General features: G+C 41.7%; 3 protein-coding genes across 4 annotated transcripts in view; 1 reads left to right on the top strand and 2 right to left on the bottom strand.

The window, feature by feature from the left end:
- The window catches only part of LOC115129168 (E3 ubiquitin-protein ligase SH3RF3-like), a 75,612-nt gene extending 52,490 nt beyond the window's left edge, over nt 1–23,122 (bottom strand). The window contains exon 1 of the mRNA XM_065018073.1: nt 22,559–23,122. Coding sequence (XP_064874145.1) covers nt 22,559–22,933 — 375 coding nt within the window. The 5' untranslated portion in view covers nt 22,934–23,122. The remainder of the gene's footprint in view (nt 1–22,558) is intronic.
- Nucleotides 23,123–30,081: 6,959 nt separating this feature from the next.
- edar (ectodysplasin A receptor) lies at nt 30,082–110,047 on the top strand. 2 transcript variants are annotated; one of them, XM_065018063.1, is made up of 11 exons: nt 30,082–30,307; nt 47,140–47,204; nt 62,113–62,235; nt 68,821–69,002; nt 71,384–71,469; nt 76,846–77,055; nt 77,559–77,633; nt 102,004–102,076; nt 104,788–105,055; nt 105,160–105,220; nt 106,966–110,047. In XM_065018063.1, exons 2-11 carry the CDS (start codon nt 47,154–47,156, stop codon nt 107,292–107,294), a joined length of 1,458 nt encoding a protein of 485 aa, XP_064874135.1. In that variant the 5' UTR covers nt 30,082–30,307; nt 47,140–47,153; the 3' UTR covers nt 107,295–110,047. The 2 variants fall into 2 exon arrangements, with proteins under 2 accessions (XP_064874135.1, XP_064874129.1); XM_065018057.1 differs by lacking the exon at nt 30,082–30,307 and adding an exon at nt 32,179–32,388.
- Nucleotides 110,048–133,409: 23,362 nt separating this feature from the next.
- Nucleotides 133,410–135,787, bottom strand: LOC115131156 (5-hydroxytryptamine receptor 1F). The gene is made up of 2 exons (XM_029662754.2): nt 135,519–135,787; nt 133,410–134,770 (listed from the first exon to the last, which is right to left on the bottom strand). Exons 1-2 carry the CDS (start codon nt 135,785–135,787, stop codon nt 133,900–133,902), a joined length of 1,140 nt encoding a protein of 379 aa, XP_029518614.2. The 3' UTR covers nt 133,410–133,899.
- Nucleotides 135,788–144,179: the final 8,392 nt, after the last annotated feature.

Below are 144,179 nucleotides of genomic sequence, written 5' to 3'. Positions count from 1 at the left end.
GTAGCTACCACTGCCAGTTCAGATGTAACACTAGTCTCTAGTTCTCTGTCAGGTAGCTGTTTCTAACAGCTGTTGTGTGTATGAAACAGCCTTTTTGTCCAGTTTCAATAGCAGTAAATTAACTTGGCTAGTTTACGGCAGATTATGTACCATTAGTGTTAGCCAAAAGTTGCCTAATGTTAGCTAGCTAGCTTTTATTTTTGCCTCAATCACACTAGACCTGAATCAAACAATGAAACCAGCAGCCAACTGATTTGAGTCAGCATAGCAATGTAGCGTTAATGACCTGTCCGTTTCCCTGGCTAATTCCCTACTTTTCACACTGCCACTGTATAAACAGCTCTACAGGCTACACTGTCATGGTGCACAGTCAGTACACAACACTATGCTCATCATGTCTTAGCAGACTCAGATGGTGACAGGTGTCCCAGCAGGGTCAAACAGCGAGGGAAGACCAGTCTATGGAGTTCAGGTGAATTTTGCAGTTTATTATAACAATCAGTGAATGGATAAAGTTCCATCTTGAGTTGATGGGTAGTCTACAGTCTGGGATATAGAAATAATGGTATTTTCAATTATTGAACCATTGATTCTACTCTTGGATAATATAATGTATGAATCTACACCAAGGTAATTATTTGCCATGCCTCATCTGAGCAGGATCAGAGATGAACATTTGCAGATGCAACACTTTATTCTCTCTGTGCAGCAAACACTGGCCAAGCCAGAACTTTCAAAGACTGAAACTATTTCAATATTTTAAGCCAGTCTGACAAACCTCAAGTTGATTTCCAAACGGTATCAATGGTTGATAGAGGCTCTTCCTGAAAAATGTGTGGAAGACCTGGGAGACACTGTTGATGATGATGAATGGATACAGATCTGATAGAATGCTCAGTCATGCTCAGACATAAATTACTGCAAATGAATCCATCCATAGAACATATTATATACCAGTGAAACTCGATATCATGCACTCAGAAATGTTATTCCTCTGCTGAAGGTGTATGTTATGGTCTTGTGAACGCTGGCTGAATTCCGTCAAAGAGTATGTTCTTTTACCTCAGCACATTTCCAAGCAAAGAAAAACAGGGAGTAGGCTCCCTGTTTTTCTTTGCTTGGAAATGTTGATACTGGAGACTGTTATCAGAAGAAACTGTGTAACCTACCATTTATTGTGGCTAAGAAATGCATTGCCATTAATTGGAAGGTTGGTTATCCTCCCACAATGTCACAATGGATGGCAGAAATGTCAAGTTATGTATCACTATATTTGATTTATTACAGGATTAAGGGTTTACTGTCTGGGTGTCTTATATGGATTAATGTACGACAAAAGTGGTCTGTATTGAAAACACGAGATTTTTTTAATCCAACAGTCGCAAATAGATTTTGTTCCATGGCACACGAGACACCTGTCTGATTTGCCCCTGTCTCAGTGGACTAAGACATTGAGGAGGCCACAGGGATGACATGGTCCAAGAATATGGGGGATTGTGGCTCAGATGCACAAGGCACGTCTCTCTCCAGAATGCGTTCTCTCCAGCCATTTCGTGGGTATTCATTGTTTCATAACTTTATTGTGTGCATTGTTTGCTGTTTCTATCAATTCCCCATTACATATATCACCAGTAGTAGCCTACATTTATCGTTAATTCCCATAATTTCTCATCTGCAATGTTTGTTTTGTTATGGTAATTTCGGTTCAATGCATTCAATATATCATTGTTATTGTGAAATGCTTTGAAAGGCTGGTCATGGCTCACATCGACACCATCATCCCAGACAACCTGTGTCCATCCGAGAGATCCTCAGAAGACGTAATCTCGTTTGCACTCCACACTACCCTCTCCCACCTGGATAAGAAGGACACCTATGTGAGAATGCTCTCTCTCTCTCTCTCTCTCTCTCTCTCTCTCTCTCTCTCTCTCTCTCTCTCTCTCTCTCTCTCTCTCTCTCTCTCTCTCTCTCTCTCTCTCTCTCTCTCTCTCTCTCTCATTACTGTAACACTACTACTGTAATACAAACCTGGAGAGCATTTTATTTCTATAGTACATTACTGGAAGTGGAACACAAGCCTACAGCAAACTAATGCCACACCTTACTGCCATAAAACAAAGTCCTAAATCTAACCTCACCACAACACACAACTCTGCCCTCAGCTCCTTCTGACTCAAACTCATTTGAGAGTAACGTGGGTGGTGGTGGGGTGTTGAAGAAAGAGTTGAGATGAGAGGGTAAGAGTTGGGAGACAGAAAGACATTAACAAAGTATAGTTTTGGCAAGTCGTTTAGGACATCTACTTTGTGCATGACACAAGTCATTTTTCCAACAATTGTTTACATACAGACTATTTCGCTTATAATTCAGTGGGTCAGAAGTGTACATACAATAAGTTGACTGCCTTTAAACAGCTTGAAAGAGGGAGGAGGAGAGATGAGAGAGAGAGAGAGAGAGAGAGAGAGAGAGAGAGAGAGAGAGAGAGAGAGAATAGGGGTGGGGGTTCCAGTTCGTCTGACAGTGTCGTCCCAGATGGAGGGAGCAGACAGACCGAAGACACAGAGCATGCTGGGTACCCCCAGTCACCACAGTGGTAGGGTGAGTCCTCCAAAGAGACACACACAATCACAAATCCATACAGATCCCTAGAGATCCACATAGGCCATAAAGTCACCTCCAGATGCTCCAACCCAGGACTCCCTAGTTCTACACCCTGACACAGCCCCCTGTCCTGGGCTTCATAGGACCCTCACCCCCTCTCCTCCCTTTCAGTCACCATGGAGATGGCTGCTAAGAGCTGATGTCGTGACGTCATCACTGTGCTGCAGTTGTCCGGTGACAACACTAGCAGGTGACAACAAGGTTCCGTTTTAGGACGACTATTGTTTTCACTATATATTTTACCTCTTGGGTATTCGAAAACATAATGTTAACTTTCACTGCTATACGGATGACACACAGCTGTACATTTCAATGAAACATGGTGAAGCCCCAAAATTGCCCTTGCTAGAAGCCTGTGTTTCAGACATAAGGAAGTGGATGGCTGCAAACGTTCTACTTTTAAACTCAGACAAAACAGAGACGCTTGTTATAGGTCCCAAGAAACAAAGAGATCTTCTGTTTAATCTGACAATTAATCTAAATGGTTGTGCAGTCGTCTCAAATAAAACTGTGAAGGACCTCGGAGTTACTCTGGACCCTGATCTCTCTTTTGACGATGATATCAAGACTGTTTTAAGGACAGCTTTTTTCCCATCTACGTAACATTGCAAAAATCAGAAACTTTCTGTCCAAAAATGATGCAGAAATATTTATCAATGCTTTTGTTACTTCTAGGTTCGACTACTGCAATGCTCTACCTTCCGGCTACCTGGATAAAGCACAAAATAAACGTCAGTTAGTGCTAAATACGGCTGCTAGCATCCTGACTAGAACCAAAAAATGTGATCATATTACTCCAGTGCTAGCCTCCCTACACTGGCTTCCTGTCAAGGCAAGGGCTGATTTCAAGGTTTTACTGCTAACCTACAAAGCATTACATGGGCTTGCTCCTACCTACAGTATCTCTCTGATTTGGTCCTGCCGTACATACCAACACGTACGCTATGGTCACAAGACGCAGGCCTCCTAATAGTCCCTAGAATTTCTAAGCAAACAGCTGGAGGCAGGGCTTTCTCCTATAGAGCCCCATTTTTATGGAATGGTCTGCCTACCCAAGTGAGAGACGCAAACTCGTTCTCAACCTTTAAGTCTTTACTGAAGACTCATCTCTTCAGTGGGTCACTCATGATTGAGTGTAGTCTGGCCCAGGAGTGTGAAGGTGAACGGAAAGGCTCTGGAGCAACGAACCGCCCTTGCTGTCTCTGCCTGGCCGGTTCCCCTCTTTCCACTGGGATTCTCTGCCTCTAACCCTATTACAGGGGCTGAGTCACTGGCTTACTGGTGCTCTTTCATGCCGTCCCTAGAAGGGGTGCGTCACTTGAGTGGGTTGAGTCACTGATGTGATCTTCCTATCTGGGTTGGCGCCCCCCCTTGGGTTGTGCCGTGGCGGAGATCTTTGTGGGCTATACTCGGCCTTGTCTCAGGATGGTAAGTTGGTGGTTGAAGATATCCCTCTAGTGGTGTGGGGGCTGTGCTTTGGCAAAGTGGGTGGGGTTATATCCTTCCTGTTTGGCCCTGTCCGGGGGTATCATCGGATGGGGCCACAGTGTCTCCTGACCCCTCCTGTCTCAGCCTCCAGTATTTATGCTGCAGTAGTTTATGTGTCGGGAAGCTAGGGTCAGTTTGTTATATCTGGAGTACTTCTCCTATCTTATCCGGTGACCTGTGTGAATTTAAGTATGCTCTCTCTAATTCTCTCTTTCTATCTTTCTTTCTCTCGGAGGAGGACCTGAGCCCTAGGACCAATGCTCAGCACTACCTGGCATTATGACCCCTTGCTGTCCCCAGTCCACCTGGCCGTGCTGCTGCTCCAGTTTCAACTGTTCTGCCTGCGGCTATGGAATGCTGACCTGTTCACCGGACGTGCTACCTGTCCCAGACCTGTTGTTTTCAACTCTCTAGAGACAGCAGGAGCGGTAGAGATACTTTTAATGATCGGCTATGAAAAGCCAACTGACATTTACTCCTGAGGTGCTGAATTGCTGCACCCTCGACAACTACTGTGATTATTATTATTTGACCATGCTGGTCATTTATGAACATTTGAACATTTTGGTCATGTTCTGTTATAATCTCCACCCGGCACAGCCAGAAGAGGACTGGCCACCCCTCATAGCCTGGTTCCTCTCTAGGTTTCTTCCTAGGTTTTGGCCTTTCTAGGGAGTTTTCCTAGCCACCGTGCTGCTACACCTGCATTGCTTGCTGTTTGGGGTTTTAGGCTGGGTTTCTGTACAGCACTTTGCGATATCAGCTGATGTACAAAGGGCTATATATATACATTTGATTTGATTTGAACAGCTGAGAACTAAGAGAAGAGATCAAATCAAATGAATTGGTTGCGTACACATATTTTGCAGATGTTATCTAAGGTGCAACAAAAATATCTGGCTCCAACAATGCAGAAATACCTAACAATATAAACAATACACACAACCCCACACCAATTTTTTTTTTTTGAAATATCAGAAAGGGCAATGTCAGAGTCTGGAATATAAATATACAGTACCAATCAAAGGTTTGCTCATTCCAGGGTTTTTCTTTATTTTACTATTTTCTACAACGTAGAATAATAGTGAAGACATCAAAACTATGAGATAACACATATGGAATCATGTTGTAACGAAAAAAGTATTAAACAAAAATATATGAAAAAAAATAATATATAAAGCATTTCTGCTGAAGCTAGTTGAGAGAATGCCAAGAGTGTGCAAAGCTGTCATCAAGGCAAAGGGTGGCTACTTTGAAGAATCTTGTCTAACACTTTTTTGGTTACTACATGATTCCATACAGTGGGGCAAAAAATTATTTAGTCAGCCACCAATTGTGCAAGTTCTCCCACTTAAAAAGATGAGAGAGGCCTGTAATTTTCATCATAGGTACACTTCAACTATGACAGACAAAATGAGAAGAAAAAAAATCCAGAAAATCACATTATGGTGGAAAATAGGTATTTGGTAAATAACAAAAGTTTATCTCAATGCTTAGTTATATACCCTTTGTTGGCAATGACAGAGGTCAAACGTTTTCTGTAAGTCTTCACAAGGTTTTCACACACTGTTGCTGGTATTTTGGCCTATTCCTCCATGCAGATCTCCTCTAGAGCAGTGACGTTTTGGGGCTGTTGCTGGGCAACACGGACTTTCAACTCCCTCCAAAGATTTTCTATGGGGTTGAGATCTGGAGACTGGCTAGGCCACTCCAAGACCTTGAAATGCTTCTCTCTCTCTCTCGCGCTCTCTCTTTGCTCTCTCTCTCTTTGCTCTCCCGCTCTGCTCTCTCTCTCTGCACTCTCTCTCTCTCTCTCTCTCTGCGCTCTCTCCCTCTCATTTTCTCTCTCTCTCTCTCTGCGCTCTCTCTGCGCTCTCTCTCTCTCTCTCTCTCATTCTCTCTCACTCTCTCTCTCTCTCATTCTCTCTCTCTCTCATTCTCTCTCTCTCTCTCATTCTCTCTCCCTCTCTTTCATTCTCTCTCTCTCTCTCTCTCTCTCTCCCTCTCTCTCTCTCTCTCTCTCTCTCATTCTCTCTCTTTCATTCTCTCTCTCTCTCTCTACTGTGTCCACTGAGCCATTTGGCAAGCCCTGAAACCTCATTGGATAACGCTGGGCAGGTCTCTTTTTCTCTGGCCCAAGTGGGGGGAAATGGCATGGCACAGTTTTAAGAAAACAGTCGCTTTCAAACTAGGGATTCCTTGGCTAATAGTCGCCAAAGTACCGGAGCTTGTCTTTAAGTCCTCTGCAGACACACAAACACCATGCAAACACACACACACACTAGCTCTGGTGCTAAATATAATATTTTCAGTAGTAGGATAAAGCAGATACAGTGTGTGTGTGTGTGTGTGTGTGTGTGTGTGTGTGTGTGTGTGTGTGTGTGTGTGTCCAGTCTGGGCAGGAGTCCATACCACTGTGTAGTCTGGGGAAACCACACTGACATCTGAAACACAGCCACAACTCAGACAGACACCCCCTCCTGTGGGTTAACCCTAACCTGCCCCGTGGGAGGGAAAGGGAGGCAGAGAGGGAGAGAAAGGTCTTAGAATGTGGTCCAATTGTACGTGTGTGTGTGTGTGTGTGTGTGTGTGTGTGTGTGTGATTGATTACGGCAGTCATAACCAACGTCCGTCCTGGTCAATTGCCACAATGTACTTGACCTGTTATCCTTAATTGAAAAGGGGAATCTTTCATCTAAAGGGAAAACGCTACCAATATTAGAAGACCAACCTAGACAAACAACATTTGAACCATGAAGCAAAGGGAGTCAACAGCCAGACCTCTGACTCCCAAATCGACCCCTAGCTATAGAGCTGATGAGATTGACTCTATCTAGGTTAAGCCTAAGTTATAGTCGTAGCTCACCAGCCAGGTCGCTCAAGATCCACTTTCAAGATCCATCCAGGTACCCAGGACGTCGGGAGATTCCTTCGAAACCAGCCACTAGGGGCAACGGTGAGCGCTATTACAATGAAGTAGGCTTGGGTTTTTCTAGGCGTTGTTGGCGGTGATGGACGTAAGCTGCGAGCTCTGGCTCTGATGGTCGCATGTTCAATCACAGTTATAGGCACTTGTTTCAACCCTATCCAAAACCGTAACCCTTAACCATTCGGAATTCATGCCTAAACTTAACCAGCAGTAAAACTCAGGGTGCAGCCGCAGCAGGAGGAGCAACCCAGGATGTCCAAAACACCTCGAAATTTGACGTTAGGAGCAACTTCGAAATCTGACATTTGGAGAAACGTGGACAAACATAGGAATCTGAAGTCAAATTGGTCAAACGGTGAGATCCTGTTGGGCTCACACACTTGTATTGCCCTCAGGTTGTGAGGATCAGTTCTTCAGTTCCACTGAACCTTTCTCTCTAACCTGGCTCTCAGAATAGACTTACAGTAGAGAATAGACAGAACAGTAGACTGAGCTACACTCTTAGAAAAAAAGGTTCCAAAATGGTTCTTCTGTTGTCCCATTGGAGAACCCTTTTTGGTTCCATGTATAACTTTTTTGGTCCCTGGGGAAAAGGTTCTACATGGAACCCAATAGGGATCTACCAGGAATCAAAAGGGTTCTACCTGGATCCAAAAAGGGCTATTCAAAAGATTATCCTATGGGGACAGCTGAAGAACCCTTTTAGGTTCTAGATAACATCTTTTTTTGTAAGAGTGTACAGTAGAGAATGAGAACATGATGTTGAAAAACACTCTGCTTTATCATGATAATGAGATACAGAAAACAATAGAGGACATCAAAGACATTATGTGACAAGAGAGAGAGAGATCAGCAAGAGAGAGAGAGAGAGATAGAGAGAGAGGGGGAGAGAGAGATCAGCAGGAGAGGGAGAGAGAGAGAGAGAGGGGGGATCAGCAGGAGAGAGAGAGAGCGAGCGAGAGAGAGAGACCAGCAGGAGAGAGAGAGAGAGATAGAGAGAGAGGGGGAGAGAGAGATCAGCAGGAGAGGGAGAGAGAGAGAGAGAGAGAGAGAGAGGGGGGATCAGCAGGAGAGAGAGAGAGAGAGAGAGAGAGAGAGAGAGAGAGAGAGAGAGAGACCAGCAGGAGAGAGAGAGAGAGATAGAGGGCAGAGAGATCAGCAGGATAGAGAGAGAGGGAGAGGGAGAGACCAGCAGGAGAGAGAGAGAGAGATAGAGGGCAGAGAGATCAGCAGGATAGAGAGAGAGGGAGAGGGAGAGAAGTAAAGAGAAAAGTAGTACAATTCCAAACACACACACACACACAGACACACACACAGACTCAGACTCAACAGTGTGGGTGACTGTACATCTGTCTCAGTGAATATGAGTGACTTATTTGGAACGAAACATCACATGAACATTTCCATTTCACTATTTCCCTAGAAAACAGGTACAGTTCCATTATACATATTTGACTGACTGGGAGTGACGGATCTTCAGATCTAAAGATGAGAGAATGTTTCTTGCTCATGCTGTGTTACATTTTTAGTGAGAGAGAGAGAGCTGGCAGCTGTATTCAGCAGATAGGCATTATAATGCCACACAGAAAAAGACAAAGAGAAGCAGAGAGAGATAGAGGAAGAGGAAGATAGGGAGAAAGCGGGAGAAGGGAGAAAAGGCAGCGAGCGCTGAATGATGTACATATGGGGTAGAAGAGAAAAGTGTCTGCAGGGGTTTGCTGGTCTCAGTTGAACTCTGCCTTCTCCAGTAGCTCTCTATCATAGCAGCTCTGTGTGTGTTTAGGGGAGATGGTTCGATGATCCACGCTCATGTAATGGGAAAGGGCAATTTCACACGGAGACTCCAATTTTTCATTTAAAATTTAGGCCAAACAAAAACCATTGATTTCAAAGTTCAACAAACCATACAACTCTATGGATTACTTTGAACAATTTACACCGAACATTTTATAAAACAAACACATTTACTCGAAGAACTGTGCAGTTGCACATGTTTGGTAACAAAGTTTCTGTAGAATCTCCATCCGTTTCTTTTGTGTCCATGTTTTCCAAAAACTCTGTTACATATCTGCTCTGAATGAAGACTCAACATGTCTGAAGAAAGAATGGGGTGTCAGCTATGACATGAGACCTTGACTTTGTCAAAATCTATTTTGGTCATTGAACAGTAAGTGAAGTGGATTTACACCCGGTGACAGAATTGCAGAAACAGAACTTCATCATGGGTCCCTGATCTGTACTACCCAGAAATGCATCATAATGGATATGATGGTAATTTTCTTCATGGTGATGTATCCTGAATAGGTACACAAAGGTAGAAATATGCAATATCCTCCTTTGCATATTTGGGTATTATTCTACACACAGGCTATTATTTTTTTATGAGCTCTTTAATGAGTACAGTATAGTTCAGTACAGTACAGTACAATACAGTACATTATAGTGTACTCAACTCTAGTGTGCTCTACTGTGTTCTGTACTGAACTCTACTCCATTCCACTCTACTGTACAGTATAGGACTGTAGTAAACTATACTCTACTTTACTGTACTTTTCTTTACTGTACTGTACTGTATTGTGCTCTACTGTACTGTATAGGACTGTAGTAAACTATACTCTACTTTACTGTACTGTACTGTGCTCTACTGTACTGTATAGGATTGTAGTAAACTATACTCTACTTTACTGTACTGTACTGTGCTCTACTGTACTGTATAGGACTGTAGTAAACTATACTCTACTTTACTGTACTGTACTGTATTGTGCTCTACTGTACTGTAACGTACGTACTGTACTTTATTCAATAGGGATGTGCATCTTTTCCTTTCAAGACGATTGGATATGTACATGAACGATACGTTTGTGTGTGTGCGTGTGTGTGTGTGCGTGTGTAAATGATGTATGTCTATGGTGTATGAACTTTCTCGGCACCTAAGCTGAGCCATAAGGGAGACTAGAAATCTACCACCCCACTACCACTATCAGATCACAGTTTGGTTCTGAAATCACCATCCCCCACTAATTAACTTGTCATTACCATTTACAAATTAGCTATGACATAGCCAATGAATATATAGCACAACTTTAGATTTCATCCCCATCTCAAAATCAAATGGTTTTGACCGTTTGGAAGTTTTTACTGCAAAGCAATGAGCCTCGCAAAGGTGATTGCTGTCCTCGTTATTAAATAATTAACTTTACCCTGTATATCTAAAATGAAACATATTACATTTTTTATTTAACCTTTATTTAGCTAGGCAAGTCAGTTAAGACAAAATTGTTATTTACAATGACGGCCTACCAAAAGGCAAAAGGCCTCCTGCGGGGACGGGGGCAGGGATTAAAATATATATATATCCACTACCGTTCAAAAGTTTGGGGTCACTTAGAAATGTCCTTGTTTTCCATGAAAACATACATGAAATTAGATGCAAAATGAATATACAAGGTTATAAATAATGATTTTTCTTTTTCTCCCCAATTGTTAGTAGACTATCTTGTCTCATCACTACAACTCCCATACAGGCTCGGGAGAGACGAAGGTCAAGAGCCATGCGTCCTCCGAAACACAACTCAACCAAGCCGCACTGCTTCTTAACACCGCACGCATCCAACCCGGAAGCCAGCCGCACCAATGTGTCGGAGGAAACACCGTACACCTAGCGACCTGGTCAGCGTGCACTGTGCCCGGCCTGCCACAGGAGTCACTAGTGCGCGATGAGACAAGGATATCCCTACCGGCCAAACCCTCCCTAACCCGGACTACGCTAGGCCAATTGTGTGTCGCCCCATGGACCTACCGGTCGGCTCTCGACAGAGCCTGGGCTCGAACTCAGAGTCCCTGGTGGCACAGCCTTAGACCACTGCGCAACCTGGGAGGCCCATAAATAATCATTTTTAGTTGAAATAATAATTGTGTCCTTCAAACTTTGCTTTCGTTAAAGAATCCTCCATTTGCAGCAATTACAGACTTGCAGACCTTTGGCATTCTAGTTGTCAATTTGTTGAGGTAATCTGAAGAGATTTCAGCCCATGCTCCCTGAAGCACCTCCCACAAGTTGGATTGGTTAGATGGGCACTTCTTACATACCATATGGTCAAGCTGCTCCCACAAGAGCTCAATAGGGTTGAGATCTGGTGGCTGTGATAGCCTTCCTTCTTCAAGATCCCTTTTACCCTGTACAAATATCCCACTTTAGCACCACCAAAGCACTCCCAGAACATCACATTGCTTCCATCATGCTTGACAGAAGGTGTCAAGCACTCCTCCAACATTTTTTAATTTTTTCTGCGTCTCATGAATGTTCTTCTTTGTGATCCGAACACTTCAAACTTAGATTTGTCTGTCCAGTGTCTGTGTTCTTTTGCCCATCTTAATTTTTTATTTTTATGGCCAGTTTCTTTGCAACTCTGCCTAGAAGACCAGCATCCCGGAGTCGCCTCGTCGCTGTTGATGTTGAGACTGGTGTTTTGCGGGTACTATTTAATGAAGCTGCCAGTTGAGGACTTGTGAGGCGTTTCTCAAACTAGACACTCTAATGTACTTGTCCTCTTGCTCAGTTGTGCACCGGGGCCTCCCACTCTTCTTTCTATTCTGGTTAGCGCCAGTTTGTGCTGTTCTGTGAAAGGTGTAGTACACAGCGGTGTACGAGATCCTCAGTTTCTTGGCGATTTCTCGCATGAAATAGCCTTCATTTCTCAGAACAAGAATAGACTGACGAGTTTCAGAAGAAAGGTCTTTGTTTCTGGCCATTTTGAGCCTCTATTCAAACCCACAAATGCTGTTGCTACAGATACTTAACTAGTCTAATGAAGGCCCATGGTATTGCTTCTTTAATCAGAACAACAGTTTTCAGCTGTGCTAACATTGTTGCAAAAGGGTTTTCTAATGATCAATTAGCCTTTCAAAATGATAAACTTGGATTAGCTAACAAAACGTGACATTGGAACACAGGAGTGATGGTTGCTGATAATGGGCCTCTGTACGCCATTAAAAATCTGCCGTTTCCAGCTACAAGAGTAATTTACAACATTAACAATGTCTACAGTGTATTTCTGATTAATTTGATGTTATTTTAATAGTCAAAAAAATGTGCTTTTCTTTTAAAAACATGGACATGAAAGCTTTGTTGTAGAGCGTTTAACACAAAATCCGTGGAGGGGCCAGCTGAGTATCATATGCATATAAATAGATGAGAGAGCTTCCTACTGCCTGAGCTATGTTGTTGATGTACATTGAGAAGAGTGAGGGGCCTAGGATCGAGCCTTGGGGTTCCTCGCGTTGGTTAGTGAGCAAAGCTGGGCAAAGTGTGCAGTTTGACTAGGCTACTGATATTGTCTGGGGTTGCTTGGCATGCAAAATTACTTGTAGATCAATGACTGTCAACACAGTTACTTGCAATTTGACACTGAAATGTGAGAGGTATTTTCAGAAGGTAGAAAGAATGTAATATGAGCAACAACAACAACCAAGTGAACCGGCCATGAATAGATATTCTGACCGATGCATGCTACATTTGGATCAGTTAAGGGGTCTGCAGACCGATGCACTTGTATCTTAAACATTTTAATCGGGACTGATGGGTATCCCGTAGTACTCTACTGTGCTCTACTGTAATGTACGTACTGTAATGTCTAAACTTGTGAAACATAGACGTCTATGATTGGTTCAGATTTAGTCCGGTCCGTACCAGGTCCAGATGTCTGTGGACATTGAAATCAAGTCTAGGGTGAACTGACCAAATTTGATAGATGGATGTCCGATGTCGGTAGGTGCTCACTGGTTGAGGATGCTGGTTACAGTAAATGGAAAGAGAGGGGGCTCATTGTTAGGTGGCAGTTAGAGCCGGGAGAAGTGACATTAATTGGAGAGAGAGAGAACGGAGTGAGAAGAGACAGAGTGAAAGGGTGAGAGAGAGAGAGAGAGGGAAGGAAGGAGATAGAGAAAGAGAGAGGGGGGGGTTGTCACACTTGCTTAGACCACCAGATGACAGAAAGAGAAAGACAACAGTTATCAGCTGAACATAATATTATGCCAGTGGAAGGGAGGACAATAGCAAGTGAACCAACTGTGGTCTGTGCCTACTATGATTTCCCATTGTAGCCAATTCAATTGCAGAAATGTTTGTTACAGATTTTTCTGAAATTCTGTTACCGTAAAAACATTACTAATTCATAGGTATACCTTAACTTGTTACTTCATTATCCTCCCTCCTCACGAGGGACATAAATTATTAAATATCTTAAAGATACAGCATGTGGGTTTTTGGTAATGGATTCAAGGCACAAGGCAATGTTTCTTCAACTTAAAAAATGTAGAAAAATATTTTCCTAAATTAAATATGTGTTGATATTAGTCTGCTGGTCTTTACTACAACATGATTTTGTTTTGGTTTATTTCTAATATATTTTAAGACTTTTTCTGGTAGATGTTTTATAAGACCTCTTTTCCATCTGTTTGACAAGAAATCAAAGCCTTTGCTTGTTCATATTTTTTATGATGGAAAATGATTATATGCCTTAATTTCTCAAAAGTATAGACTCTTATTTTTCATTTGACCCCCAATTTGACATGTTCCTATGAACTTGTTGGTGAACATGGGTCCTTTTACATGGAAATTACAGTAACATTGTCTGAGACCTTAAAACGTGTGTTAGCTCCCCGATTAAATTCCTAGGCTTTATCTCAGACATACAGTTGAAGACGGATGATTACATACACCTTAGCCAAATACATTGAAACTCAGTTTCACAATTCCTGACATTTAATCCTAGTAAAAATTCCCTGTCTTAGGTCAGTTAGGATCACCACTATATTTTAAGAATGTGAAATGTCAGAATAATAGTAGAGAGAATGATTTATTTCAGATTTTATTTCTGTCATCACATTCCCAGTGGGTCAGAAGTTTACATTACACTCAATTAGTATTTGGTAGCATTGCCTTTAAAATGTTTAACTTGGGTCAGATGTTTCGGGTAGCCTTCCACAAGCTGGGTAGCCCTCCACAAGCGTTTCGGGTAGCCTTCCACCCAATAAGTTTGGTGAATTTTGGGCCATTCCTCCTGACAGAGCTGGTGTAACTGAGTCAGGGTTGTAGGCCTCCTTGCTTGCACACGCCTTTTCAGTTCTGCCAAACATTTTCTATTGGATTGATGTCAGGGCTTTGTGATGGCCACTCCAATACCCCCTTAAGCTATTTTGCCACAACTTTGGAAGTATGCTTGGGGTCATTGTCCATTTGGAAGACCCATTTGCGACCAAGCTTTAACTTCCTGACTGATGTCTTGAGATGTTGCTTCAATATATCCACAAAATTTCCTCCCGCGTGATGCCATCTATTTTGTGAAGTGCACCAATCCCTCCTGCTGCAAAGCACCACCACAACATGATGCTGCCACCCCGTGCTTCACGGTTGGGATGGTGTTCTTCGGCTTGCAAACCTCTCCCTTTTTCCTCCAAACATAACAATGGTCATTATGGCCAAACAGTTAAATTTTTTGTTTCACCAGACCAGAGGACATTTCACCAAAAAGTACGATCTTTGTCCCCATGTGCAGTTGCAAATCGTAGACTGGCTTTTTTTATAGAGGTTTTGGAGCGGTGGCTTCTTCCTTGCTGAGCGGCTTTTCAAGTTGTGTCGATATAGGACTCGTTTTACTGTGGATATAGATACTTTTGTACCTGTTTCCTCCCACATCTTCACAAGGTCCTTTGCTGTTGTTCTGGGATTGATTTGCACTTTTCGCAACAAAGTATGTTCATCTCTAGGAGACAGAACGCGTCTCCTTCCTGAGCGGAATGAAGGCTGCATGGTCCCATGGTGTTTATACTTGCGTACTATTGTTTGTACAGATGAACGTGGTACCTTCAGGTGTTTGGAAATTGCTCCCAAGGATGAACCAGACTTTTGGAGGTCTCGGCTGATTTCTGATGATGTCAAGCAAATAGGCACTGAGTTTAGGTAGGCCTTGAAATACATCCACAGGTACACCTCCAATTGACTCAAATTATGTCAATTAGCCTATCAGAAGCTTCTAAAGACATGACATAATTTTCTGGAATTTTCCAAGCTGTTTTAAGGCACAATCAACTTAGTGTATGTAAACTTCTGACCCACTGGAATTGTGATACAGTGAATTATAAGTGAAATCTGTCTGTAAACAATTGTTAGAAAAATTACTTGTGTCATGCACAAAGTAGATGTCCTAACCGACTTGCTAAAACTATAGTTTGTTAATAAGACATTTGTGGAGTGGTTGAAAAACGAGTTTTACTGACTCCAACCTAAGTGTATGTAAACTTCCAACTTCAACTGTAGTACTGTGCACACAAATAGGCCTATTTTTTTTCTCCCTGCTCAATAAGAGATTACCAAACCATGTGAATTTGAGGTTGGGTGACGATAGGTTAGGACAGGCTGGTTTGGTAAGAGGCCACTAGTCTCTCTGTCAAGCTGCTCAGATTGAATGAGTCTCTCTGGATAAACATCACTTCACCTCGCACTGAGATAGAGAGAGATCCCCAGGCCTCCTGAAGAAACGGAGGTTTAATTTCCAGCAGGATAATCATCAGCATCACTCAACCAGGCAGAGAGAGGGATGGAGGGAGAGAGAGGCTCTAAAGATGATGGACTCTCCATTTCCCTTTACACGCACAGAGATATAGCCAATTACACACACACTGCATCTCAAAGCACAGAGAGGAGATAGCCAATTCCAGGCACTGGCAGGCAGAGTACAGAGAAGAGGTTTTAAATTCTCCGTCAGGACTATGGAACTCTGCTAAGCTGCAACCTGAGCGGAGGTGTGTGTGTGTGTGTGGGGGGTAGCAACTAAATTAGGCTAATCAGCCTGATCAACGACATAATTTCCACATTTCCTTTGGCAATGTCTCTCTGTTTGAAAGGACTTATATCTCATAGCTCTGACACCTCTCTCTCTCTTCTTCTCTAGCCTTCTCTCCATCACTCCTGTTTTTTCTGTCTCTGTCTCTCCCGCTCTCTTCCTGTAGACTAAACAGAGAGAAAGCAGACCCTGGTCGCAACAGGATGTGGCACACTGCTCTCACACACGCACAGAGAGAGAGAGAGAGAGAGAGAGAGAGAGAGAGAGAGAGAGAGAGAGAGAGAGAGAGAGAGAATGAGAGAGTGAGAGATGTTTCCACTATATACGAGAGATGCTTCCATGATATAGCCTAATCCCTCAGAAAGTGTTCCACAGGAGACCATTAACACTTGATGTTCATAACAGTTTAGACCTGGAGGATGAATAACCATGTCTGGGACTTGAAGTCTCATGTTAGATCCTGTGATAATACATCAGGCTTTGGCTCAGTGGGCTGACACATTCTTGAGTTGCACAGAGAGGTGATCTGGTCAGTCACATTGGTAACAGATAATTTCTTATTATCCTCTCCTCCGTGTCTGAATTCATTTTCCAGCACTAGGCCAGCCGCCAGACCTGACTTCTTACCCTCATCTCCATACTAACAATGGTAGGGGGTTAACTGTGTGTGTGTGTGTGTGTGTTTCTGTGTGTGTTTCTGTGTGTGTGTGTGTGTGTGTGTGTGTGTGTGTGTGTGTGTGTGTGTGTGTGTGTGTGTGTGTGTGTGTGTTGTGGCGGGATGGGAGTTAACCCTTAACTTCTTAGTGATCCCTTCGCACGCCAAATACGTTAATACTCATAATAATAATTCATAAATCATACAAGTGTTACACATGGGTTTAAAGATTAAATTCTTGTTAATCCAGCCACAGTGTCAGATTTCAAAAAGGCTTTACGGTGAAAGCAAACCATGTTATTATCTGAGGACAGCACCCCATCAAACATACACATGAAAATCATAATTCAACCCGCCAGGCACAACACAAAGCTCAGAAATAACGATATAATTCATGCCTTACCTTTGAAGAGCTTCTTCTGTTGGTACTCCAATATGTCCCATAAACATCACAAATGGTCCTTTTGTTCGATAAATCCTGTCGTTATATATCCAAAATGTCCATTTATTTGTCTTGTATAATTCAGAAAATACACCGGTTCCAACTCGCGCAACATGACTACACATTATCTAATTAGTTACCTGTAAACTTGATCCAAACATTTCAAAAAACTTTCCTAGTCCAACTTTCGGTATTTTTAAATGTAAATAATCAATAAAATTGAAGACGGAATAAACTGTGTTCAATACCGGAGGAAAACAAAGTGGAGCGAGCTTTCAGGTCACGCGCCCCAACCACAACAGTACATTTCACTCGACCCTCGTTAATAATATGCATATCCTAGGTTTTCTGGGCCTGAGTAGCAGGCAGTTTGGGCACACTTTTCATCCGGATGTGAAAATAGTGCTCCCGAGCCTGAAGAAGTTTTTAACCCCATGGGAATAGCAGCCAAGCTGAAAGCTTGTTTAGCCCACAACACCCCATCTAGGCCAATAAACCCATCTGCATCTCCACCCCCAGCCTATACACACACATCTGCATCTCCAACCCCAGCCTATATACTATCTGCATCTCCACCCCCAGCCTATATACTATCTGCATCTCCACCCCCCGCCTATAGACTATCTGCATCTCCACCCCCCAGCCTATATACTATCTGCATCTCCACCCCCAGCCTATATACTATCTGCATCTCCACCCCGAGCCTATACACACACATCTGCATCTCCACCCCCATGCCTACACACTATCTGCATCTCCACCCCCCAGCCTGTATACTATCTGCATCTCCACCCCAGCCTATATACTATCTCCATCTCCACCCCCCCCACCTATACACTATCTGCATCTCCACCCCCAGCCTATACACTATCTGCATCTCCACCCCCAGCCTATATACTATCTGCATCTCTACCCCCTGCCTATAAACTATCTGCATCTCCACCCCCAGCCTATACACTATCTGCATCTCCACCCCCAGCCTATACACTATGTGCATCTCCACCCCCAACCTATATACTATCTGCATCTCCACCCCCAGCCTATACACACACATCTGCATCTCCACCCCCATGCCTACACACACATCTGCATCTCCACCTCCCAGCCTATATACTATCTGCATCTCCACCCCTGCCTATATACTATCTGCATCTCCACCCCCAGCCTATATACTATCTGCATCTCCACCACCCCCACCTATATACTATCTGCATCTCCACCCCCAGCCTATATACTATCTGCATCTCCACCCCCAGCCTATATACTATCTGCATCTCCACCCCAGCCTATATACTATCTGCATCTCCACCCCCAGCCTATATACTATCTGCATCTCCACCCCCAGCCTATATACTATCTGCATCTCCACCACCCCCACCTATATACTATCTGCATCTCCACCCTCCAGCCTATATATACTATCTGCATCTCCACCCCCAGCCTATATACTATCTGCATCTCCACCCCCTGCCTATACACACACATCTGCATCTCCACCCCCAGCCTATATACTATCTGCATCTCCACCCCCAGCCTATATACTATCTGCATCTCCACCCCAGCCTATATACTATCTGCATCTCCACCCCCAGCCTATATACTATCTGCATCTCCACCCCCAGCCTATATACTATCTGCATCTCCACCCCCTGCCTATACACACACATCTGCATCTCCACCCCCAGCCTATATACTATCTGCATCTCCACCCCCAGCCTATATACTATCTGCATCTCCACCCCAGCCTATATACTATCTGCATCTCCACCCCCAGCCTATATACTATCTGCATCTCCACCCCAGCCTATATACTATCTGCATCTCCACCCCCAGCCTATATACTATCTGCATCTCCACCACCCCCACCTATATACTATCTGCATCTCCACCCTCCAGCCTATATATACTATCTGCATCTCCACCCCCAGCCTATATACTATCTGCATCTCCACCCCCCTGCCTATACACACACATCTGCATCTCCACCCCCAGCCTATATACTATCTGCATCTCCACCCCCAGCCTACACACTATCTGCATCTCCACCCCCAGCCTACACACTATCTGCATCTCCACCCCAGCCTATACACACACATCTGCATCTCCACCCCCATGCCTACACGCTATCTGCATCTCCACCCCCCGCCTATATACTATCTGCATCTCCACCCCCAGCCTATATACTATCTGCATCTCCACCCCCAGCCTATACACTATCTGCATCTCCACCCCCAACCTATATACTATCTGCATCTCCACCCCCAGCCTATACACTATGTGCATCTCCATCCCCAGCCTATATACTATCTGCATCTCCACCCCCCAGCCTATACACTATCTGCATCTCCACCCCCAGCCTAAACACTATCTGCATCTCCACCCCCAGCCTATACACTATCTGCATCTCCACCCCCAACCTATATACTATCTGCATCTCCACCCCCAGCCTATACACTATGTGCATCTCCATCCCCAACCTATATACTATCTGCATCTCCACCCCCAGCCTATAACTATATGCATTTCCACCCCCAGCCTATATACTATCTGCATCTCCACCCCCAGCCTATATACTATCTGCATCTCTACCCCCAGCCTATATACTATCTGCATCTCCACCCCCAGCCTGCACACTATCTGCATCTCCACCCATAGCCTATACACTATGTGCATCTCCACCCCCAACCTATATACTATCTGCATCTCCACCCCCAGCCTATAAACTATCTGCATCTCCACCCCCAACCTATATACTATCTGCATCTACACCCCCAGCCTATACACTATCTGCATCTCCACCCCCAGCCTATATACTATCTGCATCTCCACACCCCAGCCTATACACTATCTGCATCTCCACCCCAGCCTATACACTATCTGCATCTCCACCCCCGGCCTATAAACTATCTGCATCGCCACCCCCAGCCTTCATACTATCTGCATCTCCACCCCCAGCCTATACACTATGTGCATCTCCACCCCCAGCCTATATACTATCTGCATCTCCACCCTCCAGCCTATATACTATCTGCATCTCCACCCCCAACCTATATACTATCTGCATCTCCACCCCCAGACTATACACTATCTGCATCTCCACCCCCAGCCTACACACTATCTGCATCTCCACCCCCAGCCTATACACACACATCTGCATCTCCACCCCATGCCTACACGCTATCTGCATCTCCACCCCCCGCCTATAGACTATCTGCATCTCCACCCCCAGCCTATATACTATCTGCATCTCCACCCCCCAGCCTATACACACATATCTGCGTCTCCACCCCCCATCTATACACTATCTGCATCTCCACCCCCCAGCCTTCATACTATCTGCATCTCCACCCCCAGCCTATACACTATGTGCATCTCCACCCCCAGCCTATATACTATCTGCATCTCCACCCTCCAGCCTATATACTATCTGCATCTCCACCCCCAACCTATATACTATCTGCATCTCCACCCCCAGACTATACACTATCTGCATCTCCACCCCCAGCCTACACACTATCTGCATCTCCACCCCCAGCCTATACACACACATCTGCATCTCCACCCCCATGCCTACACGCTATCTGCATCTCCACCCCCCGCCTATAGACTATCTGCATCTCCACCCCCCAGCCTATATACTATCTGCATCTCCACCCCCAGCCTATACACACATATCTGCGTCTCCACCCCCATCTATACACTATCTGCATCTCCACCCCCAGCCTATACACTATCTGCATCTCCACCCCAGCCTATATACTATGTGCATCTCCACCCCCCAGCCTGTACACCCCTCTCTTTTTGTTCTGCATTTCTCTCCCTTTTTCTCTCTCCCTCTCTCCCACTATAAGTCTCTCTCTCTCTCTTCATACAAGTACAAAAATACTATATTGTTGTATGTGTGTATTACATCAGGCCAGCCAGCAATGTATACTATGTCTCTGCCAGACAGCCATAGGTCCTGTCAGTCAGTTTATTACCATGCAAGATTAGCCAGAATCAACAACCAGACACTCATTACGTTACAGATTCCCTTTACCAATACTTCATTAATACCACATGAATACTGCATTAATACTTCATTATGACCACATTAATACTGCATGTGTCTGGCTCCCCTCAATGGGCTCTCCATATCATAGGCCCTCCCTGTGCGACTGTGTGTGTGTGTGTGTGTGTGTGTGTGCTTGTGTCAGCAAAGACAAAAGGTTCCCTCTGAATCCTCCCTGCTCTTCATCCTTCAAACTGAAGCAGCCACACACACACACACATATATATACAAACAGTCACACACACATACACACACTAAATGAGATTCCTGCTCCTTAATAAATGTTGAGGGTGTCTTTGCCAGAGTGTGAGTGCTCAGATGAATAAAGCACAGCTACGCCTAGCTGTCTAGTCTGAAGGAGACATCTTAAACTAACACATCGAGAGAGAGAGAGAGAGAGAGAGAGATGGTTGCCTCAGAGCATTCCACACATCTACGATCAGTGTTTAGATTCTACTGCTTCTGCTGGTGGCTCTGGCAGGTCTGCTGGCTGCACCCCACCAGACACTCTGTCTCTCAGTCCTAGACTGTCCGTATGTTCAATAGTCACCCTGCTCCCCTTCAGTGGACTGGGAAGTATGAGAAGAAGAAACACTGGTATGTTAATAATTTATTTTTATTTTTTATTTAACCTTTATTTTACTAGGAAAGTCCGTTAATAACAAATTTTTATTTACAATGATGGCCTACCCCGGCCAAAGCTGGGCCAATTTAGCGCCACCTTATGGGACTCCCAATCATGGCCGGATGTGATAAAGCCTGGAATCGAACCAGGGACTGTAGTGACGCCTCTTGCACTGAGATGCAGTCCCTTAGATGCTGCACTACTTGGGAGCCGGAACTCACAATCAAAGAGGATTGTGAGTTACATTTTGTATACTATGTACACTAATTGGGCCAAAGACATGACATGGCATGACATGAACCTTTTCAAACAAACAAACATAATGGGCCCATACATCTGTTATCATATTAAATCAAACTAGACTGTGTATAAGGAAGAACCCCAACATCCAACCATGTCATTGTTCTGGCTGCTTTGTTCAGTCTATGTTATGAAACATGCTATACTGCTGCAGCTCTAGACTACACAGCCAGCCAATGAGGTAACTAAACCATTTCTGTCTACACCTGGCTTGTCTGTCAAGCAACAACATGAATAGCACAGGTGAAGTACTCTCTCTTTCCATTATTCCCCACCCCCTCTCTCCCTCCCTCTATAATTGTCTTTAGCTGCAGGGGCCAGGGGTGGATATCACTGATGTCTTTCAGCACTTTATTGTATTTAACATTGAGGTGCTTTCTTTTCTTCCTGATGTCACATTAGATTTCCCAAACAGATTCCCAGCTATAATGCAATATCACCCCCCACACATGTTTACAGCAACTCTGTTCTGGAGGACTCCAGCCAAGGAACATTCTGTACAGCAAGTTGGCAGCCAACCAGCCCAAATACTACGTCAGATTAGACCGTAGCAGAGCCACGTACCTTGACCGGGGGGCTTCGTGTGGCCACCGGCAGGTCCCTGATCCCACTGCCCGGGGGAGAGGCGCTGATCCCGGCTGCACAGCCCTGAGACCGCCCGCCTCCCACCAGGGACTGCCTGGTACTGCCTCCATTCCGTGGCCGCTGTTTGATCCCGTCCAGCAGACGGACCAGCAAGATATTCGCGGGAAGATCATCCACCTCACAGCCGACTAGGATGCGACATTCTGGGCATCTCAGTTCGTTCCTGGAGCTGACTATGTTCTCCAAGCAGCGGCGACAGAAGGTGTGTTGGCAAGGCAGGACTTTAGCTGTAGTGTCCAGCCGCTCCAAACACACTGAACACTCCAATAGATCCAACAGAGACGACTCGTCCATCTCACACTGCGTTATTAATGACGTTAACCGAGTGCGTGTTGGTTTCTTGTTGCGCGTGTAATGCACCAGAAACTGAAGAATGCATATCGGCGTAAGGCTGTTTAAAAGCACAATTTCCCACAACAGAGCCCGTGCAGGGAACCAGGCAGCCCCTCTCGCTCTCTCTTCTATTTCTCCTCGCACTCTCTCTCTCTTTGCTTGCTCGCACAGCTGTGCAGAATGCAGTGAGGTCACGCTCTGCTGTGCAATTTCCCACAACGAAGCCCATGCAGGCAACCAGGCAGCCCCTCTCGCTCTCTTCTTTCTCTCTCTCTCTGTGTGTGTGTGTGTGTGTGTGTGTGTGTGTGAGAGTGTGATGTTACTGTTATTCTATGGGGATGAACAGAGTGTGGAATGCATTCAAGTGGTATAATGCAACACAGATTATCCCCAAAACCTGTCACCATCTCTGATGCGCTAGTAGTGTGGCTTATCTTTATAAATAATGTGTCAAGTCAATAAGCGAACTGAGCCAGATATTTGGTAGACTCCATTAGGAGAGTAGGTCATTCTACCACAGAATAACCAACACCAGTGGCGGTCGGTGCCATTTAAAATGAACCAGGACGATTAAATTTTTTGATGAGCATGGCTTTATTTCTATTACAGCATATTGGATGACTGTCATTCATATTCCATTCACCCAGCTCAATGTAACAGCGATAGGTTTAGACTACTACATGCTACTCAAATGTTCTCTATACCCTTCATGAGGTTGCAACAACTAGTCTATGAATGAAAGTTTACAACATAGGTGCACATGGGTCGAGAGAACATTTTGAGGTGACAGACAGTGACACATGGACAGACACTATTGACTGCATCTAGCTTGTCTAGGGTGTAATCATTAGTCCAGTAGTTGCAAATGAGAGTTTCTATTGAACAAATTCAGGTTTGTTAATCCCCGTTTCGTTCCGTTTGCTTCCATTTAAGAAATGTTTTTCAACAGAGTCTGTGGAATCCCCTGATCACACATAACCACAGTTCACTTTCATAGCAGCCAAGTTGTATTCCATTTCATGTCTATGCTCTCTCCTCCTCTCACTATTTCCTTTCGCTACTGGACTTCAATGCACAACACATCAGCTGTATGTGACCTGACCTGTTCACCGGACGTGCAACCTGTCCCAGACCTGCTGTTTTCAACTCTCTAGAGAGAGCAGGAGTGGTAGAGATACTCTTAATGATCGGCTATGAAAAGCCAACTAACATTTACTCCTGAGGTGCTGACTTGCTGCACCCTCGACAACTACTGTTACTACTATTATTGTTTGACCATGCGGGTCATTTATGAACATTTGAACATCTCGGCCATGTTCTGTTATAATCTCCACCCGGCACAGCCAGAAGAGGACTGGCCACCCCTCATAGCCTGGTTCCTCTCTAGGTTTCTTCCTAGGTTTTGGCCTTTCTAGGGAGTTTTTCCTAGCCACCGTGCTTCTACACCTGCATTGCTTGCTGTTTGGGGTTTTAGGCTGGGTTTCTGTACAGCACTTTGAGATATCAGCTGATGTACGAAGGGCTATATAAATACATTTGATTTGAACACAACACTATATAAAAAGAGACCTAAGACAACAGCATAGCAAGGTAGCAACACATGACAACACAGCATGGTAGCAACACAACATAACAACATTTTAGCAGCAGCACAACATGGTAACAGCACAAAACATGATACAAACATTATTGGGTACAGAGAACAGAAAAAAGGGCAAGAAGTTAGAGACAACAATACATCACGCAAATCAGCCACAACTGTCAGTAAGAGTGTCCATGATTGAATGGAGAGATGGAGATAAAACTATCCAGTTTGAGTGTTTGTTGCAACTCGTTCCAGTTGCTAGCTGCAGCGAACTGAAAAGAGGAGCAACCCGGGGATGTGTGTGCTTTGGGGACCTTTAACAGAATGTGACTGGCAGAATGGGTGTTGTATGTGGAGGATGAGGGCTGCAGTAGGTACAGTATCTCAGATAGGGGGGAGTGAGGCCTAAGAGGGTTTTATAAATAAGCATCAACCAGTGGGTCTTGCAACGGGTATACAGAGATGACCAGTTTACAGAGTATAGAGTGCATTGATGTGTCCTATAAGGAGAATTGGTGGCAAATCTGATGGCCGAATGGTAAAGAACATCTAGCCGTTCGAGAGCACTCTTACCTGCCGATCTATAAATTACGTCTCTGTAAACTAGCATGGGTAGGATGGTCATCTGAATCAGGGTTAGTTTGACAGCAGGGGTGAAAGAGGAGTGATTACTTTAGAGGAAACCAAGTCTAGACTTAACTTTAGCCTGCAACTTTGATATGTGCTTAGAGAAGGACAGTGTAACGTCAAACCATACTCCCAAGTACTTGTATGAGGTGACTACCTCAAGCTCTAAACCCTCAGAGGTAGTATTAACAACTGTGGGAAGAGGGGTATTCTTCTTACCAAACCACATAACCTTTGTTTTGGAGGTGTTCAGAACAAGGTTAAGGGCATAGAAAACTTGTTGGACACTAAGAAAGCTTTGTCGTAGAGCGTTTAACACAAAACCCAGGGAGGGGCCAGCTGAGTATAAGACTATCATCTGCATTAAAATGGATGAGAGAGCTTCCCACTGCCTGAGCTATGTTGTTGATGTGAATTGAGAAGAGCGTGCGGCCTAGGATCGAGCCTTGGCGACAGGCAGTGGCTGAGACAGCAGATGTTCTGACTTTATACACTGCACTCCTTGAGAGAGGTAGTTAGCAAACCAGGCCAAAGACTCATCAGAGACACCAATACTCCTTTGCCGGGCCACAATAATGGAACGGCCTACCGTATCAAAAGCCTTGTTCAAGTCAATGAAAATAGCAGCACAACATTGCTTAGAATCAAGGGCAATGGTGACATCATTGAGGACCCTTAAGGTTGCAGTGACACATCCATAACCTGAGCGGAAACCAGACTGCATACCTGAGAGAATACTATAGACATCAAGAAAGCCAGTCAGTTGATGATTGACAAGTTTTTCCAACACTTTTGATTAACAGGGCAAAATAGAAATAGGCCTATTACAGTTAGGATCAGCTTAATCCCTCCCTTTAAATAAAGGACGAACCATGGCTGCCTTCCACGCAATGGAAGCCTCCCCAGAGAGGAGAGACAGGCTGAAAACATCAGAGAGAGGCTTGGTGATGATAGGGGCAGCAACCTTAAAGACAAAAGGGTCTAAACCATCTGACCCAGATTGCTTTTTGGGGTCATGTTAAGGAGCTCTTTTAGCACCTCGGACTCAGTGACCGCCTGCAGGAAGAAACTTTGTAGCGGGGCAGGGGAAAAGAAGGAGGAGCATTGGGGCTAGTCGCATTAGAAGGGGCGGGAAATGAGGAAATGTTGGACGGGCAAGGTGGCATGGCTCAGTCAAATGGTGCTACCCTACAGAGTGCTGTTGAGGCTACTGTAGCCCTTCATTGCAAAACAGTATGTTTTAATCAATTATTTGGTGACGTGAATACATTTAGTATAGCTTTATTTAAAACTGATAACTTTAATGTTTTAAACATTTATTTTTATGAAATTCACTGAGGAGGATGGTCCTCAGATTTTTTTTTGTCTCGCTAGTTGGCTATATAGGTCTGCTAATACAGGACTTGTAAAGGCCCATTGCACTACTTTTGTGATTAATATTAACATTTGTTTTCATTCAGATATTTCAGGGAGTGCTGCAGCACCCTCATCACCCCTACTTCCTGCGGCTACGCATTAGTCAGACCAGAGCAGACAAATGTGTGAAGATACTGCCACCCTGCTGACATCTAAAGAAATATCTGTTGTTTGTATTGTGGACAGAGGGTAGCCTAGTATTGATGGTAACAGAGGGGTTCTAGCGGCGCCTGCTGGTGATATGTTGAACTGATCCATAGCCCAGATGTTTTGATGAAAAGTATTAACATTTACATTTACATTTAAGTCATTTAGCAGACGCTCTTATCCAGAGCGACTTACAATATTAACTGCTTGAGCCTATCCTGTAAGATCTAAGAGGTTGCTCTTGGACTGAACACACACACATATTCCTAGTTGCCACCCAAACCATGTTTCTGGTTTGAAATGACACCATAGTGCACTCCTATTTCACAGAGCCTTACAGGGAACAGAGTACCACTTCAGATGCAGTCTAAGTTCCTGTTAGAGCCCCATGGCTGAGGAAGGAGAAGGTCTGTCAGCTGCACAGTACATTTTGTCTCTGTCTGTCTCTACCTGTTTCTCACATTTAACTCCTGCCCCAGGGTGTGTGTGTGTGTGTGTGTGTGTGTGGGGGGGGGGGGGGGGGGTATTAAGTGGCAGGCTGTGAGTTGAGTTCCACAGATCAGACATCCTGCCTGGCTAAGGGGCGGCACTGTTATCTACCACCCACAGAGACGAGCACAGGGTCTAAACCTCCTGACGTGCAGGTAGTGTGTGTGTATGTGTGTGTGTGTGTGTGTGTGTGTGTGTGCTTGTGTGTGTGTTTGTGTGCAGGGCCACCTCTAGCCTTTTGGAGGGCCTAAGTGAGCTATGGTTGGGGCCCCCCCCCACATCACAAGCAAAACGTTTTCGTGTCCCCCCTCTTGGTAAAAGATCAAATGTTGGCAGTGTTAAAGTACATTTCCTGCAATTCTACACATTTTTTTTTTACCTGGCAAGTCAGTTAATAAGAAATTATTATTTACAATTACAGTCTACCGGGGAACAATGAGTTAACTTATTCAGGGGCAGAATGACAGATTTTTACCTTGTCAGTTCGGGGATTCGATCCAGCAACCTTTCAGTTACTGGCCCAATGCTCTAGGCTACCTGCCGTCCCATATATACCCCAATTTGGGGTGGAATCTCCCCCTTCTCTCTAAACATGACATCTTTGTTGCTAGGCAGGAAATAAACTATTCCTTCTCCCTTAACGTGATCTGACCTGACCTTGGCCCCCTTCCTCACTAAACCACATCTCTCCACCCTTATCAGTGCCTGCCAACATGTGATCGTCTTTCCTTCACTCAGTACAATCCAAGCTTAATTGCCTCCACCATATTCATTCCTCCTACAGATAACCATTAACTTCTGGTGTAGGTAGACCCTCCTAGACTATAGCACTCAATATTTCAATAGGATACCTGATAATTAACACTATTCCAAGTTTAGGAGTCAGAACCCAGAACCCATCACTAGCAATACAAAATGTTTTTCTGACATGGGTGCTAATTGAGTGACTGACATAACAAGTGGAAAACTGCTGATGCACTACCAAATTAAAACATTGCACCTTGTGTATTCTACTTTTCAGACTATCTTAGTTCCTAAAAAAACAACATTTGTATTATATGTTTTGGGGGTGGTGGGGCCCCCTAGCAGTGTGTAGTCTACGAATAGGAAGAGGCGGCTGTGTGTGTGTGTTCACCTACACCCCCAGTCAGAGACTTCACATGCCCCGTCTGAAACAGATGATGTGTGTCAGGGATTGAACTTTACAGTCACACAAAGACTCACAAATAGAGGCAGATATGGAATGTCATCATCGATATGATGGCCCACCATAAGCAAGCAAGTAAGTTTCTACGTGTGTGTGTGTGTGTGTGTAACTAGCCCCTCCCTCTCCTGCCCACATGTTATGCGTGTTTCATCTAACCATCCCAAACGCAATTCACCACTGAAAATCTGTGTCTGAGTGTTGTAAAGAAAACAGTTGTGAAGTTGTTATATTTAAAACTGACTGTACATCAATAATGTTACCAATAGGCTAGCCTTCTCTCTTCACCCAATGTCCTTCCACCGTGGAAACTAGGTTAGCTGACACTACAGTCACCATGGTAACAGAATTTGCTCTCCTGTTGAAGAGTACAGTGGTTAGAGGACAGCATACACATCTGTGTGCGTGTGTGTGTTGTGTGTATGAGGACGTGTATTTACAGGAGAGGATAGAATATGCCCACCTTTACAGAGTACCCATCATGCAAAGCGTCAGGAGCCTGGAGCTCCTGTGACTTACATGGATGGCTAAATATAGTTTAAACTTTAAATAGAGAGAAGAAGTCTGCGATATTTGTTTTGGCTTCAGTAGCTAGATAACTTCCTCCTACACCAGCTGTCTTTATTAAAGAGCTGATATTGGCCTTATCGCTGTTGGCTTTAGAAGACAGCTGACTGGGGTTCTGTTTGCTCTGGCTGTGGTCCTATGGTAGTAGTAATCTGGAGTAATGTAGTATGATAGGTGTTTTCATCCCAGTGAGGCTCTGTTGCTCTTCACTGGTCTCTTTGTTTGTCAGTCTGTCTGTCTGTCGGTCAGGAAGGAAGGAAGCTGCTCCTGTGAGGATCAGAGATGAGAGGATGAGAGGGCCACCGGGCTCAGAGCTGCCAGAGAGAGAGAGAGGAGTGAGAGGGGAGAGAGAGAGAAAGAGAGAGGGGGGCAGAAAGGTATAATTATAGGACTTACAGGAGTTAGCTCTTCAAACACACCTCTCTCTCCTCAGAAGCTCTAAGCACCTCTTTTATCTGCTCTTTCCTGCGGAGGAGCGGAGAGGAAGGGGAGAGGGAGACCGGGCAGAGTAAGGAGAGAAGACAGACAGCGAGACAGAGTGGTGGAGTCTCTTTGGTCAGTTCTCGTGCCTCGGGGAAAGTCCAGGGTTCGGTCCGTCCCAAACAACTGGCGCCGACTGATAAACAAATAAATAAACATCACATCAATAACTCAACACTCATAAACCAGAAGGAACATTTCAAATCTTAGACACATGAACCAGAGTCTGAAGCTTTCATGTTCTTTAAAGGTACAAAGTATGAAGTTTAATGCTCCCCTTTTATTTATGGACCAACAACACGGATACCAGATACAAACACAAACCCCTCCTCTCCCTTCCTCTCTCTCTCAAATAGCTTGATGGCACACTGATGAAAGGATAGATGCAGATACATGTGAGTAGATTTATTGAATGGTCTCCGTCTCACCACATCAGTAGCCTAACATTAGCTAGAATAGGTTAATTCAATAGCCTACCAAGAGGAGATGTATTGTTTGGGGTTCACCTCTAGATGTCGTAGTGGAGTTGTGGAGGCACATAAATACCATTCGCTACCTGCATCAGGTTGATCCTCATCTTCTAGGGCGGAGAACATTTATATTTTCCTGTGAGGAGGAGCTACTCTGGATCGCAGGGCATGTGCACACGGTGGGCTGAAAACAACAAGATTAACGAAGGATTTGTTTACAGCTGTTTAGATATTGGTGATGCCTGTCAGACTGCTCAATACAGTCTGATCATTAAGCTACAGCAGTCCGCTCAGAGAGATAGGCTACACGCCGCCAGACCTGTCCCGTCTCAACTCCACCCTACACGCAGGTAAAGTGCTTTGGAATGTAAAACGGGATTGCTGCAAGATTTGGGGAAATTCCTGGAGCATTTATGCTGCAGACACATATATAGCCTACTTAACTGTCATTTTAATTTTCGAAAATAACTGCATGTGTTACATTGTTTGTTGGTCGAAAATGAAGCAAATATTCAGAAAAGTTAGCCACAAGATATAAATGGACAAATGTCAAATTATCTACATATTTAAATAGGCCTGTTTATCTGCCTTAAAGATTTGATAATATAGCCTAGTAATTGCTCTAAACCGGAGTTTCTTTTTCTTTTTCATACCGGTATTTCACTTTATATTAGACCTGTAGTTAATTGCAATGATAATAGAGCGCAGTGTGTGAGTGTGTGTGGTCGCTAAGTGGTATGTTGGGAAGTAATAACGTTTAGGGCACCAGGTTTATTACTGATCCATTAGGGATGTAGCCTACCATCGTGGAGGTAATTGTTACATGAAGAGAGCATGGGCTCTTAGTTCACCTCTCATCTCCCGAGAGAGACAGCGGGTTCTGAGACAGCGACGGGTCCTGATCGGTCCCGGTCCCGGTGTGTGCTTTACTCTTCTCTCAATCCTCTCCGCATAATTGTTTTGACGGTGCCGCCTGGTTTTCGCCCTCCCCGGGCCCTGGGGGAACTCCTGGCCGCAGACAGGCAGCCTAACCCGGGCTCGACATGCTGGGTCCTGACGCTCTCTGAAGTCTGGAGCTTTGAACTACGGCTGCAGCGCTGAGGGTGGAAATCAATCCCTCACTCTGTGTCTCTGCTCTCCGAACCCTCTCCCCCCGGCACACCGCCGCAGTTTTTCATGTTTGAGGTAGAAAGGATAAATAAAGAAGAAACGTCAGAAAGAAAAAGTGTAACTCATCTTCAAAGCTTTAGTATGGCGCCGCAGGATTAAATGGATGAAAGGAAATACTGATCATAATAACAACAAAAGTAGCAATGATAATATTAATATTTGCGTAGTAATCATTCGGATAGGCTAATAGCTTTTTTAGTAGCATAGTAAGGAATTTATCTGTATCACTGAAATTCTGCTGATAACATTTTAAACTTTAAAAAAGTTAGCTATATATATTTTTTAAAGACATCATATCTTATTTTGAAGGTTTAGAATGTTCTGTACAAGGACAATGGTGACGTGTGCCTGACAAGCCTGCACTATAGACCTAATAGGCTATATTAAGTTTACAAATGAATGCAGATTTCTGGAGAACAAACACATATCCTGTCTCCAGATACACGTAGCAGAAAGTTCTCATTATGTCAGATAATATTAAATTCAAACAATATGTATCCTAATATAGATTCAAATGTAACACTCAAGCTTTTAAGCAGATTCACAGATATCTCCCTGTAAGGTGATTGAGCTTGTCTCAATAGAGGATGTTGAACTCCTTATCCTTAAATGTGTAAATAGATAACCATACGAGCTGACCTGTAACAGATGTTGTTCTAACTTTCAAAATACACCGTAATCTAAGCAGATCCAATGTCCCTAGATTAACATGGTGTGTAATTGAAGGAGTGTATCCTCCATGCATCAATTCACTTTCAGTAATAATTGTGTTATAACCTAATGTGTTTGAGGAGAGAAGAGGGAGAAGGGTCAGAAGGGTCACTGCTCTCTCTCTCTTCTACTGTATGTCTGGCTGTTTGAGGCTAATGAGACGTTGTCAGTCCAGTCCGTCAGACCAAAGCCCAGGGTCCCATAGCCCACTGCTCGGAGTCCTCTACTCACTAGAGCCCAGCCCCTCTCCGACCCATCGACTCTTGTGCTACAGACACCATAACCATCCCACACTAAACACAAATGGACTGACAGACAGATGGTCAGCCGTTCTGCTGTCATGCTAAAGACTAAGGAACAGAGAGAGGCAGACCGAAACCATTTTTCCCACCTGCTAATGAGTTAGACACAGTAAATGGACCCGCCCACCTACAATAACGCTCAGTAGATAAAGCATTAGACGAAGGTAATATGGAGAGAGAGACGTTCTGCCTCAGTGGAGGTAAAGAAGAGAGGGATCAGGGAGAGGCGACGATGAAAGACAGATCACGTAAGACAGAAATCAAAGGGACTACTGAGTGGTGTGGCTGGAGGTGTGTCTGTGTGTGTGTGTGTGTGTGTGTGTTACAACTCCTTTTAATGTGCATTAAGAGTTTGTTTTTCCTGCACTCTGAAAGGTGATAGTCAGTCTGTAATTAAAGCAATCAGAGATGAAGAGAGATGAAGAGACTACACCAGATACACACACACACACACACACACACATACACACACACACCCACTTGCATGCACACAGTTGTATCAGTACAGCCTTGTGATGATATGAACCTGTTTAATAACTCTGGGAGTCTCTCTGAAAACATGGAAACAATCTGATATAAGCTTCATCTCCATGAATCATCTGATGTTTATGATGATGCACCATAAAAAAAGAAGAACAAATATGTTGAGTCAATGTCCAATTGTAAGGCAACCAGCTCCAAAATGTTTGTGTGTAAACATTTTGTTGAGCAAACTCACAGCTGGTTGCCTTCCAATTGTACGTTGAATCAACATGTTTTTGTGTTTTTTTACAGTGTAGTCTTTCAGTAAAGAAATCAAACTCTATCCTTTCAATCCCTTCCGCACCCACCTACTCACTTCCAACTGCTGTTAATGCCTGGGTGTATTTTCATGTGTATTTCAATGTGTATTTAATACTTGTGCTGTTTGTTGGCTGCAAAGTGTTTAGTTCTAATGAGAACAAACTGTCTTCAGTACCCAATGTTCTCCCTTCCCCCAGCTCTGTTTATGATGTTTCTGCATGGAGGTTAGTTGTAGTGGTAACATGTGTTTGAGATATGAGAGCATTTGGCAGGTCTGTATGTATTAAAGAGGAATAATTGGCTTTAAAGGAGAAATCCTTCAGTATCTGACTGATTGTGTTTAGGAGTTGTTCATTAGTTGGAAGCAGCAGGATGGTGTGTGTGTGTGTGTGTGTGTGTGTTCGTACGTTTGTGAGAGAGAGACAGAGAGGAGAGGGCAAAATGTGGAGAGGAAAGTACAGGAGAAAAGGAGAGAAGGAGAGAAGGCTTTAGAATGGAAAACAGACATTGACTACAGAAGGTTGAGACTAATGCCAAGAGTCCAGCACTTCACTTCATTAAAGTATTGGTTTAATTGTCATCGGAATTAAACCACAGGCATATGAACCACATGCGCTTTGTATTTGTGCATGCACACATATGTGCACACGTGTACTTGTATGTATGCGTGTGTGTGTGTGTATGTGTGTGCGCGCGAATATGCACGCGTCTGTGTGAGAAAGGGTTTAATTGGGTTCTTGGCTTCATCTCCTCCCTGATTGCTTTGTTAGAGAAGCCACATCCTAATCTGACAGAGTCATTATCAACTCACAGTAAATATCCATTACGGGGTTAAACATTCATTTCCGTTGCGTCCTTTAGATGATAGATCACATCTGTTACCACAGAGAGATCAGGGAACGGGGGTTGGGGTTAGAGAGAGATAGGATTCATGTAGAGGAAGGGAGCTTGGGATAAGACCCGGGGTTCAGGGATAAAGTTGGGGAACAGAAAAACAAAACAATCAAATCTGTTTACCAGGTTTACAGAAATAACTCCAAAACACATTTTGCTGCATGAACATTAGGATTCACATAGAAAGTTAAACTAGACTGGATATCTAGGATTATTCTGAACATTCTGTCACTTTATGGTTTGAATTGAGGAGATAAAGGTTCTCTAAGTTGACCCATTCTGCATGCCCCACCCTACCATGAGACATCCATGTCTTCATCACTGGAAAATAGAAACGGTTGAGTTTGATATTATTTTAAAGCTTACAAACAGTGTTGTCAAAATATTATATTATTTCTTGAAAATAATGTTTTGAAATTAAAATGTCATCATTTTTAACGTCGAATCAAAAGTGGTGCTGTCAAAATTGGATTGAATTCAAATAGATTTACCCAAGAGAGAGAGAGAGAGAGAGAGAGAGAGAGAGAGAGAGAGAAAGATAAGACAGATGCTATCTGAAGACAGCTGTTGTTCTGGCGCTTACCTTCTGTGTTTTTCTCTCTGTGTGTGTGTGTGTGTGTGTGTGTGTGTGTGTGTGTGTGTGTGTGTGTGTGTGTGTGTGTGTGTGTGTGTGTGTGTGTGTGTGTAGAAGATGATTGCCCCTCCTGGGTCTCTAGGGGGATTTTGCAATAAATCAGTCTGTCTGTAGACCAACACTGACAGCCCTGACAGGTCCAGGATCAGTAATGACTGAATAACAGTTAATAGTTATAGATAGTTCTGTCGGGTTAGATCAAATCAAGTGTCAGCTGGCTACTATTCACTCTGCTTAACTGCTGTAATGGAAAATGTTTGTTGCATATGACTAATGCTTATGATGACACACAATGGATTGGAGTTATAAAACACTTTTTCCAACACTCAAAGCGTTTTACATTGCCTATTGACGGGTGAGGATACATAATTAATGAAACTGTGTGCCAGGGATGTTACAAGATACTAGATCACCTTCAATCAACGTGATACTGATAAATACGCATCTGTTGTTGAATACAGCAGCTCAACGTGTTCCATCCTGCTGATTAGTGATGGTTATTGAAGAGAGACCCACAAGTGGTTATTTCCACCCTGCTAACACGAAAAGACTTTCACCATGCCACCATACAGCGGGTGAATGCAAGCATTTCAAGAGACTGTGCCTCAACACCTAATGTCTACCTGGCCCACCACTCCACCCTGGACTTGAACTGCCTTTACGACCAGGTCCACCTCTACAAGGCAGCAATCCCAACTTTTGCCAGGACCCTGAAGGACGTCACCCTCAACCGTAGCCGTAACACCTCATACAGGAGCAACAGAGCAACGGACACCCCGCCCAGACCAGCGAGACACCCTCCCAGACCTGCAAGACCCACTCCGGAAGTACCTGCACCAAGAGAACTCACGCCAAGAAGACCTACACCCAGACCACAGCATCACCAGGCAAACCCCAACCAGCTAAGACTACCCCAAGCAAACCCTGGTCACACAGAATATAGGCCACACCATATCAGACCTATGCCCTTTCGGCCCCTGCAGCACAGACCTCAACATGAGAGCAGGACATAATTATGCCCAGACCGTGAGCAGAGCAACAGGCCCAACCTCCACTATTGCACCCGAACAATCCCCATCCTGCGACCTAAGAGGCATGTATCAGATGCTCAACATACTCTGCTCATATCTACTGTGATAGTCCGGGCCTAAACCACACAAAAACAACACTAGACACTATGGAACAGGAAGCTTTTACTATCTCATCCTGATATATACAAGGTCTGAGGTCATCTGCCTTTGGCCTAAAGAGCCAGAACCCTGACTTCATCATAGAAATTGGAAATACCGACATTGTCATCCTACAAGAAACATGGTATAAGGAGACGGACCCACTGGTTGCCCTCTAGGTTACAGAGAGTTGGAAGTCCTATCCACCAAACTACCAGGTGTGAAACAGGGAAGAGACTCAGGAGGTATGCTTATTTGCTATAGAGCAGACCTAACCCACTCTATTAAATTAGTCAAAACAGCAACATTTTACATCTGGCTTAAAATTAATAAGGAAATGTCCTCATGTGTGCTACCTATATCCCCCTAATATAATCCTTATACTTTAATAACGATGACAGCTTCTCCATCCTAGAGGGGGAGATCAACAATTTCCAGGCTCAGGGACATGTACTAGTCTGTGTCAACCTAAATGCCAGAACCGGACAAGAACCTGACACCCTCAGCACACAGGGGGACAAACACCTACCTGGAGGTGACGGCATTCCCTGCCCCATATGCCATCCTAGGCACAACTATGACAACATAACCAACAAAAATGCGTCACAACTCCTGCAGCTCTGTCGGACGCTGTGTATGTACATAGTCAATGGTAGGCTTCGAGGGGGCTCCTATGGTAGTTACATCTATAGCTAATTTCTTGGCAGTAGCACTGTAGACTACTTTATCACTGACCTCAACCCAGAGTCTTCTATGCCATCAAAAGGAACATATAAATTGACATACCAATTAGGATCTGGCTAGAAATACTTGAATCAGTTATAGAACCCATTGCTCTTTATGGTTGTGAGGTCTGGGGTCCGCTCACCAACCAAAAATTCACAAAATGGGACAAATGCCAAATTGAGACTCTGCATGCAGAATTCTGCAAAAATATCCTCTGTCTACAACGTAAACCACCAAATGATGCATGCAGAGCAGAATTAGGAAGAGACCCGCTAATTATCAAAATCAAGAAAAGAGCCATTAAATTCTATAACCACCTAAAAGGAAGCGATTCCCAAACCTTCCATAACAAAGCCATCACATACAGAGAAATTAACCCCGGAGAAGAGCCCCCTAAGCAAGCTGGTCCTGGGGCTCTGTTCACAAACACAAACAGACCCCAGAGAACCAAAGGACAGCAACACAATTAGACCCAACCAAATCATGAGAAAACAAGATAATTCCTTGACACATTGGAAATAATTTACAAAAAAACTGAGCAAACTAGAATGCTATTTGGAGAGAGAGTACACAGTGGCATAATACCTGACCAATGTGACTGACCCAAAATTAAGGAAATCTTTGACTATATGCAAACGAAAGGCCGCCAAAAGCAGACCTGGCTCTCAAGAGAAGACAGGCTATGTGCACACTGCCCATAAAATGAGGTGGAAACTGAGCTGCACTTCCTAACCTCTTGCCAAATGTATGACCATATTAGAGACACATATTTCCCTCAGATTACACAGACTCACAAATAATTCAAAAAACAATCCCATTTTGATAAACTCCCATATCTATTGGGTGAGATACCACAGTGTGCAATCACAGCAGCAAAATGTGTGACCTGTTGCCACAAGGGCAACCAGTGAAGAACAAACACCATTGTAAATACAACCTATATCTATGGTTATTTATTTCCCTTATGTCCTTTAACTATTTGCATATCATTACAACACTGTATATAGACATAATATGAAATGTCTTTATTCTTTTGGAACTTTTGTGTGTGTAATGTTTATTTTCCATTTTTGTTTATTTCACTTTTGTTTATTTTCTATTTCACTTGCTTTGGCAATGCAAACATATGTTTCCCATGCCAATAAATTGAAATTGAATTGAGAGAGAAAGAGAGAATGAGTGAGAGAGTGGATTCTCCACTCCATCAGTGACCCCTGTATAATTGTGTCCGTAAAGGTATCTGTGTGTGAGCGCCTCTGTAAGTTGTGTTGTAATAGGAACTCTGTGGGGTCTGGTAGAGTATTATAAGCCATGCCCGAGGAGTCGGTCTGTAGAAGGTATTGATTTGTGCCCAAGGAGTCGGTCTGTAGAAGGTATTGATTTGTGCCCAAGGAGTCGGTCTGTAGAAAGTATTGATTTGTGCCCGAGGAGTCGGTCTGTAGAAGGTATTGATTTGTGCCCAAGGAGTCGGTCTGTAGAAGGTATTGATTTGTGCCCGAGGAGTCGGTCTGTAGAAGGTATTGATTTGTGCCCGAGGAGTCAGTCTGTAGAAGGTATTGATTTGTGCCCGAGGTGTCAGTCTGTAGAAAGTATTGATTTGTGCCCGAGGAGTCGGTCTGTAGAAGGTATTGATTTGTGCCCAAGGAGTCGGTCTGTAGAAAGTATTGATTTGTGCCTGAGGTGTCAGTCTGTAGAAAGTATTGATTTGTGCCCGAGGAGTCGGTCTGTAGAAGGTATTGATTTGTGCCCGAGGAGTCGGTCTGTAGAAGGTATTGATTTGTGCCCGAGGAGTCAGTCTGTAGAAGGTATTGATTTGTGCCCGAGGAGTCAGTCTGTAGAAAGTATTGATTTGTGCCCAAGGAGTCGGTCTGTAGAAGGTATTGATTTGTGCCCAAGGAGTCGGTCTGTAGAAGGTATTGATTTGTGCCCAAGGAGTCGGTCTGTAGAAAGTATTGATTTGTGCCCGAGGAGTCGGTCTGTAGAAGGTATTGATTTGTGCCCGAGGAGTCGGTCTGTAGAAAGTATGGATTTGTGCCCGAGGAGTCGGTGTGTAGAAAGTATTGATTTGTGCCTGAGGTGTCAGTCTGTAGAAAGTATTGATTTGTGCCCGAGGAGTCGGTCTGTAGAAGGTATTGATTTGTGCCCGAGGAGTCGGTCTGTAGAAGGTATTGATTTGTGCCCGAGGAGTCAGTCTGTAGAAGGTATTGATTTGTGCCCGAGGAGTCGGTCTGTAGAAAGTATTGATTTGTGCCGGGGAGTCGGTCTGTAGAAGGTATTGATTTGTGCCCAAGGAGTCGGTCTGTAGAAGGTATTGATTTGTGCCCGAGGAGTCGGTCTGTAGAAGGTATTGATTTGTGCCCGAGGAGTCGGTCTGTAGAAGGTATTGATTTGTGCCCGAGGAGTCGGTCTGTAGAAAGTATGGATTTGTGCCCGAGGAGTCGGTGTGTAGAAAGTATTGATTTGTGCCTGAGGTGTCAGTCTGTAGAAAGTATTGATTTGTGCCCGAGGAGTCGGTCTGTAGAAGGTATTGATTTGTGCCCAAGGAGTCGGTCTGTAGAAAGTATTGATTTGTGCCCGAGGTGTCAGTCTGTAGAAAGTATTGATTTGTGCCCGAGGAGTCGGTCTGTAGAAGGTATTGATTTGTGCCCGAGGAGTCAGTCTGTAGAAGGTATTGATTTGTGCCCGAGGAGTCAGTCTGTAGAAAGTATTGATTTGTGCCCAAGGAGTCGGTCTGTAGAAGGTATTGATTTGTGCCCAAGGAGTCGGTCTGTAGAAGGTATTGATTTGTGCCCGAGGAGTCGGTCTGTAGAAGGTATTGATTTGTGCCCGAGGAGTCGGTCTGTAGAAGGTATTGATTTGTGCCCAAGGAGTCGGTCTGTAGAAAGTATTGATTTGTGCCCGAGGAGTCGGTCTGTAGAAGGTATTGATTTGTGCCCAAGGAGTCGGTCTGTAGAAGGTATTGATTTGTGCCCGAGGAGTCGGTCTGTAGAAGGTATTGATTTGTGCCCGAGGAGTCGGTCTGTAGAAGGTATTGATTTGTGCCCGAGGAGTCGGTCTGTAGAAAGTATGGATTTGTGCCCGAGGAGTCGGTGTGTAGAAAGTATTGATTTGTGCCCGAGGTGTCGGTCTGTAGAAAGTATTGATTTGTGCCCGAGGTGTCGGTCTATAGAAAGTATTGATTTGTGCCCGAGGTGTCGGTCTGTAGAAAGTATTGATTTGTGCCCGAGGTGTCAGTCTGTAGAAAGTATTGATTTGTGCCCGAGGTGTCGGTCTGTAGAAAGTATTGGTTTGTGCCCGGGATGTGGGTCTGTCAGGCCGTTATTGACACAGATAATGACTCTCAGTGTGTTTATGTGAGATTAACTCTCGTTAGAAGATTAATTCCCCGGGGCCTTGGGAGATTGAGGTTGGCTTTCAAAACAGACATGTCCTAACCGGGAGGACAGAGAGAGAGGGAGGGAGAGGGAAGAAGGATGACAGAGAAGGAGGGAGGGGGGACAGACAGAGGGAGAAGTGGGGGACAGATAGGGAAAGGAAATGAGTGAGAGAGGGGCAGAGAGCGGAAGGGGGAGAGAGAGAAAAGGGAAAGAGTGAGACGGAGCAAGAAGGATAGGGGATAGAGAGAGAGGGATAGAGAAAGAAATAGGGAGAGAAGGGAGAGAGAGAGATACGCTCTTCAAATAGAGAAGTGCATTCCAGTGTGAGTGTGTTGGGTGTGTGGGGCGCCGGGGACTCGCAGGGGATTGAGGAGCTTGGCTAGAGCCTGATGAAAGCTTCTGGGTGTGTGTGTGTGCTGAATGTGTTCGATTAGTCTGATAATGAGGTCCTCGGGGCAGAGTCGTTTGGCAGCTCTCACTTCCTTTTCAGAAGACAAGTTTTTTCATCAAAACAAAAAGTAACATTTTCTTATCTTTATCCTGAAAGCCCAGCAGCGCCACTGGGTCTCCCACTCACTCACTCTCACACACACACAGGTTGTGGTTCAATTAAGCTAATTTCAGCCCCCAACCGCCTGCTATCACCACTTATCCACCACTCCCCCATCCTGTCTTCTGAAACCATGAAAAAAAGAGGGCATACACTCAATCTCCCTCTTAAAGTAGTGTAATCAATCTCATCTGAATCTGATTGATTGACAATTTATAGTGTAGGAGTTAGTGGTGATCTTTATCTCTGATTCCCATCAGTTGTTTAAGTGATCGTCAGTGTGTCTCTCAGTCACTCCAGTTGAGCTGTCACACAGAGAGAGAGAAACGTTTCCCGTGTGTGTGTGTCTACAGTACACCAACTCTACAGTACACCAACACTACAGTACACCAACACTACAGTACACCAACACTAGAGTACACCAGAGTTGGTGTACTGTAGTGTTGGTGTGTACTGTAGTGTTGGTGTACTGTAGAGTTGGTGTGTACTGTAGTGTTGGTGTGTACTGTAGTGTTGGTGTGTACTGTAGTGTTGGTGTACTGTAGTGTTGGTGTACTGTAGTGTTGGTGTACTGTAGAGTTGGTGTACTCTAGTGTTGGTGTACTGTAGAGTTGTAGTGTACACTACAGTACACAAACACTGCAGTACACACCAACTCTACAGTACGCTAACACTACAGTATACCAACACTACAGTACACACCAACTCTACAGTACACCAACACTCGAGTACACCAACGCTCGAGTACACCAACTCTACAGTAAACCAACACTGCAGTACACCAACACTGCAGTACACACCAATTCTACAGTACACCAATTCTACAGTACACCAACACTGCAGTACAAACCAACACTGCAGTACAAACCAACACTGCAGTACACACCAACACTGCAGTACACACCAACACTGCAGTACACACCAACACTGCAGTACACACCAACACTGCAGTACACACCAACACTGCAGTACACACCAATACTGCAGTACACACCAATTCTACAGTACACCAATTCTACAGTACACCAACACTACAGTACACACCAACAGTACACCAACACTGCAGTACATCAACACTGCAGTACACACCAACACTACAGTACACACAACACTGCAGTACACACAACACTGCAGTACACCAGCACTACCCTACAGTATACACCAACACTACAGTACAAACCAACACTACACCACAGTACACCAACATTGCAGTACACACCAACACTACAGTATACACCAACAATACAGTACACTACTGTACACCAACACTACAGTACACTACGGTACACTAACACTACAGTACACCAACACTACAGTACACACCAACAATACAGTACACTACAGTACACCAACACTACTGTACACCCCTACAATACAGTACGCCAACACCACAGTACACACCAATACAGTACAGTACACTACAGTACACCAACACTACAGCCTCTTAATGTCTGTGAAACCACAGTGAAAAGCCTGTCACTTCTCTCTCTCTCTCAATTCCGTCTCTTTCAACCTGTTTTTTCTTGCATATGCTGCAATTATCTGTTAGAGACTCCATGAGAAATTTACTTGATAACAATAATTACAGTATGTGTGTGACACAACCTCTCCAATGCAGAGACTGTGTGTCATAGTTACTATTCAAATACATATTCGCAGTGGATATAATTACCCCTATAGACAGGCAGACAGCCTTAGATTGCTGTGAGCTATGGGTCTGAGACAGAATGTCTTACATGTGAATTTTCCCATCCGATCCTGGGTTTGTCTAATTAACTTTTTGTTCTGTGTGTTTGTGTAAGAGAGTGATCTACACTTCCGTTGTACTACATTTACATTTTAGTCATTCAATATACACTCTTATCCTGAGCTAATGTCTTGCTCAAGGGCACATTGACAGAATTTTCACCTAGTTGGCTCAGGGATTCAAACCAGCGACCTTTCGGTTACTGGCCAAACGCTCTTAACAGCTAGACTACTTGCCTCCCATGTGTCACGGTTTTCTAATGGTGAAGGAGAGTCGGACCAAACTGCAGCGTGTCGATTGCGATCCATGTTTATTAAACAAATGTAAAACACGACTAAACACAAACACTACAAAACAATAAACGAAATGAAAACCGAAAACAGCCTATACATGTGTCAACTAACATCTAACAAGGACATCAAGACACTCAGGACAATCACCCACAATACAACCAAAGAATATGGCTGCCTAAATATGGTTCCCAATCAGAGACAACGATAAACAACTGCCTCTGATTGAGAACCACTTCAGACAGCCATAGACTCTCCTAGAACACCCCACTAAGCTACAATCCCACTAAGCTACACACCACATACAAAAACCCATGTCACACCCTGGCCTGACCAAAACATGAAGAAAAACACAAAATACTTCGACCAGGGCATGACAGAACCGCCCCCTATGGTGCGGACTCCCGAACGCACCTCAAATCAATAGGGAGGGTCCGGGATGGCGTCTGTCCATGGTGGCGGCTCCGGCGCGGGACGTGGACCCCACTCAGTTAATGTCTTAGTCCCCTCTCCTTGCGTCCCTGGAAAGTCCAACCTCGCCGCCAACCATGGCCTAGTAGTCCTCACCCAGAACCCCACCAGACTGAGGTGAAGCTCGGGACTGAGGTGAAGCTCGGGAGTGAAGGGAAGCTCGGGAGTGAAGGGAAGCTCGGGAGTGAAGGGAAGCTCGGGAGTGAAGGGAAGCTCGGGAGTGAAGGGAAGCTCAGGAGTGAAAGGAAGCTCGGGAGTGAAAGGAAGCTCGGGAGTGAAAGGAAGCTTGGGAGTGAAAGGAAGCTCAGGAGTAAGAGGAAGCTCAGGAGTAAGAGGAAGCTCAGGCAGGTTGATGGATCTACCAGATCCTGGCTGACTGGTAGATCCTGGCTGACTGGCGGATCCTGGCCGACTGGCGGATCCTGGCTGACTGGCAGTTCTGGCAGATCCCGGCTGACTGGCAGATCTGGAAGAGCCTGGCTGACTGGCAGATCTAGAAGAGCCTGGTTGACTGGCAGATCTGGCAGATCCCGGCTGACTGGCAGATCTGGAAGAATCTGGCTGACTGGCAGATCTGGAAGAGCCTGGTTGACTGGCAGTTCTGGCAGATCCCGGCTGACTGGCAGATCTGGAAGAGTCTGGCTGACTGGCAGATCTGGAAGAATCTGACTGACCCATGCTGACTGGCGGCTCTGACTGCTCCACGCTGACTGGCGGCTCTGGTTGCTCCATGTAGGCTGACAGCTCTGGCGGCTTCTTACAGACTAGCAGCTCTGGCGGCTCCGTGCAGACTGGCAGCTCCTTGCAGACTGGCAGCTCCTTGCAGACTGGCAGCTCCTTGCAGACTGGCTGCTCCATGTAGGCTGACAGCTCTGGCGGCTTCTTACAGACTAGCAGCTCTGGCGGCTCCGTGCAGACTGGCAGCTCCTTGCAGACTGGCAGCTCCTTGCAGACTGGCAGCTCCTTGCAGACTGGCAGCTCCTTGCAGACTGGCAGCTCCTTGAAGACTGACAGCTCTGGCTGCTTCATGCAGACTGACAGCTCTGGCTGCTTCATGCAGACTGACAGCTCTGGCTGCTCCATGCAGACTGACAGTTCTGACTGCTCCATGCAGACTGACAGCTCTGACTGCTCCATGCAGGCTGACGGCACCCTGCAGACTGGCAGCTCTTTGCAGACTGACAGCTCTGGCTGCTTCATGCAGACTGACAGCACCTCTGGCGGATCCTGGCTGACTGGCACTTCTGGCGGATCCTGGCTGACTGGCGACGCTGGGCAGACTGGCGGCGCTGGGCAGACTGGCGGCGCTGGGCAGACTGGAGACTCCGGCAGCGCAGGAGAGGAGAAAGGCTCCGACGGCGCAGGAGAGGCGGGAGACTCCGACGGCGCAGGAGAGGCGACAGGCTCTGGCTGCGCTGAACAGGCGGGAGGCTCCGGCAGCGCTGTAGAGGAGGAAGGCTCTGGCTGCGCTAAACAGGCGGGAGACTCCAGCAGCGCAGGAGAGGAGGAAAGCGCTGGCTGCGCTGAACATGCGAGGCACACTGAAGGCCTGGTGCGTGGTGCTGGAACTGGTGGTACTGGATCGAGGACACGCACAGGAAGCCTGGTGCGGGGAGCTGCTACCGGAGGACTAGAGTGTGGAGGTGGCACAGGATGGGCTAGACCGTGAAGGCGTACTGGAGATCTTGAGAGCAGTGTTGGCACAGGACGTGCAAGGCTAGGGATGTGCACAGGAGGCCTGGTGCGTGAGGCTGGCACCAACTTCACCAGCCGACTAACACGCACCTCAGGACGAGTATGGAGCGCTAACCCAGATGCCACCAAATCCCGGACACGTTCCGTCGGTCGAATTCCATGCAAAAAGCACCAACACAGCAACTCCCTCATTTCTCTCTCCTCCAATTTCCCCATTAACTCCTTCACAGTCTGTTTCGCTCACCTCCAACACCGGCTCTGGTTCTGGTCTCCTCCTTGGCTCCTCACGATAAACAGGGAGGGTTGGCTCAGGTCTGACTCCTGACTCTGCCACACTCTCCCTGAGCCCCCCCCAAGACATTTTTGGGGCTGATTCTCAGGCTTCCATCCGCTACGCCGTGCTGCCTCCTCATATCTGCGCCTCTCAGCTTTTGCCGCCTCCAGTTCTTCCTTGGGGCGGCGATATTCTCCAGGCTGAGCCCAGGGTCCTTTACCGTCCAGTTCTTCGTCCCATGTCCATTTCTCCAGGTGGTGCAGCCTCTTCACCTGCAGCTGCTGCTGCTCCTGCTGCCTCTCCTGTGGCTCGTGACCTATTAACACGCTGCTTGGTCCGTTGGTGGTGGGTGATTCTGTCACGGTTTTCTAATGGTGAAGGAGAGTCGGACCAAACTGCAGCGTGTCGATTGCGATCCATGTTTATTAAACAAATGTAAAACACGACTAAACACAAACACTACAAAACAATAAACGAAACGAAAACCGAAAACAGCCTATACATGTGTCTACTAACATCTAACAAGGACATCAAGACACTCAGGACAATCACCCACAATACAACCAAAGAATATGGCTGCCTAAATATGGTTCCCAATCAGAGACAACGATAAACACCTGCCTCTGATTGAGAACCACTTCAGACAGCCATAGACTCTCCTAGAACACCCCACTAAGCTACAATCCCACTAAGCTACACACCACATACAAAAACCCATGTCACACCCTGGCCTGACCAAAACACAAAATACTTCGACCAGGGCGTGACACCATGCCACTAGGGAGGGAGGGAGGGACACACTGAGACACTGACTGACTAGTGGATCATTCTCTTTGGCTGGTGTGGCTCACTTAACACTCTGAATAATGTACACTCTGAATACGATTGCACGTGCAACGCCAAAAGGCCCGATTTATGATGTTTGTTGTGCAACCATAGTGAATGTGAACAAGCCCAGTGGTCTGTCAGAAAGTTCGCTCTGTTTATGTGCATGCATGCTATGGTTTATAACGGAGGTAAACAGGCAGGTAAACAAGGCAACAGCTCAGTCCTCCTTCTGACTGCAGGGCTGCAGGATTTACTGCCTGCCTGCACACCCACTCTTCAGCACGCCAGCACACACACATGTATGCACAAACACACACACATGTATGCACAAACACACACACAGCCTCTGAAGGAAAGAGAGAGAGCACACTAGCTGTGGTGGGAGCAATTAGGCTGCAGTAAAAGTCTGTGTTTGTTTACATCCAATAATACAACTCTGTTAAAGGTTGCAGTGGGTCATTAATGTGGTGTGTCAGAAAACCTGCACTCTCACAGAATGAGACAAGACTGGATCTGTTTATAAAAGCACTTTAAACTGCACAAATAAACAAACCTGTAACTAAGAATGTCCCTAATGACACAGATTTTCCCTGAGCCTGGACAGTGTTGAAACTGATCTGAGATCCTGTGTGTTTATTGACCTGCTGTTAATGTCTCTGTTTAACTCCGCTTTACATAGTTGGTGTTTCTGGGGGAAAATACTCTCTCTCACCAAGGCATCGCCTTCCAATAACACTGACGACATTATTTATACTTTATTGGCACACACTCACACATCATTTATTAAGAGAAATACGAGCTCACTGTTATTGTAGCGCTTGGAGTGGGCCAATAAAAATCAGTCTCCTGTAGGTAAGGGCTGAGCCTGGCAAACATACACACACATATGGACACAATACACACATAGGAACGCACACAACCACACACACACACACGTAGTGTTGCTATAAACAATTAAATCCTTTACATTGACATTATTCCATTATTCATGAACAAAAATGGATAAATCATGTTTGAAGTTTGGTCACATTTTTGTTTTATATGTTCTTCAATGTACCAGTGAATGCTTGTATACCTCAGTAAGTACAGATCGGAGAGAGAGAGAGTGTGTTTCCCTGTGACATACAGTGCCTGTATAAGTGTGGTAAATATGTGCTGGCAGAGGAGTTAAAGGGGTTTCTAGATATGTGACAGTAACTAAAGCAAAAGCAAATAGCACAGTCCCTCTAATGACTGTTTACCCATAATACATCTGTGTCAGAGGTTTAACAGGCTGATCCTCTCCTCCTCTGCCAGGCTGCTCTCACCCATTCACACACACACTCCCTCTCTCTCTCCTCAGTGACCAGGCTTTAATAGAGGAATTGTTAATGATCTCATCACATCAGCAGGGCAGAGGAATAATAACCTGAAGTAGAGAGCAGTATCACACACTCAATGGAGTATAACCCACACGCACTATGAGACATGGTAGGGGTATGAGGCACGGGTTTCAAAATGCATGTACTGTACATCTGACTCTCTTTCTCTCTGGCTCTCTCTCTTCCTCTCTCTTTCTCAGGGGAAGGTGTGAAGATGTTACAGAAAGGAAGTCAGAAAGAGTCTCTCTTCCTCTGTTTGTTATTGGTGAGTATCTCTTAAATTACTCTTCCAATTCCTGTCTCTCTCCTCCTCCCCCTCCTCTCCTCATCCTCGCCCATCTTCAGCAATGAAACAAACTGAGGATAAAGACAACAGTGTAACAGATACACAGACACACTGGCAGAGGTACAGCCAGACTTTATCAGGTCTTTGCCAGAGGTTGTGAAACATCAGAAGGTTTCTCAGTGGAGCTCTAAGAGAGTAGTTATAATCTGGGTCTGGATCGCTCATCTCTTCCTCTGATGTTGAAACCTGTTGGTTGTGCATATGTGTGTTAGTGAGCATGCGTATCTGTGTTGGCTGTATTCCTAGGAGTTTAACTTCCCTCAGAGCTCAGTTAATGATCCCCACTAAAGCCACTCCTGGGTGGGAGGGACAGGGACAGGGACAGGGGGAAAGGGAAAGGGAGAGAGGGACATATCTGCAACACCATTAGTGCTCACTGTTTTCCCTAGAGGCTGGTTTTGAACGCATCTCCCAATGTGCTGGGTCCTGGGTACCTGGAAGGACATCGAATTTCGCATTGGATCTTGAGCGACTTGGTTGGAATAACTACTGTCACATGTTGGGGTTTGAGTGGTTGCCCATTGGTATCCCACATCCTTTCATTCTCACCAGCCACACGCTCCCTCCTCCTACCTTTTTCTCCTGACGCTTCCTACTCCTCCTCCCATCTCCTCTTACTCCTCCCACCTCTTCCCTTGATCTTCTTTCTTCCATCTCCTCCTTATCCCAACTAATCCTTCTTCCTCCCTCCTCCCCCTTCTACCTCCTCCCATCTCCTATTCCTCCTCCTCCTCTTGTTTCTACAACTTGATGGGAGTCCACCTGTGGTTAATTAAATTGCTTGGATATGATTTGGAAAGGCACACACCTGTATATATAAGGTCCCACATTTGACAGTGCATGTCAGAGCAAAAACCAAGCCACGAGGTTGAAGGAATTGTCCGTAGAGCTCTGAGACAGGATTGTGTGAGGCACAGACCTGGGGAAGGGTACCAAAACATTTCTGCAGCTTTGATGGTCCCCAGGAACACAGCGGCCTCCTTCTTTCTTAAATGGAAGTAGTTTGGAACCACCAAGACTCTTCCTAGAGCTGGCTACCCGGCCAAATGAGCAATCGGGGGAGAAGGGCCTTTGTCAGGGAGGTGACCTCGAACAGATGGTCACTCTGACAGAGCTCCAGAGTTCCTCTGTGGAGATGGGAGAACCTTCCAGAAGGACAACCATCTCTGTAGCACTATACCAATCAGTCCTTTATGGTAGAGTTTCCAGATGGAAGCCACTCTTCAGTAAAAGGCACATGACAGCCCGCTTTGAGTTTGCCAAAAGGCCAGAATTTTCTCCATCTCCTTAGATATCATACTCTGCTTCCACAGGGTATTCCACTGATTTTAAAACTCGGTCCTCCAGAAAGAGGAGAGCAATTAGCAACACTTATGCAGTTCTTCGTGATATCTTTCAAAATAGACACGTTAGAAAGGATTACCTACACATACTGAGCTCATGTTATAGACAGAAGCGTGCTACATAACAGACCAATCCGAAACCATCTCCCGACGTGTCCATTATCACAGCCAATCATGGCTAGTGGGAAGGTTCCTGGCTTTTTCCGTGGCTAAACCAACTAGGCTTGTAATTTAACAATTTTATTCCTATTTAGAGATGGCATACAAGTTTGCATTTTGATTAAAAAAAGATATGTTTATGTTTAAATGCCTTTCCTGTAAGGTAGTCATGCGCGACCTATGCCTGAAACGCTCCACACCGCGTGGCCGCGGCCACCCTAATCTGGTGGTCCCAGCGCGCACGACCCACGTGGAGTTCCAGGTCTCCGGTAGCCTCTGGAACTGCCGATCTGCGGCCAACAAGGCAGAGTTCATCTCAGCCTATGCCTCCCTCCAGTCCCTCGACTTCTTGGCACTGACGGAAACATGGATCACCACAGACAACACTGCTACTCCTACTGCTCTCTCTTCGTCTGCCCACGTGTTCTCGCACACCCCGAGAGCTTCTGGTCAGCGGGGTGGTGGCACCGGGATCCTCATCTCTCCCAAGTGGTCATTCTCTCTTTCTCCCCTTACCCATCTGTCTATCGCCTCCTTTGAATTCCATGCTGTCACAGTTACCAGCCCTTTCAAGCTTAACATCCTTATCATTTATCGCCCTCCAGGTTCCCTCGGAGAGTTCATCAATGAGCTTGATGCCTTGATAAGCTCCTTTCCTGAGGACGGCTCACCTCTCACAATTCTGGGCGACTTTAACCTCCCCACGTCTACCTTTGACTCATTCCTCTCTGCCTCCTTCTTTCCACTCCTCTCCTCTTTTGACCTCACCCTCTCACCTTCCCCCCCTACTCACAAGGCAGGAAATACGCTCGACCTCATCTTTACTAGATGCTGTTCTTCCACTAACCTCATTGCAACTCCCCTCCAAGTCTCCGACCACTACCTTGTATCCTTTTCCCTCTCGCTCTCATCCAACACTTCCCACACTGCCCCTACTCGGATGGTATCGCGCCGTCCCAACCTTCGCTCTCTCTCCCCCGCTACTCTCTCCTCTTCCATCCTATCATCTCTTCCCTCTGCTCAAACCTTCTCCAACCTATCTCCTGATTCTGCCTCCTCAACCCTCCTCTCCTCCCTTTCTGCATCCTTTGACTCTCTATGTCCCCTATCCTCCGGCTCGGTCCTCCCCTCCCGCTCCGTGGCTCGACGACTCATTGCGAGCTCACAGAACAGGGCTCCGGGCAGCCGAGCGGAAATGGAGGAAAACTCGCCTCCTGCGGACCTGACATCCTTTCACTCCCTCCTCTCTACATTTTCCTCTTCTCTCTCTGCTGCTAAAGCCACTTTCTACCACTCTAAATTCCAAGCATCTGCCTCTAACCCTAGGAAGCTCTTTGCAACCTTCTCCTCCCTCCTGAATCCTCCTCCCCTCCCACCCCCTCCTCCCTCTCTGCAGATGACTTCCGTCAACCATTTTGAAAAGAAGGTCGACGACATCCGATCCTCGTTTGCTAAGTCAAACGACACCGCTGGTTCTGCTCACACTGCCCTACCCTGTGCTCTGACCTCTTTCTCCCTCTCTCTCCAGATGAAATCTCGCGTCTTGTGACGGCCGGCCGCCCAACAACCTGCCTGCTTGACCCTATCCCCTCCTCTCTTCTCCAGACCATTTCCGGAGACCTTCTCCCTTACCTCACCTCGCTCATCAACTCATCCCTGACCGCTGGCTACGTCCCTTCCGTCTTCAAGAGAGCGAGAGTTGCACCCCTTCTGAAAAAACCTACACTCGATCCCTCCGATGTCAACAACTACAGACCAGTATCCCTTCTTTCTTTTCTCTCCAAAACTCTTGAACGTGCCGTCCTTGGCCAGCTCTCCCGCTATCTCTCTCAGAATGACCTTCTTGATCCTAATCAGTCAGGTTTCAAGACTAGTCATTCAACTGAGACTGCTCTTCTCTGTATCACGGTGGCGCTCCGCACTGCTAAAGCTAACTCTCTCTCCTCTGCTCTCATCCTTCTAGACCTATCGGCTGCCTTCGATACTGTGAACCATCAGATCCTCCTCTCCACCCTCTCCGAGTTGGGCATCTCCGGCGCGGCCCACGCTTGGATTGCGTCCTACCTGACAGGTCGCTCCTACCAGGTGGCGTGGCGAGAATCCGTCTCCACACCACGTGCTCTCACCACTGGTGTCCCCCAGGGCTCTGTTCTAGGCCCTCTCCTATTCTCGCTATACACCAAGTCACTTGGCTCTGTCATAACCTCACATGGTCTCTCCTATCATTGCTATGCAGACGACACACAATTAATCTTCTCCTTTCCCCCTTCTGATGACCAGGTGGCGAATCGCATCTCTGCATGTCTGGCAGACATATCAGTGTGGATGACGGATCACCACCTCAAGCTGAACCTCGGCAAGACGGAGCTGCTCTTCCTCCCGGGGAAGGACTGCCCGTTCCATGATCTCGCCATCACGGTTGACAACTCCATTGTGTCCTCCTCCCAGAGCGCTAAGAACCTTGGCGTGATCCTGGACAACACCCTGTCGTTCTCAACTAACATCAAGGCGGTGGCCCGTTCCTGTAGGTTCATGCTCTACAACATCCGCAGAGTACGACCCTGCCTCACACAGGAAGCGGCGCAGGTCCTAATCCAGGCACTCGTCATCTCCCATCTGGATTACTGCAACTCGCTGTTGGCTGGGCTCCCTGCCTGTGCCATTAAACCCCTACAACTCATCCAGAACGCCGCAGCCCGTCTGGTGTTCAACCTTCCCAAGTTCTCTCACGTCACCCCGCTCCTCCGCTCTCTCCACTGGCTTCCAGTTGAAGCTCGCATCCGCTACAAGACCATGGTGCTTGCCTACGGAGCTGTGAGGGGAACGGCACCTCAGTACCTCCAGGCTCTGATCAGGCCCTACACCCAAACAAGGGCACTGCGTTCATCCACCTCTGGCCTGCTCGCCTCCCTACCACTGAGGAAGTACAGTTCCCGCTCAGCCCAGTCAAAACTGTTCGCTGCTCTGGCCCCCCAATGGTGGAACAAACTCCCTCACGACGCCAGGACAGCGGAGTCAATCACCACCTTCCGGAGACACCTGAAACCCCACCTCTTTAAGGAATACCTAGGATAGGATAAAGTAATCCCTCTCACCCCCTTAAAAGATTTAGATGCACTACTGTTCCACTGGATGTCATAAGGTGAATGCACCAATTTGTAAGTCGCTCTGGATAAGAGCGTCTGCTAAATGACTTAAATGTAAATGTAAATATAGGTCTGCACGTCATGTACCTACGTTCTATAGGTCTGCACGTCATGTACCTACGTTCTATAGGTCTGCACGTCATGTACCTACGTTCTATAGGTATGCACGTCATGTACCTACGTTCTATAGGTCTGCACGTCATGTACCTACGTTCTATAGGTCTGCACGTCATGTACCTACGTTATATAGGTCTGCACGTCATGTACCTACGTTCTATAGGTCTGCACGTCATGTACCTACGTTCTATAGGTATGCACGTCATGTACCTACGTTATATAGGTCTGCACGTCATGTACCTACGTTCTATAGGTATGCACGTCATGTACCTACGTTATATAGGTCTGCACGTCATGTACCTACGTTCTATAGGTATGCACGTCATGTACCTACGTTCTATAGGTATGCACGTCATGTACCTACGTTATATAGGTCTGCACGTCATGTACCTACGTTCTATAGGTATGCACGTCATGTACCTACGTTATATAGGTCTGCACGTCATGTACCTACGTTCTATAGGTATGCACGTCATGTACCTACGTTCTATAGGTATGCACGTCATGTACCTACGTTCTATAGGTCTGCACGTCATCTACCTACGTTCTATAGGTCTGCACGTCATCTACCTACGTTCTATAGGTATGCACGTCATCTACCTACGTTCTATAGGCCTGCACGTCATGTACCTACGTTATATAGGTATGCACGTCATGTACCTACGTTCTATAGGTCTGCACGTCATGTACCTACGTTATATAGGTATGCACATCATGTACCTACGTTCTATAGATATGCACGTCATGTACCTACGTTCTATAGGTATGCACGTCATCTACCTACGTTCTATAGGTATGCACGTCATGTACCTACGTTCTATAGGTATGCACGTCATGTACCTACGTTCTATAGGTATGCACGTCATGTACCTACGTTCTATAGGTCTGCACGTCATCTTTGGCATCGGTTTTGCAGATCAGCGTTAAACTAGACATCGGGCCGATACAGATGTTGGCATTTTTAGCTAATATCGTCCGATTTCGATATGTTCACCGATATATCGTTCTTCCCTAATTATAACATTGTTCATTGACCTGTCAATTCTTTCATGTTAGGCATTTACATTAGCTATAAAGCGGGAACATATAGCAATACTCTATCAGATTTGTGAGTTGAAACATGTTTGAATCTTTGCCATTCTTGGTGTCTTCACATATTTCAACATAAAACATTTATGTTCTTACATTTATGTCAGTGTAATGATTTTACAGATGAGGCTGAGAAGACGATGGAAATGCCCTGTAGGTGTGCTGCCTATATAAGTTGGCTTCTCCAGGTCCTACGACAAGGGTGCATTACGGTCTGCAATCCGGGGCATTTCTGCATGTGCAGGAACCCCTCTTTATACTACGTTTTTAAGTTAGGACAGGCGGGAGGTGGGGCTGCTCCAGTAGAATAGGTGGGGTTAATGCACATTAATGTTGGATGTCAGCTGCCGATAAACCCCACAGAAGAAGGGGCGGGCAACAATGGTAGCTAGCTAGCCGTACACCGGTAGACACCGTACACCGTACCCTCCCTCACACACTGTTTTCCCACAGGAGGAAGGAGCGAAGGACATTGTGTGCTAGCTCAGTCAGCTTGTCCTAAGGAGGACTCTGTACCTGTACACAGTAGGTGGGATGCTGGGGCGACAAGCTAGCTACCACACAGTGTCTCTCACTAGCAAGCTAGCTAGTACACAGTGTCGCCCTAGCCTCCCACCTGCTGTGCTAGCGGGAGGCGGTGGCAACAGGTAGACAGTGTACTTCACCCCTGCCTATCTAGCACTGTTTTCCCATGGTTCTGTTAACGGCGGTGAGGGTCGGTGTTTGGCAGGCAGGAGTGAAGAACATTCAGAAAGTACTTTCATTTTCCTTTTGACCCACATTCAAAACTGTCACACAAACATGAAGATGTCATGCTAAAGGTATTTGGTATTTTATTAGCATCCCCATTAGCTGTTGTGATAGAAGCAGCTACTCTTCCTGGGGTTCAACACAAAACATGAAACATAATACAGAATGACATAATACAGAACATCAATAGACAAGAACAGCTCAAGGACAGAACTACGTCAATTTTAAAATGGCATATGTAGCCTACATATCAATACATACACACCAACTATCTATCTAGGGGAGGCGTTCATATAGGAACCAATGGGGTCTCTGAGTCACAACTATGAATGTCCCTGAAGTAGATCTGAGGTTCAAATAGAGCTACACACACACAGTAGTCAGAGGTTTTAGAGGAACCATTGTTTTATTTTCAAGTACATTTTCAGCAATGGTTCCTAAAAGGAAATTATAATTTTTTTCGACAACATTTCAAAGAAATTAACAACAATAATATTAAATCAATGAAAAATATTACATCTATAAACGGGGATATTCAACTCTTAACATACGAGGTCCGGAGCCAGCTGGTTTTCAGTTCTACATGATAATTAAACGCACCTACCTGGTGTCCCAGTTCTAAATCAGTCCCTAATTAGAGGGGAACAATGTAAAAACGCAGTGGAACTGGTTTCGAGGTCCAGAGTTGAATTTCAGGGATCTAGATAATAATATTGTAAAAGGATCTAATGAAATGTCAATATAAACAAACAAATTGTCTGTTAAACACCCACACCAGTCCACGCATCCACTTTTTTGATCTGAAAGACAATGTCTAGAGCTTACCAATGATGTTTAACAACAATGTAAGTCAATAAGTCATCGTTTTAGTCAATGTTTGATATATTTGGGCTTGTAGTGCCAAACCTGAATGTGTGACTTCGGATGTTTCTTGTGAGATGAAGTGCAAATTATTTTGTCTACATTTCATTTCAGGGCTGGGTTATATTTAAATGTTACCACCCACCAGCATAGCAACGTTTATTAATCATAAACACCTGCTGCAAAGTTCATCCTATTCGTGAGTTGTCTGAGAGCCAAACAGCTTTTCTATGTAGCCTACACTTGGGTTTCCACTACATAAAATAGCCACAAAATTGTCTATATCGCACAAATGAATGAAAAGAGCAATTCACTTTTTGGTCTTAATTGAAGGTTAGGGTTAGGCAAAGTTTAACAGTGTGGTTAAGGTTAGGGTTCAGGTGAGATTTAGGTTTAAAATCCAATTTTAAGAAGAGAAAATGTGTAAATAGATGTGTTAACTAGTGACAAACACATACCTGGCCACCTTTGCCATGGCAAAAAAGCTAATGTTTTTGCACCTACCCATTTTTTAAATTATTATCCATTGGATCATTTGTGAAGTTTCACCTATTATTATTTTTTAAATATGACAATTTTAGAAATGGTAAAATTCCGTGATACAGTATATTGCATTTTAGATCCCCAGTCCCCCAAAATGTATGGTTCTGACCACTATCGTTTTACGCAAATTTGTTTTGCATGGCCTGGTGCCCCCTTGTGTGGAGGCTTTGCTCGTTTTTGACAATAGAGCCCCACAGTGGAGGTATCATAATATCCATAAAACCTAGTGGTCAAACAGGGAAATGGTTCCAATCATTTTTCCAGCATTCATTTTTCCCATAATAGATTTTAGAAACACTTAAAATAAGGGCTGTGTTTCGTGTAGGCTTACCCTGGCGTGACTATTTGATATCCATGTTCATCTCTGTCAGACAAGGTGACTTTCATCAATATATTCGGCTCTATTTACTTTCAGCTTCAAAATGCTAATTAGCATCAAAGTAGACCTCATGTAAGACTACAAATCCCTGCAAGATCCTGCAGGTCAACTCTACTAGCTGACACCTTTACTAACAGGTATGGTGTCAATTTAAAACTTGCATAAGACATTTTGCCAATGTATTAATTACTAAATTTGGTTAACATTAGATAGTTAATCAAGAGATTCTTACCTTTGTCTCGATTCGGCAGTCTAGTCCAGATCATCATGGCATTTGTTGCTCTTTTTATAGCCACATTAGCCGTTAGCATTTCATTTTTGGTGGGTAAATACCTGCGAATATATTGATAAAAGTCACCTTGTCCTAGAGAGATTTACACGGTTAATGAAACATCACGCCAGGGTAAGCCTACATGAAACACAATCCTTATGTCTCCTATGGGGAACCATTTCCTTGTTTGACTGCTAGGTTTTATGGGTATTATGATTCATACTGTGGTGCTCTATTCTCATTTATACTAAAGAGACATCTCCACCCACCTGGGGCACCAGGCCAGGCAAAACATTTTTTCACATTGCTTCTATAGGCCCATACACTCGAAAATGTTCAGTTGTTAGGCTATCCAGAGCTAATATTCTTTCCATTTCTATGACATTTGGAATCCGAAACAGTTTCACTGGAATTATCAAATGGCAAGAGTCAGACAAACTTCAAATCTCAACATGTCAACAGCTTGTATAGGCACGGTTTAGCTGAGACTCATCTCTTGACAGGTAGGCTAGGAGTCTATTTCTAGAATAAATATTTTTACCTGCCTTAACTGAAATGGTGCTCACATAACTTTAATTTGCTGACTAAGGTTAGCATGCTAGCTAGTTACACTGACAGCTGTCAGTCAGTGCCCTATTTGTTGGTACTCTGAACAAAATATAAACGTAACATGTAAAGTGTAAATGTGAAGTGTAAATAAAAAGATCTCAGAAATGTTCCATACGCACAAATCAAATCAAATTGTATTTGTCATATACACATGTTTAGCAGATGTTATTGCGGGTGTAGTGAAATGCTTTTGTTTCTAGCTCCAACAGTGCAGTAATATCTAACAAATTCACAACAAGACACACAACATAAAAGTAAAAGAATGTAATTAAGGAATACATCAATATTAGGATGAGCGATGTCAGTGGCATAGACTAAAATACAGTAGAATAGAATACAGTATCTACATATGAGATAAAGTAAAGCAAAAATATGTAAACATTATTAAATTGACTAGTGTTCCATTATTAAGTGGCCAGTGATTTCAAGTCTATGTATGTGGGGCAGCAGCCTCTAAGGTGCAGGGTTACATAACTGGGTGGAAGCCTCCTAGTGATGGCTATTTAACGGTCTGATGGCCTTGAGATAGAAGCTGTTTTTCAGTCTCTCGGTTCCAGCTTTGATGCACCTGTACTGACCTCACCTTCTGGATAATAGCAGGATTAACAGACAGTGGCTCGGGTGTTTGTTGTCCTTGATTATCTTTTTGGTCTTCCTGTGACATCTGGTGCTGTAGGTGTCCTGAAGGACAGGTAGTTTGCTCTCGGTGATGCGTTGGGCAGACAGCACTACCCTCTGAAGAGCCTTGCGGTTGTGGGCAGTGCAGTTGCCATACCAGGCTGTGATACAGCCCAACAGGATGCTCCCAATTGTGCATCTGTAAAAGTTTGTGAGGGTTTAGGTGCCAAGCCACATTTCTTCAGCCTCCTGAGGTTGACGATGCGCCACCTGTGTTCAACCGTTTGTTGTTTCCTACTTTCACCAACTGGGGGCGGCCCGTCAGGAAGTCCAGGACCTAGATCCACAGAGCAGGGGTTCAGACCCAGGGTCCCGAGCTTAATGATGGGCTTGGAGGGTACTATGGAGTTGAATGCTGAGCTATAGTCAATGAACGGCATTCTTATATAAGTATTCCTCTTGTCCAGATGGATAGGGCAGTGTGCGGTGCGATGGCATTTGCTTCGTTTGCGGATCTATTGGGGCAGTAAGCAAATTGAAGTGGGTCTAGGGTATCAAGTAAGGTAGAGGTGATATGATCCTTGACTAGCCTCTCAAAGCACTTCATGATGACAGAAGCGAGTGCTACGGGGCAATATTAATTTAGTTCAGTTATCTTTGCTTTCTTGGGTACAGGAACAATGGTGGACACCTTGAAGCAAGTAGGTACAGCAGACCGGGATAGGGAGAGATTGAAATATGTCCGTAAACACTCCAGCCAGCTGGTCTGTGCATGCTCTGAGAACGCGGCTAGGGATGCCGGCAGCCTTGCGAGGGTTAACACACTTAAATGTCTTACTCAAGTCGGCCACGGAGAAGGACAGCTCAAACTTAGTTCTCTGAAATGTTGTGCACAAATTTGTTTACATCCCTGTTAGTGAGTATTTCTCCTTTGACAAGATAATTCATTCACCTGACAGGTGTGGCATATCAAGAAGCTGATTCAAAAGCATGGTCATTAAACAGGTGCACCTTGTGCCGGGGACAATAAAAGGCCACTCTAGAATGTGCAGTTTTACAACATAATGCCACAGATGTCTCAAGTTTTGAGGGAGCAATTGGCATGCAGATTGCAGGAATGTCCACCAGAGCTGCTGCAAGAGAATTTAATGTTCATTTCACTACCATTAGCTGCCTCCAATGTCATTTTAGTGAATTTGGCTGTATGTCCAACCGGCCTCACAACCGCAGACATATGGCGTCGTGTGGGCGAGCGGTTTGCTGATGTCAATGTTGTGAACAGAGTGCCCCATGGTGGCGGTGGGGTTATGGTATGGGCAGGCATAAGCTATGGACAATGAACACAATTGCATTTTATTGATCGAAATTTGAATGCACAGAAATACCGTGACGAAATCCTGAGACCCATTGTGAGGCCCATTTCTTTTAAGGTATCTATGACAAACATAAGCATATCTGTATTCCCAGTCATGTGAAATCCATGGATTAGTTAAATAAAGGTTAAATTAAAAATGCAAAAATTAGGGCCTAATTTAATTATTTCAGTTGACTGATTTCCTCATATGAACTGTAATTCAGTAAAATCATTCAAATTGGTGCATGTTGCATTTATATTTTTGTTCAGTATATTTCTCTGCTACAAGTGGAAATCACTACAATGTTCTCATCCCCAATGAATGAAAATCCCTGCTCTGCCAACCTGGTCTCAAAGCATTTTGTATCATTCTGTACGTAAATCATCGATACTCATTTTGTATGATATGCTAAGTTTCTTATGGTATTTTATTACTTTGGGGATGTCCATCACCCATTTCGTATGAAATGTTATGAATTATAATTCTGATGATATATTATGGATTTGTATAACGTATGATATGTTACGAATTCTAGCTAGATGGCTAAGTGGCTAACTAGCTAACGTTAGCTAGGCTAGGGGTTAGGTTTAAAGTTAGGGTTAAGTTTAGGAGTTAGGTTAAAGGGTTAAGATTAGGGGAAGGTTTAGCTAACATCACAAGAGGTTGGTGGCACCTTAATTTGGGAGGATGGGGAACTTGGGACATGATGATGGCACAATTCCGTTGGCATACAGTCCTGTTCAAATTCTTCTCACAGACGTTTTTAGAAGATAGACAATGTTCAAAGAGCTCAAGCAAGCAGTTTTCACAGATCATATACTTGGGCATCTCTTGCCCTGGTAAAGGAAGAAGTTAATTCATTTCACTTGTATTTCAAGTTTGCCATTCAAAAATCAATATGATTGCATGTTGATTATAACTAGTCTACTAACTTATTTCTGTACAGTGGAATCTTCCAGGGTTATAAAAGTTGGATGGTAAGATGGGTCAGTCAATACAGTATCGCTATATTTTTACCATGGCAAAAAATAAAACACGAAGCATATTTCTGTATGTAAAATATTCTCTGCTATAGAATAGAAAATAAATAAATATGACTCTGGATGACAACATAATAATGTTTGTTTTTAACATTAGGGTTGTTTTCCTTAAGAAATTAAATCTACTTTGTGTTTTGTTTCCTTGCCACACTACAAACGAGTATTGTGCTAGTGGTATCGTCCTGGCCCGAGCAGTCATGGTCATAAAATGCAAGGCAAGATGTCAGGAAGAGAAAATTGAGACAATCAGCATCCCATTCAGTTCACATATTTTTTAGCTAGTTTTTGTACAATGCATAGCTACACCCAGAGACATAAATGCATAATATGTATCTGTAACGTTATAACCATATCAGCAGAATGTAGGCTAATTCTTTGGGGGTGGTCACAAAATGTACCATAGCCTACCGATACCTTCTAGATAGCCTAGTTAAGAAGAAGTTTGGAATGGATAAGCCAATATAGCAATAACAGAGGCAGACAGACACCTTCACTTTTTTTTTTTACTAAACACATGGATATTTAACACAGAATAAAGGCATTAAGATTTTTTGTGGGAATATATTTAATTCAATTTTGTTTACATTTGTTTTGTTAATTTCACACTTATGTAAAACAACAAATAATTTAATTGAAAGCAATGATAATGAAATGGCATGTTGCTGCACACAGATACCATTCATATAATTTCATTTTAAGATGTATTTTTATTTAACAATGTTAATGACTTTTTCACCTTTATTTAAACAGGTGTGTGTCATTGAGATGAACATGTAATAAAAATATTTAGATTTTTTTTCTCTCTATAAAACTGTTAATCTCAAATAAACGACAGGCTAGCTAAAAACACTGCTCTTGTTTAAGGAAAGAATATTCCAGTCAGGGGCGCCATCCCCACATTCTAAAATAGCATTTTTGTCCCCCCCAGTTTTATCATTGGAATGTGATACAAAACGAGGCAACGGTGTGCTTTAGGACCATGCGGACACATCCGAGCGTTCGGGTAGACTGTTTGGAGTGTTTTAAAAAAATTATACAAATAAAAATGATGTCCCCCCATACTTCTAAAACTGAAGTTGCACCACTGTCTAGTCATAATGAGCTCTTTTGTTGCCATCATAAACTGCTCATGTGAAGTTTCCTCAAGCATCTTCATCAATTCATGCCATTTATGTTTATCAATTTATGCAATCAATTCAAACAATTTATGTTTGAGATCACTTGTTGTGTACTGTTTTAACTTGCAAGATTTTACAATATCATGGAAAGAACAAATATAGTTTAATGAAGCCTTTTGTGTTTGTAGCCGGCATGCAGTGAAAATCACCCCTGTTGTTTATTTATGTAGGCTATAGGTTGCTTTAACTGTTTTGCTTCGTTTTAACGAGAAAAAAACAACAACTATTGAGTAGGTTATTCTTACATTTTAATCTCAATTAGACCATCTGGTTAATAAAGGTGAAAGTCCTGGTTAAATAATAAATAATGAACATGATGAAATAAAACTAAAGGATAAAATGGTCTTTGCATTCAGCACACCTATAGGCATATGATCTTTCATGATCAAACATATGATGTTTTTGCCTTCGTTGCTTTTGTAAAGCAGTGTAAAATTATATCTGACCCAAAAAATGCCATTCTAATGAAAACAAGTTTAACAGCCTATAATTAAATACTTATTATTTGAATCAGGTCACCACGCACTGGCTATCACAGCGCGCAGGCAGCCTCCATTCGCGCACACACACCCATGGTGTCCCAAACTGGGAAGAGGAGACACATTAATGAACAATGAAGTTGCGCAAGCAAGACTTGTGTGAATAATGTGACAAATGTGACTTCATAGCCTTGAATATAATGACCAACAAATAGAAAGACACATGTTTTAAAATCAGCAGGACAAAAAATAAAATAATCCTGAAGTTTCCGCCCGCAGCATGAAAAAAGACGACATGATGAACCCGTGATAACTGAGACATGAAAAACACAAGGCAGAGGCAATTCTAGCAGACATATGTTTTCATTTATTCCAGCATTCACGTGTTCACACGTGCGTTCACACATTGACACGTTCAACAAGGCATGTGAACGTGTCAATGCACTTGTAAACGTGTCAACGCATGTGTGAAGATTGAAGGCCACGTTAATACTTAGTTAGAAGCCCTTTCCTAACAATGCAGTTAAAAAAGTAAGAAAATTAACAAATAGATACAAATAAAATAGTAACACAATAAAATAACAATAGTGAAGCTATATACAGGTTATATACAAGCAGTACCCATACTGAGTCACTACTAAGGTATGAGGTAGTTGGGTTCCCAAGGGGATTAGTATATTCTCTTTGAATTTAATTTAATTAGAATGACTTATTAAAACCTGTAGTAAATAAAATCTTAGCAGAATCAAGTGTATCTAGAATCCTGTAGTAAGTTGAAAACAGAACAAAAAATATCATCTTAATTTATAACCAAGAACCTGAATAAAGCACACATTATGACTCTGTACGCTTTTATCTTTTAACCCCCCCCCCCCCTCTCTCTCTTTTAGGTGTCCTGTCCTCCCTTTCTCAGGTCAGAGTACAGTAGTTGTGGAGAGTTTGAGTTCTACAACCAGACCCTCAGTAGCTGCCAGCCCTGCCCACCATGCCAACCTGGACAGGAGCCCCACATGGTGAGACACACAAGCACGCACACAAACTAAAGAAACACATTTAAAAAAGAGCACAACTACATACACACACCCACCCACACACACACATTTCCTGAGATGTAATGACTTGAGTGTAATGAGTAGATAATGTAGCATGTCAGGTGCATGTGAACCCTGACCGCTGCTACCTGCCTCCCAGCCCTACTCCCAGCCCTCCCAGCCCTACTCTCATTAGTTATTTTAGACAGGTCTAAAGAAACATGATAGAAATAAAAATGTAGTCTATTTCAGAAGAACAGAATAGCATACTCTGAGTTGTCCATATGTGTCACGACTTCTCCCGAAGTCGATGCCTCTCCTTGTTCGGGCGGTCGACGATGCCGGTCTTCTAGCCATCGCCCATCCATTTTTAATTTTCCTCTTGTCTTGTTTTCCCTTCCCACACACCTGGTTCTCATTTCCCTCATTATGTGTTGTGTATTTAACCCTCTGTTTCCCCCATGTCTTTGTGTGGTGTTGTTTATTCTGTTTCATGTGATGCTCACGTTAGTTATGTTAACCCGTATTGTTATTTCGTGTTCACTTTGCCGTGTGCCTTTGGTTCGCCTAAATAAAAGGCTCCGCTGGCTACCCAATATCTGCTCTCCTGCACCTGACTCCCTTACAGCCATTTACGCATACCAGACAATATGTTAGGCCCTGATATGGCTATGCCTAGTTCATTTAGTGGACAAGGTTTGCTTAGAATTCTGTGGCATACATTTGTATTATTTTACAGTATGACGAATACAATTGAACATAGCTGAATAAAATAAAAATTATATTTTCTCCAAACAGTTTCCAAGGAAGTGTGCACATGTGGTTATTCTGTGTTGAGCAGTTAACAAAGAAACAGGTCCTCCTATATGCTTCATTTAGAGCTATTTATACTTTAGTTGTGATACAAATGTTGGGCTATATGTTTAGATTTTTTATACATTGTAAGGCTGCATGATGCGACTCTAATGAGGATTGGAAAAAGTTGCATGGAAGGCATGAGCTCTGCTTTGTTTCTTGTCCAGGCTGCGCACACTTCATCAGTCTCTCATTCACAATTTGACAAGCACTTGATAAAATTCTCACCAGGCCTCGAATTTCCCAGCGGCATCCCCCTCGTGTGGCCGTAATGCCCCCTAAAAAAATCCATGCCCTTTGTGCCCTTGGGCTGAATATAATAATTATAATTCCCGGCTGCCGTGCTCCGAAGCACTTCTCACTCACATGTCTCTCTCAGATATTTACATTCTTATTAACCAATGCGTCACATGATCGGGTCTTTCTCACAGCTAAGAAGTATGCTACAAGCGAAGACAGACAGATCGACTGTGTCTCTCTTATTGAATTCTGAAGCACATGTTGAAGATGTTAGAAGAACTGTCCACATTTAGCCTACTTTTCATCAGCCAACAAGATGAGTAGGCCTAACAAACAGCAAAAGCACTAGCCTATGTCAATCTACTATCCCCCATAGTACAACAGTTGATCTATTCTATTGGTCAACTTGTCCTTCTGTGCAAGAAATAAATATTCCAAACATACTCTGGGCCAGTTGTGGAATGTGATAGATCCTAAATTAATACAACCACTCGCATAAAAAAAACATTTTAAAAGTAATGAGGCTGATGCAACAGATCAGAACGTTTAGCTTAAAATATTGATAAACTGTTAGGTTATTTCTTCACATTATAAGTGCAGAAACGCGCACACGGCAGTAGGCTCTAAGCGCAAATGTTTCAAAATGCAATCAATTAGCGGGAAAACACTGTTCTCAAAAGTGACTGCAAATCCGATTATGCTTTATATAAAGGTGCATTTTGGATGGTGAAAATTATCTTCCCCAAACTGGAAACTCATGCGTCGCCTATGTATGCCAGTTAGGCTCTACACCAGCTGTAAAGCAGATTAATGTGCTTAATTTTAAGAAGTTATTTGGCAACTTTAGTTGTGTTTACAACCCTTATCAAAACATATAGGCCTATGTGCTATGCTACATGAGGTGTGCGACTATGATTTATCACAAGTGATAATACATCATTCACAATGATAGGCTAATATTGTCATCCATCAGACTATTCTTAATTTAATGTTGTCTTTACATATACTAAATAATATATGTGTGGAATTCATTTTGATTTAGAATGGACCATTATCATGCACCTGTCTTGGAACAGGGGCAGGGGGAACAAATACATGTGATCTATACACTTAAATAGCGAATGGAGAACACTTTTCCCGTGTTTAATATTCATGCCAGCCATGTAGGCTATACTCCTGTTGTAAAGTGAAGTAATGTGCTAAATATTAGGAAAGTTGAGAAATAAATATAGTAGGCGTAGCCTATAGAAAGATGATGGGGATCCTGTTTTTAATAGAGGCCATGGAAACAATTGTTTTTTCTCACGCAATGGCAGAGCCTATAGAAATGTTGAGCAACATGAACTCATGGGCTCTCATCAAGTGTTGGGTTAGATTTTTATAAAACATTTGCATTGATGTCAGAGTGATTAGAGGGACAATAGCGTGCTGAGTACCAGGCAGTTATAAAGTTTGGTAGGCTACTAATGACCATCAGCAGCATCAGAGCTTGGAGAAGCCTAGTTACCATGTCACCATTACCGTAACAGCCCTTCTCTCTATCTGTCTGCTCAGACCACCCAGGAAGTTTACCTGACTCACTGGTATACACAAAGGTACACCTCCCACATCAAAGAGTTACCAGCTAAATCCCAGAATGCATGCTCAGATTCAGAAAGGGGAATGAACCATTTTCACGGTTTGTCATTCCATTTGGATTTTTCCCAAATATTGAATCCCCTTTGGTAGGATGTAGTAGCCTGTCAGCAGCCATTAGTCATCAGCCCCCGGCCAAAATAAACAGAGCCTCACTGGGCCTTAATAAGGAGACACACCTCACACACACACACACACACACACACACACACACACACACACACACACACACACACACACACACACACACACACACACACACACACACACACACACACACACACACACACACACACACACACACAACAAAAGGAGCCCTGCTTTTCTCTTCCTCTGTAAATCTACAGTCACAGACATAGCTAACTGTTTGAATAGTCAGCTCTTTAAACTTGTAAAGTTAAATTGTAGTTATTCAACTCTCCTGTACAATTACAGAAAATGTCAATATCTGCTCATGATTGCAGATTTGGTAAGAACTTACGAAACAGAGCAGCAACATTGTCACGTGTACTCCAGCTCTCCCTCTCCAGCGCTCCACTTCGCCAGATTATTACGCACACCTGCCACAATCTTTACATGCTGACCAAACAGCACACACGTGTGCATCTGCGTGCGCCATTGCGCCCAAATAGATTTTGTTCACCCACACCAGACGTGATCAGGACAATTATATTAATTTGGGGACAGGTCAAAACCATTAAACATTTATGGCAATTAGCTAACAATGAGGAGATGGGAGAGGCAGGACCTGCAGCGCGCTGAGCGTCACAAATAGAACTAAGTTCTATTTTAGCGCCTGGCAATGCAGAAGCTTGCTGGAGCGAGCAGTGTGGGTGCAATGATTGAATAACATGTATGTGTTATTTATTTTGCAATGCTCTTGCACTCGACGCGAGCGGTGTGGTCAGCATGTAATAAGAAAAATAAGCCTGAAGGAAGTAGGAGAGATGATGAGAAACAAATTCAGTTTACCGTTATATCTGTGGATTAATTGTCAGAGTAGAGGATCTTGTGCATTTCTGGTAAAAAAGCAACCCAATGTTAATATCCAAGTAAAAATTAGCTAGCAACAGCAAGCTAGCTAGCTAAATTTCCATAAATGTTTAATACTTTTTGACCTGTCCCCAAATTAATATAATTGGTTCAGAGTTTGTTTTGATATTTCAATCCGCATGTCCTGATCGTGTCTGGTGTGGGTGAACAAAATAACTTTTGGTTTGGTCAGCATGTTACGCGCACCTGTGCCTCATGAGATTCACCTGGACTCCACACCTTCCTGATTACCTTCCCTATATCTGTCACTCCCCTTGGTTCTTTCCTCAGGCGTTATTGTTTAAGTTTCATGTCTGTATGCTATTCGGGTTTCTTGTTTTATTCATTATTACATTTGCACTTCCTGTACTTGCTTCCCTTCTCCCAGCATACACGTTACTAACATTACTAACTTGGCATTTAGCTCATTTTTTCATATGGGGTCAGTAGTAATAGCAGTGTTGGGAAAGCTACTTAAAAAATATTGTTTACCAATCCACCATTTCACACTGGAAGAAGTTAGGCTCTACTAAAGAGAGGTGTCCCGTCAACGGGACAGTTGTAAATCATTCAGCGCCTTGTGTCACAATCACTGATTTTAGAGAAACAACAAATGTCGGTACATATAAGGGTCCTATATTGGCTGAAAGCTTAAATTCTTGTTAATATAACTGCACTGTCCAATTTACAGTAGCTATCACTGCGAAAAAAATGCCATGCTATTGTTTGAGGAGAGCTCCTAACAACAAAACACTTTTCACCCCGATAGTTTTGATAATTTCACCTCTGAAGGTCAAATGTGTACTTAAATCAGAGCAAGATTTCAGAATGTATCATCCAAATGGTCCCAGAGATAACATGAAGTGTCAATTTGTTAGATAAAATCATTTTTCATATCCTTAAAAGGTCCATATAGCATGCACGATCAATTTTGTATTTCCACTCGTTTAATTTGCAGAGAAATGAATCTGTGAAAATCTAACCCTAAACGTTGTTAAAACCAGTCAAAACACGTTCGTATTTATTCCTCAGAGATCCTAGAACGTAACCAGACTTCACTATATAATTAGGGGTGTCGTATATACTATAGGACACCAAAGTTGATCAGAGAGCGACGCCTTCGTGGCACGCCGATGATACGGGTGATCTTGACTTGATCGACTGTATCTTTGTCAAATAAGCACCAATCGGGGTCAAACAAAACTAGCTAGATAGGGGCTTAAACCCCGTATCTGTCGCAAAATGTTGTGCGACAGCAAGACTTTTCCTTTTGGACAAAAAAATTATAAGAATATAGAGAGTTATGAAGTTATGAAAACAGGGTATTTTGCAAATGTTGAACTTATAATATGGCTACTAATACTGGTAAAGCTAAGTCAAAGTCCAAGTATACAGATTTGACGATATTCTTGCAGAAAAATGTAATGTGAATGTAAACGTCTCCTTCACGATTTTCCCAAATGTACCTGGGTGACTTCACACTAAATGTTACGTAGTTTTCTCATACTTCAAGTTATCGGTCTGAAACTTTGCACTTACACTGCTGCCATCTTGTGGACACCATCGGAATTACAACCAGAGTGGCTAGATGTGGGACCTTTCTGTTGCATTTCAAAGATGGTGTTAGAATCTTCTTTTTAAATAATGTTTTTTTTTTCTTTGAAATTCTCTTCTACCAGATCTATTGTGTTATATTCTCTTACATTTAATTCACATTTCCACAAACGTCAAAGTGTTTCCTTTCAAATGGTACCAAGAATGTGCATATCCTTGCTTCAGAGCCTGAGCTACAGGCAGTTACATTTGGGTATGTCATTTTAGGCAAAATTGAAAAAAGTGGGGCTATCCCTAAGAAGTTTTAAGAAAAATATAGTTTACCTAACTGAAGTTACTTAGAAAAGGTAGTTCACTACTTCGTGTTAAATTATCATATTGACAAATTGCAACAACAGATCACTCTGGAGTCAGCTTTTAACAGAATGTGTAATTTAGCCTATTAAACACAAAAACAATGTTTCAAGTGTGAATTATGCAGGTCTGATGACAAAAAAGGAAGGAAGTTGTCTACTTCACCCATATTTTGTTTTGCTAAAAAAGTAGTGTGTAGTTCCAGTAGTTAGTGTAGCCAACTAGTTCCCCCACATACACATGAAACAGCACTCTACCACATAGATCAGATGTGATCTGATACAGCAGATGGTTTTAATGCAGTGATACACGCTGGTTTACAATGACCATGGAGACAGGACAAAAATGCTTCTATTGGAGAAGGTTTATATGAACCAACAGAAGTAAAGTCAACCAGGAGATCTAAAGCTGGGCTGATCCACCCTGACAGAATCCTACTGATAAATTAATCCAGCTGTTATCAGAGGATCAAAGTGGATATATTGGACACACCAATAAAGTAGGAAGTCGGAATATAGTGTTTCTGAAGTCTGTAGGACAAGTAGCAGCTTGGCTTCAGGTTGGAGCTTCAACTGTTTTAATAAAGATAGATCAAACAACGGTCTGCCTGTCAGACTATGCAGGGTATTGGTTGTTGTCACAACTCCCCACTGTGAGAAGTGAGTATGTCTGGGACTGTTTATGATGACCTTCCACTTTATTCCATACTAGAACATCAATTTCCTCTTTGTCGCCACATGCAGTGCAGTACAAACACACACACACACACACACACACACACACACACACACACACACTAGACAAACTACACCAACACCCCGAATGAAAATATTCAGAACGACTCATGTCCTGTTCTTGTAACCAATCACATTTTATTGCCTGTTTGTGATGTTGCAGAACTGTGGCTATGGGACTAAGGATGAGGACTTTGTGTGTGTGTCGTGCCCGCCGGGGAAGTACTCGAAGGGAAAGTATGAGATCTGCAGGAGACATAAGGACTGTGAAGGTCTGTACCGTGCTACAGTACTCAAACCTGGGACACCAGACAATGATGCAGACTGTGGACCCTGCTTACCTGGGTATGTACACACACACACACACACACACACACACACACACACACACACATAAGACAACACACACACACACACACATTTGAAGACACGCAGGCATGCAAATTTACACACATACATTACCGTTCAAAAGTTTGTGTCACTTAAACATGTCCTTGTTTTTTAAAGAAAAGCACATTTTTGCCCATTAAAATAACATCAAATTGATCAGAAATACAGTGTAGACATTGTTAATGTTGTACATGACTATTGTAGCTGGAAATTGCAGATTTTTTATGGAATATCTACATAAGCGTACAGAAGCCCATTATGAGCAACCATCACTCCTGTGTTCCAATGGCACGTTGTGTTAGCTAATACGAGTTGATCATTTTAAAAGGCTAATTGATCATTAGAAAACATTTTGCAATTATGTTAACATAGCTGAAAACTGTTCTGAAAACTGTTCTGATTGAAGAAGCAATAAAACGGGCCTTTGGACTAGTTGAGTATCTGGAGCATCAGCATTTCTGGATTCGATTACAGGCTCCAAATGGCCAGAAAGAAATAACCTTTCTCCTGAAACTCGTCAGTCTATTCTAGTTTTGAGAAATGAAGGCTATTCCATGTGAGAAATTGCCAAGAAACATTTTGGGCTTGTAATCAAACCCACAAATGCTGATGCTCCAGATACTCAGCTAGTCTAAAGAAGGCCTGTTTTATTGCTCCTTTAATCAGAACAACAGATTTCAGCTGTGCTAACATAATTGCAGAAGTGTTTTCTAATGATCAATTAGCCTTAAAAATGATCAACTTGGATTAGCTAACACAACGTGCCATTGGAACACAGGAGTGATGGTAGCTCATAATGGGCCTCTGTACGCCTATGTAGATATTCCATAACAAATCTGTTTCCAGCTACAATAGTCATTTACAGCATTAACAATGTCTACACTGTATTTCTGATCAATTTGATGTTGTTTTAATTTACAAAAAATGTGCTTTTCTTTCAAAAACAACGACATTTCTAAGTGACCTGGTAGGTAGTGTACATTTATACACACACATGCATGCCACCGCTGTCAGAGAGTGACATTGATTAGACAGTACCACTTCATAGGACACTTCTCTGCCACATCGCCCCTGTTTCCCCCCCACGTCTTCATATCACACAGTCACAGCCTGGTCTAACCCTCCATTGGCCACGCTATCCGCCTCAATTACCCAGTTACCATCTGGTCACCCACAAACATGGAGGCAGGAGAAGATATAAACTGTTACAGGACCGGCTCAATGCTCTGATCTTCTCCACCCCTCCCCCCCACCTTCCTCTCTCTCACTCTCTCTACCATATGATGTTGTTCAGTGACTGTACCACCTCAAAGACATTCTTGGGTTTCAATTGAGTTTAAAGTCAATATACAGACTAGAGTGTTTTAGCATTACTGGCTGCTTTAATAACTCTATCTCACTGTACTGGGGGAATACTGAACACTGCCTGCCTTTGTCGGGGTTGGAATCTAAATGCTTCTTTATTAAATCATACTTTACTTAAGTCCTCACCAAACACATCTTTAGTAGAATGGCATTCTAATCTCAGGTTTAATGCTTTTGTGGTCCTGGTTTTCATCCTGGAGATCTGGTGTGCATGTTTGATTGAAAGTGGTTTAATAGTCCTCTCTGATTAATGGTAGAGGGTCTGCGCTAGAGGCGCAGCCTCCCTTCTCTTCCTCTGTCACAGCTCAGGGCTAAATAATATCTCTATCTAACCTAATGGGATACAGTACCTCTCTCTCCCCTCTGGGCATCAGTTTAACCTTTTCACCTCCAGCTGTTATTGAGACACTTCTCCTCTCAAATACTTACATATTCACACTGTGTATCTTAATAACATATCTCTGTGTATCTTAATAACATATCTCTGTGTATCTTAATAACATATCTCTGTGTATCTTAATAACATATCTCTGTGTATATTAATAACATATCTCTGTGTATCTTAATAACATATCTCTGTGTATCTTAATAACATATCTCTGTGTATCTTAATAACATATATCTGTGTATCTTAATAACATATCTCTGTGTATCTTAATAACATATCTCTGTGTATATTAATAACATATATCTGTGTATCTTAATAACATATCTCTGTGTATCTTAATAACATATATCTGTGTATATTAATAACATATCTCTGTGTATATTAATAACATATCTCTGTGTATCTTAATAACATATCTCTGTGTATCTTAATAACATATATCTGTGTATCTTAATAACATATCTCTGTGTATCTTAATAACATGTCTCTGTGTATCTTAATAACATATCTCTGTGTATAATAAGATAATAATATGTATCAGTATTGTTCTCTAAATGTTCTCTCTGTGCTTCCTCTCTGTCAGGTATTACATCCAGGAGAACCGGCCCAGGAACCTGTATGGGATGGTCTGTCACTCGTGTCAAAATGCACCGCGCAACACTAAAGAGTGTACGTTTTCTTATACCTACAAGTTCTACAACACAAACAGAACCAGAACCCAGGCCAGAGAGGGTCAGAGACAGTCACAGAGGGACCGAGAGCGATACTTGTAAGGTCAGGCGAGTGAGGGCTGCGGAGGGCTGGGACCAGTTAATGAACACAGACAAACAGAGCAGACCACAGGGAGCAACAGCATGATGTTATCTCACCATGGTCTGGAACTGCTTCCTCATAGTGGTGCTCGACCCTAGGAATTGTTTTTAGTGTCCGTCGCTCAAAGCAACACTCCCTGGCATATTGTTTTGCCCGGAAATTGAAATCATTATTATTGTGTCATTTTAATGACTGTGTTTTGAAATATGACAACCTTAAACCGACTGGAACCTGCTGTGAGGAGGATGGGAGAGAGAGGAGGGAGGGATGAGAACAGACGAGTGTAAAACAACAAACACACACTTTTCAACAAGCAGCTAATTGTTTCTTGCAGGCAGAGAGTTAGGGCGGGAAAGAGGGAGGGAGAGACGTGTGAGGGTACATTTTGATGAACCGTTTTGAAAGTCTTGAAAATACCCAAACCAGAAATATGTAGTTGAAGCGTGGAGTTACTAGCTCAGGGTGAAGGCAGGCCAGCACTCACCAAGTAATCTGTAAATTACCCTGGCTTCCAGCTCTGTGTGTGTGTGTGTGTGTGTGTGTGTGTGTGTGTGTGTGTGTGTGTGTGTGTGTGTGTGTGTGTGTGTGTGTGTGTGTGTGTGTGTGTGACCGCGGCTCCCAGCTAGCTCCCAGCACCGCGTGCTGTAATAATTAAAACGTTTGGAGGGCATGAAATAGATTATTAACATGTTTCTGCCTGTCCTGGGGCTTCTCTTCAGCAGCAGCCTGTCCTCTCTAGGATGTATACAGTGGGGTGCGAAATTATTGACACCCTTTATAAAGATTAGAAAAAATGACTGTACAAAATAAATTATTAAATTATTAGATTAGAAATTAGATTATTTTATGGAAATATAATTGCTCAGAGAAGTGATATTTTTGTTTTCTCAAAAAGGTTAGGGTCAAAATGATTGACACCCCTGTTTCCAATACCGTTCAATACCTCAACTTGTGAGGAAAACTCTGAGCACTGAGCCTTTTTCTACAATGTTTTATGACTTGGAGGACACATTGGGAAGAATATTAGACCATCTTTCCAGATGATGTCCTCAGTCTGCTCTTATGAACTGCCCTCTTTAATTCACACCACATGTTTTCAGTGGGGTTCAGGTTCGGAGACAGAGATGGCCATTGCAAAATGTTGATTGTGGAAAATTAACCATTTCTTTGTGGATTTTGATGTGTGCTTGGGGTTATTGTCTTGCTGGAAGATCCACTTACGGCCAAGTTTCAGCCTCCTTGCAGAGGCAACCAGGTTAATGGCTAAAATGTTCTGGTACTATGTAAAGTTCATGATGCCATTGACCTTAACAAGGGCCCCAGTTCCAGTGGAAGAAAAATAGGCCCACAACATCAAAGATCCACCACCATATTTTACAGTAGGTATGGGGTTATTTTCTGCTCATGCATTCTCATTTTGACGCCAAACCCACCACTGGTGTGCGTGGCGAAAGAGCTCTATTTTCATGTCATCCAACAAATGTAAATGCCTGGAGTTTGCACTTGGACAGCATTTGCACTTGGATTAGAAACAGTGCTTTGATCAGATGACATGAATATAGAGCTCTCTGGCCACACACGTCAGTGGTGGGTTTGCTGTTGAAATTAGAATTACCTTTTTGAGAGAATAAAAGTATTACTTGTTAAACAAAAATATATTTCTCTGAGCAATTGTATTAGTATAAAAGTATAACAAAAAATGTAAGCATACAATATAGCTTAGTATTTGAATAATTTATTTTATAAACAGTTATTTTTGTTCATCTTTATCAAGGGTGTCGATAAGTTCGGACCACACTGTACGTCTGGACCTCCTCTCTTGGCTATATACACCTATACATATCTATACCATCTGTCTGTCCCCTGTTTACTGTCATGTACTCCATATACTGTAACAGGCTAGGTTTGAACTTTGAACCCAGGTCATCATCTAATATATATGCAGCAGTTTCATACAATAATAGATTTAATCTGTCTGATCTGATCAGTGGATAAACATTCTGAAGCAGCATGAAGATTTCCAGAAGCTTTCGAGGATATGAAGCTGAAAGTCTTGGTCTATTTTAATATCTGCCTGTGGGAAAGCCTTGGTCTATTCTAAAGTCTGCCTGTAGGAAAGCCTTGGTGTATTCTAATGTCTGCCTGTAGGAAAGCTTTGGTCTATTCTAATATCTGCCTGTAGGAAAGCCTTGGTCTATTTTAATATCTGCCTGTGGGAAAGCCTTGGTCTATTCTAAAGTCTGCCTGTAGGAAAGCCTTGGTGTATTCTAATGTCTGCCTGTAGGAAAGCTTTGGTCTATTCGAATATCTGCCTGTAGGAAAGCCTTGGTCTATTTTAATATCTGCCTGTAGGAAAGCCTTGGTCTATTTTAATATCTGCCTGAAGGAAAGCCTTGGTCTATTCTAAAGTCTGCCTGTAGGAAAGCCTTGGTCTATTCTAATGTCTGCCTGTAGGAAAGCCTTGGTCTATTCTAATGTCTGCCTGTAGGAAAGCTTTGGTCTATTCTAATATCTGCCTGTAGGAAAGCCTTGGTCTATTCTAATGTCTGCCTGTAGGAAAGCCTTGGTCTATTCTAATGTCTGCCTGTAGGAAAGCCTTGGTCTATTCTAATGTCTGCCTGTAGGAAAGCCTTGGTCTATTCTAATGTCTGCCTGTAGGAAAGCCTTGTTCTATTCTAATGTCTGCCTGTAGGAAAGCTTTGGTCTATTCTAATATCTGCCTGTAGGAAAGCTTTGGTCTATTCTAATATCTGCCTGTAGGAACGCCTTGGTCTATTCTAATGTCTGCCTGTAGGAACGCCTTGGTCTATTCTAATGTCTGCCTGTAGGAAAGCCTTGTTCTATTCTAATGTCTGCCTGTAGGAAAGCTTTGGTCTATTCTAATATCTGCCTGTAGGAAAGCTTTGGTAGGAACGCTTTGGTCTATGCTAATGTCTGCCTGTAGGAAAGCCTTGGTCTATTCTAATATCTGCCTGTAGGAAAGCCTTGGTCTATTCTAATGTCTGCCTGTAGGAAAGCCTTGGTCTATTCTAATGTCTGCCTGTAGGAATGCTTTGGTCTATTCTAATGTCTTCCTGTAGTACAGCCTTGGTCCTTTATGATTGCCAGTAGGAATGCCTTGGTCTATTCTGATTGCCAGTAGGAAAGCCTTAGTCTTCCTGGCTCTAGGGTTCACAGCAAAGGAACAGAACAGTGACTAAGATGTGAAATCACGCTCCACTAAACAAACAGGATTTGTATATTACCCACAGAAAATAAACAAACACCCAGAACACTGATGACCCTGACCACAAAGAGGTGTGTGTGTGTGTGTGGGGGGGGACCACAGGGACTTGGTAGTGCCTGATTTAAAACGAGAATAAAAGTTGATTTAGGATCTGTCAGGAGTTTACAGCTCCATTAAAGCTGAAGAAAACAGTCAATCAACAACCTCGAAGGGCAGCGTGTCCCAAACTCGGCCTCGGGACTCCAAGGGGAACACATTTAGGTTTTTGCCCTAGCACTATACAGCTGATTCAAATAAAATAAAATAGTATTTGCCACATGCGCCGAATAGAACAGATGTAGTCCTTACAGTGAAATACTTACTTATAAGCCCTTAACCAACAATACACTTTTAAGAAAAATAAGTGTTAAGTTTAAACTGAAGTAAAAAAAATAATACATTTTAAAAATTAAAGAGCAACAATAATAAACAGTAACGAGGCTATATACAGAGGGTAACGGTATAGAGTCAATGTGCGAGGGCACAGGTTAGTCGAGGTAATTGAGGTAATGTGTACAGTAAAGTGACTATGCATAGATAATTAAAAAAAGAGTAGCAGCAGCATAAAAATGGGGGGGTCAATGCAAATAGTCTGGGTAGCCATTTGATTAGCTGTTCAGGAGTCTTATAGCTTGGGGGTAGAAGCTGTTAAGAAGCCTTTTGGACCTAGATTTGGCGTTCCGGTACCGCTTGCCGTGCAGTAGCAGAGAGAACAGTCTATGACTGGGGTGGCTGGGGTCTTTAGCAATCTTTAGGGCCTTCCTCTGACACGGCCTGGTATAGAGGTCCTGGATGGCAGGAAGCTTAGTCCCAGTGATGTAATTGGCCGTTCGCATGACCCTCTGTAGTGCCTTGCGGTCGGAGGTTGAGCAGTTGCCATACCAGGCGGTGATGCAACCAATCAGGATGCTCTCGATGGTGCAGCTGTATAACTTTTTGAGGATCTGAGGACACATGCCAAATCTTTTCAATCTCCTGAGGTAGAATAGACGTTGGGCGTGCCCTCTTCACGACTGTCTTGGTGTGTTTGGACCATGTTAGTTCGTTGGTGATGTGGACACCAAGGAACTTGAAGCTCTCAACCTGCTCCACTACAGCCCCGTCAATGAGAATGGGGGCATGCGCAACCCTCCTTTTCCTGTAGTCCACGATCATCTCATTTATCTTGATCACGTTGAGGGAGAGGTTGTTATCCTGGCACCACACTGCCAGGTCTCTGACCTCCTCCCTATAGGCTGTCTCGTTGTTGACGGTGATCAGTCCTACAACTGTTGTGTTGTCGGCAAACTTAATGATGGTGTTGGAGTCGTGCTTGGCCATGCAGTCAAGGGTGAACAGGAAGCACAGGAAGTACAGGAGGGGACTAAGCACGCACCCCTCCAGGGCCCCCTGTAGGGGATCAGTGTGGCGGATGTATTGTGTTACCTACCCTTACCACCTGGGGGCGGCCCATCAGGAAGTCCAGGATCCAGTTGCAGAGGGAGGTGTTCAGTCCCAGGATCCTTAGCTTCATGATGAGCTTTGAGGGCGCTATGGTGTTGAACGCTGAGCTGTAGTCAATGAACAGCATTCTCACGTAGGTGTTCCTTTTGTCCAGGTGGGAAAGGGCAGTGTGGAGTGCAATAGAGATTGCATCATCTAGTGATCTGTTGGGTAGATATGCAAATTGGAATGGTTCTAGGGTTTCTAGGATAATGGTGTTGATGTGAGCCATGACCAACCTTTCAAAGCACTTAATGGGTACAGACGTGAGTGCTACGGGTCGGCAGTCTTTTAGTTTACCTTGATGTTCTTGGGCACAGGGACTACGGTGGTCTGCTTGAATGATCAAAGTTTGATGATTAGTTTATTATTTGAATCAGCTGTGAAGTGCTAGGCCAAAAACCAAAACATGCCCCCTTGCATGGCTTCCTTCAGATACAGAAGTAGTATCTGTGTTGTAACCGCGTAGTATCTGTGTGTTCCAGGCATGCTTACCAAAGTTGTGCTGTCAGGCAAAGCCCCCAGTGTCTCAACCAGCAGTACCACCATGTTCCCTCACCCTCACAAAGACCCCACAGGACAGGGTCACCTAGCAACTGCTCTCATCATCGCCATGTCAACCATCTTCATCATGGCCATCGCCATTGTCCTCATCATCATGTTCTACATCCTCAAAGCCAAGCCCAGCGGACAGGGTAATACTCACACACACGCTCACACCCAGACGGCAAGATAACACTCACACACACATGCTCACACCCAGCGGGCAAGATAACACTCACACATGCTCACACCCAGAGGGCAGGATAACACTCACACACCCACCCAGCGGGCAGGATCTCTCTCTCTCTCTCTCTCTCTCTCTCTCTCTCTCTCTCTCTCTCTCTCTCTCTCTCTCTCTCTCTCTCTCTCTCTCTCTCTCTCTCTCTCTCTCTCTCTCTCTCTCTCTCTCTCTCTCTCTCTCTCTCTCTCTCTCTCTCTCTCTCTCTCTCTCTCTCTCTCTCTCTCTCTCTCTCTCTCTCTCTCTCTCTCTCTCTCTCTCTCTCACACAACACATACTCACACACATACTCACACACAGAAACCCAGTGGGCAGGATAACACTCACACACACATACCTGTACACACACACAGTGGACAGGGTAACAATCAGTGTTCACGTACACTAAACTTTCTCTTTCTCTGTGTGTGTTCACAGCATGCTGCTCTGGTCAGGTGGTGAAGGCAGTGGAGGCTCAGACCAACAAACAGGAGGATAAGAAAGATGTTCCAGGTGAGGCTACATATACACTACACAACACAGACACAATGACACAACACACACAGATAGACAACACTAGTTAGTTAACAGAAAAACACACTACAGAACACAAACTTTTACTTACAGTACCAGATTTGGACTCAGACATAATCTATAGTCTGGTTTATTAGACTAACATAAAGAGACTAATATTAGACTAATAAAGAGACATTCTTAATCTATAGTCTGGTTTATTAGACTAATAAAGAGACATTCTTAATCTATAGTCTGGTTTATTAGACTAACATAAAGAGACATTCTTAATCTATAGTCTGGTTTATTAGACTAATAAAGAGACATTCTTAATCTATAGTCTGGTTTATTAGACTAACATAAAGAGACATTCTTAATCTATAGTCTGGTTTATTAGACTAATAAAGAGACATTCTTAATCTATAGTCTGGTTTATTAGACTAACATAAAGAGACATTCTTAATCTATAGTCTGGTTTATTAGAGTAATAAAGAGACATTCTTAATCTATAGTCTGGTTTATTAGACTAACATAAAGAGACATTCTTAACCTATAGTCTGGTTTATTAGACTAATAAAGAGACATTCTTAATCTATAGTCTGGTTTATTAGACTAACATAAAGAGACATTCTTAATCTATAGTCTGGTTTATTAGACTAATAAAGAGACATTCTTAATCTATAGTCTGGTTTATTAGACTAATAAAGAGACATTCTTAATCTATAGTCTGGTTTATTAGACTAATAAAGAGACATTCTTAATCTATAGTCTGGTTTATTAGACTAATAAAGAGACATTCTTAATCTATAGTCTGGTTTATTAGACTAATAAAGAGACATTCTTAATCTATAGTCTGGTTTATTAGACTAATAAAGATACATTCTTAATCTATAGTCTGATTTATTAGACTAATAAAGAGACATTCTTAATCTATAGTCTGGTTTATTAGACTAATAAAGAGACATTCTTAATCTATAGTCTGGTTTATTAGACTAATAAAGAGACATTCTTAATCTATAGTCTGGTTTATTAGACTAACATAAAGATACATTCTTAATCTATAGTCTGGTTTATTAGACTAATAAAGAGACATTCTTAATCTATAGTCTGGTTTATTAGACTAATAAAGATACATTCTTAATCTATAGTCTGGTTTATTAGACTAACATAAAGAGACATTCTTAATCTATAGTCTGGTTTATTAGACTAATAAAGAGACATTCTTAATCTATAGTCTGGTTTATTAGACTAATAAAGAGACGTTCTTAATCTATAGTCTGGTTTATTAGACTAATAAAGAGACATTCTTAATCTATAGTCTGGTTTATTAGACTAATAAAGAGACATTCTTAATCTATAGTCTGGTTTATTAGACTAACATAAAGAGACATTCTTAATCTATAGTCTGGTTTATTAGACTAATAAAGAGACATTCTTAATCTATAGTCTGGTTTATTAGACTAATAAAGAGACATTCTTAATCTATAGTCTGGTTTATTAGACTAACATAAAGAGACATTCTTAATCTATAGTCTGGTTTATTAGAGTAATAAAGAGACATTCTTAATCTATAGTCTGGTTTATTAGACTAACATAAAGAGACATTCTTAATCTATAGTCTGGTTTATTAGACTAATAAAGAGACATTCTTAATCTATAGTCTGGTTTATTAGACTAACATAAAGAGACATTCTTAATCTATAGTCTGGTTTATTAGACTAATAAAGAGACATTCTTAATCTATAGTCTGGTTTATTAGACTAATAAAGAGACATTCTTAATCTATAGTCTGGTTTATTAGACTAATAAAGAGACATTCTTAATCTATAGTCTGGTTTATTAGACTAATAAAGAGACATTCTTAATCTATAGTCTGGTTTATTAGACTAATAAAGAGACATTCTTAATCTATAGTCTGATTTATTAGACTAATAAAGAGACATTCTTAATCTATAGTCTGGTTTATTAGACTAATAAAGAGACATTCTTAATCTATAGTCTGGTTTATTAGACTAATAAAGAGACATTCTTAATCTATAGTCTGGTTTATTAGACTAACATAAAGATACATTCTTAATCTATAGTCTGGTTTATTAGACTAATAAAGAGACGTTCTTAATCTATAGTCTGGTTTATTAGACTAATAAAGAGACATTCTTAATCTATAGTCTGGTTTATTAGACTAACATAAAGAGACATTCTTAATCTATAGTCTGGTTTATTAGACTAATAAAGAGACATTCTTAATCTATAGTCTGGTTTGTTAGACTAATAAAGAGACATTCTTAATCTATAGTCTGGTTTATTAGACTAATAAATAGACATTCTTAATCTATAGTCTGGTTTATTAGACTAATAAAGAGACATTCTTAATCTATAGTCTGATTTATTAGACTAATAAAGAGACATTCTTAATCTATAGTCTGGTTTATTAGACTAATAAAGATACATTCTTAATCTATAGTCTGGTTTATTAGACTAACATAAAGAGACATTCTTAATCTATAGTCTGGTTTATTAGACTAATAAAGAGACATTCTTAATCTATAGTCTGGTTTATTAGACTAATAAAGAGACATTCTTAATCTATAGTGTGGTTTATTAGACTAATAAAGAGACATTCTTAATCTATAGTCTGGTTTATTAGACTAATAAAGAGACATTCTTAATCTATAGTCTGGTTTATTAGACTAATAAAGAGACATTCTTAATCTATAGTCTGGTTTATTAGACTAATAAAGAGACATTCTTAATCTATAGTCTGGTTTATTAGACTAACATAAAGAGACATTCTTAATCTATAGTCTGGTTTATTAGACTAATAAAGAGACATTCTTAATCTATAGTCTGGTTTATTAGACTAACATAAAGATACATTCTTAATCTATAGTCTGGGTTATTAGACTAATAAAGAGACATTCTTAATCTATAGTCTGGTTTATTAGACTAATAAAGATACATTCTTAATCTATAGTCTGGTTTATTAGACTAACATAAAGAGACATTCTTAATCTATAGTCTGGTTTATTAGACTAATAAAGAGACATTCTTAATCTATAGTCTGGTTTATTAGACTAATAAAGAGACGTTCTTAATCTATAGTCTGGTTTATTAGACTAATAAAGAGACATTCTTAATCTATAGTCTGGTTTATTAGACTAACATAAAGAGACATTCTTAATCTATAGTCTGGTTTATTAGACTAATAAAGAGACATTCTTAATCTATAGTCTGGTTTATTAGACTAATAAAGAGACATTCTTAATCTATAGTCTGGTTTATTAGACTAACATAAAGATACATTCTTAATCTATAGTCTGGGTTATTAGACTAATAAAGAGACATTCTTAATCTATAGTCTGGTTTATTAGACTAATAAAGATACATTCTTAATCTATAGTCTGGTTTATTAGACTAACATAAAGAGACATTCTTAATCTATAGTCTGGTTTATTAGACTAATAAAGAGACATTCTTAATCTATAGTCTGGTTTATTAGACTAATAAAGAGACGTTCTTAATCTATAGTCTGGTTTATTAGACTAATAAAGAGACATTCTTAATCTATAGTCTGGTTTATTAGACTAATAAAGAGACATTCTTAATCTATAGTCTGGTTTATTAGACTAACATAAAGAGACATTCTTAATCTATAGTCTGGTTTATTAGACTAATAAAGAGACATTCTTAATCTATAGTCTGGTTTATTAGACTAATAAAGAGACATTCTTAATCTATAGTCTGGTTTATTAGACTAACATAAAGAGACATTCTTAATCTATAGTCTGGTTTATTAGAGTAATAAAGAGACATTCTTAATCTATAGTCTGGTTTATTAGACTAACATAAAGAGACATTCTTAATCTATAGTCTGGTTTATTAGACTAATAAAGAGACATTCTTAATCTATAGTCTGGTTTATTAGACTAACATAAAGAGACATTCTTAATCTATAGTCTGGTTTATTAGACTAATAAAGAGACATTCTTAATCTATAGTCTGGTTTATTAGACTAATAAAGAGACATTCTTAATCTATAGTCTGGTTTATTAGACTAATAAAGAGACATTCTTAATCTATAGTCTGGTTTATTAGACTAATAAAGAGACATTCTTAATCTATAGTCTGGTTTATTAGACTAATAAAGAGACATTCTTAATCTATAGTCTGATTTATTAGACTAATAAAGAGACATTCTTAATCTATAGTCTGGTTTATTAGACTAATAAAGAGACATTCTTAATCTATAGTCTGGTTTATTAGACTAATAAAGAGACATTCTTAATCTATAGTCTGGTTTATTAGACTAACATAAAGATACATTCTTAATCTATAGTCTGGTTTATTAGACTAATAAAGAGACGTTCTTAATCTATAGTCTGGTTTATTAGACTAATAAAGAGACATTCTTAATCTATAGTCTGGTTTATTAGACTAACATAAAGAGACATTCTTAATCTATAGTCTGGTTTATTAGACTAATAAAGAGACATTCTTAATCTATAGTCTGGTTTGTTAGACTAATAAAGAGACATTCTTAATCTATAGTCTGGTTTATTAGACTAATAAATAGACATTCTTAATCTATAGTCTGGTTTATTAGACTAATAAAGAGACATTCTTAATCTATAGTCTGGTTTATTAGACTAATAAAGAGACATTCTTAATCTATAGTCTGGTTTATTAGACTAACATAAAGAGACATTCTTAATCTATAGTCTGGTTTATTAGACTAATAAAGAGACATTCTTAATCTATAGTCTGGTTTATTAGACTAATAAAGAGACATTCTTAATCTATAGTCTGGTTTATTAGACTAATAAAGAGACATTCTTAATCTATAGTCTGGTTTATTAGACTAACATAAAGAGACATTCTTAATCTATAGTCTGGTTTATTAGACTAATAAAGAGACATTCTTAATCTATAGTCTGGTTTATTAGACTAACATAAAGAGACATTCTTAATCTATAGTCTGGTTTATTAGACTAATAAAGAGACATTCTTAATCTATAGTCTGGTTTATTAGACTAACATAAAGAGACATTCTTAATCTATAGTCTGGTTTATTAGACTAATAAAGAGACATTCTTAATCTATAGTCTGGTTTATTAGACTAACATAAAGAGACATTCTTAATCTATAGTCTGGTTTATTAGACTAATAAAGAGACATTCTTAATCTATAGTCTGGTTTATTAGACTAATAAAGAGACATTCTTAATCTATAGTCTGGTTTATTAGACTAATAAAGAGACATTCTTAATCTATAGTCTGGTTTATTAGACTAATAAAGAGACATTCTTAATCTATAGTCTGGTTTATTAGACTAATAAAGAGACATTCTTAATCTATAGTCTGGTTTATTAGACTAATAAAGATACATTCTTAATCTATAGTCTGATTTATTAGACTAATAAAGAGACATTCTTAATCTATAGTCTGGTTTATTAGACTAATAAAGAGACATTCTTAATCTATAGTCTGGTTTATTAGACTAATAAAGAGACATTCTTAATCTATAGTCTGGTTTATTAGACTAACATAAAGATACATTCTTAATCTATAGTCTGGTTTATTAGACTAATAAAGAGACATTCTTAATCTATAGTCTGGTTTATTAGACTAATAAAGAGACATTCTTAATCTATAGTCTGGTTTATTAGACTAACAAAAGAGACATTCTTAATCTATAGTCTGGTTTATTAGACTAATAAAGAGACATTCTTAATCTATAGTCTGGTTTATTAGACTAATAAAGAGACATTCTTAATCTATAGTCTGGTTTATTAGACTAATAAAGAGACATTCTTAATCTATAGTCTGGTTTATTAGACTAATAAAGAGACATTCTTAATCTATAGTCTGGTTTATTAGACTAATAAAGAGACATTCTTAATCTATAGTCTGGTTTATTAGACTAATAAAGAGACATTCTTAATCTATAGTCTGGTTTATTAGACTAATAAAGAGACATTCTTAATCTATAGTCTGGTTTATTAGACTAACATAAAGAGACATTCTTAATCTATAGTCTGGTTTATTAGAGTAATAAAGAGACATTCTTAATCTATAGTCTGGTTTATTAGACTAACATAAAGAGACATTCTTAATCTATAGTCTGGTTTATTAGACTAATAAAGAGACATTCTTAATCTATAGTCTGGTTTATTAGACTAACATAAAGAGACATTCTTAATCTATAGTCTGGTTTATTAGACTAATAAAGAGACATTCTTAATCTATAGTCTGGTTTATTAGACTAATAAAGAGACATTCTTAATCTATAGTCTGGTTTATTAGACTAATAAAGAGACATTCTTAATCTATAGTCTGGTTTATTAGACTAATAAAGAGACATTCTTAATCTATAGTCTGGTTTATTAGACTAATAAAGAGACATTCTTAATCTATAGTCTGATTTATTAGACTAATAAAGAGACATTCTTAATCTATAGTCTGGTTTATTAGACTAATAAAGAGACATTCTTAATCTATAGTCTGGTTTATTAGACTAATAAAGAGACATTCTTAATCTATAGTCTGGTTTATTAGACTAACATAAAGATACATTCTTAATCTATAGTCTGGTTTATTAGACTAATAAAGAGACATTCTTAATCTATAGTCTGGTTTATTAGACTAATAAAGAGACATTCTTAATCTATAGTCTGGTTTATTAGACTAACATAAAGAGACATTCTTAATCTATAGTCTGGTTTATTAGACTAATAAAGAGACATTCTTAATCTATAGTCTGGTTTGTTAGACTAATAAAGAGACATTCTTAATCTATAGTCTGGTTTATTAGACTAATAAAGAGACATTCTTAATCTATAGTCTGGTTTATTAGACTAATAAAGAGACATTCTTAATCTATAGTCTGATTTATTAGACTAATAAAGAGACATTCTTAATCTATAGTCTGGTTTATTAGACTAATAAAGATACATTCTTAATCTATAGTCTGGTTTATTAGACTAACATAAAGAGACATTCTTAATCTATAGTCTGGTTTATTAGACTAATAAAGAGACATTCTTAATCTATAGTCTGGTTTATTAGACTAATAAAGAGACATTCTTAATCTATAGTCTGGTTTATTAGACTAATAAAGAGACATTCTTAATCTATAGTCTGGTTTATTAGACTAATAAAGAGACATTCTTAATCTATAGTCTGGTTTATTAGACTAATAAAGAGACATTCTTAATCTATAGTCTGGTTTATTAGACTAATAAAGAGACATTCTTAATCTATAGTCTGGTTTATTAGACTAATAAAGAGACATTCTTAATCTATAGTCTGGTTTATTAGACTAATAAAGATACATTCTTAATCTATAGTCTGGTTTATTAGACTAACATAAAGAGACATTCTTAATCTATAGTCTGGTTTATTAGACTAATAAAGAGACATTCTTAATCTATAGTCTGGTTTATTAGACTAATAAAGAGACGTTCTTAATCTATAGTCTGGTTTATTAGACTAATAAAGAGACATTCTTAATCTATAGTCTGGTTTATTAGACTAACATAAAGAGACATTCTTAATCTATAGTCTGGTTTATTAGACTAATAAAGAGACATTCTTAATCTATAGTCTGGTTTATTAGACTAATAAAGAGACATTCTTAATCTATAGTCTGGTTTATTAGACTAACATAAAGATACATTCTTAATCTATAGTCTGGTTTATTAGACTAATAAAGAGACATTCTTAATCTATAGTCTGGTTTATTAGACTAATAAAGAGACATTCTTAATCTATAGTCTGGTTTATTAGACTAACATAAAGAGACATTCTTAATCTATAGTCTGGTTTATTAGACTAATAAAGAGACATTCTTAATCTATAGTCTGGTTTATTAGACTAATAAAGAGACATTCTTAATCTATAGTCTGGTTTATTAGACTAATAAAGAGACATTCTTAATCTATAGTCTGGTTTATTAGACTAATAAAGAGACATTCTTAATCTATAGTCTGGTTTATTAGACTAACATAAAGAGACATTCTTAATCTATAGTCTGGTTTATTAGACTAATAAAGAGACATTCTTAATCTATAGTCTGGTTTATTAGACTAATAAAGAGACATTCTTAATCTATAGTCTGGTTTATTAGACTAACATAAAGAGACATTCTTAATCTATAGTCTGGTTTATTAGACTAATAAAGAGACATTCTTAATCTATAGTCTGGTTTATTAGACTAACATAAAGAGACATTCTTAATCTATAGTCTGGTTTATTAGACTAATAAAGAGACATTCTTAATCTATAGTCTGGTTTATTAGACTAACATAAAGAGACATTCTTAATCTATAGTCTGGTTTATTAGACTAATAAAGAGACATTCTTAATCTATAGTCTGGTTTATTAGACTAATAAAGAGACATTCTTAATCTATAGTCTGGTTTATTAGACTAATAAAGAGACATTCTTAATCTATAGTCTGGTTTATTAGACTAATAAAGAGACATTCTTAATCTATAGTCTGGTTTATTAGACTAATAAAGAGACATTCTTAATCTATAGTCTGATTTATTAGACTAATAAAGAGACATTCTTAATCTATAGTCTGGTTTATTAGACTAATAAAGAGACATTCTTAATCTATAGTCTGGTTTATTAGACTAATAAAGAGACATTCTTAATCTATAGTCTGGTTTATTAGACTAACATAAAGATACATTCTTAATCTATAGTCTGGTTTATTAGACTAATAAAGAGACATTCTTAATCTATAGTCTGGTTTATTAGACTAATAAAGAGACATTCTTAATCTATAGTCTGGTTTATTAGACTAACATAAAGAGACATTCTTAATCTATAGTCTGGTTTATTAGACTAATAAAGAGACATTCTTAATCTATAGTCTGGTTTGTTAGACTAATAAAGAGACATTCTTAATCTATAGTCTGGTTTATTAGACTAATAAATAGACATTCTTAATCTATAGTCTGGTTTATTAGACTAATAAAGAGACATTCTTAATCTATAGTCTGGTTTATTAGACTAATAAAGAGACATTCTTAATCTATAGTCTGGTTTATTAGACTAACATAAAGAGACATTCTTAATCTATAGTCTGGTTTATTAGAGTAATAAAGAGACATTCTTAATCTATAGTCTGGTTTATTAGACTAACATAAAGAGACATTCTTAATCTATAGTCTGGTTTATTAGACTAATAAAGAGACATTCTTAATCTATAGTCTGGTTTATTAGACTAACATAAAGAGACATTCTTAATCTATAGTCTGGTTTATTAGACTAATAAAGAGACATTCTTAATCTATAGTCTGGTTTATTAGACTAATAAAGAGACATTCTTAATCTATAGTCTGGTTTATTAGACTAATAAAGAGACATTCTTAATCTATAGTCTGGTTTATTAGACTAATAAAGAGACATTCTTAATCTATAGTCTGGTTTATTAGACTAATAAAGAGACATTCTTAATCTATAGTCTGATTTATTAGACTAATAAAGAGACATTCTTAATCTATAGTCTGGTTTATTAGACTAATAAAGAGACATTCTTAATCTATAGTCTGGTTTATTAGACTAATAAAGAGACATTCTTAATCTATAGTCTGGTTTATTAGACTAACATAAAGATACATTCTTAATCTATAGTCTGGTTTATTAGACTAATAAAGAGACGTTCTTAATCTATAGTCTGGTTTATTAGACTAATAAAGAGACATTCTTAATCTATAGTCTGGTTTATTAGACTAACATAAAGAGACATTCTTAATCTATAGTCTGGTTTATTAGACTAATAAAGAGACATTCTTAATCTATAGTCTGGTTTGTTAGACTAATAAAGAGACATTCTTAATCTATAGTCTGGTTTATTAGACTAATAAATAGACATTCTTAATCTATAGTCTGGTTTATTAGACTAATAAAGAGACATTCTTAATCTATAGTCTGATTTATTAGACTAATAAAGAGACATTCTTAATCTATAGTCTGGTTTATTAGACTAATAAAGATACATTCTTAATCTATAGTCTGGTTTATTAGACTAACATAAAGAGACATTCTTAATCTATAGTCTGGTTTATTAGACTAATAAAGAGACATTCTTAATCTATAGTCTGGTTTATTAGACTAATAAAGAGACATTCTTAATCTATAGTCTGGTTTATTAGACTAATAAAGAGACATTCTTAATCTATAGTCTGGTTTATTAGACTAATAAAGAGACATTCTTAATCTATAGTCTGGTTTATTAGACTAATAAAGAGACATTCTTAATCTATAGTCTGGTTTATTAGACTAATAAAGAGACATTCTTAATCTATAGTCTGGTTTATTAGACTAACATAAAGAGACATTCTTAATCTATAGTCTGGTTTATTAGACTAATAAAGAGACATTCTTAATCTATAGTCTGGTTTATTAGACTAACATAAAGATACATTCTTAATCTATAGTCTGGTTTATTAGACTAATAAAGAGACATTCTTAATCTATAGTCTGGTTTATTAGACTAATAAAGATACATTCTTAATCTATAGTCTGGTTTATTAGACTAACATAAAGAGACATTCTTAATCTATAGTCTGGTTTATTAGACTAATAAAGAGACATTCTTAATCTATAGTCTGGTTTATTAGACTAATAAAGAGACATTCTTAATCTATAGTCTGGTTTATTAGACTAATAAAGAGACATTCTTAATCTATAGTCTGGTTTATTAGACTAACATAAAGAGACATTCTTAATCTATAGTCTGGTTTATTAGACTAATAAAGAGACATTCTTAATCTATAGTCTGGTTTATTAGACTAATAAAGAGACATTCTTAATCTATAGTCTGGTTTATTAGACTAACATAAAGAGACATTCTTAATCTATAGTCTGGTTTATTAGACTAATAAAGAGACATTCTTAATCTATAGTCTGGTTTATTAGACTAATAAAGAGACATTCTTAATCTATAGTCTGGTTTATTAGACTAATAAAGAGACATTCTTAATCTATAGTCTGGTTTATTAGACTAACATAAAGATACATTCTTAATCTATAGTCTGGTTTATTAGACTAATAAAGAGACATTCTTAATCTATAGTCTGGTTTATTAGACTAATAAAGATACATTCTTAATCTATAGTCTGGTTTATTAGACTAACATAAAGAGACATTCTTAATCTATAGTCTGGTTTATTAGACTAATAAAGAGACATTCTTAATCTATAGTCTGGTTTATTAGACTAATAAAGAGACATTCTTAATCTATAGTCTGGTTTATTAGACTAATAAAGAGACATTCTTAATCTATAGTCTGGTTTATTAGACTAATAAAGAGACATTCTTAATCTATAGTCTGGTTTATTAGACTAACATAAAGAGACATTCTTAATCTATAGTCTGGTTTATTAGACTAATAAAGAGACATTCTTAATCTATAGTCTGGTTTATTAGACTAATAAAGAGACATTCTTAATCTATAGTCTGGTTTATTAGACTAACATAAAGAGACATTCTTAATCTATAGTCTGGTTTATTAGAGTAATAAAGAGACATTCTTAATCTATAGTCTGGTTTATTAGACTAACATAAAGAGACATTCTTAATCTATAGTCTGGTTTATTAGACTAATAAAGAGACATTCTTAATCTATAGTCTGGTTTATTAGACTAACATAAAGAGACATTCTTAATCTATAGTCTGGTTTATTAGACTAATAAAGAGACATTCTTAATCTATAGTCTGGTTTATTAGACTAATAAAGAGACATTCTTAATCTATAGTCTGGTTTATTAGACTAATAAAGAGACATTCTTAATCTATAGTCTGGTTTATTAGACTAATAAAGAGACATTCTTAATCTATAGTCTGGTTTATTAGACTAATAAAGAGACATTCTTAATCTATAGTCTGATTTATTAGACTAATAAAGAGACATTCTTAATCTATAGTCTGGTTTATTAGACTAATAAAGAGACATTCTTAATCTATAGTCTGGTTTATTAGACTAATAAAGAGACATTCTTAATCTATAGTCTGGTTTATTAGACTAACATAAAGATACATTCTTAATCTATAGTCTGGTTTATTAGACTAATAAAGAGACATTCTTAATCTATAGTCTGGTTTATTAGACTAATAAAGAGACATTCTTAATCTATAGTCTGGTTTATTAGACTAACATAAAGAGACATTCTTAATCTATAGTCTGGTTTATTAGACTAATAAAGAGACATTCTTAATCTATAGTCTGGTTTGTTAGACTAATAAAGAGACATTCTTAATCTATAGTCTGGTTTATTAGACTAATAAAGAGACATTCTTAATCTATAGTCTGGTTTATTAGACTAATAAAGAGACATTCTTAATCTATAGTCTGGTTTATTAGACTAATAAAGAGACATTCTTAATCTATAGTCTGGTTTATTAGACTAACATAAAGAGACATTCTTAATCTATAGTCTGGTTTATTAGAGTAATAAAGAGACATTCTTAATCTATAGTCTGGTTTATTAGACTAACATAAAGAGACATTCTTAATCTATAGTCTGGTTTATTAGACTAATAAAGAGACATTCTTAATCTATAGTCTGGTTTATTAGACTAACATAAAGAGACATTCTTAATCTATAGTCTGGTTTATTAGACTAATAAAGAGACATTCTTAATCTATAGTCTGGTTTATTAGACTAATAAAGAGACATTCTTAATCTATAGTCTGGTTTATTAGACTAATAAAGAGACATTCTTAATCTATAGTCTGGTTTATTAGACTAATAAAGAGACATTCTTAATCTATAGTCTGGTTTATTAGACTAATAAAGAGACATTCTTAATCTATAGTCTGGTTTATTAGACTAATAAAGAGACATTCTTAATCTATAGTCTGGTTTATTAGACTAATAAAGAGACATTCTTAATCTATAGTCTGGTTTATTAGACTAATAAAGAGACATTCTTAATCTATAGTCTGGTTTATTAGACTAACATAAAGAGACATTCTTAATCTATAGTCTGGTTTATTAGACTAATAAAGAGACATTCTTAATCTATAGTCTGGTTTATTAGACTAATAAAGAGACATTCTTAATCTATAGTCTGGTTTATTAGACTAACATAAAGAGACATTCTTAATCTATAGTCTGGTTTATTAGACTAATAAAGAGACATTCTTAATCTATAGTCTGGTTTATTAGACTAATAAAGAGACATTCTTAATCTATAGTCTGGTTTATTAGACTAATAAAAGAGACATTCTTAATCTATAGTCTGGTTTATTAGACTAATAAAGAGACATTCTTAATCTATAGTCTGATTTATTAGACTAATAAAGAGACATTCTTAATCTATAGTCTGGTTTATTAGACTAATAAAGATACATTCTTAATCTATAGTCTGGTTTATTAGACTAACATAAAGAGACATTCTTAATCTATAGTCTGGTTTATTAGACTAATAAAGAGACATTCTTAATCTATAGTCTGGTTTATTAGACTAATAAAGAGACATTCTTAATCTATAGTCTGGTTTATTAGACTAATAAAGAGACATTCTTAATCTATAGTCTGGTTTATTAGACTAATAAAGAGACATTCTTAATCTATAGTCTGGTTTATTAGACTAATAAAGAGACATTCTTAATCTATAGTCTGGTTTATTAGACTAATAAAGAGACATTCTTAATCTATAGTCTGGTTTATTAGACTAACATAAAGAGACATTCTTAATCTATAGTCTGGTTTATTAGACTAATAAAGAGACATTCTTAATCTATAGTCTGGTTTATTAGACTAACATAAAGATACATTCTTAATCTATAGTCTGGTTTATTAGACTAATAAAGAGACATTCTTAATCTATAGTCTGGTTTATTAGACTAATAAAGAGACATTCTTAATCTATAGTCTGGTTTATTAGACTAACATAAAGAGACATTCTTAATCTATAGTCTGGTTTATTAGACTAATAAAGAGACATTCTTAATCTATAGTCTGGTTTATTAGACTAATAAAGAGACATTCTTAATCTATAGTCTGGTTTATTAGACTAATAAAGAGACATTCTTAATCTATAGTCTGGTTTATTAGACTAACATAAAGAGACATTCTTAATCTATAGTCTGGTTTATTAGACTAATAAAGAGACATTCTTAATCTATAGTCTGGTTTATTAGACTAATAAAGAGACATTCTTAATCTATAGTCTGGTTTATTAGACTAACATAAAGATACATTCTTAATCTATAGTCTGGTTTATTAGACTAATAAAGAGACATTCTTAATCTATAGTCTGGTTTATTAGACTAATAAAGATACATTCTTAATCTATAGTCTGGTTTATTAGACTAACATAAAGAGACATTCTTAATCTATAGTCTGGTTTATTAGACTAATAAAGAGACATTCTTAATCTATAGTCTGGTTTATTAGACTAATAAAGAGACATTCTTAATCTATAGTCTGGTTTATTAGACTAATAAAGAGACATTCTTAATCTATAGTCTGGTTTATTAGACTAATAAAGAGACATTCTTAATCTATAGTCTGGTTTATTAGACTAACATAAAGAGACATTCTTAATCTATAGTCTGGTTTATTAGACTAATAAAGAGACATTCTTAATCTATAGTCTGGTTTATTAGACTAATAAAGAGACATTCTTAATCTATAGTCTGGTTTATTAGACTAACATAAAGAGACATTCTTAATCTATAGTCTGGTTTATTAGACTAATAAAGAGACATTCTTAATCTATAGTCTGGTTTATTAGACTAACATAAAGAGACATTCTTAATCTATAGTCTGGTTTATTAGACTAATAAAGAGACATTCTTAATCTATAGTCTGGTTTATTAGACTAATAAAGAGACATTCTTAATCTATAGTCTGGTTTATTAGACTAATAAAGAGACATTCTTAATCTATAGTCTGGTTTATTAGACTAATAAAGAGACATTCTTAATCTATAGTCTGGTTTATTAGACTAATAAAGAGACATTCTTAATCTATAGTCTGGTTTATTAGACTAATAAAGAGACATTCTTAATCTATAGTCTGGTTTATTAGACTAATAAAGAGACATTCTTAATCTATAGTCTGATTTATTAGACTAATAAAGAGACATTCTTAATCTATAGTCTGGTTTATTAGACTAATAAAGAGACATTCTTAATCTATAGTCTGGTTTATTAGACTAATAAAGAGACATTCTTAATCTATAGTCTGGTTTATTAGACTAACATAAAGAGACATTCTTAATCTATAGTCTGGTTTATTAGACTAATAAAGAGACATTCTTAATCTATAGTCTGGTTTATTAGACTAATAAAGAGACATTCTTAATCTATAGTCTGGTTTATTAGACTAACATAAAGAGACATTCTTAATCTATAGTCTGGTTTATTAGACTAATAAAGAGACATTCTTAATCTATAGTCTGGTTTGTTAGACTAATAAAGAGACATTCTTAATCTATAGTCTGGTTTATTAGACTAATAAATAGACATTCTTAATCTATAGTCTGGTTTATTAGACTAATAAAGAGACATTCTTAATCTATAGTCTGATTTATTAGACTAATAAAGAGACATTCTTAATCTATAGTCTGGTTTATTAGACTAATAAAGATACATTCTTAATCTATAGTCTGGTTTATTAGACTAACATAAAGAGACATTCTTAATCTATAGTCTGGTTTATTAGACTAATAAAGAGACATTCTTAATCTATAGTCTGGTTTATTAGACTAATAAAGAGACATTCTTAATCTATAGTGTGGTTTATTAGACTAATAAAGAGACATTCTTAATCTATAGTCTGGTTTATTAGACTAATAAAGAGACATTCTTAATCTATAGTCTGGTTTATTAGACTAATAAAGAGACATTCTTAATCTATAGTCTGGTTTATTAGACTAATAAAGAGACATTCTTAATCTATAGTCTGGTTTATTAGACTAATAAAGAGACATTCTTAATCTATAGTCTGGTTTATTAGACTAACATAAAGAGACATTCTTAATCTATAGTCTGGTTTATTAGACTAATAAAGAGACGTTCTTAATCTATAGTCTGGTTTATTAGACTAACATAAAGAGACATTCTTAATCTATAGTCTGGTTTATTAGACTAACATAAAGAGACATTCTTAATCTATAGTCTGGTTTATTAGACTAATAAAGAGACATTCTTAATCTATAGTCTGGTTTATTAGACTAATAAAGAGACATTCTTAATCTATAGTCTGGTTTATTAGACTAATAAAGAGACATTCTTAATCTATAGTCTGGTTTATTAGACTAATAAAGAGACATTCTTAATCTATAGTCCGGTTTATTAGACTAATAAAGATACATTCTTAATCTATAGTCCGGTTTATTAGACTAACATAAAGAGACATTCTTAATCTATAGTCTGGTTTATTAGACTAATAAAGAGACATTCTTAATCTATAGTCTGGTTTATTAGACTAACATAAAGAGACATTCTTAATCTATAGTCTGGTTTATTAGACTAATAAAGAGACATTCTTAATCTATAGTCTGGTTTATTAGACTAACATAAAGAGACATTCTTAATCTATAGTCTGGTTTATTAGACTACATTTACATTTACATTTAAGTCATTTAGCAGACGCTCTTATCCAGAGCGACTTACAAATTGGTGCATTCACCTTATGACATCCAGTGGAACAGCCACTTTACAATAGTGCATCTAAATCTTTTAAGGGGGGGTGAGAAGGATGACTTTATCCTATCCTAGGTATTCCTTAAAGAGGTGGGGTTTCAGGTGTCTCCGGAAGGTGGTGATTGACTCCGCTGTCCTGGCGTCGTGAGGGAGTTTGTTCCACCATTGGGGGGCCAGAGCAGCGAACAGTTTTGACTGGGCTGAGCGGGAACTGTACTTCCTCAGTGGTAGGGAGGCGAGCAGGCCAGAGGTGGATGAACGCAGTGCCCTTGTTTGGGTGTAGGGCCTGATCAGAGCCTGGAGGTACTGAGGTGCCGTTCCCCTCACAGCTCCGTAGGCAAGCACCATGGTCTTGTTGCGGATGCGAGCTTCAACTGGAAGCCAGTGGAGAGAGCGGAGGAGCGGGGTGACGTGAGAGAACTTGGGAAGGTTGAACACCAGACGGGCTGCGGCGTTCTGGATGAGTTGTAGGGGTTTAATGGCACAGGCAGGGAGCCCAGCCAACAGCGAGTTGCAGTAATCCAGACGGGAGATGACAAGTGCCTGGATTAGGACCTGCGCCGCTTCCTGTGTGAGGCAGGGTCGTACTCTGCGGATGTTGTAGAGCATGAACCTACAGGAACGGGCCACCGCCTTGATGTTAGTTGAGAACGACATGGTGTTGTCCAGGATCACGCCAAGGTTCTTAGCGCTCTGGGAGGAGGACACAATGGAGTTGTCAACCGTGATGGCGAGATCATGGAATGGGCAGTCCTTCCCCGGGAGGAAGAGCAGCTCCGTCTTGCCGAGGTTCAGCTTGAGGTGGTGATCCGTCATATCCACACTGATATGTCTGCCAGACATGCAGAGATGCGATTCGCCACCTGGTCATCAGAAGGGGGAAAGGAGAAGATTAATTGTGTGTCGTCTGCATAGCAATGATAGGAGAGACCATGTGAGGTTATGACAGAGCCAAGTGACTTGGTGTATAGCGAGAATAGGAGAGGGCCTAGAACAGAGCCCTGGGGGACACCAGTGGTGAGAGCGCGTGGTGAGGAGACAGATTCTCGCCACGCCACCTGGTAGGAGCGACCTGTCAGGTAGGATGCAATCAAGCGAGGGCCGCGCCGGAGATGCCCAACTCGGAGAGGGTGGAGAGGAGGATCTGATGGTTCACAGTATCGAAGGCAGCCGATAGGTCTAGAAGGATGAGAGCAGAGGAGAGAGAGTTAGCTTTAGCAGTGCGGAGCGCCTCCGTGATACAGAGAAGAGCAGTCTCAGTTGAATGACTAGTCTTGAAACCTGACTGATTTGGATCAAGAAGGTCATTCTGAGAGAGATAGCGGGAGAGCTGGCCAAGGACGGCACGTTCAAGAGTTTTGGAGAGAAAAGAAAGAAGGGATACTGGTCTGTAGTTGTTGACATCGGAGGGATCGAGTGTAGGTTTTTTCAGAAGGGGTGCAACTCTCGCTCTCTTGAAGACGGAAGGGACGTAGCCAGCGGTCAGGGATGAGTTGATGAGCGAGGTGAGGTAAGGGAGAAGGTCTCCGGAAATGGTCTGGAGAAGAGAGGAGGGGATAGGGTCAAGCGGGCAGGTTGTTGGGCGGCCGGCCGTCACAAGACGCGAGATTTCATCTGGAGAGAGAGGGGAGAAAGAGGTCAGAGCACAGGGTAGGGCAGTGTGAGCAGAACCAGCGGTGTCGTTTGACTTAGCAAACGAGGATCGGATGTCGTCGACCTTCTTTTCAAAATGGTTGACGAAGTCATCTGCAGAGAGGGAGGAGGGGGGAGGGGGAGGAGGATTCAGGAGGGAGGAGAAGGTGGCAAAGAGCTTCCTAGGGTTAGAGGCAGATGCTTGGAATTTAGAGTGGTAGAAAGTGGCTTTAGCAGCAGAGACAGAAGAGGAAAATGTAGAGAGGAGGGAGTGAAAGGATGCCAGGTCCGCAGGGAGGCGAGTTTTCCTCCATTTCCGCTCGGCTGCCCGGAGCCCTGTTCTGTGAGCTCGCAATGAGTCGTCGAGCCACGGAGCGGGAGGGGAGGACCGAGCCGGCCTGGAGGATAGGGGACATAGAGAGTCAAAGGATGCAGAAAGGGAGGAGAGGAGGGTTGAGGAGGCAGAATCAGGAGATAGGTTGGAGAAGGTTTGAGCAGAGGGAAGAGATGATAGGATGGAAGAGGAGAGAGTAGCGGGGGAGAGAGAGCGAAGGTTGGGGCGGCGCGATACCATCCGAGTAGGGGCAGTGTGGGAAGTGTTGGATGAGAGCGAGAGGGAAAATGATACAAGGTAGTGGTCGGAGACTTGGAGGGGAGTTGCAATGAGGTTAGTGGAAGAACAGCATCTAGTAAAGATGAGGTCGAGCGTATTGCCTGCCTTGTGAGTAGGGGGGGAAGGTGAGAGGGTGAGGTCAAAAGAGGAGAGGAGTGGAAAGAAGGAGGCAGAGAGGAATGAGTCAAAGGTAGACGTGGGGAGGTTAAAGTCGCCCAGAACTGTGAGAGGTGAGCCGTCCTCAGGAAAGGAGCTTATCAAGGCATCAAGCTCATTGATGAACTCTCCGAGGAACCTGGAGGGCGATAAATGATAAGGATGTTAAGCTTGAATGGGCTGGTAACTGTGACAGCATGGAATTCAAAGGAGGCGATAGACAGATGGGTAAGGGGAGAAAGAGAGAATGACCACTTGGGAGAGATGAGGATCCCGGTGCCACCACCCCGCTGACCAGAAGCTCTCGGGTGTGCGAGAACACGTGGGCGGACGAAGAGAGAGCAGTAGGAGTAGCAGTGTTATCTGTGGTGATCCATGTTTCCGTCAGTGCCAAGAAGTCGAGGGACTGGAGGGAGGCATAGGCTGAGATGAACTCTGCCTTGTTGGCCGCAGATCGGCAGTTCCAGAGGCTACCGGAGACCTGGAACTCCACGTGGGTCGTGCGCGCTGGGACCACCAGATTAGGGTGGCGCGGATACGCGGTGTGGAGCGTTTGTATGGTCTGTGCAGAGAGGAGAGAACAGGGATAGACAGACACATAGTTGACAGGCTACAGAAGAGGCTACGCTAATGCAAAGGAGATTGGAATGACAAGTGGACTACACGTCTCGAATGTTCAGAAAGTTAAGCTTACGTAGCAAGAATCTTATTGACTAAAATGATTAAAATGATACAGTACTGCTGAAGTAGGCTAGCTGGCAGTGGCTGCGTTGTTGACTTTGTAGGCTAGCTGGCGGTGGCTGCGTTGTTGACACTACACTACACTAAAGCCAGTTTCTACAGTGCTGCTATTCGGGGGCTAGCTGGCTAGCTAGCAGTGTTGATTACGTTACGTTGCGTTAAAAGAACGACAATAGCTGGCTAGCTAACCTAGAAAATCGCTCTAGACTACACAATTATCTTTGATACAAAGACGGCTATGTAGCTAGCTATGTAGCTAGCTACGATCAAACAAATCAAACCGTTGTACTGTAATGAAATGAAATGAAAATGTGATACTACCTGTGGAGCGAAGCGGAATGCGACCGGGTTGTTGATAAAGACATTCTTAATCTATAGTCTGGTTTATTAGACTAATAAAGAGACATTCTTAATCTATAGTCTGGTTTATTAGACTAATAAAGAGACATTCTTAATCTATAGTCTGGTTTATTAGACTAACATAAAGAGACATTCTTAATCTATAGTCTGGTTTATTAGACTAATAAAGAGACATTCTTAATCTATAGTCTGGTTTATTAGACTAATAAAGTGACATTCTTAATCTATAGTCTGGTTTATTATACTAACATAAAGAGACATTCTTAATCTATAGTCTGGTTTATTAGACTAATAAAGAGACATTCTTAATCTATAGTCTGGTTTATTAGACTAACATAAAGAGACATTCTTAATCTATAGTCTGGTTTATTAGACTAATAAAGAGACATTCTTAATCTATGGTCTGGTTTATTAGACTAATAAAGAGACATTCTTAATCTATAGTCTGGTTTATTAGACTAATAAAGAGACATTCTTAATCTATAGTCTGGTTTATTAGACTAATAAAGAGACATTCTTAATCTATAGTCTGGTTTATTAGACTAATAAAGAGACATTCTTAATCTATAGTCTGGTTTATTAGACTAACATAAAGAGACATTCTTAATCTATAGTCTGGTTTATTAGACTAATAAAGAGACGTTCTTAATCTATAGTCTGGTTTATTAGACTAACATAAAGAGACATTCTTAATCTATAGTCTGGTTTATTAGACTAACATAAAGAGACATTCTTAATCTATAGTCTGGTTTATTAGACTAATAAAGAGACATTCTTAATCTATAGTCTGGTTTATTAGACTAATAAAGAGACATTATTAATCTATAGTCTGGTTTATTAGACTAATAAAGAGACATTCTTAATCTATAGTCTGGTTTATTAGACTAACATAAAGAGACATTCTTAATCTATAGTCTGGTTTATTAGACTAATAAAGAGACATTCTTAATCTATAGTCTGGTTTATTAGACTAATAAAGAGACATTCTTAATCTATAGTCTGGTTTATTAGACTAATAAAGAGACATTCTTAATCTATAGTCTGGTTTATTAGACTAACATAAAGAGACATTCTTAATCTATAGTCTGGTTTATTAGACTAACATAAAGAGACATTCTTAATCTATAGTCTGGTTTATTAGACTAATAAAGAGACATTCTTAATCTATAGTCTGGTTTATTAGACTAATAAAGAGACATTCTTAATCTATAGTCTGGTTTATTAGACTAATAAAGAGACATTCTTAATCTATAGTCTGGTTTATTAGACTAATAAAGAGACATTCTTAATCTATAGTCTGGTTTATTAGACTAATAAAGAGACATTCTTAATCTATAGTCTGGTTTATTAGACTAATAAAGAGACATTCTTAATCTATAGTCTGGTTTATTAGACTAATAAAGAGACATTATTAATCTATAGTCTGGTTTATTAGACTAATAAAGAGACATTCTTAATCTATAGTCTGGTTTATTAGACTAACATAAAGAGACATTCTTAATCTATAGTCTGGTTTATTAGACTAATAAAGAGACATTCTTAATCTATAGTCTGGTTTATTAGACTAATAAAGAGACATTCTTAATCTATAGTCTGGTTTATTAGACTAATAAAGAGACATTCTTAATCTATAGTCTGGTTTATTAGACTAACATAAAGAGACATTCTTAATCTATAGTCTGGTTTATTAGACTAACATAAAGAGACATTCTTAATCTATAGTCTGGTTTATTAGACTAATAAAGTGACATTCTTAATCTATAGTCTGGTTTATTATACTAACATAAAGAGACATTCTTAATCTATAGTCTGGTTTATTAGACTAATAAAGAGACATTCTTAATCTATAGTCTGGTTTATTAGACTAACATAAAGAGACATTCTTAATCTATAGTCTGGTTTATTAGACTAATAAAGAGACATTCTTAATCTATGGTCTGGTTTATTAGACTAATAAAGAGACATTCTTAATCTATAGTCTGGTTTATTAGACTAATAAAGAGACATTCTTAATCTATAGTCTGGTTTATTAGACTAATAAAGAGACATTCTTAATCTATAGTCTGGTTTATTAGACTAATAAAGAGACATTCTTAATCTATAGTCTGGTTTATTAGACTAACATAAAGAGACATTCTTAATCTATAGTCTGGTTTATTAGACTAATAAAGAGACGTTCTTAATCTATAGTCTGGTTTATTAGACTAACATAAAGAGACATTCTTAATCTATAGTCTGGTTTATTAGACTAACATAAAGAGACATTCTTAATCTATAGTCTGGTTTATTAGACTAATAAAGAGACATTCTTAATCTATAGTCTGGTTTATTAGACTAATAAAGAGACATTATTAATCTATAGTCTGGTTTATTAGACTAATAAAGAGACATTCTTAATCTATAGTCTGGTTTATTAGACTAACATAAAGAGACATTCTTAATCTATAGTCTGGTTTATTAGACTAATAAAGAGACATTCTTAATCTATAGTCTGGTTTATTAGACTAATAAAGAGACATTCTTAATCTATAGTCTGGTTTATTAGACTAATAAAGAGACATTCTTAATCTATAGTCTGGTTTATTAGACTAACATAAAGAGACATTCTTAATCTATAGTCTGGTTTATTAGACTAACATAAAGAGACATTCTTAATCTATAGTCTGGTTTATTAGACTAATAAAGAGACATTCTTAATCTATAGTCTGGTTTATTAGACTAATAAAGAGACATTCTTAATCTATAGTCTGGTTTATTAGACTAATAAAGAGACATTCTTAATCTATAGTCTGGTTTATTAGACTAATAAAGAGACATTCTTAATCTATAGTCTGGTTTATTAGACTAATAAAGAGACATTCTTAATCTATAGTCTGGTTTATTAGACTAATAAAGAGACATTCTTAATCTATAGTCTGGTTTATTAGACTAATAAAGAGACATTATTAATCTATAGTCTGGTTTATTAGACTAATAAAGAGACATTCTTAATCTATAGTCTGGTTTATTAGACTAACATAAAGAGACATTCTTAATCTATAGTCTGGTTTATTAGACTAATAAAGAGACATTCTTAATCTATAGTCTGGTTTATTAGACTAATAAAGAGACATTCTTAATCTATAGTCTGGTTTATTAGACTAATAAAGAGACATTCTTAATCTATAGTCTGGTTTATTAGACTAACATAAAGAGACATTCTTAATCTATAGTCTGGTTTATTAGACTAACATAAAGAGACATTCTTAATCTATAGTCTGGTTTATTAGACTAATAAAGAGACATTCTTAATCTATAGTCTGGTTTATTAGACTAATAAAGAGACATTCTTAATCTATAGTCTGGTTTATTAGACTAATAAAGAGACATTCTTAATCTATAGTCTGGTTTATTAGACTAACATAAAGAGACATTCTCATACCTGATGGCTGTCTGTCATGCCTGGGGTCTGTGGGTTTGACAGTGTGTGTGTGTGTGTGTGTGTGTGTGTATGTGTGGTTGACAATGGTGAGGAGTACATTCCGTGTGCAGTGAGCGCAGCATGGTGGAATGTTTAGATTAGACTGTGGCGCTAGCTCTAGGCCGTCAGTGTTCCCCTCACACTAACCAGAATGTTAACAACCGACTGACTCCTTCAGGGGTTATCAACCTCACGATAACACACCTACTGTCATCTCACATAGGCCTACCATTTACCTCCAGTATGGTAATAGTTATACATATAGTCCTTTAGGTTTAGGAATCAAACCTGCGTGTTTGGGTTTGCAAATTAAAAGAATCACAAACATAAGTGTTTTATTCTTAAAACTGAATGTCTGTTTACATTTTCTCCGTGTATTGGTGAGAGCATACTGTATCGTGTGTGTATGTTTTGGGGAAAGTGTGCGTGCATGTGTGTGCATTAAGCAGCTGTCTCATAAGTCTCTATGATTGACATTTCCGGTAGAGCTGGGAGCTATGAGTCTGTCTGAGACGTCTCTGAGGCGTACACCATCTAGGCTGACAGTGCCAGACACTTATAGGCTTTAAACTTTGATATGATTGCATTTGAACACTAGTCATGTTAATTGATTTATTTTGAAAATAATGGGCCCTTTATGCCCCAGGTTATTTTGATGATAATTTCTGACTTTTACCAGAATTAAAAGAACTGTGGGAGAAATAACATTTGATTTACAAAATATGTTTTCTTTCTTTCAGACAATGTTGTAATTTTCTCCGAAAAGGATGAATTTGACAAACTCAAACCTACGCCTCCGAAGACGGTGAAAAGGTAAGGTATCCTGATCACCTGCACACATGACAAACATCAAACACACAAACAGACACAATGCAATGGTTACCAATATCACTAAGATCATGTGTTTGGGGGGGTCTGCAAGCTTGTTTATGTGCTTGTCTGAGTTGCGTAGGGGATGTGTACACTGTAAAACCAAATGTTTAGAATCTGAACCTGTCAAGGTATTTTTAATTTCTATGAAAACGCATCACAGTGTAGATTGAAAACATGTTTAATCTCTGTAAGACTTTTTAAATACATGAACACGTTTATTCAGCACAAGGCATTTAGGTTTTAAACGTTAAACACTGGGGGTGTTGTTTTAACACTGTAGGGTGTAAAGCCGTATTTGCACATTTCCCAGCATGCCTTTCGAATGAATGTGAGAGATTCTGACCCTTGACTGTGTTTGTTAGTAACAGAGACATAGTTGTTGCATTCAATACTTTCACCAAGTGACTGCCTAAGTGAATGTGTTTGAATTAAAAGTAAACCCTTTATCATCACATGTTGCATGTTTCATAAAGCCTTTAAGTTATGGCCTAGTTATCCTCAACATTGTGGTCTGAAAATCCTGGCTCATGGGCCACATCAGACCTATATACACTCATGTAAACATGGATAGACACAGACGATGTGTTTGTTTCATACAGTATCACAAGTCACATGTACACACAATATGCTGGTTTTTGAAGTTATTTGTAATTCCTCCAGCCAGAGGGAGGATATCCATTAATTGGAATATTTGAATCAGCCACAACCTGCACTCAGAATGGCTGCTAGTGAAGGACTTAACAAACAAGACTACCTAAACCACGTGTCAAACTCATTCCACGGAGGGGCAGAGTGTGTGCAGGTTTTCACTTGATTGATGAATTAAGGTCACTAATTAGTAAGGAACTCCCCTCACTTGGTTGTCTAGGGCTTACTTGAAAGTAAAAACAAAAACAGCAGACCCTAGGCCCATGAGTTTGACACCCCTGACCTAAACCATCTAAACTGGAACAACTATCTCAGTAACTGGTGCAATAAATCCAACCTCTTACAGATTGGATTAGTTTAGAAACAGTTATTTAAATGATTTATCTTTGTATAGTATAAGATAAATGAATCAATCAATATGCATGAGTAAACATCGATATTGAAACAAACTATTCTAAAGAGCAACCTACAACAAAGCATTCTGGGAAATATGATAATGAGGCCCTTCCCACGTCTTTTTCACTCAGAGTTAACGGAAATGAACTCAACACAGTTGAGTAACAACACCACCACTTGATTTAAAATATTTCTTGAATCAAATGTCCTGTTCAGTGCTGAAATGTAGGTAAGGTGACAGACATTCCTAACACTGAATTTAAAGCAAATAAAGTCACATCAATTTCTAATGACTGAAGTCATTCTAAACAGTGGTTAAAACACTAGTGGTTAAAATCTGAACACTAAGGAGATATGGGTGTTCTCGTGGTTGGAAACTGACTGGAAAGAAACAGACTTTCATGTTTAATCAAGCATTCTAAACGCCTGTGTTTAAGATGAGAACACTTATTGGCAGTTCTAAATACCTAATGTTTCAGTTTTAAACACTGATGTTTAGGTTATGAACGTGTCACATGCTTCCTGGTTTTACAGTGTAGTGGTTGACTGGGGGCCTCACAGACAGAGGTTCTTTTATCTGTTTTTCGGAATCTGCCTGTAATTAGACTACCACAGGACAAGTCACTGCAGCAGAGCATCGCTGCCAGCCCTTTTAGTGGGGAGACAGTGTGTGTGTGTCCCCTTGCGTGGGCATGGAAAAAACAAGTTCACTTGAGGATTTTTGAGTGATTATGTGGCTTTGGAGGGTGAGGTAGCTGAGCACAGATTGGCCCTGGAGGAGGGGAGGGAGAGTGGAGTGGGGGATGAATATAAAGAGAGCGAGGGGAAGGTGGGTAGGAGAGAGAGGCAAAGAGAGGTGAGGAAAGATTGGGGGTAAAGAGAGAGAGAGATAATTACTCTATAGCGCAGCCAAACCACCAGGTGGATGACAGCTCCTCGCCCTTCCCCGTTCTGTCCTCTGCTCTCTTTCCCCCTCTCTCCTTTCTTCAGTCTCAACCCCACAATCGCAGACAATGAAGCCTTATTCATTATGACAGACAGCAATGAGAACAGACATATACACTCACGAAAACATGGATAGACACAGACGATGTGTTTTTCATACAGTGTCACATGTGCACACACTGTATATGGTCTGTTTGAACAAGTTACATGTCAACACACACATTAACATTAGCATTACATCACCTAGCTAGACTCAGCAGAGGTAAACAGTGTGGCTAACTGCATTCCAGAGGATGTGCTAACTCACTGTCTTAGCTTCCAGAGTGGGTGTAGGGTGACTGAGAAACAATGTGTGTGTGTGTTCGCGCGTGTGTACGTGCACACATGTAAAAACAATCTCTGAGAATCTTTGTCAACAAGGTGTTTTTGGGAGAAAGTCCCAGTGTTACACACTGTCGGTGGTGTTCTGTGGAACCACAGCTAAATATGCAAGCTAAAACAAGAGGCTACTCACAGTGTAACAATTAGGCTGAAGCTACATAACATTAGCAGAACTAGACACAGCTAAATATCAGTTGAAAAGGTCATGAAGGCTTAGTGTTATAATGCTGACTGATATGGAGATTTGACAACTCAGCTTGATTTTCTCTCTCCTCCCCCAGTGAGAATGATGCATCGTCAGAGAACGAGCAGCTGTTGAGTCGTAGTATGGATAGTGATGAGGAGGCAGCCTTGGAGAGGCAGGGGGCAGCTGATCCTAACCCCAGCCTCTGTCTCCTGAACCTGGGAACCAAGCCGGACCTCTGCCTGCTTTCCCTGAGGCTCCTCAACAAGGATAAGACTGGATCCAACCCCACCAGCCCTATCAACGCTAACAACATTAGCAATAGCAATGCAAACATCATCAATAACAACAACAAGGCTACAGGGGTGAGAGAGATCAGTCATTCACAACCAACTATGTACTTTTACAATATATTGCGATGTAATTACTTTGTAACTTACTTTACCTTTCTCTCTGTCTCTTCCTATAGATTCAGAGCCGGAGGAAAAAGATCCTGGATCTGTATGCTAGAGCCTGCAATGTGGCCGAGGGTGAGAACTCACACGTCCACCCCCAGGTTTCAGCCCTATAGAACTGCCCTTCGACTGGTTTCAGCCCTATAGAACTGCCCTTCGGCTGGTTTCAGCCCTATAGAACTACCCTTCGACTGGTTTCAGCCCTATAGAACTACCCTTTGACTAGTTTCAGCCCTATAGAACTGCCCTTCAGCTGGTTTCAGCCCTATAGAACTGCCCTTCGGCTGGTTTCAGCCCTATAGAACTGCCCTTCGGCTGGTTTCAGCCCTATAGAACTGCACTTCGACTGGTTTCAGCCCTATAGAACTGCACTTCGGCTGGTTTCAGCCCTATAGAACTACCCTTTGACTGGTTTCAGCCCTATAGAACTGCCCTTCGGCTGGTTTCAGCCCTATAGAACTGCCCTTCGGCTGGTTTCAGCCCTATAGAACTGCACTTCGGCTGGTTTCAGCCCTATAGAACTACCCTTCGGCTGGTTTCAGCCCTAAAAAACTGCACTTCGGCTGGTTTCAGCCCTATAGAACTGCCCTTCGGCTGGTTTCAGCCCTATAGAACTACCCTTCGACTGGTTTCAGCCCTATAGAACTACCCTTCGTCTGGTTTCAGCCCTATAGAACTACCCTTCGACTGGTTTCAGCCCTATAGAACTGCCCTTCGGCTGGTTTCAGCCCTATAGAACTGCCCTTCGACTGGTTTCAGCCCTATAGAACTGCCCTTCGACTGGTTTCAGCCCTATAGAACTACCCTTCGACTGGTTTCAGCCCTATAGAACTACCCTTCGTCTGGTTTCAGCCCTATAGAACTACCCTTCGACTGGTTTCAGCCCTATAGAACTGCCCTTCGGCTGGTTTCAGCCCTATAGAACTGCCCTTCGACTGGTTTCAGCCCTATAGAACTGCCCTTCGACTGGTTTCAGCCCTATAGAACTACCCTGGTTTCAGCCCTATAGAACTACTGGTTTCAGCCCTATAGAACTACCCTTCGACTGGTTTCAGCCCTATAGAACTACCCTTCAACTGGTTTCAGCCCTATAGAACTACCCTTTGACTGGTTTCAGCCCTATAGAACTACCCTTTGACTGGTTTCAGCCCTATAGAACTACCCTTCGGCTGGGTTCAGCCCTATAGAACTACCCTTCGACTGGTTTCAGCCCTATAGAACTTCAAACACAAGGCCAACGGGCCGTTTCCGGCCCGTGATACATTGCTACATTCCGGCCCGCGCAATGATTTGGGTTGTCAATTAATTTTGAGTGCAACATACAGCAATGCTGCATTCAACCGCATCGCTGATCCATTCATTGCAAAACATTTTTTAACATGTTTTAAGTTTAAATGTTACAACAACCTAGCTAGGTTTTTGTTATTTTGGGTTATTAAATAGGCTACTTTTTGATTAGAGTCGCAGTATATTATGCACATCTGTAAGCATAGCAGCAAAGTCTGGACAAATATTATTCATCTCATCTTTTGTTTTAATATGTTAAAATGATATATACAGCATCCTTTGTACGTAAGTGGACATTTTAAACAGCCATATTCTTTCTAATAAAACAATGGCCAATTATTTTGTAAAAACAAACATAGTAGGCTCTGTCTGGCCTGCGAATTCCTTGTGTTTTTTCAATGTGGCCCTTTTATAATGTGTGTACCACCCCTGCTATAGAAGTACTCTTCGACTGTTTAGCGAAGGAATCTTGTATGCTGATCTCTAGCCACAACACACACATCCTAACCCTCCCTCTCCCTTCCTCTCCCTAGGTCTAAGTCCTACAGAACTACCATTTGACTGTCTGGAGAAGGCCAGTCGGATGCTGAGCTCCTCCTACAGTAGCGAGGCAGCCGTGGTGAAGACCTGGAGACACCTGGCAGAGAGCTTTGGCCTGAAGAGGGATGAGATCGGAGGGATGAGTGACGGCCTGCAGCTGTTTGAGAGGATCAGTACAGCCGGATACAGCATCCCAGACCTGCTCACCAGACTGGTGCAGATAGAGAGACTGGATGCTGTGGAGTCACTATGTTCTGATGTACTGGGAGGAGGAGATACAAACACTGTCCCTCTGTCCTCACCACGGTGTGCAAGCGTCTGACTCATATACACACTAATGTTCACACACATTCCTATACACACATGCAATAGACGCATGTGCTTATACCCGCACATACATTCAGAAACAAACAGTTTTAGCCCTCAACATGAAGAATGCCAGCAGGCCTCTCCAGATCTCAAATCTCTCTCCTCATCGTCTCTCTGTCTTCCTCTGGCAATGGACTGGCAATTAACCTTGCTCGACAAAAGCTTTTTATAACATTCTTTAACATTTTTGCTTTTGTTTACATAGATCACATGTAGGACATTTCATAATATCAGATTTTAAAAATGGCATAATGGACCTCTGCCAGGACCCCTGTGGACCCAGACCCTCTATTACCCAGCAGCGGTCAGCTGCTGCCACTGGCTCTAATTGGTTATCATGTGGCGGTCTGGTATAATAGTGTTGTGGTTCACAGTCGAGACTTTCAACACCTAATTAACCACTAAAACCAATGAACCAGTAAAGACCAGATGCCAGAGACTATTAAAGAGACTGCTAACAGACTAGGCCTACTGCAGCCTGAGGAATGCAGGGAGACAGAACTCCAGGAGACCCAGCACTGAGCAACGCTATGGTCAGCCGGGCTCTGAAACTATGCTGGGTGATTCCACAGGATGGCAGCCATTTTGTGCCAAAAAGCTCAGCACATACAGTGGGGAGAACAAGTATTTGATACACTGCCGATTTTGCAGGTTTTCCTACTTACAAAGAATGTAGAGGTCTGTAATTTTTTATCATAGGTACACTTCAACTGTGAGAGACAGAATCTAAAACAACAATCCAGAAAATCATATTGTATGATTTTAAAGGAATTAATTAGCATTTTATTGCATGACATAAGTATTTCATACATCAGAAAAGCAGAACTTAATATTTGGTACAGAAACCTTTGTTTGCAATTATAGAGATCATAATTATAGAGACCTGTAGTTCTTGACCAGGTTTGCACACACTGCAGCAGGGATTTTGGCCCACTCCTCCATACAGACCTTCTCCAGATCCTTCAGGTTTCGGGGCTGTCGCTGGGCAATACGGACTTTCAGCTCACTCCAAAGATTTTCTATTGGGTTCAGGTCTAGAGACTGGCTAGGCCACTCCAGGACCTTGAGATGCTTCTTACGGAGCCACTCCTTAGTTGCCCTGGCTGTGTGTTTTGGGTCGTTGTCATGCTGGAAGACCCAGCCACGACCCATCTTCAATGCTCTTACTGAGGGAAGGAGGTTGTTGGCCAAGACCTTGCGATACATGGCCCCCATCCATCCTCCCCTCAATACGGTGCAGTCGTCTTGTCCCCTTTGCAGAAAAGCATCCCCAAAGAATGATGTTTCCACCTCCATGCTTCACGGTTGGGATGGTGTTCTTGGGGTTGTACTCATCCTTCTTCTTCCTCCAAACACGGCGAGTGGAGTTTAGACCAAAAAGCTCTATTTTTGTCTCATCAGACCACATGACCTTCTCCGATTCCTCCTCTGGATCATCCAGATGGTCATTGGCAAACTTCAGACGGGCCTGGACATGCGCTGGCTTGAGCAGGGGGACCTTGCGTACGCTGCAGGACTTTAATCCATGACTGCATAGTGTGTTACTAATGCCTGCCAGGTCCTGCCGTGTAGTTCTGGGCTGATCCCTCACCTTCCTCATGATCATTGATGCCCACGAGGTGAGATCTTGTATGGAGCCCCAGACCGAGGGTGATTGACCGTCATCTTGAACTTCTTCCATTTTCTAATAATTGCGCCAACAGTTGTTGCCTTCTGACCAAGCTGCTTGCCTATTGTCCTGCAGCCCATCCCAGCCTTGTGCAGGTCTACAATTTTATCCCTGATGTCCTTACACAGCTCCCTGGTCTTGGACATTGTGGAGAGGTTGGAGTCTGTTTGATTGAGTGTGTGGACAGGTGTCTTTTATACAGGTAACGAGTTCAAACAGGTGCAGTTAATACAGGTAATAAGTGGAGAACAAGAGGGCTTCTTAAAGAAAAACTAACAGGTCTGTGAGAGCCGGAATTCCTACTGGTTGGTAGGTGATCAAATACTTGTCATGCAATAAAATGCAAATGAACTACTTAAAAATCATACAATGTGATTTTCTGGATTTTTGTTTTAGATTCTGTCTCTCACAGTTGAAGTTTACCTATGATAAAAATTACAGACCTCTACATGCTTTGTAAGTAGGAAAACCTGCAAAATCGGCAGTGTATCAAATACTTGTTCTCCCCCCTGTATCAGCTAATGGTGATAAGCTCCCAGCTACAGACATTTCAGGAATAAGAGAAGCCTCCTGTGTGTTTGGTTTATAGTGTTTTAACAGTGCCTTTCTATACCTCCAAGGATGCTTTTTCGGTTGAGTGACTGGGGAGGCACACTCCCATTGCTCAGTGTGTCTTCACTGCTCTGGTGTTTTAAGTTAGCCACGTTTAAAGGGGCTGGACTCCGGTAGTGTATATGAATAATAAATGTGCATGTACAATGCTCATCATTTAGCACGTATCCATAACAGCTTCTTTAAGTTTCTCCTTGTTATTTTCAATTCAAACACAGCGTCAACAGAAGGCTAGTGGTTTAGGTAGGTAGTTTAGTGACAGAAGATGACTGACTGTACTGTATGTGCAGAACCTGGACCTCTTACCTCAGGATCACAAACGCTCCAAAGACTAAACTTTAGAAACAATGGAAACAAAAACAATTTTATGGAAAAAATGGAAATGTATATATATAACTTATTATTGTACATACTGTATGCATCAATAAAGAAGTATCAATTTAAAAAGTCCAAGCTATTATTTATTTACAGTAAAAAGATAAAATTATCTTTTTGGATAATGGTTTTGGTAACAGTAATGTTATTTCAATAATAAGACCACTCCTTTTCCCTCGTTGTTTACATAAAGGATGTCATGTTTTCTGTGGTTGATCAAACTATTCTCTCAAAGAAGAGGAATCTGCTGGAACAGCTGATTACCATATATCTCAGATTACTAGAGAGGTTTACACTACAACTGGGCACTGGTGGAAATCTGGTGACTCTATATCAGTATGACATCAGACCTTGGAGCATCATCTGAGTCTCTCTGCCAAGACATCACACAGCCATCGTTTGTGATAAATAATGACGTTCATCTCTCTGCTGGCCAGTGCGGGCCAGTTACTAGTGCTTGGCTTGGCGTGAGTGTAGCGAGACGAGACAGAGAGTTGGACTCCTGAGGGCAGGGAGTGCCAACAAATAGTCAATCTTCATACAGCTACTGTACCTGCTATCACACACACACACACACATACACACTTTCCATCGTTAAATACTTAAACAGGTCTCGAAAACCTGAGCTTGTTCCATATCTCTCATACGTCCTATATCTTTGTTGCTACAGTGACATCCTATAGCTTAGTGTTGGTACAGTAGTATCTACTGATGATATAATGAAGGACCAGTTATGTCTAATCCCAGAGCATGCAGGGACACATCCAACACTGTGAATGTCATTAATCACTGTCAGACAAATATGGGAAACACTTTATTCTCTCCAGCCAGCCAAGGTTTGCAGTAGCATAGAGAACGCTATACTGGACAAAAATATAAACACAACATGCAACAATTTCAAAAGAATTACTGAGTTACAGTTCATACAAGGAAATCAGTCAATTCAAATAAATAAATTAGGCCCTAATGTATGGATTTCGCATGACTGTTCATCACAGACACCTTAAAAAAACATGACTGGGAATACAGATATGGTCACAGATACAGTGTCTTGCAGAGGTATTCATCCTCCTTGGCTGTGTTCCTATTTTGTTGCATTACAACCTGTAATTTAAATGGATTTTTAGTTGGATTTCATGTAATGGACATACACAAAAAAATTGTCCAAATTGGTCAAGTGAAATTTAAAAATGTTAAAACAATGTAAAAAACAACAACTGAAAAGTGGTGTGTACATATGTATTCACCCCCTTCACTATGAAGCCCCTAAATAAGACCTGGTGCAACCAATTACTTTCAGAAGTCACATAATTAGTTAAATAAAGTCTACCTGTATGCAATCTAAGTGTCACATGATCTGTCACATGATCTCAGTATATATGCACCTGTTCTGAAAGGCCCCAGAGTCTGCAACACTACTAAGCAAGGGGCACCACCAAGCCAGCGGCACCATGAAGACCAAGGAGCTCTCCAAACAGGTCACGGACAAAGTTGTGGAGAAGTACAGGTCAGTGTTGGGTTGTAAAAAAATATCCAAAACTTTGAACATCCCACAGAGCACCATTAAATCCATTATTAAAAAATTGAAAGAATATGGCACCACAACAAACCTGTCAAGAGAGGGCCGCCCACCAAAACTCACAGACCAGGCAAGGAGGGCATTAATCAGAGGCAACAAAGAGACCAAAGATAACCCTGAAGGAGCTGCAAAGCTCCACAGCAGAGATTGGAGTATCTGTCCATAGGACCACTTTAAGCCTTACACGCCACAGAGCTGGGCTTTACAGAAGAGTGGCCAGAAAGAGCCCTTGCTTAAAGACAAAATTAAGAAAACATGTTTGGTGTTCGCCAAAAGGCATATGGGAGACTCCCCAAACATATGGAAGAATGTACTCTGATCAGATGAGATTAAATATGAGTTTTTTGGCCATCAAGGAAAATGCTATGTCTGGCGCAAACCCAACACCTCTCATCACCCCGAGAACAACATCCCCACACTGAAGCATGGTGGTGGCAGCATCATGCTGTGGGGATGTTTTTCATCGGCAGGGACTGGGAAACTGGTCAGAATTGAAGGAATGATGGATGGTGCTAAATACAGGGAAATTCTTGAGGGAAAGCTGTTTCAGTCTTCCAGAGATTTGAGACTGGGACAGAGGTTCACCTTCCAGCAGGACAATGACCCCAAGCATACTGCTAAAGCAACACTTGGGTGGTTTAAGGGAAAACATTGAAATGTCTTGGAATGGCCTAGTCAAAGCCCAGACATCAATTCAATTGAGAATCTGTGGTATGACTTAAATATTGAACCCATCCAATTTGAAGGAGCTGGAGCAGTTTTGCCTTGCAGAATGGCTAGATGTGCCAAGCTTATAGAGACATACCCCAAGAGACTTGCAGCTGTAATTGCTGCTAAAGGTGGCTCTACAAAGTATTGACTTTGGGGGGTGAATAGTTATGTAAGTTTTCCGTTTTTTTGTCTTATTTCTTGTTTATTTCACAAGAAAAAATATTTTGCAACTTCAAAGTGTTAGGCATGTTGTGTAAATCAAATGATACAAATTCCAGGTTATAAGGCAAAAAAGGCAAAAAAAATAGGAAAACTGGGGGTGAATACTTTCGCAAGCCACTGTACTTTGGATCAGAAAACCAGTCGGTATCTGGTGTGACCACCATTTGCCTCATGTAGCGTGACACATCTCCTTCACACAGAGTTGATCAGGCTGTTGATTGTGGCCTGTGGAATGTTGTCTCACTACTCTTCAATGGCTGTGAAAAGTTGCTGGATATTGGCAGGAACTAGATCACGCTGTCGTACACGTCGATCCCGAGCATCCCAAACATGCTCAAGGGGTGACTTGTCCGGTGAGTATGCAGGCCATGGAAAATCTGTGACATTTTCAGCTTCTAGGAGTGTACAGATCCTTGCGACATGGGGCTGTGTATTATTATGCTGAAATATAAGGTGATTATGGCAGATGAATGGCATGACAATGGACCTCAGTATTTCATCTCTGTTTTTGGCAGTTTGGGCATAAATTCTTCTGTTTTGCAAACCCACAGTTTCATCGGCTGCCCGGTTGGCCTGTGCTGGCGTGGTTAAACGTGGTTCGCAGTTGTAAGGCCGGTTGAACACACTGACAAATTCTCTAAAACGATGTTTTGGGCAGCTTATAGTAGAGAAATGAATATTAAATTATCTGGCAACAGCTCTGGTGGACATCCCTGCAGTCAGCATGCGAAATGCACTCTCTCTCAAAACTTGAGACGTCTGTGGCATTGTGTTGTGACAAAACGGTTAATTTTAGAGTGGACTTTTATTGTCCCCAGCACAAGGTGCAACTGTGTAATGATCATGCTGTTTAATCAGCTTCTTGATACCACCAACAGGGATGTAAACAAATTTGTGCACAAGATTTGAGAGAAATAATATTTTTAGGTGTATGGACAATTTCTGGGATCTTTTAGTTCAGCTCACGAAACATGGGACCAACACTTTACATGTTGCGTTTATATTTTTGTTCAGTGTAAGAGGAAGAATGTGCTCACTACACGGCAGGTAGCCTAGTGGTTAAGAGTGTTGGGTAAGTAACTGAAAGGTCGCTGGTTCGAATCCCCAAGCTGACTGGTGAATATTATGGTGATGTGCCCTTGAGCAAGGCACTGATCCCTAATCACTCTGGATAAGTGCGTCTGATAAATTACTAAAATGTCAAATATAGAGGGCTTTCTAGCACACATACTTAATCTAAACAAGCTTTTATCTGAGACTACAGCACAATGACAGATCGCTTACATAAGAAGCAAAGGCAGGAGAGGACAGGGCATCCGAGGACTAAGGTGTTAAACTAGGGCTGTATCAACTAGCTACTGTATGTTAGGACTGGATTCAATCAGTATCGCGGAAGATCTTAAAACGGAAAGCTAATTTCCGATTGAGCCGAAATATGCAGTGTTAACTGTAATGCAGTCTCCGCGACCGCGGGAACCTTGCCTTTAATTGTCAATCGTGCTATAAAGTTGGATCTTCAGCGCTATAGAGCCCGTGTCTCTCTAGTTCTGCACTATAAGCAAGTAGAGAAGTAGAGGGAGAGACAGAGAGCTCAGGACCAGACCCAGTCCCCTTCATTAATAAGGAGTGAATGCCCAGGTTAACAGGCTGCTGTGGCCATGCTCTCTCTCACCAAGCACTCTGCCAACCACATGGTTCCACTCTCTCAGGACTAGAGGCATAAACTGCTGCACAATGCTTTTACTGCATCACACACCACTCTACTGCCATCTCATAACTCAGCCAACTCAGAGGAATAATATACATTTGGTGGTCTGTAACGTCCAACATGATTGAATGACTTTATATCTGTGGCAAAGCGTAGCCACTAATGTTAAACAGGTAAATAGCGTTCTAATGAGGTAGACTGGGCAGATTGGAGGCCAGGGAATCTTTAACTGAGTTTCCACTGAGATCTGCTCCACTGGGAAACACTAACATAAATTATAGGGACCGCAGCTCAGGGCCTGACGCTGCGCAGGGGCTGTGTGTGTGTGTGTGTGTGTGTGTGTGCGTGTGTGTGTGTGTGGAGGGCACATAGCAGACCCACTGTGGGCCCACGGTGAGTAATGAAAGATGATAAATCAGTTAGTGACAGGTCCTGAAGCAGTAAGGAGTGTTTAGGACCGTTACAGAGCCTTATTAAACTAACTGGTACCAGCACCCCCACAAGACTGTTCTGCAGCACTCACTTGCGCATGCTGTTCTTATGCAGGCACACACTTATGCAGGACTTGTTTTTTTTCTTCGATGTGAGGTGATGAAGAAACAAACCTGCAGACCAACATTTTAGAAAAGTCTGTACAGTCATAGGCAAACCTGTAAACAAGGAGTGACCTGAACAGGAACCAACACCCAACGAGCAGCATAGTAAGTTGAATTTTATTCAACATGGACTTGCAGGGCTCTTTCAAGAGGAGAGATCAGATATGACATGTCTGTGTGATGTTCTCTTCACCATTACCACACAGAAACATTCTGGACTGGTTAGAAAACTCAGGTTCTAATTTTCAGCTTCAGTCCATAACAAACAAACAGGGTTATATAAAACACATGAGACTCATATAAAACACATGTATCTCATAATTATATGACAGAGGAGTCAAACACTGTTTCCGTCATTTCTTTGTTTATTGCTTCCTAGTGAAATCATCTGTACCTCAGAATGCATTAGACACACATTATAGCCAATCCCAACATGATGCTCATTTCATAGCAGATGGTATATAGGTTGAACATGATGTATGGTTGGATAAAATATAAATGTTAAGATCATATCAAAACAAATAACAAAATTGGACAAAAATAAAAAGCCACCGTGCGTGCGCGCGCGCGTGCGTGCGTGTGTGGGTAGGTAGGTAGGTAGGTGGGTAGGTAGGTAGGTAGGTAGGTAGGTAGGTAGGTAGGTGGTAGGTAGGTAGGTAGGTAGGTAGGTAGGTAGGTAGGTAGGTAGGTGGTAGGTAGGTAGGTAGGTAGGTAGGTAGGTAGGTAGGTGGTAGGTAGGTAGGTATCTGCAGCAGCAGATGGAGAGAGCAGAGTTCAAACAGCCATCTGTTCTTCCTGTGAAAAGCAGAAAACAAAGGGATACAAACAGTATGTAACACTGGGTCTATGAATGACAGTGACCCTACCAGCACGTATATTATAAATCCACTGCATTTTGTAATTATGTGTCCTATACAGGGTTAAATAGAAGGTTCTGCTGGAAGGTTCTGTGGTAATTCTAAGATGGCGTAGCAGTTGGTCGTCTGTTTGTCTTGTCCCATGTATATATCTTTTTATTCGTATATATTTTTCATATATATTTAATCTCAATTTCCATCTACAGACTGAACATACTCTCCTTTAAAGCTAGTCATCATTTAGCCTCTGCTAGCGGTCATCACCATTAACTCGGACATCAGCCAGCCTCAGCCCGGTCCATTTCCTGCCAGTCTGCACAGCGCAATATCAATCCAGAGCATATCGGACTGCTTTTTCTCTACCACATCTCCAGATTCCAACCAGAAGCTCTGAATCTTTACACCGGATCACTGCAGCTAGCTAGCTGCTATCCGAGTGACTACTTCTAGTTAACGTCGCTGTCCCGAAGCAAGCACCAGTTAGCCTGGAGCTAACCTCGAGCTAGGCCCATCTCCCGGCTAGCCAAAGAGGTCCATCAGTCAATTCTTGGGCTACAATACCTATTTTGCCAATTGGCCTGGACCGACACGATGCCGACACGGAGCCCCGCCGATCCATCACGACTGGTCTGCCGACGTAACTGTCCGGGGGTTTCAACAGGCGACGTCCCCTCGAGGCCCATCTGCTAGCCCCGGCCCACTAGCTGTCTGAATCGCAGTGTCTCCAGCTCGTCTAGCTACTAACTGGACCCTATAATCACTCGGCTACACATGCCTCTCCCTAATGTCAATATGCCTTGTCTATTGCTGTTTTGGTTAGTGATTATTGTCTTATTTCACTGTAGAGCTCCCAGCCCTGCCCAATATGCCTTAGATAGCCCTTTTGTTCCACCCCCCTCCCCATACCACACCTGGCTTAAATGGTGCCCCTAGAGACAAAACCTCTCTCATCATCACTCAATGCCTAGGTTTACCTCCACTGTACTCACATCCTACCATACCCTTGTCTGTACATTATGCCTTGAATCTATTCTTCCACGCCCATAAATCTGCTCCTTTTACTCTCTGTTCCGAACCTAATAATTCTGCACGCCCAATTTTTCAGTTTTTGATTTGTTAAAAAAGTTTGAAATATTCAATAAATGTCGTTCCACTTCATGATTGTGTCCCACTTGTTGTTGATTCTTCACAAAAAAATACAGTTTTATATCTTTATGTTTGAAGCCTGAAATGTGGCAAAAGGTCGCAAAGTTCAAGGGGGGCGAATACTTTCGCAAGGCACTGTACTTGACAACCAGTTCATATAGCCTTTAGCCGTACACTTATCTTACTCCTCCTCTATTCCTCTGGTGATGTAGAGGTTAACCCAGGCCCTGCAGCCCCTAGTTCCCCTCCCATTCCCCAGGCGCTCTCATTTGTTGATTTCTGTAACCTTAAAAGCCTTGGTTTCATGCATGTTAACATTAGAAGCCTCCTCCCTAAGTTTGTTTTATTCACTGCTTTAGCACACTCCGCCAACCCGGATGACATAGCCATATCTGAATCCTGGCTTAGGAAGGCCACCAAAAATCCAGAAATGTCCATCCCTAACTATAACATTTTCTGACAAGATAGAACTGCCAAAGGAGGCGGAGTTGCAATCTACTGCAGAGATAGCCTGCAGAGTTCTGTCATACTATCCAGGTCTGTGCCCAAACAATTTGAGCTTCTTCTTTTAAAAATCCACCTTTCCAGAAACAAGTCTCTCACCGTTGCTGCTTGTTATAGACCCCCTTCAGCCCCCAGCTGTGCCCTGGACATCATATGTGAATTGATTGCCCCCCATCTATCTTCAGAGCTCGTACTGTTAGGTGACCTAAACTGGGATATGCTTAACACCCCATCCTTCAAACTAAGCTAGCTGCCCTCAATCTCACACAAACTAAATCTGTAACCATGGGCACCCTCTTAGATATCATCCTGACCAACTTGCCCTCTAAATACACCTGTGCTCTCTTCAACCAGGATCTCAGCAATCATTGCCGCATTTCCTGCGTGCGTAATGGGTCCGCGGTCAAACGACCACCACTCATCACTGTCAAATGCTCCCTAAAACACTTCAGTGAGCAGGCCTTTCTAATCGACCTGGCCCAGGTATCCTGGAAGGATATTTACCTCATCCCGTTAGTAGAGGATGCCTCGTTGTTCTTTAAATGTGCTTTCCTCACCATCTTAAATAAGCAAGCCCCATTCAAAAAAATTTAGAACTAAGAACAGATATCTTGGTTCACCCCAGACTTGACTGCCCTTGACCAGCACAAAAACATCCTGTGGCGTTCTGCATTAGCATCGAATAGCCCCCGCGATATGCAACTTTTCAGGGAAGTCATGAACCAATATACTCAGTCAGGAAGGCTAATTTTAATTTTACCCCTTTTTCTCCCCAATTTCGTGGTTTCCAATTGTTTTAGTAGCTACTATCTTGTCTCGTCGCTACAACAATAAAATGCAAAGTAATTACTTAAAAATCATACAATGTGATTTTCTGGATTTTTGTTTTAGATTCAGTCTCTCACAGTTGAAGTGTACCTATGATAAAAATTACAGACCTCTACATGCTTTGTAAGTAGGAAAACCTGCCAAATTGGCAGTGTATCAAATACTTGTTCTCCCCACTGTATATCCACAGTAAAACGAGTCCTATATCGACATAACCTGAAAGGCCACTCAGCAGGGAAGAAGCCACTGCTCCAAAACTGCCATAAAAAAGCCACACTACGGTTTGCAACTGCACACGGGGACAAAGATCATACTTTTTGGAGAAATGTCCTCTGGTCTGATGAAACAAAAATAGAACTGCTTGGCCATAATGACCATCTTTATTAGACCTATCGGCTGCCTTCGATACTGTGAACCATCAGATCCTCCTCTCCACCCTCTCCGAGTTGGGCATCTCCGGCGCGGCCCACGCTTGGATTGCGTCCTACCTGACAGGTCGCTCCTACCAGGTGGCGTGGCGAGAATCTGTCTCCTCACCACGCGCTCTCACCACTGGCGTCCCCCAGGGCTCTGTTCTAGGCCCTCTCCTATTCTCGCTATACACCAAGTCACTTGGCTCTGTCATAACCTCACATGGTCTCTCCTATCATTGCTATGCAGACGACACACAATTAATCTTCTCCTTTCCCCCTTCTGATGACCAGGTGGCGAATCGCATCTCTGCATGTCTGGCAGACATATCAGTGTGGATGACGGATCACCACCTCAAGCTGAACCTCGGCAAGACGGAGCTGCTCTTCCTCCCGGGAAGGACTGCCCATTCCATGATCTCGCCATCACGGTTGACAACTCCATTGTGTCCTCCTCCCAGAGCGCTAAGAACCTTGGCGTGATCCTGGACAACACCCTGTCGTTCTCAACTAACATCAAGGCGGTGGCCCGTTCTTGTAGGTTCATGCTCTACAACATCCGCAGAGTACGACCCTGCCTCACACAGGAAGCAGCGCAGGTCCTAATCCAGGCACTTGTCATCTCCCGTCTGGATTACTGCAACTCGCTGTTGGCTGGGCTCCCTGCCTGTGCCATTAAACCCCTACAACTCATCCAGAACGCCGCAGCCCGTCTGGTGTTCAACCTTCCCAAGTTCTCTCACGTCACCCCGCTCCTCCGCTCTCTCCACTGGCTTCCAGTTGAAGCTCGCATCCGCTACAAGACCATGGTGCTTGCCTACGGAGCTGTGAGGGGAACGGCACCTCAGTACCTCCAGGCTCTGATCAGGCCCTACACCCAAACAAGGGCACTGCGTTCATCCACCTCTGGCCTGCTCGCCTCCCTACCACTGAGGAAGTACAGTTCCTGCGCAGCCCAGTCAAAACTGTTCGCTGCTCTGGCCCCCCAATGGTGGAACAAACTCCCTCACGACGCCAGGACAGCGGAGTCAATCACCACCTTCCGGAGACACCTGAAACCCCACCTCTTTCAGGAATACCTAGGATAGGATAAAGTAATCCTTCTCACCCCCCTTAAAAGATTTAGATGCACTATTGTAAAGTGGCTGTTCCACTGGATGTCTTAAGGTGAACGCACCAATTTGTAAGTCGCTCTGGATAAGAGCGTCTGCTAAATGACTTAAATGTAAATGTAAATCTTTATGTTTGGAGGAAAAAGGAGGAGGCTTGCAAGCCGAAGAACACCATCCCAACCGTGAAGCACAGGGGTGGCAGCATCATGTTGTGGTGGAGCTTTGCTGCAGGAGGGACTGGTGCACTTCACAAAATAGATGGCATCATGAGGAAGGAAAATTATGTGGATATATTAAAGCAACATCTCAAGACTTCAGTCAGGAAGTTAAAGCTTGGTCGCAAATGGGTCTTCCAAATGGACAATGACCCCAAGCATACTTCCAAAGTTGTGGCAAAATGGCTTAAGGACAACAAAGTTAAGGTATTGGAGTTGCCATCACAAAGCGCTGACCTCAATTCTATAGAAGACTTGTGGTCAGAACAGAAAAAGTGTGTGCGAGAAAGGAGGCGTACAAACCTGACTCAGTTACACCAGCTCTGTCAGGAGGAATGGGACAAAATTCACTCAACTTATTGTGGGAAGCTTGTGGAAGGCTACCCTAAACGTTTGACCCAAGTTAAGCAATTTAAAGGCAATGCTACCAAATACTAATTGTGTGTATGTTTCTGACCTACTGGGAATATGATGAAAGAAATACAACACTCTCTACTATTATTCTGACTATTATTCACTATTATTTTGCCTCTATGGCCTATTTATCGCCTTACCTCCCTAGTCTTCTACATTTGCACACACTGTACATAGATTTTCCTATTGTGTTATTGACTGTACGTTTGTTTGTGTGTAACTCTGTGTTGCTGTTTTTGTGGCACTGCTTTGGCCAGGTCGCAGTTGTAAATGAGAACTTGTTCTCAACTGGCCTACCTGGTTAAATAAAGGTGAAATAAAAATAAAACTTAAAAAACTCTCAACTAGATGACTCTGAGTATTTAACCTAGACTGACAAGCTGACATCATCTACTAACAAAATGACCTGGGGTCTACAACTGGGGGTTCAGGCTTTTGTTCCAACCCTGCAGTAACACACCTGATTCAGCTAATCATGATTCTGAGTCCAGACTGAAGAACATGATCAGTTTGTCTCACCTGATCTTAGGGAGTTTCTGGAGGATGATGGAGAGTTTCTCCAGAAGAGGAAGTTCTAGTCTGGGGGCTATTCACAAGAACAGCTGCTGTATGGAAAAAGTCCTCAGTGGTGCGCGCAGGCCGGAACTCAGACAGATACCCTGCAGAGAGGGAACCACTAAGATGAGCATACAGACGGATGGACAGACAGTTCCACTGAATTACCCTACACAGTCCAACCGTCTACTCCTGTTAAGGCTTTTGGAGATTCATGTGAAACCTGCCCAGTCCGCCCACAATCTGACCAGTCAGCCCTCACACTATAACCAGTCTCTGCTGTCAGTAAACTGGATCAGGAATCAGTCATGCAGTCGTACAGAGGCTGTTCGACTCCACTCAGCCAACAATAATAATTCTACATGATTTCACTTCAAGAATAGTCCATTTTGTCAGTGTTAACTCTTGTCTCTGGATACATAAACAGAGAGAGATGAAACAGAGAGGAGAAGGGAGGCATAGATCTCAGCAGATGTGAGCTGCATATTTCTCTCCGTTTAGTAAACACAGAGCTTATGGAGCTAGTCAGGTCAGTATGGTAAGAGTCTTGACAGAGTACAATCACAACATTAAGTGTAGAATATGTCATTGCCCTGACATAACACAGTAACTCTCATAACCAGCATCAGAGATACAATTCTCAAAAAAAATTATTTTTCACAATCCACACATTTCTTATTGTCCTTTATTTTCCTAGTTCAGTTGACTGAGAACACATTCTGTACATAAATGAGCTGGGGGATAAAATGCAAACAACCTTTATTATCCCTGTGAGAAGTTCAATGGGGAATACGGGACTAATAGAGTAATGTGTGTGTGAAAAAGTCTCACGGTGTCACTGTAGCTACATCCCTGTTACTGTAGATACATCCCTGTTACTGTACATACATTCCTGTTACTGTAGATACATCCCTGTTACTGTAGATACATCCCTGTTACTGTACATACATCCCTGTTACTGTAGATACATCCCTGTTACTGTAGATACATCCCTGTTACTGTACATACATCCCTGTTACTGTAGATACATCCCTGTTACTGTAGATACATCCCTGTTACTGTACATACATCCCTGTTACTGTAGATACATCCCTGTTACTGTAGATACATCCCTGTTACTGTACATACATCCCTGTTACTGTAGATACATCCATGTTACTGTAGCTACATCCCTGTTACTGTACATACATCCCTGTTACTGTAGATACATCCCTGTTACTGTAGATACATCCCTGTTACTGTACATACATCCCTGTTACTGTAGATACATCCCTGTTACTGTAGCTACATCCCTGTTACTGTACATACATCCCTGTTACTGTAGATACATCCCTGTTACTGTACATACATCCCTGTTACTGTAGATACATCCCTGTTACTGTAGATACATCCCTGTTACTGTACATACATCCCTGTTACTGTAGATACATCCCTGTTACTGTAGATACATCCCTGTTACTGTAGCTACATCCCTGTTACTGTAGATATATCCCTGTTACTGTAGATACATCCCTGTTACTGTAGCTACATCCCTGTTACTGTAGATATATCCCTGTTACTGTATATACATCCCTATTACTGTAGCTACATCTCTGTTTGTGTGTCAGTGATACAGGGCAGGCTTACAGTATAACAGGGCAGCCACAGAGGGGAAGTTGAGTTGACCTTCAGGTGTGAACTGAATGAAGGAGCCGAGCCATACAGTACTGTACAGGGGGTTGGGGCAGCTGCCTTGGGGGCATTGAACAGGCCTACAGTAGTGCAGGACGAGGTGTGTGTGTGTGTGTGTGTGTGTGTCAGGGGAGCTTTTATGGTGACCTTCAAGTGTGAACCCCAACTTTCCCTCATGGCCTCACTCACACTCACTTCATTACTCTCCTGTAAACCACGCTAATCACCAGCTCTGGCCCTCTCCCTCCCTGTATCATGTATCATGGTGGGGTGCTGTGATCTCTGCCTGCCACACTACACTTAAGGGAACCAAGAGCTTAGCTCTGTTCAGTGTCTCTCACACGCACGCACGGCGCCACCAGTAGCTCTGTTCAGTATCCACCAATGACATGGTTCCTTGCCACAATCAGCAGTCATGAATTAGTCAAATGTAAAACACATAATAAGAGCATACTCTAACTGTACTGTTATGGAGGGACAGTACTTAGTGGTGGGAATCCGTGGGCCTGTACTGACTGATTCATGGTGAGAGTAGTACTGTACTGTATACTTACGTGACTCTGCACTGAGCTGCAGTAGGATGTCTATGGGGGTCTGCAGCCCCTTCTTTCCCCCTCAGAGCAGGGCTAAGAGGACAGACACTCCCCCATACTGCAGAAACATCCCCCTGACATCCACACACACCAGGTCACTGTGGAGGGAGTAGCATGTCAGCTGGGGGAGAGGAGAGGAATAGCCCTTAGATCCTACAGACACCATACAGACACCCTGGACACTACCACTGACACCCAACCAGGCTCCCACCCCCATCTCTGCTACCAACACTTATCCCATCCAAGCTGGCGGCTCACTTAACCCTAACCCCTTTCATACACAAACCTGCATTTTTACAGACCCTGTAACCAAAATACAGGTATGGGGTCTGTGTGAATGGTTCTCTGCTTTTTTTCAAGTCAATTCATTAACACTTCCATTGTCCCTAATTTGAATTGCAAACAACTCCCATGGGTTAACCCACTTACAGTGGGGCAAAAAAGTATTTAGTCAGCCACCAATTGTGCAAGTTCTCCCACTTAAAAATATGAGAGAGGCCTGTAATTTTCATCATAGGTACACTTCAACTATGACAGACAAAATGAGGGGGAAAAATCCAGAAAATCACATTGTAGGATTTTTAATGAATTTACTTGCAAATAATGGGAGTATTTGGTCACCTACAAACATTTGGTCACCTACAAACAAGCAAGATTTGTGGAAAACAATTCTATATGATTGAGGTCAGCGCTTTGATGGCCACTCCAGTACCTTGACGTTGTTGTCCTTAAGCCATTTTGCCACAACTTTGGAAGTATGCTTGGGGTCATTGTCCATTTGGAAGACCCATTTGCGACCAAGCTTTAACTTCCTGACTGATGTCTTAAGATGTTGCTTCAATATATCCACATCATTTTCCTGCCTCATGATGTCATCTATTTTGTGAAGTGCACCAGTCCCTCCTGCAGCAAAGCACCACAACAACATGATGCTCCCACCCCCGTGCTTCACGGTTGGGATGGTGTCTATGGCTTGCAAGCCTCCCCTTTATCCTCCAAACATAACAATGGTCATTATGGCCAAACAGTTCTATTTTGTTTCATCAGACCAGAGGACATTTCTCCAAAAAAGCACAACCTTTGTCCCCATGTGCAGTTGCAAACCGTAGTCTGGCTTTTTTTATGGCGGTTTTGGAGCAGTGGCTTCTTCCTTGCTGAGCGGCATCTTCCTTCCTTCCGGCCTTTCAGGTTATGTCGATATAGGACTTGTTTTACTGTGGATATAGATAGTTTTGTACCTGTTTCCTCCAGTATCTTCACAAGGTCCTTTGCTGTTGTTCTGGGATTGATTTGCACTTTTCACACCAAAGTATGTTCATCTCTAGGAGACAGAACGTCTCTCCTTCCTGAGCGGTATGACGGCTGGTGGTTCCATGGTGTTTATACTTGCGTACTATTGTTTGTACAGAGGAACGTGGTACCATCAGGCGTTTGGAAATTGCTCCCAAGGATGAACCAGACTTTTTTTTTTCTGAAGTCTTGGCTGATTTCTTTTGATTTTCCCATGACGTCAAGCAAAGAGGCACTGAGTTTGAAGGTAGGCCTTGACATACATCCACAGGTACACCTCCAATTGACTCAAATTATGTCAATTAGCCTATCAGAAGCTTCTAAAGCCATGACATAATTTTCTTGAATTTCCCAAGCTGTTTCAAGGCAAAGTCAACTTAGTGTATGTAAACTTCTGACTCACTGGAATTGTGATACAGTGAATTATAAGTGAAATAATCTGTCTGTAAACAATTGTTGTAAAAATGACTTGTGTCATGCACAAAGTAGATGTCCTAACGGACTTTCCAAAACTATAGTTTGTTACCAAATAATTTGTGGAGTGGTTGTGTATGTAAACTTCCGACTTCAACTGTATATACTCCACTTTAGACACCTCATCTTCTCTCCAAACCTTACATCTTATGGTTCGACAAGAAGAGGGTAACAGGATAATATAACCATTATTTCTCCCTTCAGGGGATCTGACTTAACCTCCTGACCTCAACCCCTCCTTCGCCTAATCCACAGATGTCTTCTCATATCACCTATCGCACTCCCGTGACTCTCTCCTGTCCACCCAGCACATTCCACAGCCACTCTGTCTTTATACAGATCTCACTCCTTTATATACTATGCGTCTGATCTATCATGTCTTTAACATCTCAATGTTCAAAGTTTAGCCCGAATCCAACACACATTTGAGATCAGTTAACAGCTCTGTTTAAAGCCTACTGGAGGTGACACTGAATGTGGCCCTGACAAAAGCGCAAGTCTAGACTCATACATCTCTGCCCTTCACGTCTCTCTCTTTCGCTCTCTCTCTCCCCCTCCCTTCCTCTCTCTCTCCCCCTCTCCCCCTCCCACTCGTGTTGGTCCTATGTTTCATGAGCTGAAATAAACAATCCTAGAAATGTTCCATACGCATAAAAAGCTTATTTCTCTCAAATGTTTTGTACAAAGTGTTTAAATCCCTCTTAGTGAGCATTTCCATCCATATGACAGGTGTGCCATATCAAGAAGCTGATTAAACAGCATGATCATTACACAGGTGCACCTTGTGTTGGGGACAATAAAAGGCTACTCTAAAATGTGCAGTTTTGCCACACAACACAATGCCACAGATGTCTCAAGTTTTGAGGAAGCGTGCAATTGGCATGCTGACTGCAGAAATGTCCACCAGAGCCGTTGCCAGAGAATGTAATGTTAATTTCTCTACCGTAAGCCGCCTCCAAAATCGTTTTAGAGAATTTGTCAGTACGTCCAACCGGCCTCACAACCGCTGACCACGAGTAACCATGCCAGCCCAGGACCTCCACCTCTGGCTTCATCACATGCGGGATTGTCTGAGACCAACCACCCGGACAGCTGATGAAACTGTGGGTTTGAACAACCAAAGAATTGCTGCACAAACTGCCAGAAACCGTCCCAGGGAAACTCATCTGCATGTTCGTCATCCTCACCATGGTCTTGACCTGACTGCAGTTTTGGTGTCTCACCTTTGATGGCCACTGGCACACTGGAGAAGTGTGCCCTTCGCGGATGAATCCTTGTTTCAACTGTACAGGGCAGATGGGAGCGTGTATGGCGAGTGGTTAACTGATGTCAACGTTGTGAACAGAGTGCCCCATGGTGGAGGTGGGGTTATGGTATGGGCAGGCATAAGCCACAGACAACAAAGACAATTGCATTTTACCGTGATGAGATCCTGAGGCCCATTGTCGTGCCATTAATCCGCCGCAATCCCCTCATGTTCCAACATAATAATGCACGGCCCCATGTCGCAAGGATCTGTACACACTTCCTGGAAGCTGAAAAATGTCTGCATACATACCAGACATGTCACCCATTGAGCATGTTTGGGATGCTCTGGATTGATGTGTACGGCAGCGTGTTCCAGTTCCCGCCAATATCCAACAACTTTGCACAGCCATTGAAGAGGAGTGGGACAACATTCCACAGGCCACAATCAACAGCCTGATCAACTCTATGTGAAGGAGATGTGTCACGCTGTATGAGGCAAATGGTGGTCACACCAGATACTGACTGGTTTTCTGATCCAAGGTATCTGTGACCAACAGATGCATATCTATATTCCCAGGCATGTGAAATCCATAGATTAGGAGCTAATGAATTTATGCAAATTGAATGATTTCCTTAATGAATTGTGAAGCAGTAAAATCTTTGAAATTGTTGCATGTTGCGTTTATATTTTGGTTCAGTGTATGTATAGTGGACGTATAAAGTGACCCAGTAGGGGAAATAGATCTAACGATGCACTTAGCTGATCTCGGAGTGGTCTGAGGCAGTTGGTAAGTAACAAGCGCTTTCAAGTGCAACTTCAGAAACAAAGGATGAACTTAGCCTTAAGATGCTTTTGGGAAACTGGGCCATGGTTTCGGAGAAGACATGTTTATGAGGCCTGTGTCACTGATGCTCTCCAGACACACAGGACTGTGCAGTCTGTGACTGGCTTGGCCAGGGGGGTGGGGGTTACAACAGGGAACACCAGAAACCACCTGACCCAAAGCCTGCCTCTCTCTCTCTCTCTCTGGTCCAAACCAATTTATGGGTCTGGGTTTCCAGAAAACTTCGTAAGCAAATGTGGCGAGAGATATTATATGGCTCTAATGCAGACAGTGTTTTTATTAGTTCAGAAATGTTTAAAAGCTTTTTGGGCCAGATACCGTTGTCTGACATGATAACATCATTTTGAAGAAATATTCTTCCAATATGAACAAACCAATTTAATGTCCATTCAGATATAGAACTGAGCCAACCTGGCAGAGAGCTTGCCCTGTGGGGTTTAGGTCTGGGTTGCTGGTATAAACTTGCTTACCAATGTTTTTTTGAAAAGCATGAAACAAATAAAAAGTGATTGGTTGGTTGTTTGATTAATGGAAAGGGGGGCTGCTGGGGTCCTGCTGCTGGGTCGGAGCCCTGGATACCTCTTCACCAGACGGCGCAGAGTGGATGACAGAGCCACGGGCTGCATACACAGAAGCACACAAAGTCACAAATACAAATGCACCCACACACACAGTCAGTGGGAGACCAGCGTTGTAATTAAATCCACAGAGATTATGTTTCTGGCCTGTTTCTGGTTCAAACTCAACATGCTGCAGTAATACTACACCATGTGATTCCAGTTTAAACATCAAGCATGTCAAATAGCTGCCCTGACACTGCCTGACAAACACACACAGACACACGCACAGACACACACGTTTCAGTTCTGCGTTGCGTTGGATCCGGGATGGCATCTATGCTGGTTGTTGACTCACTGGGCTGGGCATGTTTTCATTGAGAACCAGACAGAGATGCTGTGGCCCATTCTATCCAGCAGGGTCTGAGCCTCTGTCAGTGAAATGTCTGTTCCCCAGCCACACACACAGCCTGTTCTAATGTACCCCACACTAATAAACCACATACTGGCCAGGCCAGCACAGGACACAGCCACACACACAGCCTGTTCTAATGTACCCCACACTAATAAACCACATACTGGCCAGGCCAGCACAGGACACAGCCACACACACAGCCTGTTCTAATGTACCCCACACTAATAAACCACATACTGACCAGGCCAGCACAGGACACAGCCACACACACAGCCTGTTCTAATGTACCCCACACTAATAAACCACATACTGGCCAGGCCAGCACAGGACACAGCCACACACACAGCCTGTTCTAATGTACCCCACACTAATAAACCACATACTGGCCAGGCCAGCACAGAACACAGCCACACACACAGCCTGTTCTAATGTACCCCACACTAATAAACCACATACTGGCCAGGCCAGCACAGAACACAGCCACACACACAGCCTGTTCTAATGTACCCCACACTAATAAACCACATACTGGCCAGGCCAGCACAGAACACAGCCACACACACAGCCTGTTCTAATGTACCCCACACTAATAAACCACATACTGGCCAGGCCAGCACAGGACACAGCCACACACACAGCCTGTTCTAATGTACCCCACACTAATAAACCACATACTGGCCAGGCCAGCACAGGACACAGCCACACACACAGCCTGTTCTAATGTACCCCACACTAATAAACCACATACTGGCCAGGCCAGCACAGAACACAGCCACACACACAGCCTGTTCTAATGTACCCCACACTAATAAACTACATACTGGCCAGGCCAGCACAGGACACAGTCACACACACAGCCTGTTCTAATGTACCCCACACTAATAAACCACATACTGGCCAGGCCAGCACAGGACACAGTCACACACACAGCCTGTTCTAATGTACCCCACACTAATAAACCACATACTGGCCAGGCCAGCACAGGACACAGCCACACACACAGCCTGTTCTAATGTACCCCACTAATAAACCACATACTGGCCAGGCCAGCACAGGACACAGCCACACACACAGCCTGTTCTAATGTACCCCACACTAATAAACCACATACTGGCCAGGCCAGCACAGGACACAGTCACACACACAGCCTGTTCTAATGTACCCCACACTAATAAACCACATACTGGCCAGGCCAGCACAGGACACAGCCACACACACAGCCTGTTCTAATGTACCCCACACTAATAAACCACATACTGGCCAGGCCAGCACAGGACACAGCCACACACACAGCCTGTTCTAATGTACCCCACACTAATAAACCACATACTGGCCAGGCCAGCACAGAACACAGCCACACACACAGCCTGTTCTAATGTACCCCACACTAATAAACCACATACTGGCCAGGCCAGCACAGGACACAGCCACACACACAGCCTGTTCTAATGTACCCCACACTAATAAACCACATACTGGCCAGGCCAGCACAGAACACAGCCACACACACAGCCTGTTCTAATGTACCCCACACTAATAAACCACATACTGGCCAGGCCAGCACAGGACACAGCCACACACACAGCCTGTTCTAATGTACCCCACACTAATAAACCACATACTGGCCAGGCCAGCACAGGACACAGCCACACACACAGCCTGTTCTAATGTACCCCACACTAATAAACCACATACTGGCCAGGCCAGCACAGGACACAGCCACACACACAGCCTGTTCTAATGTACCCCACACTAATAAACCACATACTGGCCAGGCCAGCACAGGACACAGCCACACACACAGCCTGTTCTAATGTACCCCACACTAATAAACCACATACTGACCAGGCCAGCACAGGACACAGCCACACACACAGCCTGTTCTAATGTACCCCACACTAATAAACCACATACTGGCCAGGCCAGCACAGGACACAGCCACACACACAGCCTGTTCTAATGTACCCCACACTAATAAACCACATACTGGCCAGGCCAGCACAGGACACAGCCACAGCCTGTTCTAATGTACCCCACACTAATAAACCACATACTGGCCAGGCCAGCACAGGACACAGCCACACACACAGCCTGTTCTAATGTACCCCACACTAATAAACCACATACTGGCCAGGCCAGCACAGGACACAGCCACACACACAGCCTGTTCTAATGTACCCCACACTAATAAACCACATACTGGCCAGGCCAGCACAGAACACAGCCACACACACAGCCTGTTCTAATGTACCCCACACTAATAAACCACATACTGGCCAGGCCAGCACAGGACACAGCCACACACACAGCCTGTTCTAATGTACCCCACACTAATAAACCACATACTGGCCAGGCCAGCACAGGACACAGCCACACACACAGCCTGTTCTAATGTACCCCACACTAATAAACCACATACTGGCCAGGCCAGCACAGGACACAGCCACACACACAGCCTGTTCTAATGTACCCCACACTAATAAACCACATACTGGCCAGGCCAGCACAGGACACAGCCACAGCCTGTTCTAATGTACCCCACACTAATAAACCACATACTGGCCAGACCAGCACAGGACACAGCCACACACAAAGGATTTCATAAAATAATGTTGAAACTCAACTGGACGTTAAATCAAAGGCTTTCTCACAGCTGGGAGGAGAATACGGTCTTATGTTGTTTGTGGCGTTGTATTGTGTAGTGTTGTGTATTACCTGTGTGCTGTTGTCTATCTCTCTCAGGCTCCATTATATAAACTTGATCAGGAACAGGGTGACAGAGGGGTTTGATGATTCAGAGACCTGCTGCAGCTGCTCTACCAACAGAGGCAACACCTAGAGACAGGACAACACAATATCAACAAAACAATACAAACACAACATAAACCTCAAAACAGAGGATCAACACCTAGAGACAGGACAACACAATATCAACAAAACAATACAATACAAACAACAAAACAATACAAACACAACATAAACCTCAAAACAGACGATCAACACAAAGCCTGTGACATCATAACAGCATAAACACATGGCTAAATAACAAAAACAACTACCAACCCCCTGGCCTAGTCCAGTCCTCCCACCTTAGAGCACCTGTCGAGAGAGACAGCTGGAGACGTGTGCTGCTGACCCTGGGCTGTCCAGCGGTCTCTTGCTACTGGAGGAAATGCCTGTCCATCTAGAACTCAGTCCAATAGCAATGCCTGCAGCCTGAGAGGGGCAGGGCTTGCATTGCCATGCAGAATGAGACAAACAGAAACACTTATTGTCATCATCATCATCATTATTATGTATGGTTGGGGAAGTGGTATCCAAAGTCGGGGTCGTGACCCTGCAGTGGGGAGGCCAATTTTTTGAACTATCCTTTTTTTGTGCGGGGGACAAAAATGTTAGAGTACAGACTTAGGCCTATGGGACAATTTACAAACGTTTTGAGAAAGATATTTTTTTCTTTTCATTTGATAAGAGATGAAAATGCAATTAATCGAAGGTTATTTGTTGATGTAAAAATCTACATTTACACATTTTAAGGCCTATGGGACAATTTACAAACGTTTTTGAGAAAGATAATTTCAATCATTTGTTTTCATTTAATTTTGATAAGAGATGAAAATGCAATGAATCGAAGGTTATTTGATGATGTAAAAATGTAAACATACAGATTTTAATGTTGTGTTATTAGATTTGGGATGGGGTTGCAAAAACATTTTGGTGAAAAAATGGGGTCCCCAGAAAGTCTGGGATCCCTGCTGAAAAAGTTTGAATAGCACTGTGTGGTTCTGACTATATTCACCTCCTCATGCTCTAGCGGTCTGTTTTCTGTCCTGGAGCTGGGCTGAACACTGTTGCTAGCTCAAACGCTATGCCTGTAGTTGTTCGTAAATGTGCAGCATCTTCTGGTAGTACTGTCCCATCACTGAGGGGCAGGAGGAAGAGGGGACAGGGGATGACAGCTGCTGCCTCACCGCTCTCCCCCTGGGTTGGTGACAGCCTGGAACAGCTCCGTTGTAACCTCTCATCTTCCTGGTGGTGGTTCGTCTAGACCTGGGGGACTTCACCACTCTCTGCTGCTCAACATGTTAGTGTCTTCCACTCAGCCCAGCTGCTTTCTGCTCTGTAGAGACCTAGCGATCATATGCCAATAGTTAGCTTAATAGTTCGCTATGGCATGTTCAGTCACTGCATGTACGTGCAAAACCTAGTAGTATGTTTATATAACTAGATAGCTAGTTGTGCTTGTTCCCTTGGTAACGAGTGATCCAGCTAGCTAAATAATAAAGCTAAGTAGGCAAACTAACCCGTTTCCTCTCCAGATATTTTATTTTCAGCCTCTAAATAGTAACGTCCACATCGCTCTCTGACGATTCGTTGCTCATCTTGAGGTTCCACACAGATGGATGGTTGTTCAACAAACTCCAAAGCAAAATCACAGTCAACAAGTTGTTTGTTTGAATTCTGTGCATTTTTGATAAACCGGAATTGAAAAACATTATTTCGTCCTGAGGAGGGCGCCATTACACAACCATTCTGACATTGTGCTTGTGCTGTCAGGGACGGTCACTGCTGGGATGACTATCAACCTGTTCAACATGCTGTCAATGTATAAACTCACATGCATAGGCTACATTCAGATACTGTTAAGACCAGCTATCCCTTGCCTCAGAATTATGTAAAATTGTAGCATTAGTTCCCCACACAGATGGTATTTAGCAGGTTAAAGGTGAGATACGATTCATACTGTATGAATCACAGAATACCTCATCTCTACCCTGCTATACTGTAGACACCATCTGGGTGTGGAGGTAGGAACCACAGTTTGATGGAACTGAACCTTCAGAGGGGAGGCACGTTCAATAAAACCATGTCACCCCCTCTTTCTAGCATCATTGTATCACATTCTCATTTTAAAATTATATAATTTTGTTATCAATTTAAAAAACAAATCTCCTTACATTTGCATCACAAAAAATGCCCTGTGGTCCTACAGTAAAGAAAATATGTGCTATTCTTAAGTGTATGAGTGGGAGTAAAATAACGAGCTTTCCAGCACTTCCTGTGCAAACTCATTATCCTGCTGTGCTTAGGAGTGTTCTGGAACAGCTCGCTGTGCTACGGCTGGAGTAACTCTCTTACCTCCTTAATCAGCTATAGAGGTCTCTGTATTAAAGACCACAGAATATACAGTACCCATGCCGCAGATAAGATCACAGTTGAACTGTATAAGTGGAATATATACTGTAGTTTATTAACAACACTGACTGATTATCATAATATCTTTAAGTGGCTGTTCCACTGGATGTCTTAAGGTGAACGCACCAATTTGTAAGTCGCTCTGGATAAGAGCGTCTGCTAAATGACTTAAATGTAAATGTAAATGTAATCACTACTTTGGTCGGTTAAACAAAAACAATGACCACAACAAATATTGTTTTGATACATTTTATTTCAGAGCAGACTAGCTTGGGGAGGTTGATAGTTATAGAACAGACAGAAACACCATGGTAAGCTTTTCTGAGACCTTGGAAAGATCGAGGCCGATGGTCTACATCCAGAGTTTCACCCTAGCGCTTCATCTGTTTCAGTCTGTCATTTAAACATTGTCCTTTCAATGTCATTCAACACCATTCCGGCCACGTCAATAACCCATACAAACAAGAAGATGATGATTGCAGGGCTCTCCATAAATAGACTCTTATGGATCTGAGGTCCTCCTAACTTCCCTCCAGACCTCAGCAATGTGCCAGTCCCATTAGACTGACCTGGCTGGAGTGTCTCATAGTCTTGACATAGTCTCTAAGGTCATTTCCTCCGGTTAATAATTGAAAGTCTCTTGTCGATAGTCTCTAATCTCAGGCATTCAGATGCCATCCCATGCCCAACACAACTCAGAACTGAACGCCGTGCACGTGTTTGTGTGTGTGTGCATGTGTGTCCTCTCCGTCCGTGTCAGAGGCGATGCCTACACCTGACCAGTCTCTGGAAGGCCTTCTTAAAGTCCTCATTGAAGATAGTGTAGATGAGAGGGTTGATGAGGGAGTTGAGGTACCCCAGCCAGGTGAGGAAGTCAGCCAGCTCTATGGAGGTGCTGCAGGAGCCACACGTGTTGACGATCACCTCCTTCAGGAAGAAAGGCAGCCAGCAGACAACAAAGGCCCCCAGTATCAGTCCTAACGTAGATGCAGCGCGCCGCTCCCTGGTCCCTGAGATACGCTGCCGTCTCAACGAACACTCACGCTCCCGCCTCGACTCGCTGTGGGGACTCTTTACGGTAATGCGCACGCGGTCTCCCTCAGTGGTGGGGTCTGAGTAGGACTTCTCCTGGAGGTTCAGGGTGTCGGGGCCCCCATCAGGGGGGCAGGAGGGGAGGGTGGTTCCGTTGACCATGGAGGAGTGTCGGCTGGCCCTGCTGGCCCCTCTGCTGGCCCCCCTGCGGAGGTACAGAGTCTGAGCTGCTCTGTAGATCTTGTAGTATAGGATGAGGATGAGGAGCAAGGGGATATAGAAGGCTCCCAGGGTGGAGTAGAGGGTAAAGGCGATGTGGTGGTGAGTTATCAGACACTGGTCCTCTTCTGGCTCCCCGCCATGGTTCCTCCACAGGAGAGGGGGAAGGGATATGAGGACGGACAGAAACCAGACCACGCCGACAGTGATCCCAGCTCGGAGTCCAGTGCGTTTGCGTGAATACTCCACGGCGTCAGTGATGGCCCGGTAGCGGTCCAGAGCGATGGCTGCCAGGTGGAGGATGGAACAGGTGCAGCAGGTGATGTCAACACTCAGCCACATGTAACACACAGCCTCTCCCATCTGCCAGCTCTCCCTGAGGATTCAGACAGAATCATGAAAGTTTGTTACTGAACTTCATTTATTAACTACTTTATTATTATGCTCACAAACTGTACACTGAGTGAACAAAACATTAGGAACATCTGCTCTTTCCATGACAGACTGACCAGGTGAATCCAGGTGAAAGCTATGATCCCTTATTGATGTCACTTGTTAAATCCACTTCAATCAGTGTAGATGAAGGGGATGAGACAGGTTAAAGAAGGATTTTTAAGCCTTGAGATAATTGAGACATGGATTGTGTGTGTGTGCCATTCAGAGGGTGAAAGGGAAAGACAAAAGATTTAAGTGTCTTTGAACAGGGTGTGGTAATAGGTGCCAGGCGCACAGTTTGTGTCAAGAACTGCAACTCTGCTGGGTTTTTCACGCTCAACAGTTTCGCGTGTGTATCAAGAATGGTCCACCAACCAGGCACCAAAAAAAATCCAACCAACTTGACACAACTGAAAAAAAAACAGCATTGGAGCCAACATGGGCCAGCCTCCCTGTGGAACGCTTTCGACACCTTATTGAGTCCATGCACCATCGAATTGAGTGAGTTCTGAGGGCAAACGTGGGGTTGCAACTCAATATTAGGAAGGTGCTCTTAATGTTTTGTACACTCAGTGTATACTTTGATAAAATAAGTATTTTAAACATAAATGGGCATCTGAAATGCTGTAAGACACTTTATGCTGCAAGACAAATCAATCAATTGTGCAATAATGAATCTATGTTGTGACCTCTGTATGTAGAGGATGCTGAAGGGCATGACCAAGATGGCCACCAGCAGGTCTGTCACTGCCAGAGAGCAGATCAGGTAGTTGGCCGGGTGATGCAACTTCCTGGTTACGATGATGGCTGTGATCACCAGAGAGTTGATGGCCGTTGTCATGACAGCGAGCAGGGACAGGGTGAAGGTGAGGAGGATCTTACTTGGGGGGATTATAGAAACCTCTTCACTCCCATCGTCCAGGGAGAAGAACCCCTCTGTACAGTTAGAGAAGTCCATCCTAGAGGGGAGGGGTGGGGAGGGGGATAAGGGTTTACACCAAGGCTAGCTGTATATAGATGAAGGGTGCTTAACAGTTCAAAACGTACTCACACTCAAACCATGAAGATAAGGACTTCAGACAGATGATGAATGAACCTTAATCCTCCATAGCTGTAAAAGCTGTATAATACCTCTGTAAAGTGTGTTCATTGGTGTGTGACCTTCAGCAGTAACCCTCGTATCAGTAGCTTCTGATCAGCAGGCTCTCTGGTCTAAACAATGATGTTACACACACACCTGGAGAGAGACAAGAGAAAGAATAAACAATGAGAGTCCAGACGCTGATTTCATAACCCCCAACCACCCACACACATACTCACCCTTGATGCAATCACTGATCAAAGCCATGACCCTCATCACATGCACGCACACGTGCAAACACACGCGCGCATACACACGATGCAATCACTGATCAGAGAGTACAGTGTGTGTGTGTGTGTATACTTGTCCCTGAAGACAGTATTTCTGTACTCTAGCTTCTGTACTTCTTTAGAGTTTATCAATCACGAAGTGAAACTAAGTGCCTTTAACAGCTTTCATAAGACAGTGAAAGCACTCATCATGCTGATTTCCTTGTATTTCTACAGTTAGCTGTGAGAAGCCTGTTTCAAGGTGGAACAGTTGTCATAGCAACTATGACTTTATTTTTGTGAAGGATGGATTTGAAGAAAAGCACAACTCAAGTTAGATAAACTCTCAGACATCATTAAATGCACACATACGCATGCACAAACACACACCTACATCACACATCAAAAACATTGCCTAGCTAAACATTGTCCCTCTCTCTCTACCTCTTTCTCTCTCTCACCCTCTCTACCTCTTTCTCTCTCTCTCTCCCTCTACTTCATTCTCTCTCTCTACCTCTTTCTCTCTCCCTCTACCTCTCTCGCTCTTTCTCTACCTCTCTCTCTCTCTCTACCTCACCTGCTGTCTCGACCTCTGAATTTTGGGCTGTGAAAACCCAACTGACATTTACTCCTGAGGTGCTGACATGTTGCTCCCTGTACAACCACTGTGATGATTATTTGACACTGCTGGTCATCTATGAACATTTGAACATCTTGAAGAATGATTTGGCCTTAATGGCCATGTACTCTTATAATCTCTACCCGGCACAGCCTCTCTCTGGCCACCTTTCAGAGCCTGGTTCTTTAGTTTTTTTCCTAGGTTCCTGCCTTTCTAGAGTTTTTCCTAGCCACTGTGCTTCTCCATCTGCTTTGCTTGCTTTTGGGGTTTTAGGTTGGGTTCTCTATAAGCACTTTGTGACATCTGCTGATGTACAAAATGCAGTTGATTGATTGATCTCTCACAAACCTCTCGCCTGTCTATCAGCATATCACCTGTCTGTGAGTCTGTTCCTCCATAGTTTACTCAATATAGAACACTAAAGTCAAGGAACAGCATGTACTGTACTGTAGTAATGCACTGTATTTAAGTATGTACTGTTTCTCACCAGAGTGGTTCATTTAAACCCAACAGCTTCAGTGTGTGTGTGTTGATTGAAATGATAGGGACTGATACCTGATGCTGTGTAATTGGAATACACCCATTTAAACGTCAATCTGTGGATTGAAGCGCTAGGACTGTGAGAGTGACGTGTCCCCCTGGAGATGCAAAGCTTAGCATAACTCATTTATCAAGCTGGAGGTAGAATCAGGGATGTCAACAGACCTGTTTCAGTTGAACTGGAATTTAAACAGGCTTGTTTCAGATGAACTGGGATTTAAACAGACCTATTTTAGTTGAGCTGGGAAATAAACAGACTTGTTTCAGCTGAACTAGGACTAAAACAGACCTGTTTCAGTTGAACTGGAATTTAAACAGGCTTGTTTCAGATGAACTGGGATTTAAACAGACCTATTTTAGTTGAGCTGGGAAATAAACAGACTTGTTTCAGCTGAACTAGGACTAAAACAGACCTGTTTCAGTTGAACTGGAATTTAAACAGGCTTGTTTCAGATGAACTGGGATGTAAACAGACCTATTTTAGTTGAGCTGGGAAATAAACAGACTTGTTTCAGCTGAACTAGGACTAAAACAGACCTGTTTCAGTTGAACTGGAATTTAAACAGGCTTGTTTCAGATGAACTGGGATTTAAACAGACCTATTTTAGTTGAGCTGGGAAATAAACAGACTTGTTTCAGCTGAACTAGGACTAAAACAGACCTGTTTCAGTTTAACTTGGATTTCAAAATACCTATTTCAGCCAAGGCTTGGAGTATGCAATAATGCATCAATCTTTAAAAAATGTCTCCCCCTCCCTATCTATCTGTGTGGGGATGTCATCTCCTTCTATAAAGTGCTCTGGAGACAGAGCAGAGCAGACTGGACACCCAGCAGCAGTCTACTGAGGTGATACTGGGTGACAAAAATATGGCATTTGATTATTCTTACTTCGGTTGTCAAACACACACACACACCACCGGTCAATACTGTTACAGACACACTTATCTCCCTGACTGTCTCAGGCTGAACTGAGGTACAAGGATGAGTGGCTTCTGTTGGTGGTGAATGTTTGTGGATGAATACACATACACGCACACCTCATGACAAACAGTAATTACTCTGTATTGATTTGAGTATAATCAGAGGAATGAACTAATTTAGGATGGAGTGTATGTGTACAGTATGAGTGTGTGTGTGTGTGTGTGTGTGGTGTGTGTCATGCATACTTCCTCCTCTCAGCAGGATCACATCCTGCTAATTATTCACCTCACGGTATGATTCACCTCACTGTATCAAATCCTCAAAAAGTTATACCGCTGCACCATTGAGCATCTTGAATGGATGCATCACTGCTTGGAATGGCAACAGCACTACCCTTTACCACTTGACACTACAGAGGGTGGTGCGGACAGCCCAGTACATCATTGGGGCCCAGTTCCCTACCATCCAGGACCTCTATATCAAGTGATGTGAAAGGAATGGCCGGAAAATTGTTAAAGACTCCAACCACCCAAGTCATAGACTGTTCCCTCTGCATCAGCATGGCAAGCGGTACCAGTGCATCAAGTCTGACACCAACAGGTTCCTGATACAGTTTCTATCCCCAATACAAATGACTGCAAAATATCTAACAACAATGGCTACATGGACTGAGTTGACCCTTGTATTTATTTAAAATGTTGAACTGTCTCTATGCACACTCACAGGACTCTACACACTTACACTCCAAGACACACATAACATCCACACACATTTATACTGACTACACACACGCATACACACTCATGTATAATCTTCCTTTACACTGCTGCCACTCTGTTTATCTTACTTTCTTATGTTCTTCTCATTTCTTATTTTAATTTCTTGTGTGTTTTTGTTCTACCTTATGTAATTGTTAGTACTACATTGATATTGATTACTGCATTGTTGGATTTAGAGCTTGCAAGAAAGGTATTTCACTGTACTTGTGTAAGTGACATTAAAACTTGAAACTATTGGTGGAAAGAGAGCCCATTTGCAGAGAGTGGCGCTCTCCACTACTGTGGTGCTGAACACTGAGTGATTTCTTCAGGGCATTGAGGGCGCTCTCCGTGGTCCTGAAAATAGATTTTTTGGAATAGGCACATTATCGGGCTTACGGGTTAACATGATATTCTTCATGTAGTTACAACAGGGCTTGTCTAAGGTGGCTGTATTAGGGTGAGAGTCAGGGCCTGTGAACAGTTGAGTGACTGTTTTAGTGCAGAATGAATCTGTTTCCTTCTCTGGAGACACAGCCTGTCCCACAGTCATGAATACAGCCATGGTAATAAAACATCGTAGCTCAAAATACAGTACTGTAGCAATGAAGGTGTGTACATACTGTCCCTGTCAGAGAACAGGACACTTCTCTCAAGGACTTGGGAGATGACCAGGGATGAAAAAGGAGAAAAAGTTGAATACATATTTCCCTCTCAGCAGAATATACATAGGTCTGATGAAAAGATAGGAGAGAGATACTATGCTCTGATACTAAGGGTTAAGTGAGAGACACCACCAGGTCTGTTCTATAACCACCGTCTGGCCCAGTGATTGATGTAAAGTATTGAGGTATTTCCTTCTGAAGCTGTGGATATTAAGAAAGAGGCTTTAGAGCAGATGGCTAATTGGTGGTGTTCTGAAGGGAACCTCAGAGGGGCAGAAGATAGACCCTGTGATCTGTGTTAAGGGAATAAGACCCTGGGAGAGATCAGTGTTCACACCGCGATGCTTTCTGCCACAGGACCCTGGGAGTCATTTAGACTGAAACACGTTAATAGTCTCTTAATAGTGGGCCGGCTGTGTGTGTTTCACTAAAAATTCAACAGTATATCCCAAGACGATAATATGTTGCTGAAACGTTTCAATTTGACTGCAAGATCTCTCTCCAGCAATCTTTATTTGTTTGAGTATGTAACCTGTCAAGGTATTTTCTGTTCTCTCTTATTCACCTGACAGAAGAATCCCTTGACTGTTTCATCCTGCTTCCAGACTAAACATTCTGCTTTCAGACTAATCATCAGTGTTTGTAAATAAGACGTCTGATGTCTGTCTGTGATAACTGGAACAGAGGGGGTTTGTGCATAATATCATTCATTACCCACTGGGCACGGATGTCAATTCAATTTCTAGTTTGATTTACATTTGGTTGTCAACTAACGTGAATTCATCATAAAATCAACAAAAAATGTACCATGTCATTGGATTTAGGTTAAACATTGAGTGGAAGAAAGACTAAATGCCCTTACATTGATGACGTTTTGCAAATCCAATCAGTTTCCTACGTTGATTCAAAATCATCACAGATTTTCTTGGGTTGAAATGGTGTGGAAACCATGTTGATTCAACCAGTTTTTCTCCAGTGGGTAGTTGCAGGATCAAAGCTACACACAAACGAGGCAGGAAACAGTCTCTCTCTTTCTCTCTCTCCTCTGTCTGACAGACAACAGGGTTTGACTGAGACAATGTGACTTTTAAAAACTCAATATCCTCACTGCCTCTAGGTTTGAGGATCACTCATCTGTACCCTTTACTATTAAAACCTAACTGCTAATGTCTGGATTTATGATGGATGAATGGCCCAAGGTCTGTCTGAGATCCCCCTCCCTCCTGCTTCCTCCTCCTCCTCAGTAATAACAGAAGAGACTACAGATTAACGGTCCTCTTCACCAGAGACAGGGAAGAGATTAAAACCTCTACAGGATCGATGTCCCCCCCGCGGGACGTTGAGCTAACGTAGGCTAATGTGATTAGCATGAGGTTGTAAGAACATTTCTCAGGACATAGACATATCTGATATGGGCAGAAAGATTAAATTCTTGTTAATCTAACTGCACTGTCCAATTTACAGTAGCTATTACAGTGAAATAATACCATGCTATTGTTTGAGGAGAGTACACAGTTATGAACTTGAAAATGTATTAATAAACCAATTAGGCACATTTGGGCAGTCTTGATACAACATTTTGAACAGAAATGCAATAGTTCATTGAATCAGTCTAAAACTTTGCACATACACTGCTGCCATCTAGTGGCCAAAATCTAAATTGCACCTAACCTGGAATATTACATTTTGGACTTTCTCTTGCATTTCAAAAATAATGGAACAAAAAAACTAAAATAACTCATGTTTTTTTCTTTGTATTATCTTTTACCATGTGTTATATTCTCCTACATTAATTTCACATTTCCACAAAATTCAAAGTGTTTCCTTTTAAATGGTATCAATAATATGCATATCCTTGCTTCAGGCACTGGCAGTTAGATTTGGGTATGTCATTTAAGGCAACAACAAAAAAAAGGGTCCGATCATTATTAAAACTCTTATTAGATTTTACATTTTTGTTAGGAATTCAGTTTAGTTTCAATTCGTTTTCAGACCCGATTTACTAGTTGTTTTTTGTTTGAGTTATATAAGCCATTTCTATTTTTTAAATGATTTAGTTTCAGTTTTAGTTTGAGTGTTAGGGACAGAAAGTAGCAGATTTATTTCCTGTTAAATACTGTAGTGATAGCTAGTAATAGTGATGCACAAACTAGCCCTATTGGAAACATCCCCATCTCCTGGCAGCATTTACCTGCCAGATTCAGAAGCTTGAAAACCCTATAAAAAAAGCTTGAAAACCCCATTAGATTTTTCCCCCCCCAAACAAAATAAAAACTCAAACTGAACATATAATTAGTTATAGTTTTCATTTTAATTTGTTTTGGAATCAAATATAGTTTCAGTATATATAAAACAGGTTTGTTAGTTATTTTATTTCAGTTTACAAAATTGTTTTTCCATGTTTCGTTTAAGTTTTCGTTTACTATAATAACCTTGTTTGGTAGAAGTTGACCCAAGACTGACCCTCCCCCCTAATGGTCCATCGGGTAAGGGGGATTTTGTGCCCTACCCACTCTCCTTGGGGAATCATCATCACATTGTATAGGCCCTACATGTAAGATCACGGCTGGCAAAGATGTCTGTTGAAGTTGCAATTTAGTTGACCAGCATAATCAATAGCAACTAGTCTGTCTACTACTGCTCTGAAGCTTGCTCTCATTAGAGAATGGGTCAAACAAATCATTCAATTAGAGACATAAAGACCAGGGGATGAAGAAGAGGATAAAATATGAAGGGAATGAGGAAGAGGGATAGTGAAACTTCTCCTCTCCCTGCTAGTCAACTATAGTGAACATCTTATTAACAGACTGACAGGAAATCTATATACATCATTATGGATTGAAAAGATGCAGCAGCCTATCTTCATGAAATACACAATACACAGGACAACGAGACAAGACAAGGGAAATCATTATCATTCAAACACTATAAAAAAAATAGTCATTTCAATTAAACAAATGCTGTGGAAGGAAATGGTTCCAGCTGCAACCCATTGATTATGGTTCAAACAAATTAAATCTACTTATTTGTTTGTTGCAAAATTGGGTTACTTGATTTTACCCAACAGTGGCAGTAACATGACCGGGGCAAAGGAGGAAGGGTATTGCAGTACATGAAACTACCCGTCCAAACACGAATGCAGTTATCTACGCGAAAAGGTGCCACAGGCTGTGCTTGTGCATGCAGGTTTCCAGCATATGTTTAGGCTACTACATGATACTCAGATGTTCCCTTCACCCATCATGAGGTTGCTACTACCTAGTCTACGAATTAAAGTTTACAACTTAGGTGCACAGGTGAAGATACATTTTAGTAATGAAGGTAACAGACTGACACATTCAATACCGCCTTGCACACTCCTGCCTGCATCTAGCTGATCTAGGGTGTAATCATTAGTCCAACAGCTGCAAACGGGAGTTTCTATTGGGCAAATTCAGGTATGTTTACCCCTGTTTCGTTCCGTTTGCTTCCATTTAACAAATGTTTTTCAACAGAATTGGCAGAATGAACACCCCTGATCACATGCAAACACAGTTCACTTTTGTAACAGCCACATAAAAAAAACATGATCTCTTTGATCGTTGTATTCCTTTTCGCATCTACGCGCTCTCCTCTCACCTTTTCCCTTTGCTTGTGGACATCAGTGCAATTGGTGGTGGGAGAAGCACTCTCAGGACCATGCACCCTCTAGTATTCTTGCAATGGGGGAAAAAGACATAACATACATTTGTATTTTTAACCTTTATTTAACTACGCAAATCAGTTAAGAACAAATTCTTAATTGCAATGAAGGCCTAACCCGGCCAAACCCTAACCCGGACAACGCTGCCGGTTGTGATACAGCCTGGAATCGAACCAGGGTCTGTAGTGATGCCTCTCTCGCTGAGATGCAGTGCCTTACATGCTGACCACACCGCTCGCATCGCAAAAAAATGCAAACATAGATATTTTTCAATTATTGCACAAACACTGCTCGAGCGCTGCCAACGAGCATCTGCATTGCCAAGTGCTAAAATAGAAGTTAGTTTTATTTGTGACCCTGAACGCAAGTCCTGCCTCTCCCATCTCCTCATTGGTTTATAGAAGCAAATACCCACGTGCCATCTCCTCATTGGTTATACCCACGTGGGTGATTGAAATATGAAATATGAGTTTGGTCGGTGGTCGAAGTAACTATGAAAGTTAGATGCCAATCGCCATATAAAGTCCAAAGAATAAAAAGCCTGGAAGGAGGAGAGATGACTAGAAACAATTCAGTCGACCATTTTATGTGTGGATTAATTGTCGGAGTAGAGGACCTTGTGCATTTCAGGTAAAATAACAACTCAACGTTTATATCCCAGGACAAATTAGCTAGTAACAGCAAGCTAGCTAAATAGGACAAATTAGCTAGTAACTGCAAGCTAACTAAATTTCCATAAATGTTTAATGCTTTTCTACCTGTCCCCAAATTAATATAATTGGTTCAGAGTTTGTTTTGATATTTCAACCTGAGT

This window comes from Oncorhynchus nerka, linkage group LG1, assembly GCF_034236695.1.
Source record: "Oncorhynchus nerka isolate Pitt River linkage group LG1, Oner_Uvic_2.0, whole genome shotgun sequence".
Taxonomy (NCBI): Eukaryota; Metazoa; Chordata; class Actinopteri; order Salmoniformes; family Salmonidae; genus Oncorhynchus; species Oncorhynchus nerka.
The sequence above is the reverse complement of the archived record's forward strand: the minus strand, read 5'-3'. Positions and strand labels throughout refer to the sequence as shown.

Bases quoted from the DNA above. Each gene is read 5' to 3' on its own strand.
- LOC115131156 (XM_029662754.2), bottom strand. From the start codon at position 135,787: ATGGACTTCTCTAACTGTACAGAGGGGTTCTTCTCCCTGGACGATGGG. The intron at 134,771-135,518 runs GTCACAACATAG...CTGAATCCTCAG, and splicing joins AGCATCCTCTACATACAGAG to GGAGAGCTGGCAGATGGGAG.
- edar (XM_065018057.1), top strand. From the start codon at position 32,310: ATGGAGAGAGAGACGTTCTGCCTCAGTGGAGGTAAAGAAGAGAGGGAT. The intron at 47,205-62,112 runs GTGAGTATCTCT...TCTCTCTTTTAG, and splicing joins TCTTCCTCTGTTTGTTATTG to GTGTCCTGTCCTCCCTTTCT. The intron at 77,056-77,558 runs GTAATACTCACA...GTGTGTTCACAG, and splicing joins AGCCAAGCCCAGCGGACAGG to CATGCTGCTCTGGTCAGGTG.